A 120,467-nucleotide genomic window follows, 5' to 3' on the forward strand; every position below is an offset into this window, starting at 1 on the left:
CGGGAGACACCGGGTACTGCAAGATCTCCGCTGGCCACCTGGATGCACGGGACATCCTACGAGTCTAAGCCTCCAACATCCTTGACTCAAATGTGAGTTTTATGTGCTCATATTAAACTTTGGAATTCTATACCAACATACTGCACTCAGAGTGGCGCCGCTCTCTCTCTCTCTCTCTCTCTCTCTCTCTCTCTCTCTCTCTCCCCCTATGCAAACAGAGATACTTCTGCTCTCTGCAGCTGGCTGCCAATACTGACACTGACCAGAACCTTTAACACAGGTCTGGTCCAGTAGTATTTTGGTCTCTGCCTTCAGGCATAAGTTGGACTTCTGAACTGCTTTTTCATATTACACTAGTTGCCTTCTAGCGCTCCATTTTTTACCTTATCCATCACAGTGACTGTAGCTTAAAGAGGAAGTAAACCCTGATGGGTTTACTTCCTCTTTCATTCCCTGCAAAGGCAAAGCATAATGGACTGCTATGCATCGCATAGTAGCCCATTATGTGTCACTTACCTGACACAGGAGCCAGCGATGTCACCGCTGTCCCCTGTAGTCCGGCGCATCCATCTTTTCGGTGGGGTCTCGCAGCTCCGCCGCTGTCATTCGGCGGAGCCACGATGACGTCACTCCCGCGCATGTGCAGGGGAGCCGACACGCGCGGCAGCTCCGTTGTTGGAAATGCCGCGCTCAGTGCGCCTGCGTGCCACTGTCTACGGCGCATGCGCCGTAGACAGCGGTGCCTGTCTTTGGGCAAATATCTCCTAAACCGTATAGGTTTAGGAGATATTTCTTGGACCTACAGGTAAACCTTAATCTAGGCTTACCTGTAGGTCAAAGTGGTTTGTAAGGGTTTACAACCACTTTAAGATGAAGCTGTGTGTGCTTGTGCAGGATTCCTGGGGATTGTGGGAGCCCTGAGCACACTGGTTTGTGGAAAATGGTATTATCCACTTAAAGAATGGACACCTGATGTGCCAGGACAGGAGAATCACCCACACAATGACCCCATTTTGGAAAGAAAACACTCCAATGTTGTGTCAATTTTTTGAAAGGCATAGTGAGTCTTTTTAAAAAGTAATTGCAGGAAAGAAAGGCAAATTATCTTTTTGTTTACACAAAGTTTAAATTATTAAAATATTTGTCACACACAGGATAGGCATACTTAGAATTACACCCCTGTAGTGGTACCCCACAGGGCCTACTGAGAATTGTGGTATGTCTGTCACCCTGCCCAGCCCTGCATTCACTCTCGGGCACTCCAAGACATAAAGCAGTCAGTGAACTTAGTTTTTTTGTTTTATTGAGTGGTATAACTTGGATGGTGATTGGAACTATGGTGTGCCCAGCATAGATAAATATAACAGAAATTGGTTTTGGAACAACTATGTACACTCTCTATACACAGTCCTTCAGCTTCCTTCTGCACAAACTTGATTGAAGCTCATCACCCCTCACTCCACCAGTACATCACTTGTTGCAGACTGTTACTCCTAGTCACCTCCAGCACTTTACTTGATTCCCCAGGAACAGCTAGCACTAATTGTTGGTTAGGCCTGACGCTGACTCCGCAAATGCCCTTTGTAGGCTGATGATGACTGTACCTCCAACAGTCCTTTCAAGTATAAAAGTGTGGGTTGGGCAATTACCTCCTGCCGCCCCCTTCCTCCTTGATGGAGACAGAGTGACTCTTTGTAGGCCCCCCCCACCTTGGCAACCATCACTCTGTCCCCATAGATGGATCTACCCAGCCGCCATTCCTTATGAATGTCCTCAAAGTGGGCCCAGGTCTCCTCACATTCTGGCACCCGCACCGGCTTGGGGATGTGTAGATACTTCCAGACCAGGTTATTCTCCCACTCTCCCCTTGAACTCTCTATGATGTCCATGGTTGCGGGAGGGACATAAGGGGAGTCCCGACCCCACTCCAGAGCTATTCTACTCTGAACTTCCCACTGGAACCGGGACAATCTGGGCAGCTCCCTTGGTTTTCCTTTCCCGGGCAGAACACAGGCATCAGAGGACCTCTGCACCCACTGCCGGTATTCAGCAGCTCTGGTCTGGGTGGTGGTTGGTATGTTCATTAAGATTTGTCTGTAACTGGTGAGGGTTCCTGCAGCATCTTCAGGCCTCCTAGCAGAGTCTGGCTCCTCTCCTCCCTTGGACGGGATCTCCAGGACCTGGAAACCTCCTGTCTCCCATTTCTCCTCTGAGCTGCTGCTTGGGGACGACTGCTCTGCTAACTTTTCCAGGGACCTGTATTCTGCTATCAGTCTGGGAGAACCCCAATCTATAGCCTTGCCCTTGCATTCAACATCCAGTTTACCTGAGGGCGCACCCCCCTCTAGCACTGGCTCCTTCTGGACTGAGATAGATACACTGCTCCTAAAGTGCCTCAAAGAAGCTGCTTGCAGGACTTTTTTGACATCCTGCCAGCAGACCGCTCCAGTGTGAAAGCACTTTACAGGCGCTTTGCCATCACTATTTTTAGAGCTATAGCGCCTGTAAAGTGCCTCAGTGTAAAAGGGGTCTAAGGCTAGATTTACACCTGTGCATTTTTAGTGCATTTTCAGATTTAACATGGGTTCCTATGGGTGCGGTTCACATCTTTGCAGTTTCCTACAGTGCAGGGACTTTTTAGACAATGCATTTTTGGGTCCATAGACTTCAAAGGAAGCGCATAAGAAATGCATGAAGAGCGTTTGTACGATCATTAATGGTGCGTTGTTGATTGGGATTTGTGTTTAACCCCTTCCCGCCTCTCGGCCCTTTAAGAAGTTCTAAATGCCGGGAGGCTGAGGTAGGCATTCCCATCATGTGACCTCTGCATGTCTTTCACAGCGGTCACATGATTGGAACGCTTCCGATCGCATCAAGAGAGTTCCAGCATGCCATGCTGGCAGCGCACTCTCAGTGTGGTAACTTGTTTACACAAGGCAACATATATGCAGCGACTCTGTGTTAAAGCCCACCCACCGAAAAGCCGCATTTATGCGTACGGGTGGCGGGAAGTGGTTAACAGCCTATTGCCTCCTCCTACCAAAAAACTCCCAAAAACAAAAAAAACGCAGGAAGCACAAAAACACATAAAAAATGCACCAAAAGCAAACATCAGCCGGCCCACGCAAAGACGTAAACCTAGCATGAAGCCTCATTCAAACAGCCGCAGAGGGCCATACACCATTAGGAATCAGCATATTTATGCGGCCGGGATTCACAGGTGTATGCGCCAGCAGCCCGTATATTATTAATAAATAATAACAGGCTGACAGACGCTGCAGCTGTATGCATGTAACCACACATCTGCGCGGTAACCTGCAATTAGGGAGCGAGCAGCTTGGTAGACGTAGTCAGTTTAAATGCGAACACCTGTGAATTCTGGCCGCACGCGCAAGCTAGTAGTGAATAAGGCCTAAAAATGTGCAGGCCGAAAGGAACATGCTTTTGTTTTGTTTCCTAATGGCAGTTATCGGGTTAATGTGTGTACGTATTGGCTTTAGTTCCCCCCCTCAGGCCTAGGTTTGCACATTCTTCCTGTCACACAGCTCATGTATCCTGCTGTGTGTACACATTGTAGCTGAGCTCCATTATAATGGAGGCTGTTTAGCATGTCACTGTCCTTTGCTGCCCTCGGCCTAAACAAGCACACAGCAATGAGGAAGCAACCTTCTTCCTGTATATATATATATATATATATATATAATGCAAAGGCTAAAAATATGATTTTTTATCGACTTCGGTTTCAGGTGTGGCGAAATCAAAAAAACTTTTGCGCATTTGGTCTTTCTCTGTCTACGGCATGTATCCCTTTAAGCCCAAACTTTATGCTTTCATGGACGCTTAAAAAAAAAAAAAAAAAAAAAAGCTCAAGGCTGCTGCTCTTCCAGACAGTGCAAACCCCACCTAGGGGTGGTGATAGATTTGAATGTGTACTCAGAGCAGGGCCCTCTCCCCGCCTCCCTCCCTCCATCCCTTCTCTCTCTCTTCTGTGCCCTGTGTCCCACCTCCTGGTTTTACTATCAGCTTTCAGAGCTTCCATTTACACACTGGAAGGGGGGAGGGAAGAAAATAAAATAATACAAAAGGAATCCAAAAGACAAAACAATAACAATAGGAACAATAAAAAAAAGAAGAGGCCAGCCTTCTCCAACTTGCATCCTGGCATCTCCTGGAAGGAACAGACAGGAGGGATAGGAGTAGTCTATAGAGGAAGGTAAGCCTGGTGTGCAGATCTCTTTTCAATGAATGGCTGCTGCTGCTCTGCAAATTAATAGGCACAAACAGCGAGGATCAAACAGAAAAATAAAATGCATTTAAAGGAGAACCACCCTCCCACCTCTCCCCCCCCCCTTATCCTAGCTGTGCGATGACTGTGATTAGAAATGACCCCGGTGTGGATTATGATTTAGACCCAAGAAAAAATGAGCACCCGGCATCGAAGGGGAGGAGACACAAATATAGACTCGTCGCCCCCCTCTCTCAATGCGAGATATTTCCACTTTAATATCCCTTTTATTAGGCTCCATCTCTTGTCTTGTTTACATGTGGTTGGGGGGTGTAAGAGGATGAAATCTAGCCATCATATCGTTCCGCCGAATATCCCACGCCAAATTTGACGGCAAAGATTTCTACGCAGGGTTCACTTATTGTTACTCGCGTCCCCCCCACCACTTCCTGGGCCTGCGTGCCGTAGCCGAATCGTAAAATGATTTGAAATTAGTATTTTTTTTTATTTATTTTTTTATGTATTTTTATTATATTTTATTATTTCTTTTGCATCTGTTTTTATTTTTATTTTTTTAAGGTTCTGCTGTCTTACATATATATAGATTTTATTTTATTTTATATTTTTTCACCTATTTTATTCCCCGGCAGTTCCCTCGCAGTAACAATAAGCGTGATCTGCTAAGAATGGATGAGAGCACCTTGGTAACCCATTCTGTTCTTTTCATTCCAGCTGTCATTTTAATTCCTAGACGCCGGTTTGTTTTCAGATCCTGAGTATAGGGTCTGGTCCTTCTGCTTCACTTACCCCCCCACCCCCCTCCAAGGCCTCATTTTTCCCCAGGGCAAAGACTCTTGCCTTTATAGTGTTCATCGTCTTACTTTTACGTGTATGTTTGAATTCCATTTTATTTGTCTCTGTCTTCTTTTTTTTTTTTTTTTTTTTTTTTTTTAAGTGCAATTTTTGTTTTAACCCGGAAGCACAAATTACCAATTTGCAATATGCCCTTTGCCTTAAACTGTAAAGAAGGTGTCGTTCTGTATGGGTTTCTTGCCATATTTCTACGGATAATCCGGATCTCAAGGCTTTGCTGCCTGTGGTTTTGCAACTAGGCCTCTTAAAGAGGCAGACACTGTGCATTCGGAGTCTTCGAGGAGCAATCCCACATTCTTCCTCCATTTACAGGAGGTTTTCTGGCTCCATTTTCCTGCAGCGACGTGACATGTTCCGTGAGGTTTTTACGCGGTCAGACGGGCGGTCTGTGCGAACGCCAGGCCGCCTCCATTCATTGTGTGCTGCTCAGTCTGCAGAGGTGTTAAAGTGAAAGTTCTGACATCACCTCGCTGTGAGGGATTTATTCCACCTTGTCGGGATGGTACTGTTATTGTAACAAAAGCTTGTACTTCAGCGCTTAAATAAATCCCATTATGCCGCGTCTTTGAACTAATCCTTGCCACTTCAGCTGTCTTCATCATTTTTCCTCATCGCAATAAAAAATAAAGCAGATTGATTGGAAGGCAGATTTATGGCGCAGGCGTAAAGCGGAATTATTATCGAGTATATGTCATCGATAAATATTTTATATATGCCCATCAAATCATTTATTTGGTGTTTTACAATAAGCGTGATGTATAAATTGGGCGTCGGGACATAAATACATCCATTCGTTTGAGTTTTTTTAGTCAGCTATAGACACGCTTACGTCTGTTTTTTTTTCTGTGTCCACACACATACGTGAGCAGACCTCAGTATAGGCCCTATGCATGTTTGCGGTGCGGTTAACATGTTTTCAGTGTGCTGGCGCGGTTGCGGCGCGTTACTGTACATTTTAATGGAAGGAGCCCGAATGCTTCAACTCCGTTTAAACTTAACACAAAGTATCAATTTTGAAGCGACGCTAATGCATGTTTTGATAATGTGAAGAGCACTGTGTGCTATCCATATTATCATCTGCATAGGCATTTGAGGAGCATTAAAAACACCCTTCAAACGTCTGCTTTCAATGCCAGTGTGAACTAAGCCTAAAGTGGTTGTAAACCTCAGACATGAAATATGAACAAAGCACATCCCTCTATAGTGTGCGCTTGTCTCAATAAGAGCACTAAGCCCTCGTTCACATTGGAACGACTTGTCAAATCGCATGACAAGTCGTACCCGATTGTCGACAGTGGCACTGTTTAAATTGGCACCACTCTGACTTTGCAGTGCCGCATCGTTTTGAAAAAGTATTCCCTGCTGTTTTTGCTGATTTCGGGTGCGACTTGCATAGACATTTGTGTATGAAGCCAAACAGATGTCTTCAAAGTTGCACCTGAAGTCGCACTGACATGCAATGAAGTTGCACGATTTCAAAGCCACACTCAATGTGAACGATGTGTAAGTGTAATTTCTCTGTTGCTTTGTTCCTCTGCTATCAGCATGAATCACTTCTGACAAGTTTTCCTGACACCAAAAGAAAAAAGGAGACGGGGAGGGACTACCAGCTTATTGGAAGCCTCAACTCTGTTCCTGTGTGCTGTGAGAAGGGGGTGTGTCTCTTCCCTCCAATCAGCTCTCCTCACTGAGCTCTGCAGAGTGTAATTTCAGCTCTCCACCCCCTTTTTTCTGAACCCTCACACAAGTTTTAGAGCCCTTTCACACTGAGCCGCGAGGGCGTCGGTGGTAAAGCTGAGCTATTTGTAACGCCGGTATAGCCACGCTGCCCTATTGATTTCAATGGGCAGGAGCGGTATCTACACCGCCCCTTCAACGCTCCAAAGATGTTGCTAGCAGAACTTTTTTTACCGTCCTGCTAGCGCACCGCTCCAGGGGCTTTCACATTGGAGACACAGCCGTGGCTGTTTCAGGGCACTTTGCAGGCGCTATTATAAGTGCTGTAGCACCTGCAAAGCACCCCAGTGTGAAAGGGGTCTTATAACTCAGCACTTTGAATGTAAGGGAAGACTGCAGATAAACAGGTACAATGTATGTAGGGGATTTGTTTAATCTTTGTGCATCACCTGAGGTCAATCACTTCAATGGGTATATGTACAGATTTAAAACCACTTTACCAAAGGGAAACCAATCACAAATTATCTGTTACTGATCTGACATCAGTAAACCAGCTCATATTCTGTGCACTGCCTGAAAGCTAAACTCCTCTAAACCCCTCATAGCCGACACCTGCCGGGTTTAGAATGCCAGGAGGCGGGGTGGGGCTTATGGTCATGTGACCAGCGTGATTGGCTGTCACGGCGGTCACATGATATCGTAAAGTTCCCAATCGCAAGCAGTGAACGGGAGTTTACCATTAGCCGCCGGTAACTGTGCCAAAAGCACGCAGGGCATGTGCTGTTGGTACAGATCTATCGGCACTATTGCATGCAAATATGCGGCCGCTCAGCACCAAGGTCAGGCCACTGAGAGGCCACATATTAGCATGCGCTCTGTGCGAAGAGGTTAAATATATTCTTCAATGGCTAAAAAAAATCTACTGTGTGCAACAAATACCTTTGCAAACTCAGACATTTCCATGTAAAAGTAGCAGTGACATCATCACAGTGCTGTACATAGCCTGTTCAGAGAGTAGAGATGTGGGAGGGACCCAGCAGGCCACGCCCACTGCAGGCTGCCTGCAGAAAAGTACCGCAGGGGGCATAGACAAGACCAGTCACCCTGTACAAGGAGAGAGAACAGCAGTGATCAGTCTTTATTACAGGAAAAGACAAAGTGCAGTAGTTGTTTCATGCTGCACATAAGAGAAGGAGATACACAAAGGACTTCAAGATTTAGGCGCCATTTAGACTTGGAGATTAGGAATCGTGGGGCGGAATCGATCAATTCCAAATCACGTGGTAATCGGTTCAAAATGCACATTTGGGTGCCAATTCATTCTGAACGGCACCACAAACGCAGCTCGATTTTACCACGATTGTTGTGTGACAGAACCACGCTGCAATTGTGGCAAAACACAGCTTTAAAAATCACATGAAGTTTGCCATTCAAAAAGTATCAGGAGCTTGTTATGGGTGACAACGTGAATAGGGCAGCCCATTGATGTGAACAGGCTGTCCTATGCCAGGCACCTAGAACAGTGTGAATATCATCCACACAAAATCACAAGGGGGGAGCTGAATTACCAATAACCATGCCTCTTGTATTGAGACCGTATTAGTTTTGCCTGTAGTCAGGTTTAAACAAAAAAAAAAAAATTGCCGTATATTCTTAACTCCCTTGAAGTCCCTTCTATTGCTGCTCCAAATGTCCTTTCGCTGTGATCGGACTTCCTGTTAGAGGGTGGCTACATTCAGACTCCTTTCACACTGAGCCGCCACCAGCGCCAGGGGTAATTTATTATTGTCGTTTTTAGCAGCGCTATTTGCCCGCTAGCAGAGCGGTTTTAACCCCCCGCTAGCAGCCGAAAAGGGTTTAAATCCGCCTGCAAAACGGTGCTGGAGCTGCGTTTTGCCAGCGGTATGCCAGTGTGGTATCGCAGCGCTGCCCCATTGATTTCAATGGGGAGGAGCGGTGAGTTCACCGCTCCAAAGAAGCTGCTGGCAGGACTTTTTCTGATGCCCTGCCAGCACACTGCTCCAGTGTGAAAGACCTCAGGCTTTCACACTGGAGTGAATGGAGCCGCTTTTTTCAGGCGCTATTTTTAGCGCTGTAGTGCCTGAAAAATGCCTGCAGTGTGAAAGGGGTGTCATTCTCCATGATCTCACTGTGTGTAGGAATGTAGCCACCCTCTCTTTTTTAGATGTACTAAGGACTGTGGACTATGGGATGTGTAGTATGCATAGAACAGTGCACATGACATCAACTAACCATTCCAAACAAATAGAAGTGAGGGGGAAAAGGAGAGGTTTGGTAGCTTGTGCAGAATGTTACGAGATGGAAAAACAGTAACAAACTAGCTGCTGAATTGCTTTTAGAGGCAGTGGGAGGGGATGTCTTCCCCCAACGCCACCTTCTGCGGCTTCCCCAGGCTCCACTGTCTGTCAACCCCCCCGGGAGATCCAAGCAACCAGCCGGCACATCCCCCAGCTGATAGGAAAGCCAAACCATGTCGGGGTCGGCTTTGATCGTCTCCTGGCTATGGTGCCCCCCAGAAGCGATGACCTGATATCGCTTCCGGTTAATCTGGATGTCAACAGCGCCATTTAAAAAAAATCAAAAGCATTGGAAAACACCAATCTTGCTGTTTTTGAATGCTTTTAAAGCTGTAGTAAAGTCTGGTTTATTTTTACCTACAGGTAAGCCTATAATAAGGCTTACCTGTAGGTAAAATTAATATCTCCTAAACGGTGCATGGTACTGTCCCTGGATGCTCCCGGTGACGTCACCGGCGAATGCGCACTGAAGGTCCGGCATACCGCGTCCGACCTTCAGAGCACCATGCTGTAACCAAGGGTTCCCATGCGTATGCACGGGAGTGATGTCATTGCGGCTCCACCCAAACACATAGCCACAGTCCGTGAACCTGGAAGGAAGACCTGGGAAAGATGGAAGCTCTCTCAGTGGTGACAGTGCGACACTGGAGGGTTTTGTTTAAAGGCAAGTATTTCCTAATGTGCTAGTATGCGATGCATACTAGCATATTTATGACATTATTTTGCAGGGGAAAGTATTTTTTTTTTTTAATTGCAGCAGTTTACTACTGCTTTAAGGACAGAGGAAGGATTTGGGGTCCTATAGGCCCCAGATCTCTCCATAAAAAGTACCTGCCACTGCCTATGGGATTTTACACCCCATTAACAACCATAAGAACATACCTAAAATAAAACACATAACAAGGATTGTGGAAAAGTTTAGGCCGCGGCCCCTTTATTGGGTTTAAAACAATTTTAATTATGAAATGAACTTTAACCTTTATTACCGAACAGAATTGCTGTTAACCATTAACAGACCAACATGCTTAGTCACTAATATCTTATACCATACCAACCAAATAACAGTTTATCAACCACTGCCCACCCACAAAGTGGGGGCGACATTACCCACATAAAGGGGGAACCGCAACGAGGGGAAATAAAAAAATAAAAAATAAAAAAAGGGGAAGGAGGGTGGGTAAGCAGGTCAAAAGATCCAGAAGTAAGGATAAGGAGTATTTATTGGCGTATAACACTCACTTTCGTGTGCAAATAGCGTGTGCATGTTATACGCCAATACTTCAATTTTAGTTGCCTCGGAGGGGACAGAAAGGGGACAGGACGAGCACTGTCAGATTACATACAGTGAGAATCTCCTGTTTACTTGGCGGCCTCTGTAATAGGAAGTCCCGTCTCCTGGGCCTCCATTGGACCACTGTTCTGTCTATCATAGGAGATTCTCACTGTATGTAATCTGTCGGCGCTCGTGACACTCCCCCGCCCCATCCTTGTCCCCTCTAGGCTGCACCGATGGCAGTGGTGAGGCTGCTGCACCGATGGCAGTGGTGAGGCTACTGCATTGATGAGGCTGCATCGATGGCACTTGTGAGGCTGCAGATGGGCATTGATCAGAAAGCATTGATGGCCATGGTGAGGCTGCAGATAGGCACAGACCCTTATTTTGCTTCAAAATTCCATATTTAAAATTCTTTTATTTTTTTTTCTTTCTTAAAACTTCCCACTTAAAATGAATGTGCGTGTTTTTATGCCAATAAATACAGTATGTAAAAGGTGACACTCATTGGCTAGATGTTTCCCGCCGAAGGATTCCTCACCAATCCAGTGCTCAACAGCTGAGATAAATCTTCCTAGCCACAGTAGGCAGCTTGTCACCTGAAACACAAAACAGAACCAGCAAAGCAGGTGGTTTAAACCCTTTTTGGGGACTTTTACTTATAGGTAAGCCTTAACTATAGGTAGTAGAAATACCTCCTAACCGTGTGCCGTTTAGGAGATATTTCACTTGTAGTTTGCCGATGTCATTGGCGCATGCGCTGTGAAGAAACAGACCAGCGTGCCTTTTCCTCCCCCACTGTGTGCCGTGACTGATAGCGCAGTCACAGAGCTAGAGTCCGGGTCCCCGTAAGGAAGAGGCACGAAGATGGATGCGGCCTGCTCAGGTGACAGTGCGATGCATACCAGCCCATTATGCTTTTCATTTGCAGGCCTTGCGAGAAGCAAAAGAGGAAGTAAAACCCATCGAGGTTTACTTCCTCTTTAACAATTAACATAGCCCTCTATAAAGAGTAAAATGTATTTATAAAGCAAATGGGTGTTAGGGGTGACAATACCATGGAGCCACTTCTCTATTTTTCTTCTTTCGTGGCCCTGACATTGCTGTCGCAAGGAGGTTTACATTTAGTTGTGACCGCAATAAAAATCATCAAAGAAAAAAATATTTAAAGCAACAGTGTAAAAAAAAAAATGCCCCCCCCCGCGCCCCTCCACGTGCAAATGCAAACACGCGTGCCGGTCCCACACACGCCCAAACAACGATAGTCCCACACATGTGAGTTATCAATGTGAACGTCAGATCATAGGCAGTACTTCTAACACTAGACCTTCTCTGTACATGTGTGGTAACCTGACGGCCTATGAATAGTAATATTTACATCATTTGGTGCCCTTACAGGGGCGCATGCAATTTTAAAGCGTGATGTGTTTGGTCTATCTACTCGGCACATCATCTCTTATATTTTACAAAAATTGGGCTATGTATTGTGTGTTTTTTTTTTTTTTAAGTGTATTTGTTCCAAAAGATTGCATTTGAAAAACCGTTGCACAAATACCATGTGACATAAAAACTTGCAAGACCCACCAATTTATTCTCTCAGGCCTCTGCTTAAAAAAATAAATATATATATATATATATATATATATATATATATATATATATATATATATATATATAAAATATAATTTTTTTTTTTCGTTTGGGCGTTCTAAATTTAAGAATATCAAAATATACTGACTGTTGCATGTAAATAAAAAGTGCCAGAAAAGGCCCGGTCTGGAAGTGGATATTTTACTATTTGCAATCCCAGAGTACACTTTTTGCATCTATGATTATGTGTATACATGCGTTTACACGTGTCTGCATGTAGGATGCATGTGCTCCAATGCAGATTTTTCAATGTGTGGTCACGGATCTGAACGTAGCACATATTAATGCACTGTTTGCACATCCCCCATTGAAAACAATGCAAATCTGTATACAAAAACGCTTTAAATTGCGTTTTTTTTTTTTTTTTTTCTGGCCATGTGTGTGTATTGTAATACTATGTGTCAGCTGTCACGTTATACACAACAACTTTCTATTATTCTGCTTATATGTATGACTTCCACTATCCACAGTGGACACCATTTCCTTTCCTGCTTTGTTTTTAAGAGGCCTCTTGTGCATACTTCCTGGTTAGATAGGAGACCGGCCTGACTGGAAAGGATTTAACCTATTAGTGACTGACCACACTTCTCTGTAAAAGGAGTTTATTACAAGACTAATATGGTGGCCATACACGCTTCTATAAATGATCGATTATTTCTCTGATCCATCTCTTCCAATAGGAATAATTTATATATAGCCGACAACCCATACAATCAATAGGCCACACATAAGGAAGTGGATTTCCATTGATAGCTAAATGCCATTATAACTTATTATTGTGCGTTATTGATTGCAATTTTATTTCCACCATATAATCTCATAATCTGATCGATCAAAGCACAATCGTATTTATGAAGAATGTATCACAGTACTATTGTTTAATGCAAAATGATTGATAATATTCTGCCCTGGACGATCGTACTTACAGATGTATAGAATAAGCTTCTTTACACCACATGCAGTTGGGTGTGTTTTTTAAACGCACTGTAAAGGCCAGTTCACATCACAAAAACGCACTTCTGATCCGTTCTGGATGCGTTTTTGCATGTATGCTTTTAAAGTGTTTTTGATGCGTTTCCGGATGCATCCCAGGTGCTTTTTTTTTTTCACTTTACTGGGATCTGATGCATTTTTGATGCGTTACACCGGGTTTTTGATGTGTTTTACCACAATACAGTACAGTTCAGCGCAGAAAAAATGCAGCATGTTCTACGTTTTTTTTTTTTTTTTTTTTTTTTTTTTCTTGAATGCACTGGAACATATTGCACTGGTGTGAACTATGTCATTGGAAACAATATAACCTACTATCCATGAGTTTTTGATGCAGAAAAAGAAAACGCACTGGACTGCAAGTGAAGTGGTGTGAACCAGCCCTAAGACCCCTTTCACACTAGGGCGCGTTTCAGGCGTTTTAGTGCTAAAAATAGCTCCTGTAAAGTGCCTGAAAAGCACCTCTCAAGCCACCCCAGTATGAAAGCCTGAGTGCGATTTGAGCCATAGATTTGTATGGCTCAAATCGCACCACATTCTCAGAAAACTGGTGCAGGACACCAAAAAGTCCATGCTGCTTGCAGGACTTTTTTTCCCTTCCTGCAAGCGCACCACCCCAGTGTGCGGGAACGGTGTATATCGTGCTCCTAAACCACCCCTGCCATTGAAATCAATGGGCAGCGCTGGCAAAGAACCTGCAAAGTGCTTCGGGAGCACTGCAACATGGGTGCTATTAACCCTTTCCTCGGCCGCTAGCAAAAAGCGCCGCTCTAACAGCAGTAAATTGTTGCGAAAACTAGCGGGGATTTACTGCTAATGCCCGTACTGCCCCAGTGTGAAAGGGGTCTTAGAATAAGCCTGTATAAGGGTTTGTGTAGTTGGGTGTGTTTTTTTTTTTTTTTTTTTTTTATGCACCCAGAATGCATGCACTGTAAGCCTAATTCGCTGTAGATTCGGCAACGCATCTAAATCGCAACTCGTCCATGCGAACTGATTGTATGTTAACTTAACGACGGCCCACAATCGGCTTGCAAAATGCAGCACAATTTGCATAATCGGATTGCATGAGTGTGAACACCCATGCGATCCAATTCTGGTACAGACAAAAAAGGGTCCTGCACCAGTTTGATGTGAATGTGGTGCGATTTGAGCCGTACAAATCTATGGCTCAAATCGCACCCCAGAGACACCGCATGTAATTCGTGCAGGAATTACTGCAGCGGTGTGAACCTAGACTAAGGGGCAGTTCACACCACAAAAGCGCACTCCAGATCTGTTCTGCATGCACGTTTTTAATGTGCTTTTGATGCACTCCGATTCATTTTTTGATGCGTTCCAGGTTATTTATTTTTTTCTTCTTTTTTCATTTTTTTTTTTTCACTGTACTGGAGTGTGGTACATTTTTTCATGCATTTCGATACGTTTTACCGTCTTCCAGCACAGAACAACCCTATGGGCTGATTCACACCAGTGCGTTTTTAATCTGCATTAACAATGCATGCACAGTGTTTTCCTTGTATTCCAATGGCCCCAGTTCGCATCATTGCAGTCAGTTCCAGTGCGTCTAGAATGCAGCAAAGTATTGTAAACGCACAGGAACGCACATTGTGCTGAGATTTTTAAGGTGTCAAAATTAAAGAGGGTAAAATGCACATAGAAAACGCATCAAAAACGCCTGTAATCACATCTGAAAAAAAAAATGCAGACATTGTGGTGTGAAGCGGCCCTAAATTCAATGGTTTCTATTCATCCTACTTAACATTATTGCGTTTTAGTACCAGTGCTTTGTAAAAAAAAAAATAAATAAATAAAAAGGCAGCAAGCAGAAAAAATATAGTTTGCGTACTAAACACAGATATTAGTAGTGATGAAAAAAATGTATGCCAAAAAACACACTACAAACGCATTCAGAATTGTACATTGAATGCAGGGGTTGGGTGAAAATAAAAACGTTTGATTTTATTATCCGATCGATGTGCAAATTTGTTCAAAATGATAAAATCCCCAATTAATTGCATAGCCATATCTTCCCTCGGATCGATTTAAGCTCAATTTAGAGATCAGATTCAATTTGTATCAGTCAGCCAGGGCAGAAAGTTATTGACTTGCAATGAAAGGCAGCACTAAGGCCGGCCATAGACTAGCAAATTTCTTTCCTGCAACCAGGCGTGATTATGTTGACAAAGGAATCCCTCCTGCTGAGCCATTGTGTTCTCCCGACGGGGGAAGCCATCTCCACCGGGAAAACACAGTGATTATTGGTATCGGCTATAACAGCCGCCAGCGTTAATTGCATGTAAGATCCAGCAGGCTGATCAATCGATCAATCAACTTGGATACATTCAGCCTACCCATACATGGTTCGAATCGTCTGTGGCCAGCTCAAGATACTTCATCAATACAATTGTATTTTCAACGTTCACTTCATTACACAGTGGAAACAGATCTGATTGAATTTACAATTTGTAAATGAAAATCTTAACTATTAATCAAAACCCATTTTCTTGTGTGTGGCATATTGATCAAATAGGTTGTCAGCTGTAGATCGATTAGAGCTATTGTAAGAGCTTGATTGCAACAAAAATCGATCATTTATGAATGCATGTATGGCCACTATAAAACGTTGCATCCTTAAGCCCTGGTTCACATTGGAGCGATTTGGCATGCGATTTGACATGTCAAATCGCATGCCGAATCAGCAGGAATTACCGGCAATCGGTGCGGCGCCGCACCAGTTCCGAAAGTAGTTTCTGTACTACTTTTGGTGACTTTGGGGTGCGACTTCCATTGACATCTGTGCAGCAACCCGCACAGATGTCTCTGAAGTCGCCCCCGAAGTCGGGACTGACATGTGGTAATGAAAGTGTGTGTGCTGAACTCGCACAATTTAATTTCCGCTGTCAGTGTGAACCTGGGCTCACTGGTGCAATACACAGAGGGAGAGGGGGAGATTAAGGTTTATTTCACACTAGTGTGACTCCAAAGTTGTGTGATTTTGGCACTTTCATGCGACTTTATACTCTCTGGCACTCAAGTCGCAAGAAAGTTGCATCGTAGTAGTGCAGGAACCTGCGACTTTAAGTGGCATAGAGTGGAGCGGATGCCATTGAAATCAATGGGATGCGACTTGTCATGTGACTTTGTGCCTCCAAAATCACATGACAAGTCGCACTAGTGTGAATGGAACCTTACTAAAACTAGAGCATGCAGCTCTGCATAGAGGCCAATCAGCTTCCTTTTTTTTTTTTTTTTGTCAATGCTTAATCGAACAAGCTGAAGTTAGAAGCTGATTGGCTACCATGCACAGCTGCACCAGATTCGGAGTGCTCCAGTTTTAGTAAATCTACCCCATAGTGTTAGGAGCTCCTCATACACTATACAATCTGATTGTACAATCTCCTTTTAGCTTTAACAAAACCTGTGTAATATGAGGACTTGTACTATACAGTTGATGAATTTAATGGAGATTGTGCAGTGTATATTACAAGGACCTGTCCTCGTAATGCACAGTTTTGCTAAAGCTAAAGGAGATTGTACAATCAGATTGTATAATCTATGAGAAGCCTTAAATCTAGACCTTTAGAAATGCCAATTGGAAATGATTTTGCAACTTTTACAGAGAAATTGAGTTCTAAGGACCTAAAGACTGTGGGATTCACACTTGAGCGTGAGTGTTGTCATGTGACTTCGGAGCTCTTTTCTTTTATGTGTGTTTTTTCACACATTTTTAGGTTTGATGCTTTTGCATTAGCCAATAGAAAACTAGTTACTAGGTGGAGTTGTACAAAATCATCGAGTTACGCTGTTTTTTTTTTTTTTAAGGCGTTTTTCAGATGCTCCTGTTGAAGACTATTGGGGCCAAAAACACGCGATTATGCACCATGTATGTTTTTTTGAGCATTTATTAAGCCCAGGTTCACACTACATGTGATTCGCACCTGCACTGCGGTGTCTGTGCAATATGAGTTCAGCCATGCAGCTGTATGGCTGAACTCGCATTGGATTCCCATAAAAAAAAAGCGCACCGACTTTTTTTTTTTCCCCCGCCTTGAAATCTGATTCCTGCCTGAATCCACAGTCTGCACTGCGATCTGTGAACCGATCTGGGGGTGTCATTAACATTGTATTTACACCTGCAGCGAGTCGCAGCCTGTGGGAGAGATGCGATGTGGGAACCGGCACCAGAATCGCACTGGTTCCCGCATCGCTACAGTGTGAACCCAGGCTGGAAGCATATCACTCAGCTGTGAACCAAGTCTTGGAGATGCAGGGCGCTTTTACTACAGTATATACAAGGTTCAGTAGCACGTGGTGACCAGATTTCATTTCATTGTTTTGGAATGAAGAAATGATTGGACACTCTGATTCTCTAAGGCTGGTCATACATGGTGCAAATTTCAGTTTTCAGCGCTGACACACTTTGAATGACAATTGTGCGGTCATACAACACTACCCAAATGACATTTTTTATATTTTTTTTTCAGACAAATAGAGCTTTCTTTTGGTGGTATTTAATCACAGCTGGGTTTTTATTTTTTACTAAGCAAACAAAAAAAGATGGAAAATTTTGAAAAAAAAACAAAAAACAAAAAAAAAAATCACGTTTCATAGTTTTTATAAAATTACGGAGCCGGTAATCGGCTATTATTCCTCCTCGCGCTGACAGAGCCGATCACTGGCGGCCGTGATCGGGACATCAGTCCCGATCACGGCCAGCCCTGCCAGTGCCCACCTGCCCCCTGCCAGTGCCACCTCAATAAAAAATAAGTGCCCCCCTTCAGTGCCACCCAGCAGTGTCCACAGCGCCACCCAGCAGTGCCCACAGTGCCACTCAGCAGTGCCCACAATCTGCCTCAACAAAGGTGCTGCACCCCAGTGCCACATATCCGTGCCCATCAGTGTCATCTACCAGTGCCCAACTGTGCCACCTATCAGAGCCACCTATCAGTGCCCATCAGTCCCATCTATCAGTGGTACTTATCAGTGCCCCTTAGTGCCACCCATCCGTGCCATCTTATCTGTGCCCATCTTTGCCCACCAGTGCAGCCTATCAGTGCCGCCTCATCAGCGCACTTCAATGAAGGAGAAAAATGACCTGTTTGCAAAATTTTATAACAAACTATGATTTTTTTTTTTTTTTTGTTTGTTTAGCAAAAAATAAAACTCCCAGCTGTAATTAAATACCACCAAAAGAAAGCTCTATTTGTGGGAAAAAATTATAAAAATTTCATTTGGGTACAGTGTTGTATGACCGCGCAATTGTCATTCAAAGTGCATCAGCGCTGAAAGCTGAAAATTGGTCTGGGCATGAGGGGGGTTTAAGTGCCCAGTAAGCAAGTGGTTAAGCCTGGTACACACTGCTCGTTTTTTTTCTTTTTGTTCAACCCAGCGGACTTAACGAAAAAAATAACTGACAGCTCAGATCAGAGCCACTGTACTAACAATCCAATGTTAGTACAGCAAGCTCCCCTGCTGTTCTATTGTGTTCTGACAGGGGCCACCCCTTGCCCCCGCCAGAACAGTCTGGCCAGTGCTCTCAGCCATTGGCTGAGAGAGCTAATCAGAAGCTGGTCAGCAGGCCTTGTTCAGTCAATCTCCTTCGACAGAAGCCGGCTGAATGACCAGCTTCTGTTGGACTGGCTGCAGTACACATGGGCTGAATGTCAGGTAGTTTCTATTGAACCGGCGATGCCGCACGACATTCAGCCCCTGTGTACGGAGCTTTAATGCCTAGTCCAGTGATGGCGAACCTTGGCACCCCAGATGTTTTGGAACTACATTTCCCATGATGCTCTGGCACTCTGCAGTGTACTGGAGCATCATGGGAAATGTAGTTCCAAAACATCTGGGCTGCCAAGGTTCGCCATCACTGGCCTAGTCATTTCATAGTTACACAGGTCAGTTTTTGAGGGGTGGGGGAACTGCTGCAAATATGTGCAGGCACATTAAGGTGCAAATACCTGCATCTGCCTCACATACCTCCCTGTCAGGGCCACATCCCAGACAACTATGACAGTCAAAGCTACTGGATAGTGTTGGCACTATGTATGATGGGCAGTAAGCACTGGCCAGTAGGAACGTTCAGGGGGTAGATGGGGTGTGTAGAAGAGTTTACACCATATTCTTAACAGTTTATTAAAGTCAGGCCTCCCCTCGGTGACTGGAATACGTCAGTGTTGCAATCAATCCTCTGTGAAGGTTCATCTTAGCTTCAGAATCCTGCAAGAGCTTTCCAAAAAGTTCTAATGTAGGAGGGTTGGAAATCCAGGTCGTATCTATAGTATACACACATATATACAATTTAACATGGGGAACTCCTTGATTCAAAAGACTTCTCTGTTCCCAGTAGCTCCAATTTGAGGGGCCCACACTGCACCAGGCCAGCAGAACGCTGCAGCCCTAAGCAGTCAATCCACTGGAACCAATGAGAGACCTAAGAATTGTACCCATTCCCAGTGCCCTCCCTTGTACGGTGTGACTACTCCTTCTGCTCATTAGCAGTCTCACTTCTTCTCAATCTTTTCCCAGAACATTAAATACATGGAATGTCCAATGGGGTTTTTATCGTATTTTTTTAATTTTATCTCAACATAATTTGTTGGCAAACAATTTTGTTGTCATAAGAAAGCATTTCCAACATAGCAGTCCAAGGCGGCTCTCAACAAAATAGACATCCTCCTAACTTCTACTACCAGGTGCTCACAGTGATGGGGGTGCTCAGTTAATCTCCAAAAAGATTTAAATTTTGTCTTGTCTGCCTCCCCAAACTTTCTGCCACTAAGGGTGAAGTCTTTTCACAAAGCTCTGCATTCTCTATTCTGGTGCACTTAGTGGTTCTCCCACTTCCCCCAAAAGGGAAAATCCTCATGTAAGCTAAACCTGTGTTTTATATGACGGCAACCTGGTCTAACTTTACTTCTATGAAGGACCCTTGCTCCGTCAGGAAACAACCCTTCTCAGTAGAAGGGGTGCCAATTTGTGTTGGTCTTGCTCTATCAGGAAGCAATCCTTCTCAGTAGAAGAGGCGGTAGAACGGGCCAAGCTCTCAGCTTCACATGGTGGTGGCTTTCCTCTGTGCCCATCAAGGGCCCCACTTATTACTTTTTTTTCCTTCCACTTCACAATTATGTGCCACTTTGTGTTAGTCTATCACATGAAATACATTTACATTTTTGGTTGTAACAGGACAAAATGTGGAAAATTGCAAGGAGTATAAATACTTTTTGAAGGCACTGTAGAAGGTCAGGGGCAATCCAGACCAAGTGCTAGTGGTTGACAAATTAGGCCTTTACTAGTAATGAAAGATGGATGGAGAGGAAGAGAAAAACAAATAATAGACTCAAAGGAGGTCATAAATCTGACATTTTGTTTGTCTTCCGGACCAATAAGCTGAGGCTGTTTTCTCACTCTAGCTTTTGTCTTATTAGTCTGGTAACATTTCGGCAGAAGAGATAGAGGACAGTCAACCTTTTAGTGGTTGGAGATCGCCTGCAATGAACAGTACAGCCCTAAAGTGTGCATGTACTAGCGAGCATACTCGGCAGCTATGGTCACTGTCACATTGCTCCACTGATACCCCACAGGACCAGTGTATCCATGTGTTAACCCCAAATTTTGAACTTGAAATATTTAAAAAATAAATTTAGTCTTGTTTAGGATTTTTGGAAAAAAAAAATTCTGCAGTTTACATATTCAGGCCAATCATGCTCCGTGTCACCATACTATATTATGTATCCAATTGTGACATCTTTAATAAATTGTAATATAATTTCCGTTTCGATTAATAGTTAAGATACAGTTGTAAATTATCTATCACGTATCTATTGCTACCATGTAATTTCATAATCTGATCAATTGAAATCTGATCATATTCATGAACAAAGTATCTCAGTGCCACCAGTCGATGCAAAACAATTGATAATTTTCTGCCCTTGTGAAATCTGATCTTATTGAGATTAAATCGCTTTGGAGGGAAGTTATGGCTATTTGATGGGTTTTATTTTCCATTTCCAGGGACAAAATGACAAATATTCCACAGACCAGGAACAGTCCCTTAAAATATGGCTGAACAGCTACAAATTCAGATGTTCTGGTGGACGACTTCTTACTGTTATGCTTTTGAGTATAAAAACATTCCTTTCAGGAATGTTTGCTCGTTTTTTGAATCATTGGTGAGGTCAGTTCATCTTGACCTCCCAGAGATGGGGAAAATTCGAAGGAGCAGGATGGAATTATTTTTTCTTGAACATACAAAATTCTAACAATGAACATGGCTTTCATTTGTAAAAAAAAATTGAAAACAATTTATCATTTTTCTTCCACTTCACAATTATGTGCCACTTTGTGTTGGTCTTGCTCCATCAGGAAGAAATCCTCAGTAGAGGAGGTGGTAGAATGGGCCAAACTCTCAGCTTCACATGATGGTGGCTGTCCTCTGTGCTATCCATCAAGGGCCCCACTTATTTTTTTGCCGTCCACTTCACAATCATGTGTCACTTTGTTGTAACATGACAAAATGTAGAATATTTCAAGGAGTATGAATACTTTTTCAAGGCACTGTACATTCAGCCTAAACTGAATGTTAAAAGCAAAGGAAATGTTAAAGTACTTTAGAACAACATTTATCGAGCCATCAAGTGTACCAAGAATTTTCACACGAATGTTCGTAGAAACATTCATTCAAAAATCTACTAATGTATATCTAGCTCTAGTAACACCCCTTCCCCTTCACACACATATTGTCTACCTGGTCATTAACTCCACTGGCCTAAAGTAATGGGCTCATCTAGAGGTGTCAGGCAGCGACACCCACTTCACTTTCTGTACAATGAAGGTATAGGCCAGGGATATGCAATTAGCGGACCTCCAGCTGTTGCAAAACTACAAGTCCCATCATGCCTCTGCCTTTGGGTGTCATGCTTGTGGCTGTCAGAGTCTTGCTATGCCTCATGGGACTTGTAGCTCTGCAACAGCTGGAGGTCCGCTAATTGCATATCTCTGGTGTAGAAGGAGGATTCTTCTCTTAAACTGGCACTACACTTAGATTTTTGTTTGAATGTTCCCAGAAAAACCTTTTGTCAGAGCATTCTTTCTTGCCATCATTCAAATGCCTTTAAAATTTCATCCACGCCTGCTATTCAAATGGAATCCAAGACATATAACCGGTTTCATTATGACATGTACAATTTTTTTCCTTCGTGAAAACCACATTCACGGTTAGAAACTTGCTTGTTCGAGGAAAAATTTCCATCCTGCTCCTTTGAATTTTCTCATCACTACGGTTGATCCCAAACATTCATTTAACCCAACTAACCTTTGGGGGGAAATTGTTAATAAGTGGCTCGGCCACTGCGCCTACCTGTGTAATAGGCACAGAAGCCAGTAGGAAGCTCAATAACCCCAAAACGTAGTTGGACAGACTGTCCGGTATGGAGACTCTGGCCTCAGTGCCCCCCCCCCCCCCCCACCATGCCTGCATGAGTGGCGCCTGATGTAATGATGCAGCCACCTCAGTTGGCCTCATTGGTCCCATAGCCCTTATTATCGATGTAGGAAGGAATTACAAGAGATGGGAGTTTCTGCTGATCTCTTTCTGTGAAATTCATAAATGGTGTTGTAGACCAATAAATGGGGCAGCTTGCAACAGATTCACGTGCATGTTGCATTTTATGCATGAATCTGTCACAGAATTGTCACACTAAGAATTTTAGGATGTACATGTCCAAGAGTCCAAAGTTTTTTAATAATAAAACTGATTATAGAGCAGAAAAAAGGCTAAGAATCAATCGTATAATTAAAAACTTGGCAATCTTGGACGTTTGGCGCTCTCGTTGGACTGTATATACATGCCCTGATAGAATTTTGTCTGGGACACAGTACATACGTTTGTGGAATAACTTACTCCAACATGGAAAAGGTATTAATTACTTCTGCTTTTCTTATCACCATTATTATTATTATTATTATTATTATTATTATTATTATTATTAATATTATACAGGATTTATATAGCGACAATTTACGCAGCACTTTACAATATAAAAAGGGAGACAATACAGTATAATACAATAAAATACAAGAGGATTGAGAGGGCCCTGCCCAGAAGAGCTTACAATCTAGTAGGGTGGGGCAGGTGGTACAAAAGGTTTTAACTGTGGAGAATGCTGGAGAGCTGATGGAAGTGGTAAAAGATTAGAGATGTGATAGGCTTTCCGGAATTTCTTTATGAAATTGTCACAACAATAACAAATCTATTGAACAAAAAAGAATTACATGAACTTGTCGAACACGTGAGTATTACCAATACAAATGTCATACTGGTGTTATGAATTTGTTTCCAACAACATCCACTGTGCCAGAAATGTGTCTCAAATGCCAAGTTGAATCATCCGCTTTGTTTTAAGTGTTTAGAAAAGTTGTGTGTGGTTGTTTGAAGTGTGTAAAATGAAGGCTTTGTGAATTGAAACTATTTTGATGCTACAGACCTATTATAGGATAATACTACGTAGTTTCTTATTATTTTGAACCCTGGTCTAAAGCAGGACATCTACTGTACACATTTTAGGCAGTTCCTGATATACTAGCCGAAAATTCTGTCACGTGGCCCTGTCAGCTTTTTCCTGCCTGACATCCTTCAGTTTTAAAATTGAACAAGCGGGTGGAAAATTGTTGGCTGGACAGCCACTGTTCAGGTAATAAGATGGCTGTCAGGGCCACCCACAGCAGTAGATATGTCCATCTGCTCTGTATAGTGTAGATGAGGCCTAGCTCCCAGCTGTCCCTGATTTCGAGGGACTGTCCCTGACTTGGACCAAAGTCCCTCTGTCTCTCATTCCTCCTCATTTGTCCCTCATTTTGGTCTGATCTATCTAGATGTATATAAAAAGCACTTTTTTACTATCAAAAAGTGTTTCCCAAGTGCTAAACCTTTCATCTGATTTCTAAAATGATGAATTTGTAAAGTCTAAAAGCCAATATAAAGGAATAGTAGTGGTAAAAAAAAGCACTTGTGGGTTTAACCAATCTTGTTTTTTTGTAAAATTCTCCTTTTTAAAGGGGGTGTGGCAAGGGGTGTGTCCTATGCCTGCATACTTTTGCTGATAGGTGTCCCTCAAATTGTTAAACAGCGAAGACACAAAACACACAAAACAACATCCTCTAGTATACATGTCAAACTAATAGCAGCAGTGACCCAACCCAGAAATAGAACTCAACATTCAATATGCAATTTCACCAGAGTCCTTAATAAAGAGTAGGTAATATCAATGCTCAAGTCGATTTTCATAAATGTTTTATTCGCTGAAAGCCAATGCGTTTCGCGGGGTTTACTCGCTTCCTCTGGGCTGGTTGGGTGGGTGTTGCTGCAAAATGTCAGAATACACGTATAAATGCACAGTATATACCATGTATATCAAAGGTAATTTACATGCTAAGTTGTTATATCAAAATCGTAAATTTCAAAAAAACAATAAATATTAGAAAATATGCTTACCTGGTTAGGGCATGTATCAAGAGTCATATGTGTATGGCCATCATCTTTGCATAAAAAAAAATGAACCCCCAGTAGCTTTATCCCATAATGTATTAGTATGCCCAGCGTAGTTGCACATTTTAGCAGACTTGTCTAGGAAGTAACTCCTCCAGCCCTGCGGTGTCAGCACTCTCAGCTGTGACGGGAGCTTCGATCTTCTCCTGGACTTCTGTGCAGGTTCGACCGATTGATTGGCCAGGCTGTGGTTATGTACATGTGCCACACCGTGACTGTACACTGAGCTGTGCATGTACAGCTCAGTGTATACAAATGCTGACAGGCAGGGATAAGGGTTTAAATCCTACCTGTCGGGGTTTTTTTTTATTTATTTATTTATTTTTTTAAAGAAATGTAGGTTTAATTTCAACTTAGCTGAATGTTATGTGATTGCAGTGTCCAGGTAAATTCAAATTAATAGGAGCACATTAGGGTCCTAAAGGATCTTTCTACAATCCTCCTTTGCCCAATCCACATCTGTTAATAGTGGGCCCTAAGGCCCCATTCACACCTGGGCGTTTTGTAGTTTGAAGCCTGAAGCTACAAAACGCTGGAGGGGAAAAAAATCAATTATTCTCTATGGAGATGGTTCACATCCCCACTCCAAAACACCTGAAGCTACGCTCAGGTGTGAATGGGGCCTAAATCTCAGAGGGCCCCTGTGCAGCGCTATATAAATAGCATGGCCTCCCCTGTGTGCATATACTGTATATGTGATTGGTGGAAGAAATGCAAATCCTTCATCCGTTCAATTGCTGCCTATCACCGACCCCCTTCTAAGGTGATTATTAGATAATGATACCTTACATGGGAAGGTGACAGATTTGTATTCTATAGCACAATGTAGACAAGTCCGTTTTTTTTTTTCTTTCCCCTACGCCCCAGTATATATAACCATTGTACGCAGATCGCAATTACGGCTCCATAGATCCTGCTGCAGTACAGTTGGCAGGCATGCTCAGCTGGAAGGGGGGTTATTTATAAGTGGCATGTATAAACCATAACAATCGAGTCCTCCCGGGCGCACGTGTGAAAGGATTCATATCCCCAGTGTGTTGAGGGTTGTTGATTCAGCGGCGGCTGTTACAGAATTATTTTGCATCCATCTGTGTTTTGTGTTCAGATCTGAAACCATATTATGTTCGACAAGAGTCTTCAATGTAGAGCTATTTGCTCTGGTTTCCCTACCGCTAGATCCCAGATTTATTTGTGTTAATATTTATTATACTGTGTTTTTCTTTCGCACCCCCTATTGCTCCAATCCAGACGTCCTAGACCTGGGACAACAAAGCCTTTTCAGTTATGTGCACACAGAGGAGAATGGATAATACACAAGCCAAATGACTCACTTCAATCCTATGGAGAGTTCTTCCTGTGCTAAATCATGGAATATAAACTCTCTGTAGGATAATGACTGCAGACAGGGCTGAGGTCATGTCACATTTTCAAAACAAACGTTCTTACCAAAACGCTTTGTATGTTTGATGACTGGGCGAACGTTGTTTGAAAGCACTTCAACATTTTGTTTGGTTTTAACATTCGTTCTAGGAATGAATGTAATTTCCCAAACGAAAACCACATACGCTGTTATGCCTTGTACACACGGTCAGACATTCCGACAAAATTTGTCGGATTTTTTCCGACGGATTTTGGCCGAAACTTGTGTTGCATACACACGGTGGGACAAAGTTGTCGGAAAATCCAATCTTTCAGGATGAGGTGACATTCGTTGTATACGACGGGACTACGTAGAGGCTAGTAGCCAATAGCTTTGGTCGTGTAATTTAATCTGAGCAATGCATGGCACTTTGTCCGTTGAATTTTACTGTCGGAAAATTTTAGATCCAGCTCTTAATCTTTTTCCGTCTGGATTTCCGACGGAAAAGGTCAGATCGAGCCCACACACAATCAGATTTTCCGACAACATAATCCGATCGGATCTTATCCATCGGAATGTCCGAGCGTGTGTACACGGCATTAGAGATACATTCAGAAAAAAACATTTCCATCCTGCCCTTTCAAATGTTCTCATCATTGAGATTGAAAATTAATAATAATTTTGACCTCGCTAGTGAACGAACGTTGTTAAAACGAAAAATTTGGAGCAAAATTCTACTAGTGTATTACAAGTTTTGGTCGTGTAACAGATTTTGCTGATGTGTTTCTAACTGTAAAAGCTCAATTCACTAAGCCGCGACACGTGTAATTTGGCATCCAAAGCATCTACCAGTGCCCTCTTTGCAGAAAATACCCATCGTTATGTGAAATGACTAACCTTATAGCTTTGTTAATTGAGCCTAAAGTGTGGTGGTGTGTGGCAGCTCATAACAGCCAGCCCAAATTCAGTTTCGAAAAAGAATAATGAAATTTAGTCTCAAAATGTATGTCATGTCCTTCGAAAAATAAAGTAAAAAGGATATCTTAATCCTTCCTTATTAACCACTTGCTTACTGGGCACTTTTACCCTCTTCCTGCCCAGGCCATCTTTCAGCGCTGTGGCACTTTGAATGCCAATTGCGCGGTCATGCAATACTATACCCATATTAAACTTTTTTATCATTTTTTTTTTTAACACAAATAGAGCTTTCTTTTGGTGGTATTTAATTGCCACTGGGTTTTTCCTTGTGCTGATGAGGCTGCACTGATGACACTGATAGGCCACACTGGTGATTTGGCAGTGATGGGCAGGCATTGATGGGCACTCATTGGCAGCACTAGTGGGCACAATGGGACTGCACTGATAGGCAGAGCACTGATTATCAGTGTCCTGATTATTAGTGCCGATGTTCCTTTTAACAAGGGTTTAGTAACCCTTTAATAATTCAATATTACATTTTTATCATGAATGTAACTTAAAGTGATTGTAAGGGTTTGTTTGTTATTTAAAAAAAAAAAATATATATCATACTTGCCTCCACTGTGCAGCTCGTTTTGCACAGAGTGGCCCCCGAACACAGTCTTCTGGGGTCCCTCAGTGGCTCCTCCCCACATCAAATAACCCCCTAGCGGAAGCGATCTCCAGGGGGGTGGTTACCTTGCGGGCGCGCTCCCGAGTCAATCATTGGGTGCTCATAGCCACCGAATGTATGGCTCGGCCCCGCTCCATTGGCATCATTGGATTTGAGTGACAGCAGTGGGAGCCAATGGCTGCACTACTATCAATCTATCCAATCAAGAGCTGAGAACCCCGGGCAGAGGGACAGCACGACCCCACCAGATGAATTTCCAGGGCTCAGGTAAGTAAAACGGGGGCTGGGGGCCGGTCACTGCCAGGTGTTTTTTCACCTTAATGCATAGGATTACAACCCCTTTAAAAAAGCACAGCCCAGTCATTATGACTCGAGCCAGATCAAACTTTCATTTCAACAGCTTCAATCCATTCTCCCCCTTCTTTAAGGGGTCTCACCACATAATGAGCTGAGACAGGGGATGGGGACGGGAGCTCCCTTTTTATAGGGGTCCTTAGGATTTCTGGAACCTTCCAGGGGGGTCATATGACTTAAACCCCGTACACACTATTAGGTTTTCTGCAGATGTTTGTCTTTAGATTTACCAAAACCATATAATATGAGGTCGAACCTTAAGAGTTTCAATTTGTATGCAATCAGGCAGGTCCTTGCACTACATGGTCTTGGTAAAAATAAGCAGAAAATCTAATGGTGTGTATGGGGTCTTGGGCCCCTTTCACACTGGGGCTAAAACATTGGTAAAGCAGCCCTAAAAATAGCACCGTTTTACCGCCAATGCCGCCCCTGCCCCAGTGTGAAAGGTGTCTTAGTGTCTTGACTGACCAAACAGCTGACTTTGTTTGGGCAATGAACCCCCCTCCCCCCCCCCCCCCCCATAACTTGTAATCCCTTGGGGAGCTAGAAACCTCCAGTGCCTCAATCCCATGAGGAAAGGTGGGGGCCTTGAAACCGGCTTTCCCCCCTTTCTCCTCACATGGGCTTAGTTCCGCTTTAAGGCCTCGTGCACACTGGACATTTGGCTGCTATCAGCGTTTTTTTGGCTGGAAAAAACTCAGAACTAGTGGGTTTGAAGAGGAGTTTTTCAGCTGTAAAAAGCTTCTGTGGGAGTATAGTTTTATTAAAAAAACGCTATTGCAAAAATGCTGCAAAATGCGTTTTTGTAACCTCCAGTGTGCATGAGGCCTAATACTGCGCTGGACCTTTGACAGGCAATCATCAAGAGTGGTGAATATGCTCACCCCTTTTGACCCCCTGCTTCATTCATAGAAGTCTTGCTATAGCTTTCTAAATGAAAAGCGATCCATGAATGGAGGACAGGCTGATGAATGAAAGATCCACCTCCTCCATTCATAGATTGCTTCTCATCCATGGAAGCTATAATATGGCGTCTTTGAATTGAGGAGGGGCGAAGAGGGCGGGCATAGTTGGCACTCTTGCTGAGTGCCTGTTACAGGGGGGAGTGGAGAGCCGCCACTAGCACAAGAGACACTGCTCATTAAGGCCCCTTTCACATGGGGCGGATCTGCTCAGCAGACTCCGCTAGCTCAGTGTGAAATCGATCCGTTGATCCCCACTGACCAGGCAGATAACAGGTCCGTCTCTGCTAACTGTGCAAGGACGGACCTGTCAGAGCCCCACTGTTCTCTATTGGAAGATTGGATGAAAACAGACAGCCTGTCCGTTTTCATTCGATCCGATCTGCTGGACTGACAGTCTGTTTTCAGCAGGTTGTGTTGGATCTGATGGCAAGCGGGTGTCAACAGACCCATATCTGCTGACATCCGCCTGCCCATACAAGTCAATGGGTGGCCCCGTTCAGATCTGCCTGAAAAACAGACAGGCGGATGTTTGCGGGCCAATTGTGTGGAAGGGGCCTAAAGGTAAGCAGTGTTCCTTCTGCTGATTGTTATATATTTTTTTTCTTTTACCTAAATTTAGACTTTAATGCACGCAACAGCGAATGTGGCCTTATACATTAGCAATTTTATCCTATGATATGATTAATTATACCACAATAATAGTCCCACAGTGAGAAACGGAGAGAAAATACTGCAAAGATTAGCGCGCAGCTTTTCTTATGAGTGACGTTAATTGTCTCTGAGGTGTCTGTGGAGGAGACTCAGTAGACCTGTGTAGAATCACAAAAAAAAGATATCTAGAGATAAAAGCAGAGTTTTCTGTACATGTAGGTTGAGACATTTTCTTTTTATATGTCAGGAAATTCCAATGGTGAAACAATAAGCGTTAAAATAAAGCAGTTTACCTCTTCCAATCCTTCTAAATAGGTCCCTCAGGCTTCAGTAGTTAAATAACAATATAATATGAAGGATTAATGATCTCACGATTATGAATTATTTATATATGTAAATTTAATGTTTTGATGAGAATAATATAGTAAGATAACATTACAAAGATAAAAATAACTGGTACAGTTTAGAAAATTGACCCCAAGGACTCATTTACACTTGCTTCGGCTTCAACACACATTGACGGCTAGTTTACACTCGCTTCAAAACAAGGACATGCTTCAGACACGCTATGTTAAAGCTCTCTGAATGCCAGTCAAAGCCCCTATCACTAAATAAAATGGTTAGCTTATAGTCCTGTTTACACCTTGCTTTTGCTTTGCTTAAAAAAATTATACCCCATGTCGTTTTAGTGGTGCTTCAAAGCCTCTTCAAAGCCCCCATAGAAGTCTATGGTAAAGCTCGCTTGAAGCACCTGCAGCTTTTTGAGAGGCTTTAATTCAGCTTTAGGTTCACTTTGTTTTGGAGCATTTGCAGGTATCACACACACACACACACACACACACACACGCGGCATCTGCCAAATTTCAACAAAGCATCACCAAAGTTGATGCTGAGGGGGTTGAGTGGGTTTATGCGGTTTTATGCTGAGGGAGTCAAGCAGGTTTATGTGGCTTGATACTGAAGAAATCAAGCAGGTTTACACGGCTTGATGCTGAGGGAGTCGAGTGGGTTTATGCGGCTTGATGCTAAGAGGATCAAGCCGTTTTTTGCGGCTTGAAGCTGAGGGGCTTGAGCGGGTTTATGCGGCTTGATGCGGAGAGGGCTGAGTGAGTTTATGCGGCTTGATGCTGAGGGGGTTGAGCGGGTTTATGCAGCTTGATGCTGAGGGAGTTTAGCGGGTTTATGCAGCTTGATGCTGAGGGAGTTTAGTGGGTTTATGCGACTTGATGCTGAGTAGATAAAACAGGTTTTTGAGCCTTGATGCTGAGGGTGTCAAGCAAGCTTATGCAGATTGATGCTTCAGGGACAGGTTCCTACTACTGACACCACAGATACAAAGCCATTTTTTCCTTCCAGTGATACCACTGATGCAGTCACCTTTTTCTCTTGCAGTGACACTACCAACACAGGAAAAAATGTTTTCCTTCCAGTGACACCACTGATGCTGGGCCATTTTTCATGACACAATGATGTGCCCATATTTGAGCATCGCACATGCACCTCTGTTAGCTCCACAACCTCCTCTTGGAGGGGGGGGGGGGGTGCAGCTTGCAATCAGGTTTTATTGGCAGTGACCAGCCACCCCAATCCTGGCTCTTCAGAACTCGCATTAGTAATACAGAGCTCACATGACCACTGAATAGTTAAAGTGGAGTTCCACCCAAAAATTTAACTTTTCCGCTTTTCGGAATCCCCCCCCCTCCGGTGTCACATTTGGCACCTTTCAGGCGGGAGGGGGGAGCAGATACCTGTCTAAGGCAGGTATTTTGCTCCTACTTCTGGGCATAGCTGAGCGACCCGTGGCTATCTATGCCACTTCCGGTGCCTTCTCCGCCCCCCTGCTATCTTCTGGGAGACACAGGTCCCAGAAGACAGCAGGGACCAGTGGGATTGCGCTGCGCGAGTCACGCATGTGCAGTAGGGAACCAGGATTTCTGATTCCCTTACCAAAGATGTCGATGCCTCCACCGGAGAGCCGAGGGATGGGTCGGGTTCGGGTGCGGACATCACGGGCGCCCTGGACAGGTAAATGTCCTTATTTTAAAAGTCAGCAGCTGCAGTATTTGTAGCTGCTGCCTTTTTTAAAAAAAATAAAAATAATTAGGCGGAACTCCGCTTTAGGTAGTATCGATATTCCCATCGCACACTTTCTGTGATAAGGCTTTAGGAGTAACGGGCACTACAGCAACAACCATCTGGAACTCTGATGTCTCCAGTTCCAGATGGTTGTTGCTGCAGCGCCTGTTACTCCTAAAGCCTTATCCAGCGATCAAATGCACATAACCACCAGCACACCACAGATCGTTAAATACATTCAAATAATTTATTGAAGAATGATCACATCACGGAAGAAATGGTGCAATGGTGCCCTATGTCTTTGGTGATGTGATCATTCTTCCATAAAGATTTGGACATATTTGATGATCCGTGGTGTGCTGGTGAATATGTGCATTTGATCGCTGGATATTTTCAAACACAATTCCTCAGGCCTTAATCAATTATATAGTCCTGAAACCCTTGTTTGAACCCTATTATGTGTGTCATTTACAGCAGGAGAATGTTACATACCCGCTGTTTTGTTTTCTAGTAACTGTTCTACTCCGACCCTTAAACAGTGTAAGCAATTTTCTCTTATAATACTACAAATTGCATCTCAGCTTTCCCGTGAGCCTCAGTATTGAACAGAAGTCAATCATTTCCATGTTTGGCCTAAAATTCCATCATAAAAGGTTGTGCTGTGATTAGGAACCGGTCTGCACATTCCAGACGACTAATTCTGTCCAGTCGTGTGGTTAATTGTAAAATGAAAAATTCTTAGCAAGCCATTTGGGGGCAAGCATTATAAAGGCGAAAACTGAGCTTTTTTTCTGGTAGCAGGGATCTTCGAAAGGACTCCTTCCAGGAAAAACTTCCAGTGCATTTAGCATTTCTTTCCTATGGACTATTACTTGTACCAAAAGCCAAAAATAAGTTCCTAGTTGATGTGTAGGAGCATGCGTTCAATAGAATGCAGCAACGTGGAAAGCCAAAAGTTGTCTCCTACTGCTCTCACCGCATTGTAAATGTTCTTCATCGGGATCCATAATGGGCCTGGATTACTAAAGTACGAAGAGCGATGAAGTGAGATGAAGTGCAGTTAAGCAACATTCCCTGATTTACTAATATTATATAGGATTTATATAGCGCCAACAGTTTGCTAAGGTGTAATGCTAGCTGAAGGGAATGATGAAAGTCTGAAATGCATCAACTCATTCTGCAATTCTTTTAAATATGGATTAAAAACTGGTGGGGATAAGCAGTACATCTGTGGAGGTTTTGGCTGTGTGTATTGAAATAAACCATAATAGAACTTTATCCTTCTTGATTGGATGTTTGACATCAGTTTGCTTTTACACTTTAGTATCTGGCCCAGTTTCACCTTATTTTGTGGCACTTTAGCTCACGTCACATTTTAGTACATCGGGCCCAGGGAAAGGCTGCTTAAATCAAAGCCTAATTATGGAAATGCTCTAAGTCAGTCTTTTTAAAAGACAGGCTTATTGTTTAGTGAATTGTTTTAACCCCCTTAAGCTAGGCTGCACTAGCCCCTTCCCCTCATTGGCTGCTTACTTGCCTTAGGCTGGCCATACATGTTACATTTTCTTATACAATTTTCCTTTGGATTTAAACTATGTAGGGCCTGCCTAATTGAATACAATTGAAAGTTGTTTAGTTTCGACCTCATATTACATGGTTATTGGTAAATTTCAGGGAAAATGTAACATGTATGGCCAGCCTTACAGAGCCACGGCCATCTCCTGTGTCAATAGGTTTGAATGAAGCCATATACCAGATCTTGATATAAAAACCTATTTACCCAGTAGGACCTTTGGGGATAAAAAAGAAAATGCTGACAAGACTGTAAATATAGGAGTGGCAAGTAAGCAGCTATGGCTGGGGGCTAGTTCTGTTTAGCATTGGGGGTTCCTGAAAGTTTAGTAACATGTACATCTGTCCTGAATTTCATCAGGTACTAGAAATGACCACCAGTGGGGTAGAAATACTACTTTTATAAATAAACCCCACAGGTACAACAGAATGACACCATCGATTTAACTTTTTCAAAAAACATTCTGGGAATGCATTCCCAGAATGTTTTTTGAAAAAGCCACATTTCCTTGTGCTGTCAACCAAACTGTCAAACCATCAAATGGCCGGTGTTATAACTGATCACATGTGCAGCACCATGGCAGTTGTAATCAAACATAAGCTAAGATGGCAGCTTCCTTGGCTGCAAAGGATAGGAGGGTTTAGTTCTGCTTTAAGGTTTTCAGGTTTCATAGAACCTTTACAGCCCTTTCACACTGAAAGAGTGGCGCATTACCGTCATTTTTGTGGCGCTAGTGGGATGCTTTTAACCCCACTAGCGTTAAAAGCATCCCACTAGCTTTAAAGCGCCTGAAAAATGCCTCCAGTGTGAAAGGAGTTTAAAGAAAAAGCTCTTTACAATAAAATTACAAGCACATTATAAATTGTAACGGATGCTGCAACATTTATTACCAAGTAATCCTCCAGCACGTTTTCAAATGACCATACTGGTAGACTACATGCTTTAAACATAGCATTTTGACAGGTAATTTAATGAACAATCACAAGCTTTATGCTCTTAAAGAAACACTAATTAACCACTTAAAGACTGGAGGGCGTTACCCCCTTAATGTCCAGTCCATTTTTTGTGATATGGCACTGCGTCTCTTTAAATGACAATTGCGTGCGACTCTGTACCTATTTTTTTTTACCCACAAATAGCTTTCTTTTGGTAGTAATTGATCATCTTTGCACTATAAACAAAAAAAGAGCGACAATTTTGAAAACAAATCAATATTTTTAACTTTTTTAAATATCCCCAAAAAAATAAAATAATAAAAAAGTCTTCCTCAGTTTAGGCCAATATATGTATTCTTTTACATATTTATGGTTAAAAATAAAATAAAAATTGCAATAAGCGTCTATTGATTGGTTTCCGCAAAAGTTAAAGCGTCTACAAAATAAGGAATAGATTAATGGCATTTTTCATAATAATCGGTATAAGGTTTTAGTAGAAAGATTGTATTGATACATATGTGTTCTTTCTTTTGTTTCATAAAGTTTTTTATTGGGAAAGGTAGAAAAAGTTAACATTACAGACAATCCGTAAGGAAAACCGTTTCCAAAAGGAATAAGAATGGTACAAAATGGAAATGGATTAACAATCCCTGAAACAGCTGCAGTGTTAAACTGCTCAACATCAGAGACAAATATGACATTCCTATATACAGAAGTATCGAAAAATATGAGCATAAAATAAGACCTGCAAAACTCTAGCTCCAGAAGGCACATGTTTAGAGGTGAGATAGTTGTGGCCTAAATACAGGTATAGAAAGATGCAGTAAAGAAAACAAAACGGGAACCAAACAAATAAATAAGAAGAGGAAGGGTTTCTTCGCCTTGGGGATTAAACCCTACGGAAGGTAATACATAAGGAAGAACAGCAAAAAAAGGGTGAAAGATTCTCTGGAGAGATCACCTTATCGTCTGTCCATAAACGCAGCCATTGTTTTGTAAAACAAGCAATGCCAGGTAGAAATCAACTTTGAAAGTCGTTCTAGAGAGATAATAATGGGTTCCTCTGTTTCTTCAATTTTATTAAGTCTATGAAACCATTCTCCTACTGTTGAAACATGTGAACTATTCTGGGGTTTATCAATAATTCTAGTTTGGACTTCTAGTTCTGTCCTCCTGCTCTTGTGGGCTTCACAGAGGCACAACACTTTGACAGTTCTTTTCTATCCAGATTAGGACATTGGATTACCTGTTATCTGTTGCTGATTGATAGGGGTGATTTAAATATTTAGGCGCTGAAGATCATGATGTTGGATTGATGCTAAAATCTACAAAGTTTACCTCCTAACGTCTTCAGACTTTTGTAAAGTCACATCAGCTGTGGATGATCTCCAGATGACTCCTTGGGTGACTTTCGGCGCTAAATAGAGGACTAGATTCTGTTGGCTTGTATTTATTTTTTCAGCCACAAACTGTATAAATATCAATCTTCACTTCAACCTCCCTTGTTTGGAAGATGTTCCTCAAGGTTGTTTTTAATCAAAGCAGTGTGAAGTACAAACACTTTTTTTGTCTAGCATCTCTGTTATACAGTATAAACCCATAGACTTTAAATGTTAAACCCCACCATAGTTCCATGAATTTTCTGAAGTAGTATTGGCCTTGGGTGATGACTTGGAAGTCTTAGTTCTTTGTACTCTCCTGTTCTTTTAACTTTGTCTAAGGTTCCCTGGCAAACTTTGAAGCCTTATCTTTATTTCATCCCTGATCAGATTGAAATAATCCTGTAAGATTTCCTCTACTAGTCTTCTAAAATGTCAGATTTCAAGAATCCTTTGATAAACGACATAAATACCACTGTCACTTCCAGTCCTGACCTAAGATTCAGCACCATTGTCATAAAATTGTAACTCTAATAACTTTCAATAAATTGTACTTCGTTATCCAGAAGGGGAAGTGATTGTAAACTTCCCTAATGGGGACGCAGACAGAAATAACATTCTAACCAAGCTTTTAAATCTTCCTGACAAATCTCACATACTATTAAGCCTCATGTCCACTGCTGCTGCTAAACTGACATTTTGGAGCAGTTGGAGGGTTTTTTCAACTGCCTCTGAATTCTCCTCTGTTATCTTATCAGGACACATACACCGGGTCATTTACAGTAGTTTCTAGACAGTTGAGTTTAGAAGCATTTTTTGGAAGGCAAAAAAAATGCATTCAGAAGCTGAGTTTACAGGCATTTCAAGTGACAAACGTGGTAACTCGCGTTTAGCCGCGTTTTTCATTTCTAGCTATTTAAAAAAACAATTTTTCTAAACGCGGCAAAACTGATGTTTTAAACGTCGGTTACTATCCGTCAAGTTAAATCATTCAGGAGAGGTTGTAAAAATGTGCTATGTACATGAAGCCTAAGAAAACGTAGTTTATAGTCTGCATGCTCGTTGGAGAGGTTTCCCACACCAGTCAAATAGACCTGAAATGGGAAGATTTTTCTTCACTTCCTGTTCTGTCTGATTAACTCTTTTCAACTGGCGGAGCTTGCTCTTTAAAAGTTTGTGACACTCCCCATTAGGATAGCTAAATTTGTCCCGGGTTATCCTGCCTCTTGTTTTAGAGGCTGTGCTGATGCAGGCACTCATTTGCATATCTGGTGGACATGTCCTATTGTTCAAAGTTTCTGGACAGCTATATTCCAGATAGCATCCTTACTTCTGGGATGCCCTATACCACCCGATCCATCTCTAGCCTTACTTAATCTTGCACCCCACAATTGCACTAAAAACCAATTGTCCCTATTTCTCCAACTTACAACGGCTGCAAAGCAAACGATTGCTAGGGCTTGGAAGATGCCTTTACTCCCTATACCCGAAGTTAAAAATAGGGTTACGCAAGCAATGATTCACTGTAAAATTGAGGCGAAAATTTTAGATCGCATCCCCCGATTTCGTAAGGTCTGGCAGCCATGGATCGCACACTTTCTACCCCTTGGCCTAGACCCCGACCTTATAGGTATCTAAACTTCAACATATTAAAGAGACCCTTACTATATGTGCCCGGGGCCCGTGCGGGCCGGTTGATCCACAGCCTCTCTCTCCTTCTCTACTTCCCTCTCCTCTCTTTTCCTTCCTTTATTCCTTTGCTTGTTCCTAGTCTAACTTCTATCACTATCCTATCCCCCTATTACTGAAAATCGCGGCACTCGCAGTACCTGTACTCTACGCTAACGTATAGATCTTAGTCCGGGGAGTCACCTTCTTTACCTCCCCTGGTGCTCCCGGATTATATGACACTTGACTGTTTAATTAGAGTATTACTCTCCTTTATAATCCGAACTGCATAAACCATTGTTCTCTTTGATGTTGTTTTATAGGGACTGTGTCCCATTGTTATTGCTTACTTCTTGTACACCGAATATTTTCGCATGCACAAAATCTATATCGTACTGTGTAATTATTTTATTACTTGCTAATAAAAATGTTTTGAAAGAAAAGTTTGTGACACTGCAAGCATTACATGGGCTTTCCCGTCGGGTGATTGGATGTCACAGTGATCATATGACTCGGAACCCATCCCACTGGCTCAAGATAAGAAACATTGACTGGGAGCCGTTGGTGGCCACAGTTCTGCCCGTGCTGAGCGCACACTCAGCACAGAAGAGCAGGGCCAGCTGTACACATATACACTCACCAGCCACTTTATTAGGTACACCTTGCTAGTACAGGGTTGGACCCCTTTTTTCCTTCAGAACTGCATTCATTCTTCGTGGTATAGATTCAACAAGATGATGAAAACATTCCTGAGATCTTGGTCCATATTGACATGATGGTATCACACAGTTGCTGCAGATTTGTCGGCTGCACATCCATGATGCAAATCTCCTCCACATCTCAAAGGTGCTCTATTGGCTTGAGATCTGGTGACTGTGGAGGCCATTGGCGTTCAGTGACCTCATTGTCATGTTCAAGAAACCAGTGGTGAGATGATATGAATTTTATGACTTGGTGAATTATCCTGCTAGAAGGAGCCATCAGAAGATGGGTACACTGTAGTCATAAAGGGATGGGCATGGTCAGCAACAATACTCAAGTAGGCCGTGGCATTTAAACGATGCTCAATTGGTACTAAGGGGCCCAAAGTGTGGCAATAAAATATCCCCCCACCATTACACCACCACCACCAGCCTGAACCGATGATACAAAGCAGGATGGATCCATGAATTCATGTTGTTTATGCCAAATTCTAACCCTGCCATTTGAATGTAGCAGCTGAAATCAAGACTCGCCAGACCAGGCAACATTTTTCCGATCTTTTATTGTCCAATTTTAGTGAGCCTATGCAAATTCATAGTTTCATAGTTAGTAAGGTTGAATAAAGATACCAGTTCAACCTGAGTGAGTGTCTACAATTGTCCCTATCCCTGTACATTGCACACTCATGTCTGTCCCTACCCTCAAGGAGCCCACAATCCAAGGTCCTCATTCATATACTAGGGCCAATTTAGGACAGAAGCCAATTAACCTACCTGCATGTCTTTGGATTGTGGGAGGAAACCAGAGTACCCGGAGGAAACCCACGCAGGCACAGGGAGAACATGCAAACTCCAGGCAGGTAGTGTTGTGGTTGGGATTCAAACCAGCGACCCTTCTTACTTCTAGGCGAGAGTGCTAACCACTGTGCCGCCCAAATTGTAGCCTTGGTTTCCTGTTCTTAGCTGACAGGAGTCGCACCCAGTGTAGTATTTTGCTGCTGTAGCCCATCTGCTTCAAGGTTCAATGCCTTGTGCATTCAGAGATGATATTCTGCCTACCTTGCTTTTAACAAGGGGTTATTTGCTTTACTGTTGCCTTTCTATCATCTCCAACCTGCCCATTTTCCTCTGACATCCAGAAGGCATTTTTATCCACACAACTACCGCTCGCTGGATATTTTCTCTTTTTCGGCTCATTCTCTGTACACCCTAGAGATGGTTGTGTGCAAAAATATCAGTAGATCAGCAGTTTTTTGAATACTCAGACCAACCCGTCTGGCCTCACCACAACCACCACGACCATTCTGATGGTCAGTTTGAATTTCAGCAAGTCGTCTTCACCATGTTTAGAAGCCTAAATGCATTGAGATGCTGCCATTTGATTGGCTGATTTAGCAATTTGTGTTACCAAGCAGGTGTAACTAATAAAGTGGCCGGTGAGTGTATGTGCATGTATGTACATTTGGCATTCATGTACATGTATGTACTACGCTTGGCATTAAAGCCCACCGCCATGCTGTCACATATATGCGTACAGTCAGCATTATGGAGAAATCGACCAACACATATAGCGATAAACAGTTGACAGTGGTTACAGCCGTTCTCCACTGTACCTAAAAACAGAGAAAATTGACTAGAGTTGTGCTTTAATATTTGGACTTTAACCACTTCCTGCCCACCCACCATCATGACGGCGGCACAGAACGACCGCTCTCGCGCATTCAAAGTGCAAATATAGTGATCACTTTTTCTTGCTGTTGTTTCTCCTCTTCTATTTAGGGGCCTAGGCAGACCTAAACGTGTGTTAAAATGCCTGAAATTGCTTTAAAAATAGACGTGCTTTGCCTTCAGTTGGCATGAATTTTTTATGTGCGGTAACGCTCATTTTAACAAGCGTTGGCACACATTTCTATGCACGTTTAAATTTCTTTAGGTCTTTGCAAGGGCTAAAATAATAAAAAAACTTTTATTTACTCAAAAGATTTGCATTTCGTTGATGTGCATTTACATGCATTGTTTTGCATTAAAGTACATTCATGTAGCATTTGAACCCGATGCATCGCACTGCACATGACACCTGCATTGAATTGTGAACAGGGCACATAGGCAATGAGTTTGTTGTTGCTGTGGTTTTGTGGAGAGTGTTTCTTTTTTTTTTTTTTTTTTGTGGTTTTTATTCTTTTGTGTTTTATTTATTTATTTTTTTCTGCCCCTTTCCATTAAAGAGGAAATAAAGCCCAATGGGTTTTACTTCCCCCCCCCCCTTTTTTTTCCCCTGCAAAATGAAAGCATAATGGGCTAGTATACATCGCAAACTAGCCCATTATGTGCCACTTGCCTGCAATTGAAGTCCCGTAATGTCAATCCCGCGCATGCGTGAGGGAGCCGCCGATCACGCCGCTTGCTAGTGAAAAAACGGCACAGAGGGCAGTTTCTTCACAGCGCATGCACCGATGACATCATCGGCGCACTACAAGGTAAATGGCCCAAGTTTAGTAGATATTTACAGTACCTATAGGCAAGCCTTTTTATAGGCTTACCCATAGGTACAACTTTCGCATTGGGGGTATACAACCACTTTAATTGCGACCGTCTTATAATGAAATAGTTGAACTGAATACTGGCATATGAGCTAGCCTACTTGACTTAAAACTACATATGGATGCAATACCGTGGAGGTCTGTTATTTCAGCACATATTTCTAGTATCACTTTCCGTTTTCAGTGGTTTAATAAATTATTGGGCCAGCCCAAATGAAATTTTTTTTTTTTTTTTCTAAGGAGTGTACGGAGTTTTCAGTGACCTTACAGCCTGAAGTTCTTTAAATTCCCTCCCTTCACAGCACAAGCTTTGTGGTGATTTAAATGACTGTTAAAGGAGTTCTAGTATGGAAGTTAACAGAACTGTTACATTTTTGAGTTTGCATTGCAAGGAAATTTAGCTGGTGACAATGTGATTTATGTCACCCAGGCCTAACCGCACCCACATCCTGTGCTCCTGCACCCTGCATAGCAAACAACGGTGAAGGAAATCTCTCGCATATGAAAACTTCCTCAGTTACACATTTCTCAGTACAGTACTTTTCAGACATGACTGCAAAGTGATGGCAGTAAAATACATCTATGGGTTACCTGGAGCCTTTTGCAGTTTAAAGGGTGTGTAAGCTGTTTCATTCTGGTCATTTTAGGCCACGATCAAAGCTGCTATTAAAGTGTTACTACACCCAGGACCCTGCATTCACTATATCTGGTCTCCCACAGAACATGGGAATGCAATTATTTTAGTAAATATAAACTGCAAAATACCTTTTCTCATCAGCAATTATAGCAGTCTTGTGACTTCTATCAGTGTCTGGTTAAAGCTTGTAGGAGGAGTTTTAATTCTACTCTGACTGTCTTTTGAGGCTGCATCACTCCTGACCCATTGTGTGGACAGTGCTGATTGGCTCTACGACGATCACATGCACTTGTCCACAAAAAAAAACAAAAACTCTCCAGTAGTAAACAACAAACTAAGCATGTGCAGAGTGATTCCAAAGGCTCTGTCTTATCAGGAGATGGATTGGGGACAGTGGAAGGATAGGATCAGAGAAGACAGGATTAAACCACATTTTTAAACAATGCAGAGGATTAACTTGGGTTCCACAGTGAGAAAAACAAGCATGCTTTACTGCATATATAGACTGATTTTTACTGTTGTGGGTTTAGTAACACTAAAGCTGATTTCTGGCAACAGCTGTGCCTGGCAAAACCTGTACAAAGCAATGACAGGCTGACGGGGCTGCGACTGTCTGCCTCTGTTTGTTTCTGCACATTAGCCACTTGACGACCAGCTGACGCCAATATACGCCAGCCAAATGGCACGGGTGCGCAAAACGACTTACCAGTGCGTTGTCAGCGGCTGGCGGGCGATAGCCCGCAGGTCCCACGGACTCTGTGTCCGCCAGTGGCCCGCGATCATGACACGGAGAGGCATTTCCCTGTTCTGCCTAACAACATGAGAGGGATCTAGTGCTCCCAGCGATCAGGAGCAGTGATCTCTGTCATGCTCTAGTGAACCCATCCCCCCTACAGTTAGAATACGCCCAGGGAACAAATTTCACCCCTTGATTGCCCCCTAGTGTTTAACCCCTTCCCTGCCAGTGACATTTACACAGTAACCAGTACATTTTTATAGCACTGATCGCTGTATAAATGCCAATGGTCCCAAAATGGTGTCAAAAGTATCCGATCTGTCGCAGTCACGATAAAAATCGCAGATCGCCACCATTACTAATAATAATAAAAAAAAAAAATTTATAATAAAAATGTCATAAGTCTATTCCCTTACAGGGTCGCACGACCGCGCAATTGTCAGTTAAAACGACGCAGTGCCGTATCACAAAAAAGGGCTTGGTCAGGAAGGGGGGTAAATGCTTCTGGTTCTGAAGTGGTTAAAGACATTGTAAACTCTTTAAAAAAAAAAACTTGTAAGGCAAAGGCATATGAGCTAGTATGCATCGCATACTAGCTCATTATGAAATATGTGCCCTAGAACAAAGCCTTCCCCTGGTGCCCACACACTGCTGAGATGGCTGCTGACATTTTCTCTGGCTTTTTTTCCAGGCTCACAGGCTCTGGTGCTGTGAGTGGCTGGAGCCGCGATGACATCACTCCCGCCGTATACGGCACTGTGCTCGGAAAGGAACCGGACCCATGGCCGTTCCTTCAGAGTGCATGCTCCAGTGATTTCACTGGATGCATGTGATGAATATCTCCTAAATGGTACATGTTTAGGAGATATTTACGCTATCTATATATAGATAAGCCTTATTATAGGCTTATCTATAGGTAAATGTCTGCAGAGGAAGTTTACTTAAAGCAGAGGTCCACCCTAAAATGGACCTCCGCTCATCGGAATCCCCCCCCCCTCCGGCGCCACAATCGGCACCTTTCAGGGGGGAGGGGGGTGCAGTTACCTGGATAATCCAGGTAACTGCACCCACTTCCGGGCTAGCTCTCTGCGGAACGAGCGTAGGTTACGCCCCCGTTCCGCAAGCGCCCGCCCCCTTCAGCAAGTGCCCCGCTGCCTGCTGGGAAACACACAGCTCCCAGAGGCAGCGGGGACCGTCCGGATTGCGCCGCGCGGCTCGTGCATGCGCAGTAGGGAACCGGGAAATGAAGCCGAAAGGCTCCATTTCCTGATTCCCATACCCAAGATGGCGGCGGGACCCGGCAGCCGAGCGAGCGATCGGCTTCGGGTGCCGACATCGCGGGCGCGCTGGACAGGTAAGTGTCACTATTTAAAAGTCAGCAGCTGCAGTATTTGTAGCTGCTGGCTTTTTAAAAAAAAAAAAAAAAACGCGGAGTCCCGGTGGACTCCCGCTTTAAGGACAGAGCCTCGTTTTGAGATTTGGTGTTTCCTGGTTTAAAACTGTTTTTTTGCTAGAAAATTACTTAACAGTATATATATTATTATTATTTTTTTTTTTAACACCCTAGAGAATAAAATGGCGGTTGTTGCAAAACTTTTTGTCTCACGGTATTTGTGCAGTTCTTACAAGCGCACTTTTTGGGGGAAAAAAAATACACATTTTTTAATTTTAAAAAATTAGGCACCAATTTTATTATTTTTTTTTGCGAAAGATGATGTTACGCCTAGTAAATTGATACCCACTAGAGGTCGACCGATATGGGTTTTTCTCTGGCCGATGCCGATGCCGATATTTACAAATCATGGCGGCCGATAGCCGATATATGATGCCGATTTTTTTGGGCCGATATGTTAGGCCGATTTTATTTTATTTATTTATTTTTAATCCCCCTTGATCTAACACACCTTTCCCACTGGGGCGTTTTTTAAGGCGCTTTTGGGCTAAAAATAGCGCCTGTAAAGTGCCTGCAAAATGGCTCCCCTGCAGTCTGTGTGAAAGACAGAGTGCTTTCACACTGAGGCGATGCGCTGGCAGGATCTTAAAAAAAAAAGTCCTGCAAGCAGCACGTTTGGAGTGGTGTATACCGCTCCTCCACCACTCCTGCCCATTGATATGAATGGGCACCACTGCCGAAGCGCATGCAATGCGATTTGGCAGCGGTGCTTCATGGGCGCATTTAACCTCTTCCTTGGCCGCTAGCTGGGTTATATGTGCCCCACTAGCAGCCAAATAGCACCGCTAAAATGATGGTAAAGAGCCGCTAAAACTTGCGTTTTACCATCAACGTCTGCCCGCTCCAGTGTGAAAGCAGCCTTCATAAGTGATACAGAAAATTTCTTACACTTAAAGCGGAGGTCCACCCTAAAATGGACCTTCCGCTCATCGGATTCCTCCCCCCCCTCCGGAGCCACAATTGGCACCTTTCAGGGGGGAGGGGGGTGCAGTTACCTGGATAATCCAGGTAACTGCACCCACTTCCGGGCTAGCTCTCTGCGGAAAGGGGCGTACATTACGCCCCTTTCCGCAAGTGCCCGCCCCCTTCCGCAAGTGCCCCGCTGCCTGCTGGGAAACACACAGATCCCAGAGGCAGCGGGGACCGTCCTCATTGCGCAGCGCGGCTCGCGCATGCGCAGTAGGGAACCGGGAAATTAAGCCGAAAGGCTCCATTTCCTGATTCCCATACCCAAGATGGCGGCGGCGGCAGCACTCGAGTGTCGATCTAGAGATCGGCTTTGGGTGCCGACATCGCGGGCGCGCTGGACAGGTAAGTGTCACTATTTTAAAAGTCAGCAGCTGCAGTATTTGTAGCTGCTGGCTTTAAAAAAAAAAAAAAACGCGGAGTCCCGGCGGACTCCCGCTTTAAACATTTATTAAACAAAACAAACCTCCAATCAGTTTACTTGTATGTATGATCTAGATAAAAAAAAACAAAAAAACTATATATTAAATAAAAACGGGTAGTCAAAACTTTTGGACAAAAAAAAAAAAAAAAGGGCTAACTTTACTGTTTTTATTTTATTTTTATTTTTTAAATGGTGTATTTTTTTCCCAAAAAAATGCATTTGAAAGACCTCTGTGCAAATGCCGTGTGACATAAAATATTGCAACAACCGCTATTTTATTCCCTAGGATCTCTGCTAAAAAAATATATATAATTTTTGGGGGGGTCTAAGTGATTTTCTGGCAGAAAATACAGGATTTTTACTTGTAAGCAACAAGTGTCAGAAAAGATTTAGTCTTTAAATGGTTAAACTGAGAACTTCTACACACAGAGATGACTTCATTCATTCAGAAGTGTAAACATTGTATCATTTAGTTCTTTTCTTGGCAGTCTGCCCAGAGAGGAGGAAAGTGTTGCTATGACGACTCAGGCAACTCACACTGACTTCTATACAGAAGTCATTTCAAAGTCCCGGCTTTTTATCAGCACAATCGGCCGATGCCGATTATTTAAAAAACGGCAAATATCGGCCGATATATCGGCCGGCCGATATATCGGTCGACCTCTAATACCCACCATGTCACGCTTCAAAATTGCATGGAATGGCGACAAACTTTTACCCTTAAACATCTCCATAGGCGTTGTTCAAAAAATTCTACAGGTTGCATGTTTTGAGTTACAGAGGAGGTCTAGGGATAGAATTATTGCTCTCACTCTAATGATCGCGGTGATACCTCACATGTGTGGTTTGAACACAGTTAACATGCGCAGTCCCTACTCACATATGCCTTCACTTCTGCACTTTTTATTCTTTATTTCTACACTGTTCTTTAAAAAAAAAAAAATGTCACTTTTATTCCTATTACAAGGAATGTAAACAAAAAAGCATGATATGCGATCTGGAGTCAAAAATAATTCAGATCTTTTATTTACACTAAAATAAAATAAATGTCGTTTTGAATTATTATTTTTTTTTTTTTAAATGTCCCTTTAAGAGGTATGGGCAGAAGTAAGGTTTTGACAACGCTTCCACCCTGCAATGGTATGGAGCTGGGTAGGGGCCATCTTCCCCCTCACTCGGCTCCATATCATACAGGGAGAAAGATCGGATTGCCTCTGCCGATGCAGGCGAGTCCGGTAAGCGGCGGAGGGCACCAGAGCGCGGCGGGAGGGGGGGACCCTCTCCCGCCACCGATAAAAGGGATCTTGCGGCGAATCCGCCACAGAGACAATGGCCCCGTCATCTTCTGGGACACACACAGGTTCCAGAAGGCAGTGGGGGAGCAGCAGGATATGACGCCCTGGGCCATGGCGAGGCTGAGATGGAAGTACACAAGGTACTTCCTATAAGGCAAGAAAGGGGGGGGGGGGGGGAAATGTTATCCAAAAACTAGTGGTGGAGGGGTGGTCATTCCTTTAGGAACAAGTTGCACAAGTGAGTGGAACTCCGCTTTAAGTGGTTAGGGACAAATGACTGGCCTGGACAAAATCTGTCTGCCTCCAGGCTAATCCTCAGGTAACCACTGGATGTACGGATACATGTGAACAGAGGCGGACATGCAAAGAAGAAGCTATATCTGAACATAAAGTAGAAATGCTGCTGTATTCACTGGGACAAAGCTAATTTAAAATGGTCTGTTGCAAAGTGGAAAACTGTTCTGTGGTCACATGAACCAAAATTTTACATTCTTTTTCACAATGGGCGCCGACTAAAGTGAGGGATTTGACTGCTGAAGACTATAGACTTAAAGACCCAACACCTCCACTCAGTAACCTGGCACCCCCCCTCCTTTGTGCTCTCTGAGAAGTGTACTGTTGTTGTTAAAATAGAGTTAATTACCTGTGGGAGTGTCTACAGACTTTCTTGAAGCATCATACCGACAATGGGAGTCTGGATTCACCCCCTTCCTTCTCCTCTGTGATACCTCAGACAATACACAGAGCTGCTCTTCCTCCTCTTCCCCCCTTGCCACTCCCTCCTCCCTGTTGCAGACAGAACGATCTCCGCAAACATTCAGGATTCGCAGCAGGCATTAGTGAGTGTAGAGGTCAGTGATAGTGCTCTGTACAGTGTATTATATTCTACCTATATTCTAAAATTATAATGCAAAGGATACAACTCTGGCTTTTGTCAGTATTGCCTACATTTACTGTAAAACAATTAGCGCTAATATTGCGATTTTTATCATTTTATTGGCTATTCAGATTGTTCTATGTGATTGCGGTCATGGAGCCTTCTATGTACATATGCGTAGGCTGGTGCGGAGCGCACTACAACACACACCTCGTTATGGGTTTGAACCTTGCGACCAGCCATTGGATTTACAGCCACGGCCCTGGTTTTTCCACCCTGGTGGCTCCTTCCAGAGATCCGGTTGTCTACCTTTATGACCGAGAGTTGAAGCCAACTAGCTGATATTAACCCTTCTTGGTGGTATCATGCTTATTTCTTTCACAATATATCAACAATGGCAATTGCTTTTTATGACTGCTTTTGCAAATCTCTACAATTTTATTATCATTGACAGTTGTTTTTAATTCAAGTGTGCATCAAATAAATTAACTTTACTTGGCTAAAGGTCTGCAAGTTTTTATGCTGGTCCCATAGAGCGCTGCTTTTTTGTTTTTGTGTTAAGAAAGCTTACCTGTGTTCATAGCTGGACATGGGAAGTGTTCAGTGACACTCCCCCCCTCCCCCATCGGCTGGAGGAGACACTGACATGGACTTTGAATGAGTGAGGGGGAAGGGGAGAGGGAATTTGGAGGACACAGTAACATCAAAGCCCACTGAAGGAGGTGTTGGAGGCTTGCAGATAAGAGCCAGAAACATGGTCCAGCTGCTGGGAGGTGAGGAAAATGGAGTGCTTGTGTCACGCTGCCTCTACTTCCGGGTTTTAGCTGGGGACACACTGCCATGGAAACAGAGGCACGTGAAGAACGTGCTCACTCCCGATAGCAGCTTTGGTGTGCACCTCTTCACCAATCACACTTGCATCTCCTCCAGAGGGAGGGAGTAAAGGAGTGTCTGGATTGTGGAGCTGTATTTCCCCCCCTGGAAACTTTTGAACAGAGAGAGAACCGTTAGAGGCTGATTCTGCACTCTTCAAAAGGCTATTCTACAAATACTAAAGGACTGAGGAAAGAAAGAAATATAGTGGAGGTATGAGGGTAGCATGTACTACCTATTTTTGCTTCCCCATACTTCTCCTTTGAAGGGCCTGTCTTTACCATGAGTGCTGGACAGACTTTAAACCCGTTAAGGCTACTTTTAACACTGGCAAGGGAGAAAAAACGCTGAGAAAGCTGTGACCAACATCCTAGTCAGGGTGGGAGTGTGGGCAACTCTTCTCAGTTGCGATTACTCACAGCTCATATGGAAAACTCAGTGAACAGTTTTACAAGAGTTCAGACTCTGCCTCCTTACCCCACATCTAAGTAGCCAATTGTTTTTGTGCTACCTTACATATTGTGTGTAACCACACCCAGTTCCTAGCCATGCCTCCATCAGTCAAGGCTCCCTTTCCCTGTGGGGTCAAAGGGCCTTCATTTCATCTTGTTATCAATGCTCAGTTCAAAAGCTGGCATCTCTGATGGTATGGGGGCACATTAGTGCATATGGAATGGGCATCTTGTACATTTGGAAAGGCACCATCAATGCTGAAAGTTATATCCAGGTTTTAGAGAAGCATATGCTCAGGCAAACATGGGACAACATTCCTCCTCAAAAACTCCAACTGGACTTCTCAGTTTCTAGACATTAACCACTTGCTTACTGGGGACTTAAAGAGGAGGTCCACCTAAAAAAAAAAAAAAAAAAAAATGGACACTCACCTGTCCCAGGGTCCAGCGATGTCAGCAGCCAAAGCCAATCAATCGCTTGGCTCTCGGCAGCTGTCGCCGCCATCCTCAGTGAGGGAATCAGGAAGTGAAGCGTTGTGGCTCCATTGCCCGGTTCCCTACTGCACATGCGTGAGTCACGCTGTGCGTCTTGACTGGTCCCCGATATCTCCTAGGTCTCGTTTGTGTCCCAGCAGACAGCGCGGGGGGACGGGAAGAGGCGTAGACTCCCGTGGGAGTCTATGCACCAGAAGTGGATGCAAATACCTGTCTTAGAAAGGTATCTGCACCCCCTCCCCCCTGAAAGGTGCCAAATGTGACACCGGAGGGGGGAGGGTTCAGAAAACCGGAGGATCAATTTTTGTGTGAACCTCCACTTTAACCCTTTAAACCTCCCTCCTACACAGACCATTTTTCAGCTTTCAGTGCTGTCACACTTTTAATGACCATTGCGTGGTCAACACTGTACCAAAATTACATTTTTTGAATTTTTCTTCCCTTAAATAGAGCTTTCTTTAGGTGATATTCAATCACTGCTGGATTTTTTATTTTTGTTAAAAAAGAAAAACAAAGACTGAAAATTGATGGGTGGCACTGGGTGGCAGCGATGGGCACTGGTAGGTGACACTGCTAGGTGGCACCGATGAGGCACTGATGGCCATTGATTCGTGATACCGGTGAGCATTGATTCATGGCACTGGCAGGCAGCACTGGTGGGCACAGATGAGGTGACTCTGGCTCTTCCTCTTTGTGACCGATGTCCATTTCACAGAAGCTGGTGATCGGCTTTTTCTCTCGCAAGGAGATAAAACGATTACCGATCTTCTGTTTACATCACATGATCAGCTGTCCTTGGTTGACGGCTGATCACATGGTAAGGGGCTGGGATCGGCCCCTTACTCCGATCTGTGATCAGCCGAGTCTCATTGACTCGGTGATCACAGAGCGTGCTGCTTACGCCCCCCCCCCCCAGGGGGCGGGCAGGCAGCTCGTGTGTCATGATGGCATCCCGGTAATGTAGGTCCACACGGTAGCCATCATTCAGCTATAGCGTGGACGTGAGGAGTGTTAAAAGTGGGCATGCTACACTGTGGTAAACATGGTCCTGTTCCAACATTTTTTTGTAATTGGGGTTGTACTTTGCCAGCTTTTTGTTGTCCTGTCCCAACTTTTTTGAGATGGATTGCTGCCATCAATTTCAAAATTGCCTATTTATTTTCTTAGATTGGTACATTTATTCATGATTGTGATGAAAATATGGGTTTTTGAGATTTGCAAATGATTGCATTGGGTTTTTATGTAGATTTTACACAGCACCCTAACTTTTTTGGAATTGGGGTTGTACATTGTTTTAAAAAAAAAAAGTTTGTGTGCACCTACCCAAGTTTCAATGTTGAGGCTTCAGGCACACTAGAAAGCTGAAAACTGCTTTAGAAACGCTGGACAAAAAAACGCTAATGTTGTAGCATTTTTTGCCAGCACTTAGCAGTATTTAGCCTAGTGTATTAGCTACATTTAGTAGCTTCAGTGTTAAAGCGGGGTTCCACCCTAAAGTGGAACGTCCGCTCGTCGGAACCCTCCCCCCCTCTGGTGTCACAGTTGGCACCTTTCAGGGGCGAGGGGGGTGCAGATATCTGACTAAGACAGGTATTTGCACCCACTTCCTGGCACAGACTCCCACGGGAGTCTATGCCTCTTCCTGTCCCGCCGCGCTGTCTGCTGGGACACACACGGGTCCCAGAGACAGCGCGGACCATTCCTATTGCGCTGCGCGACTCGCGCATGCACAGTAAGGAACCGGGAAGTGAAGCCGCAGCGCTTCACTTCCTGATTCCCTCACCTAGAATGGAGGTGGCCGAGCGATCGGCCTCGGCTGCCGACATCGCTGGACCCCGGGACAGGTGAGTGTCCATTTATTAAAAGTCAGCAGCTGTAGTATTTATAGCTGCTGGCTTTTAATATTTTTTATTTTTTTCCAGTGAAATCCCTCTTTAAAGAGCGGGGCCGCCAGTGTCTTGAACAACCAGTTTTCTTTATGAGGCTTGCGCATCACAGAGTAACTGGATTTGGTACTTGTTTAGACTGTGATACAAGAAGTTTTAGTTGTACTTTACAATTCTTCACTATATGTTAGATTGTTAAAATTAAGAAAAGGTAATTTTTGCAGTGTAAATTTTATATGGGCAAAAATAAGAAAATAAGTGAAGTAATAAAATATATCCTGCACAAATGCTGTACATTCTACTGAAGGTTTTAATTTTTGTTTCCCTTTTTTTTTTTTCTTTTTTTTTTTTAATCCATAATTTACATTAGTCATTTTACTAACCACAATATTTTGTTCAACTAGATTCATCCAATGAATAAAATGTTAAAGAACTGTACATTAACTATTTAAAACGCCTGTCTCTCTTTTCCAGTAGGAACCTATTACTTCAAGTTTAATTATCCCTGACTATTATAAAGAAACTTTCCATTATAGAAGGCAGAAAGAATCATTAAACCGTGACAGGTGACCATACACTGAAATTGATTTTTAGCAAAGATTCATTTTTCATTTAATACCAGACACTCAAAAATGTTCTCAAAACACCATAAGTATATTTAACTGCTTGATTAATTGTCCTTTTCTTTTATCACCCTGTGCTGCAGGTATAACAATTAGGTTATGTGTAATTTCTAGAATATCTCTGGCAGTAGGAACATTATATAAAACTAATTTATTGATCTTTTTTGTGTAAGACAATTATCTTAATTGTCTGTTTCATTAATCAGCTTGGTCAAGAAGCACTGCCTGTTAAGATCAGAGATCAGCTCTGTGCACCAAGCGGTCCTTAATGTTTACATTGATTATTATGCATTACCCCGAGGCTAACATACTAGACCCGGAACACTTGTTTCCAGATTATGAGAAACCATAAGCAACAAGTAATTGAAAAGAACTGTTGGCTCTATATAAATCCTGTATTATTATAATGATGAAATTTCATTGTAAAGATATGCATATATAGAGATTAATTCATAAAACGATTATGATGGCATAGAAATAAATAAATACATTTTTCCATCAGTCTCAAAAATTAAAGTGTTGATAAACCTAAAAACATTTTTTACCTTAATGCATTGCTTGCAGGACGGTGTGCTTGGCTGAGAAAGCCCCTCCTTCCCTCCTCAAGGCTCCTGGGATGTATGACATAATTTGCCTAGAAACCATGCACATTTTTAATTTAAACATTCATATCTGGGCTTTAAGCAACATTTCTGGTGTGTGTTCTGGCTGATCACCTGATATCTCAGGGCTTTTCCTCTGGTGTCAGCAATGGGGGGTCCTCAATGCTGTATTAAATGTACAATACTGCTATTTAAAACAAGTCGGGGTCAACTACCCTCCTGGTCCCATAGATATGCCCCACTACCTACTTCAGATGAACTGGCTACCTCCTGCATTGGCTGTGGCCTCTCCAGCTTGGATAGTTCAAGTTCTTGTCACTTGCAAGTGAGGACATTACTTCACAAGGCCTATTAGAGAAGACATTGCTCAAAACCTACATCAGAGGGAGTTTGTCCCAAGAAGTTGCTAGGGTAGAGTTGTACTACAAAAGAAAGCTACTGATTACATGAGGTTGGCAATGCAAAAACTTTGTCTTTTTATCTTAAACTGAACAGATAATATTTTGCTTTTTACTACTGTATGCTTTTATATTTAGTATCTTATATCTCCGATGTAAAATGGAGTCTGTGCTGTTTGAATTTCTGCCAAAGTTTAAGAAAGGTTTATCCATCCACACCTCCTTTACTTTTTGACTTGGTATTTAATGTTATAGCATGCTGGCATCGTGCTATAAATCTCTCTCCTAACAGCAACAGTTAAAAAGGAAATACCGTTCCATTCTTGTATAACATCCATGGAAACCTTCATCTTTAGAGTACTTCATATGCAGCTGCTCTCCGGGGAATCGGGATGGTGGTGGCATTATTGGAAAAAGTCTGCTTTTTTCTTCTTTGTTCTGCCAATTACACTCATTAGACAAGCAAACATGGATTGCTGTTTTGAAGAATTCCCCAGTCAGCTATTCTCATTAGATCTTGTGTTTTAACAGTTCTAATTATGTTAGTCTTTGTGCTGTGAAAAAAGAAATGTTCTATTCTTCAGATAAATATTGAAAATAAATCACTGAATGGAGATATTACACAGAATTTGTTGTCAAGCCATAGAGATAATGTCACTTCTGGATGTCTGACTCGTCTCAGTAGTTACTCTGTCCATGTATATGCATGTCTGATAAGTTATCGTGCTATCAGTACTTTCTGATATAAAGATTTACTGTTATAACAAAGTTATGGGGTCTATTTTCAATGTTTTTGCTCAAGATACATACAACTTTCACCCAAGATTGACACATTTTTCTACCTGAATCTTAGGCAATGATGCATGTATCTTGGGTGAAAGCTTTGATAAATTGAACCTTGAAATGTTCTTTAAATACAAAACTTCCAATGACCTATCAGATGCCACATCGATTCCTTTTTTCTTTCTTTTTTTTTTGTCTCTCTATTCTGATTCTGATCTATGCTGACCTGGTTTGCAAATAACCAGGTTCTGTGGTTCTAATTTCTGCTTTGCCCAACTTGACTCCCACCCCTCACCATTGGTCCCATCACTGTGATAGAAGGTGCGGCTTTTGTAGTGCTGCTTATTAAATATTCAGTCTCTTTATTCGCAGCCTTGGGATTCCACAGTCTTGGCTTTCAAATCAAGATATACAAATTATAGAACAAAAAATAAGGCAAAGAGTATGTTCAAGTATAAAAGTCCATTTATTGATTAAACAAGCCAATATGTTTCAGAAGTTATGGTAGACAACCTTCATTAAGGCTTCAAACTCCCAAGAGATAAGAATACATGGACTGTAGGAAACTAATTTGAAGATAGCTTTGGATATAGTGGGATTCCTATGGCAGCTTTCTTTGTTCTATATTTCATCACTGTGATATGGTAGCCTAACCGGCCAGCTGTGTGTTGCATGAAGTATGAGGATCCAAAGCGCTCAACCACAAAAGCTGGTTGCGATTTTAAAAACTGAACGCCCAGGGTTTCCATATTTGGAGCCAACTGGGAATCATGACTCCAGCCACTTGGAGGCATATAAATGTATAACATTATTACAACATCAGGTTTGCTTTGAAGCAATGTTTCTTATACCCTTCCTTCAAACATTTGGGTTTTATGGACATCCGTACAAGTAGGCTAAATTGCTAGAACACTGTATATTCCATCATTGTATAGGCAATATCCCCAGCAAAACATGCACTGTTGTTAGAACTTCTTGAAATACTTGGGAAACGCTGAATAAAAAAATGATGGGAAGGAGGTGCTAATTAAAAAGGTATAGCAAAGCTATAAGCCATAAGTATTTTGCACTGGTATTCTGCTTTTGTTCATGTTTTGTTTTATGTTGAGATACTGGCAAGGATGTTGTATTAATCTGGGTTTATGGTTTTATTTTGCAGCCGTTGGTTCCTTTTAACTAAGCAGCACAACTTCACAGTTCATAGGAACGGACACCAGACAAAACAAAGATGTCTGCCAGAGGGGGGAAAAAGAAAACAACCAAGCTGTCTCGCTCGTCAAGGGCTGGAGTCATCTTTCCGGTTGGTAGAATGATGCGTTACTTGAGAAGAGGAACACACAAATACAGGATAGGCATGGGAGCCCCTGTGTACATGGCAGCTGTCATAGAATACTTAGCAGGTAACTATTGTTTTCATGATGTAAATGCTCAGCCAAGACTGTGGGCACACAAGTCAGATGATTTATTGACACCTGGAAAACTTCTTACCAGAATTTTTAATACTTAAAATGGCCTTCAAAAAACTTATGTTGTCCTACATAAATTTAGGTCATACAATTGTACAGATATTTAACCTCCTAAATAAAAATAAATTAAACTTTCAATTTAAATCAGCCATATACATTTCAGGAGTGTTAAAACAAAAGGTTGTTCAATATCTTACAAATTATTTTCTTTCTAAAAAAAATACAGCCTGAGTAACAAAGCCTGTCCCATCTGCAAGGTGGGACCTTTGCTTTGCTGAGGAAGCAGTGGTCTCTCTAGAGAGGTCTGAGGCATCCTACTGAGTGACCCCTAGCTATGCAATAAACACGGCTCATTTTTCCCACCAGTTGAAGAGCTCTAGCTGTAATTCATCATCAGGTACATGTCAGACCTCTGCAGAGAGGGTGCTGCTTCTACACAAAAAGCAAGTGTCCTTGTGAGTGAGGCTTGCTGACGAGAGACCGGTATTTATTTTTAAGCTGTAGCTTCTTTAGAAAGAAAACAAAAACTGTAGGACATACAGCACATTTCATTCTGATACACTTTGAATGTATTTAGCTGATTTAAACTGAAGGCTTAATTGGATTTTAAAGCTGAACTTCAGAAAACCAGTTCAATACACAGATAAACTAAATTTACCTCTCAAATGATTTTTTTTTTCTGTCCATTCAATTCTGAGATTTTCACAGGCCTGCAAAACTGTAGAATCAGCCTGGAAACCTGATACAACTAGGTCTTGTCCCTGTCCCCAGTCTGTGATTGGATAGTGAAGAACAAGCAGCAGACTAATCAGCTCACCTCCTAAACAATTTTGCTCTCTACAGAGTTGCAGTGTTTGCTGAATAACATCATTACCGCACTGATTGGTTGCACTTGTTGCCCAGTATTAACAGAATCCATATACCAGTCATCTAAACACCTAGCGGCCTAATAAAAAATGATCCTCAGAATAAACATGTACACAGTAAGAGTCAGTCTTTCTGCTTTTGTTTGCTTCACAACTGCTTATCTTCCCAAACAAGCCTATGGGAGTGCAGAAATAGCTGAAGCCGGTGAAATGCAAATTAGCTGTACTGCCAGTGGATTCTAAGGCCTAATTCATGGTCATATCTATCCATACCCCCCTTTTGTGAAGGGAAATCTTTGCCCACAAGTGTTCCTTGCATTCGCATGCTGGCAGTCCAACTTATGTCCATTGGAATGCTGCAACTGCATGGACACAGTCACTAGTCAGTGAACATAAATCATAAAGTGACAGAATGAAAATAGCCACTGTAAATTAAAACATTGATTCATTTTATTTAAATCAAAGATCTCGGATATAGAAGTACTGATTTTGGGTTTGCTGGTAATGGCTGTTCTATTAACTCACAGCTGAAATCTTGGAACTTGCGGGGAATGCAGCTCGAGACAACAAGAAAGGCAGAATCACTCCAAGACACATCCTTTTAGCAGTTGCTAATGATGAGGAACTTAATCAGGTACTGGTGTTCAATTATTGGCCTTTTAAGTTGTACACAGATCTAAGTTTTTATTTTTACAAATGTAACAGCATATTTGTTCAGTTAGAATTGAAGGTAAGCCTTGTTGTATATTTTGCAGGGTTTTTAGATTTTTTGTTACATTAGGCGTCAACGGGAAGCTTGGATATCCTAACAATTAGAAACTTATAAAAGAAAACCAATAGTAAAATTCCATTGGCTAGAGATATATATTGCTTTCTGTGCAGTGGAACTTGTGCTGTAAATATAAAGTGAGACCAGGAGGAGAGAATGGACAGAGGGGCGGCATGAGTAAGGGAGGAACAGGATCAGGGAACGGTCAGCTAGGTCAGTGTGTTTGGAAGGGGTGTAGCCCTTACCTGATTGGTGGCAGAGGTTGAAGGGGCAGGGTTCAGGTGAGCCTTTGCGGTTAGGTAGTTTTCTCACATTCAAAGGAGTCAGGAGAAGTGGCAGCTTCAGTCGTCGCCCCACCCCCCCAAAAGAAAAGTGACATAATGAGTGACTTGGAGCCCTTGTTAGGTCAAGCCAGGGCCACTGCGGAGGATGGGGGCCCACAGTGGCTGTAGCAGCAGCTATCGGACATGATGGGGGGGGGGGGTCAGAAGCGGCTCCCTCACCTGTTCCTTCTCCACCTGATCGGAAACGTGCTAGGAAGATTCACCCTCCTGAGCGCCTCAGTCCTTCAATTGTCCCCCGGCTAGTCCAGCGGCAAGGTAGGAGCCCCTGTCATAGGGACCCTGCAGGACCTGCTGCGGGGCTTTATGCTTCCAGTCCCAGCAGTGGCCCTGGGAGGAATCCTTGTCGCTGGCGGGACCCGAGGGGGCATCCTGTGCTTACTCTCCCCCTCTCTTCAGGTACCGGAGCCTGAGGCACCCCCCCTCTGAGGTGCTACAGCGGAGGGAGGTGGCTCAGCGTGGGAGGCGATAAGAAAAATGCAGTGGTGGCTGTCATGGCCCATCAGCTGCTCCCAGCAGGAGATCACCTGCCCTGGATGCTGGAGGAAATCGCACGGAGGGGAAGTCCGATTTACTCCCCTGTCCACTGCCACCACAGGGATCTGGAGCTGTCAGCTCTCTCTATGGCTTCAGTGCAGAGGGGAGCTTGACCAGCAAATAGATAATTCCAGGGGCTGCAGGAGGGTTCAGGCGCCCTCTGCTGGTCCTCCAGCGCCACTGCAGACTGGTAATGTCAGTGGAAGAAGGCCGGAGACTCAAGCTGGGGGATTCCTGCTGCAGCTGGGGTAGATTGTGATGCTTCCAGGAGCCCTGAGCCAGAGTCACCAGAACACAGTGCTCAAGGGAAGCTGATTCAGTGGGAATCTTCTGCCGAATCCGGTGAGGTCACCAGCAAAGATGATGACGGGCAGTCTACAGAGAGACGCCCTGCCTTGCGGAGCCAGCTGGGATCATGGTTGTGAGCGGAAGCAGCCTGGCAAGTCGCACTCTGTGTCTGTTTCTGGTTGTCAGGGTGGGACGGTTAGTTTAGGGGTTCCAGATGGGGTTCTTTCGGGGGGCGGCAGGCGGTTAAGGCACCCCCAGACTTGCGTCCTTCAGGATCTGCTGTCGGGGCCCCGGGCGACGCACCGGTTTTGGCCGCATTTTTGGCAGGTTTTCGGGAGTTATTGGCCCATTGTGACCCGCTGGGTCTTCTTCCCCTTCCCAGGGGCCCACAGGCGCATGTGCGACTGCTGCTCCTGCATCGGGTAGTGTGAGCTTGGTGGTTCCATCTTCACCTCCCTCAGCAATGCTGATATCTACAGGGGGGAGGGACACGGTGGCGCCTGATTCGCAGGGCCGCAAAGAAGCAGCCGTCGGGACTGAGGCAGTCGCGTCCTATGTTTCCAGTGTTACGTCTGCATCTCATACGGAGACGGCTGGAGGGTTGGAACCCCTCAAGGCAAAGGTGACCTCGGGGGATAGGGTGCAGTTAGCGGAAGCGGCAAACTGCGAGATTTATGTGTACTTTCAGGGCCCGCTGGGGGTCCATCTTAAGCAGGATGTCAGGGACAGCATCCATAAGAGGGAGTATGTTTAAATATTCTCCCACTTGCCTTTTAAGATGAAAATGTAATATAGAGAATGGTAAGACAGACGAATGAAAGAGAGTAGGAGGCGAGGCGCCGCTGGTGGCTTATCCCCCGCACTTTTCTAATTGGCTTCAGGCTTTTGCCACCTTGGCCAGCGTCATTGGTGAAAAGGCACCGGAAAAAATTGTTCTCCACTTTTTTGCTATCTTGACGCCATTGGGGAAGCATATTTTATGGGGGTGCTGCTTGGCTGCGATGAGCAGTTCTGCCACCAGAAGGCCTTGCGGCCTGACTTGAGCTGGGATCATAAGGACATTGGGCTTTGCATGAAGCTCGTGACTCGGGCAAGGGCTTCAGGGCAGTCCTTTCTTGGGGGGATTAGCAGTGCGGGTGCTGCTGGACAGTCAGCCGACCTTAGAAAAAAAGGAGTTTGTTGGCAGTTCAGCGAGGAGTCATGCCGTCATGGCGTGGCCTGTCATTTTCGCCATGAGTGCTCTGGTTGCAGGGGGGGCTCACACAGTTATGCCATATGTTTTAAGAGAGGAACGTCCCAACCCAGGGGATTCTGCTTCAAATAGGGAGGAAATCGGTAGGCCTTCACACGATGGTGCCGTATCTAGGTAGATGTCCACAGAGGGAGGTGGCATATTTTCTGGCTGATGGTTTTGCTCATGGCTTTCTCGTCCGTGTTCTTTGCTGGTGGCTCCATCTTCACAGCCTCTGTATTTGACATCCACGCGGCATTCTCCTCAGTTTGTTTCTGACAAATTGGCAAAATAGGTGGAACTTGGGAGAATGGCTGATCATTTGGCCTTCCACCCAGTCCGTCTTTGCATGTGTCTCCATTGGGGGCTGGTTCCCAAAAAGGAACCCAACATAAATTAGGTTAATACACCATTTGTAGTATCCAGAGGGAGCTATGAACGATGCCATTTCTACAGACTTTGCTGCGGTGTTGTATACATCATTCAATGCCGCAGTCTGTTGGGTACAGCGTTACGGCCACGGATCATTGTTTGCGAAGACAGATATCAAATCTGCTTTTTGCCTGCTGCCAGTTCACCCTGGGAGCCAACATTTTCCTGGATTGTTTGGAGATGGGCAGTTTTTTCTTTCCGCTGTCTCCCGTTAGGCTGTTCCATTTCCAGCAGGTCTTTTGAGGTTTTTAGCACCTTTTGTTGAATGGGTGGCACCGGAAAAGATGCAGGTAAGATCGGTGATACATTATCTCGACGATTTTCTTTGCATTGACCCCCCCTCCCCCCCGATTCCTCTGTTTGTTCTGTCTTGCTACACACTTTGGAATCGATTGCGACATGCTTTGGAATTCCTCTGGCACCTGAAATAAAGAAGGGTCCTGCCATTGCCATACAAGTCTTGGGGTATTGTCGTTGACACCTGAATGATGTAATGTCGCTTGCCAAATGAAAGATCTGCATTGGATGGTTGACGAGTTCAAGACAGCGAAGAGGGTTAGGCTTGAACAATTGCAGTCCTTATTGGGTATGCTTAATTTTGCCTGCTGCATTATGCCTATGGCTCCAAGTTTTGGGATCGTCTAATTTGTTTTCATTGTGACAACATGGGGGTGGTGGATGTTTGTGTCCAGCCTGTCTGTCTTCGCCGGTGGTGCACTTACTGTGTCATCTTGTCTTGCAGTGTTTTAAGTTTTAATTGTTTTTGTGCAAGCTGTTAATGTCCCAGGTGTTCTGAATTCCATTCATTGTCTCATTTCCAGGGGGAGAGGTTCTGAAGGCTGGCACTGGCAGCGGAATAGCGTGCATCGGGGGGGGGGGGGGTTCCTTGTCACAAGCAGCTGTGGAGACTTGTGTTGGAGTAACAGGGGAGCTGTTGTGTTAATCTGTGAGGGGGGGGGGCGGCATGTGGGCTACATATTCGTCGGTTTTGGGGTGATTGGTCTGCTTTGGCAAGTTTGGTCGGTGGTTATTTTTCCACTCCAGATCTTCTGTATTTTATTGGGATGGAATTTGCCAGGGGCACATCAGTTTCGAAACTGAACAAGGGCTTGGAGCTTTCCTCTTCCGGATGCATCGCTTGAGTGATGTTACGAAAGACTTTATGGTGAGACAGGTCATGGTGGGTTTTCGGCACGGGAGGGTGAAGTTCGATACCAAGCGCCCAGTCTTGTGTGATTTGTGTCAGGAATTGGGGGAGGAGTTGCCCATGGTCTGCATCTCTGTTTGAGGTGCAGCTGTTCACCGTGGCTTTTGCACTGGCCTTTTTTTTGGGGCATTCCGGATTGGGGAACTGTTTAGCCGGAACAGGTGTGGTGTGGGTGGGCTGCGAGCCTCGGATATGACAGTGGCTGATGACTGTGTCCGGATTTATATTGGGAAATCTAAAACTGATCATTTGGGAAAGGGGGTTACTGTGTCCTTGTTTTGGGTGCTACCAGACTTTGCTTGCCCAGCTTCTTCTGTTCAGCGGTTTGTCAAGGCGAGGGGGTCGGCACTTGGTGCCTTTTTGCTGCACAAGGATGGATATCCTTGTCGCGATTTCAGTTTTTGGCTGTTTTTACCCGTTGTTTTGCTGGGGCAGGCAGCAGGGTTTTCCCAGTTCAATACTTATTCCTTTCATGTGGGGGGGGGGGTGGCTATGACGGTGGCCAGATGGGACCCTCAGGTTGTGAGACGTATAGGGAGGTGGGAGTCCAATCGTTTTAAAATTTTATGTTTGCCCTTATTTGCTCTGAAGTTGTCAGCTGTTCTTTGCATTGTAGGCTTTTGTGTGGATCTCTGTTTTCTTTTGTTTTCCTTCAGATCTTCCTTCTGGTTTTGTCTGGATTTTGGGGGATTCCTATGTTTTTGGGGGGCTGTGAGGGCTGATACTCATCCTGAGGTGAGGCAACTTGGCAGTCTATGGAGTGAGGCCATTCTGAAATGGCTGGGGATTTGGGGCATGATGTGGGGCTGGGTTCTCCCTGCATTTCATTACTATTCTAGTCGACAGGACCCTGGCTGCAGGTTGGGGGTAATGAGTTGGGGGTCCGGGCCACTAGAGAACCGGTGAGGGAGGTAAAATTTGACATTTGCACTTGATGCACGATTTTCCTGGAAGCGTCATTATATGGTTAGATATCATGGCTAGAAATGTTTGGCATTTTGCTCATTCCATTGGTCGTCTGAACAAGACAAGAATTAAGTTAAACAGGGAGGTAGGCAAGTTTGTGGCTAAGCTTAGTGGTTCACCACCAGGAGCTGGAGGTTTAGTCTTTGCGCTATTGGAGGGACAATGGTGTTCATCTGAATGTGATGGGGACAGATATTTGGTCTTTGGGCCTGCAGGAGAGGATGCTGAGGGCGCTGCAGGTGTGGAGGGATTCACTTGAATGAGGTGTCACTCAAGCTCCTGTGGTGGGACAAGGGGTCTTTGGATCAAGATCATAACGTTTTCATTTACTCTATTGTATACACAGTAGCCATACCTGTATGTAATTAATGAAGGTACAAGTAATGGAAACAAAAAGGGTGTATATCCACGCTCAGAACTGATTACAAGCAACTGTATACTATAGCGCTACACTGTATTTTTATATCTGGGTAAAGTAATATAACAGCAATAAACTGTAATAATCAATGTGTATAACATTTAAACAAATCAGGTGAACTAGCAATGAGTCCAATGTTCACTGGATGTAATCTAGAATATTTGTGAAAGTTCAAAGAAACATGTCCATCTCATACACAGTAGCAAATCCTCGATTGAACCAAGAACAGCGCAAGCAGTATGAAACTAGCTGTGAAGCTGTGGATATGAAGAAATCCTCTATCTTGAATATAGATGGGTACTCTTACCAGATATGGTGGACCCACTTACCAGCAGTAGTGGGTTAATCAAGTTTGTGTGGGCTGAATGCCTCAGGGTTAGGATTGACCGGAAAAGGTTCAATCCAAACAGGATAGTTCCACTCCTCATCCGTAATGGTCCAACCAAAGTTCCTGGATCCTTATGCCTCTCAAATACTTTATGAAACTTCCACCCAATGGGGGAGCCATCTGGAGATCGATGGTATGTAAAAATGGACTCCATCGAACCGGGGTAAAGATAAGAAAAAATAGAGAGGCTCCATGTGGTGTAGGTCAAAAACCCAAGAGGCATTTATGTAAAAATATAGTATTTCAAAAATGAATGAGTATAAACAACTGGTACTCACGAGTAATAAAAGTATAAAAAGCAATGTGGGGAGATGGCTAGTTTCCTGCTGCTTGCGCTGTCCTTGTTTCAATTGAGGATATGCCACTGTGTATGAGATGGGCATGTTTCTCTCAACTTTTGCTCATTTTCTAGTTCATGTCCAGTGAACATTGGACTCCTTGCTAGTTCACTTGATTTGTTTAAATTTTATACACATTGATTATTACAGTTTTTTGCTGTTATATTACTTTAGTGCTACACTGTATTTTTATAATTGTTTGGACCTTGTTTGAGTGTTAGCAGCTTTTTGGCACATTTTTGGTTTAGCGCAGTCATTTCTTCAATTTTCTTGCATTATACCCAGATACCAGGCACATTCAACATATATAAAACAAAGTGGAGAGCTAAACATACGATATATAAATACAGTGCAAAGTGCTATGCAATAAAGTGCATAAATCAATATATGCAAATAAAAAGTGTTCAAACTAAAGTCCATAAAAGGAATCCCATAAAGAAATCCAAAAATCCCGTGCTGAGGATGAAGGATCCGTGTGGTAAGTGTACGCGGAGAGACTCACCAGTGTGTCACCCTTCACACATAAACAATTGAAGGCGTTTAATGGAAAACCAGCGACCACCCTTACTCAGGGGGTCATAAAGCGCTCAATCAGATCTCAGATCCAATCAATAGGAGCCTGGATGTCCTCTCTGATGTCCATGAGTGATGTACAATGACAGACTCGCAAACAAGCCAGAGGACAACGTCCAAAAACACTCAGTGATGCTCAGTAACCGTAGTGCATGAAAGCTATAAAGATCCACAGAGCGCAATACTGTACAAGTTTCACATTTAAAAAAATCGTAGTGCGCTTACATGAAAGTGGCATAAATGAGCGTTTATACACATCATATCCAAGGCTGATCAGTTTCCAGTGTAAAATGGCCGAACTGTGATCTCACATGCACAGTAGTAAGTGCCTTCAATTGTTTGTGTGAAGGGTGACACCCTGGTGATTCTTCCACGTACACTTACCACGCGGATCTTCCATCCTCAGCATGGAATTTTGGATTTCTTTATGGGACTCCTTTTATGGACTTTAGGTTGATCACTTTTTATTTGCGTATATTGATTTATGCACTTTATTGCATAGCACTTTATTTATATTTTAATCATGTTTAGCGCTGCAATGAAGGTACAAGTAGCATGGCCTAGAGATCTATTGGTTTCTACTCCTATAACATTATTGCGTTGGCATTGCCGCTTGCACTATTGGATGAACAAGTCCTAAAGCTTCATATAATGCAGAAATGTGTGAGGCATGCAGATCCATAGAAATACCTAGCTGCAACTGAAAATGTGTCTACAGTATTTATCTTACTATGTCCTTAATTACAGTTACTCAGAGGAGTCACTATTGCAAGTGGAGGTGTCCTGCCAAGAATTCACCCTGAGCTTCTGGCTAAAAAGCGTGGCTCCCGTGGCAAGGAGACTATTCTCTCTCAACCAGTGGAGAAGAAAAAGAAGAAGGTTGGCAAAGCACTGGATAAAATGGCAAAGAAACCAAAAGCGGGGAAAAATAAACTACTGAAAAAGGTCAGAACAAAAATAATGACTATTTGTAGAATACAAGTAATGCAGTAATTTAGCAGTGCTGTTGTCCTCTAAATTCTGCCGTATGCCATTTGTGTGTTGATAAAGAAAAATGTTTTACTTAAATTTAGTATTTTCTTTTGCTACTTACTTCTCTACGAGCTTGTCACGTACAAACCAATTATTCTGAACATTATTCTGAAGCTCATACCAAATATATTATTTGTAGATGTATGCTGCACCTGCTATTGTATTGTACAGTTCTTTACCATTTCCTTATAAAAGTCTGATAAATTGCATTTATAGAAACCCCTAAGTGTGGTAAAGATTTTGTAAGCAAGCATGTATGCACATTAATACATATAAATACATATGCATAAACGCCTTTTTCTTTCCAAAGGATTCATTTATATCTGTCACACAAATCCTCCAGATCCAAGAACACACTTTTCTCCACTACAGTTAAAGCATTAAAGCTTGGCCAAAGACCTGGCCCTGACTGACTGGATAAAGATGGAACAGCAGAACACTGATAAAATTATCCCTGTGCTCCTTCCTCCTGTCAGCAAGCTCCAGTGTTAGACTGACAGCATGGTGCAATTGAGTAGAACTTGATTGACTTGTGATGCTGTTCCTTCTTTTCCCAGGTTTGAGTTTGAAAGTTTTCTGAAGATAAATTAACTATGCATTACTGATATGCATGAAGGTATTATTTCAAAATTAAAGCCCAACTCCAGGAATATTTAACATTTGCACTGGGACCACTGCACAGGTTAAATACTCATTATGTCTAGAAGGGCTCTATCTCTTTTGTCTCCCCACTCCGGCCGACTTCAATCCTCAACTCCTTTGCCCAAAGCTCTGGCCTGTGGGTAGAGTATCTGTGTCATCACATACAATACAGGGACTTTAATCCATGCATTGTATGTTGCAGATGCTAGAGTGCAACCATGGCTGGTCTCCTTTTCAAAGAGGCAGCTGCTGGGGACCAGTTGCTAGAGGGACCCTGCTGGAGTGAGGAATCGGGTATTTCTGCTAGTTTCTCTGCCTTAAACATAACGAGCATTTAACCCTTGTACTGTAGGGGGGGCCCACTGCAAAGGTGATTGTTTTTATTTTTTTATATAGTTTGACTTTAAGGATTTTGATAAATATTTTTATTAAAAATTGCTGTATTATATCTCCATGTAGTTCTGCTTCAATGTTATGACATTACAATATTTAAATACTAACCTTTTGATGATAATGGCTTTATTACCCCCATGAACTCACATGTACAGTGTATCATATGTGTAGAAATATGCTGTGTTTCTTATTCAATCAGATGAATGTGGATCCATATAATCCATACACAACTATCTCTTAATGGTATCCCAATGGATAAAACAGCACAGCGGGATAAATTATAGATATTTCCTTTAGCTGGTTATCACCCGCCCCGCCATCAAATAACAGCGAGGCGATGCAGCTCTCGTTCTGGGACGACTTTATATGATGCCGTGTTGCTAGGACACAAAGTGGCCCAATCTCTGTAAAAATCTGCATCTGCAGCTCTTCAACTATGTGATCAGCTGTGTCCAATCACAGCCGGTCACATGTAAACATTTAAACAAGGAAATGCCGGTAATCAGCACTCCTTGCCTCACACTGACAGAGTGCTTGGCGAGGAGAGCCCATTAACGGCATCTCCTCGCAGGGGGACATCTAGGAATGTAATCGAGGCACTGATGATCAGTGCCCTGATTACAGTATAGCAATACAGTGTCACCATACAGTGCCCACCAATGCCAGCAATCAGTGGCCACCAATCTGTGCCCATTAGCAATGCCAGTCAGTGCTGGCAATCAGTGTCGCCCATCAGTACCACTTATCCATGCCGCCTATCAGTGCCCATAAGTGCGGCATATTAGTGACTCCTCATAAGTGCGGCCTCATCAGTGTCGCCTCATTAATGACCACCAGTTCAGCCTATCAGCGCACATCATGAAGGCGAAAAATTACTTGGTTACAAAATGTACTGACTGTAAATTTTTGGTCTTTTTTTTTTTTTTTTTTTGTAAAGAAAAAAAAACCCCAGCAGTGATTAAATGCCACCAAAAGAAAGCTCTATTTGTGTGAAGAAAATTATAAAAAATGTGTTTGGGTACAGTATAGCACGACCGCGCAATTGTCATTCAAAGTGCAACAGCACTGAAAGCTGAAAAAAATGGCTTGGGCAGGCAAGGGGTGTAAGTGCCTGGTAGGCAAGTGGTTAAAGAAAACTGTCTCTCTTGTTCTCGTTACAAGGATAAACAAGCCGATGGAAAAGAAGGTGCATCCAGTTCCGTGTCAGAGGATGGACCTGGCGATGGCTTCACCATCCTCTCATCAAAGAGTCTGTTGCTTGGGCAAAAGGTGATTATGATGACTATATCTGAACTATAAAGGGATTACTAAACCTGTATCGTTGTCACTGCCAATCTTGTCACGATTTTTCTTTCATTTCTGTAATTCAGCACAGCTATTTTATTGCAGATAAAGTGCTTTTGTTGAATTTCAAGCAACCCTGTTGCTAAAATGAAAATGTTAATAAAAAATGCCCTTGGCAGACAAAAGCATATACTTGCCTCTTGTCAGAAACCGACACTCGCAGAATGGTAAACTCCAGGTTCCATATGGAACTCAGTAATTTCTCCTGCCAGCCCCAAGTCACTACTGTGTAGAGTGTATGTGTGTGTGTGGGGGGGCGCCGAATCACCAAGCGCAGAAGGGTGCCAGGAAATTAACAGTCCCCCAAGTTGCGGTTTTAGACCAAACAGACTTTCGCTTGGCTCTTCGGGCAGCAGGAGAGGTATTTTATTGAATTTGGGGTTGGTTTGCTAAAACTGGAGCATGCCAAATATGGTGCAGCTCTGCATTGAAACCAGTCAGCTTCCAGTTTTTTTGTGAAAGCTTAACTGAACAAGCTGAAATTAGAAGCTGGCTATCATGCACAGCTACACCAGATTTTACAGTCTTCAGTTTTAGTAAATCAACCCATTTAAGTTTAACAGAGTTACTTTAATTCACTCAATTAATTGCTAATCTTTGGGTGGGCATTAGTAGGTTGACTTAACCTTTAGTTTGTTATATTTATGGAGGACTACAGTAAAGAAATTTACCCAAAATAGTCTGTTTCTAAAAACTATGAAAATTTCCCTCTCTTGAAGCTGAATTCCCAAAGCAATCACTCATCTGATATTGTTAATAATCTTGCCATCATTTCGATTTGCATCAGCTGCATCAAACTAGGGGATATCCCACTGATGACATTCTGAATGCACCAATAAATCATTATTGCATTTCTTACTAGTATTGTGACCACAGCAGCACAGTACAATGATTTAGTGACTAGCACTTCAGCCTTGCAGCACTAGGGTCCTTGGTTTGAATCCTAACCAGGATGCTATATATCCATATATAGGGGTTTGCATGTTGTGCTTGTGTGGGTTTCCTTCAAGCACATTGTAGTCGGTTACTCCTGAATAAATTGGTCCTATTTTTTAACACTTGTATAAAGTAAATATTTAAATAGTACCAACAATTGTATGTAGTGCTTTAAACATACAGTATATTGACCTCACCCTGCCCACATGGAGCTACAATCTAAGATCCTTGCCTCAATTTAGACAGGAGCTAATGAATATACCAGTATGTATTTGGAGAGTGGGAGGATATTGAAGTACCTGGAGGAAACCCATGCAAGCATATGGAGAATGTGCAGGTTACTAGTTGAAATTTAATTTATGTATAGTGAAAGCTATAGTATCTGGCATGAATGAACAAGAATATCATTTAGAATTGAGACCCCTTTCACACTGAGCCACCCCGGTCGTCAGCGGTAAAGCGATGTTATTTTTAGTGTTGCTTTACAATCGTTTTAGCGGTGCTATTTGGCAGGTTTTAACGCCCGCTAGTGGCTGACAAGGGGTTAAATCCGCCCGCAAAACGCAGCTGCAGCTTTTCTGGTACTATAGCAGCACTGCCCCGTTGTTTTCAATGGGCAGGGGCTCTTTAGCAGTGGTGAGTTCACCGCTCCTAATGAGCTCCAAAGAAGCTGCTGGCAGGACTTTTTCTGACGCCCTACCAGCGCACTTGTCCAGTGTAAAAGCCCTCGGGCTTTCACACTGGAGTGAATGGAGCCACTGTTTTAGGGCGCTTTGCAGGCGCTATTTTTAACGCTATAGCGCCTGCAAAGCGCCTCAGTGTGAAAGGGGTCTAATTGAGAAAAAAATAAAAACAAGCTTCCTGGCAATAATTCTCCATCTGCCTTGGTGGGGATTTGAATCAGTGACCCTAGTGCTGCAGGGCAGATGTAACCACGAATCCTCTACACAGCCCTAGTATTTGCTGTATATGTGGGCATATGAAGTGGAGGACATAGATTGTAAGCTCTTAGGCTGGATTCACACCTATGCAGTTTTTGTGCTTTTTGCATTTTGCAGATTTGCACTACAAAAAGTGTTCCATAGGAAACCATGTTAAATGGACTGTAGTGCAAATCTGCAAAATACAAAAAGCACTAAAACTGCATTAGTGTGAATCCAGCCTAAAAGGGCAGAGTCACATGTGAATGTACAATATACATGTAAAGGGCTATGTATTGTCAGCACTATATAAATACCTGCAATAAATAAAAAAATCTGTGCTAAGATGGGCAGGGGGTATAGACCGGGCTACAGCATCTAGCCAGATCCTGTGATGTATTTAACTTCTCATCATCCCCAGCCAAATACTCTCAGGAGGGCTGGACATTTTTAGTTTTTTTCAAATACTTATGCACTTTTGTTCATTCATGCCAGATAGTAAAATTTTTGCTGTGTATGAGAAATGTATCTCTCATACACAGAAGCCATACTCCCCTTTCCATTTACAGACCGCTTTGTATTCTGTGAAGCATTCACAAAATAAAAAGAAAAGCACTCTATAAATGGATCAGGTGGACGTTTTGATCATCCGGCTCTCCTCCATTCACAGAGTGCTTTTCTTTCTTGGAAACTAGAACACAGTTTCTGTGAATGCAGGAGGGGTGCAGAAAGGATCTCTTAAAGAGTGTCTGTAACAGGTCCCTCAGCTCTATAAACCCCACAGCATCAGAAGATAATGGCTGCAGGGTATGGGAGAAGGGTATAGGATGTCAACTATGACAACTGTCACCAGCACAAGCACATTTCTTATTAAATGTAAGTGCCATCCCTTGTGCTGATTTTTTTTTAAAACTGAGGCTTTAAACACAATTCAGCAAGGGCAGCCTTTATATTTCCATGCTGTCAGTTTCCCTATAAACAGTTGCCTGCTTAGTGAGTGGTGATGTCTACTCCTTTCAGGCATCCTGTGACAAATATATACAGGAACCATTCTGGAATTTCCCCCATGCATTGGTCAGTCGTTGGTGATTTGTGTACAGTGGACAGATTATGAAGCATGATGTGCTTTTATATTAATGTCCATAGGAATTTGTGACTCTTTCCCAGTCACTAATGGATGAAGCCGCGCTTAGACGATGTCCTTTCTGCTTATTACTGATGTTTTCTAGGAATGTATTGCTACATCACACCAATAGTCTGCGACAGGAGTCATTTATCAGAAAACTGAAGATGAAAACATATATCAAGAGAGCAGAGCTTCTATATTTGATTAAATTACATTTATCTTCCTTTTCTATGTTTCTCATCCAGCTGTCTTTGACTCAGAGTGATCTTAGCCACATAGGATCAATGAAAGTTGAAGGCATTATCCATCCAACTACAGCTGAAATTGACCTAAAGGAAGATATAGGTAAGTTTTTTTTTTTTTCCACTGATGTGCATGGATTAGGTTACAGTGTCACTTAATTAGGTTACATCCGGTTCAAGAAGTACCTGAAAGTTCTTGGTATGGATGGGAAGTCTTACTTCACTTCAAAAACATGCGCCCATTTATTCATGTGCCTGGATTTTCTGTTGTTTCCCTATAAACCTCTGATAATGTAGGCCTATTGTTCCTTAACCAAATGCAACTTTTAAATCAGGGTTGCCCAACCGCTGGCCTGCGGAGCCCTCTGATGTGGCTCGCAACCTCCTACTCTGAGATGGCGGGTCAGCAAGCCCAGATTGTGGGTTCCCAACCTGCCATCCCAGAGCATCAGTATTCTCAATGGAGCCAGCTTTAGAGGGAGCATGGTTGTGGAGGGAGCTTCCTGTATCGCTCCGGCTCTTGTCACGGTCAGTTTACATTCTAAAATCAGTGTGTATATATATAGGCATATCTCTTCTGCAGTGGTTACTGGGCTGCTCTCAACCTGATCTGCAGTGCACCTGTGGGTTACCTGCACTAAGCCATAGATTTCTGTTATTACCTGTGGTTTTGGTTGGCTTTCTGAAAGCGCACCACACCTGCAGGATATAATAGAAGTCTATGGCAAAGTGCAGCTAATTCGCAGGAAAGCCACAGTTGCACTGCGATGCACTCATGGTGTGGGTAAACCGCAGCGCATCAGTGTAAAATCAACCTTAGGCCCCTTTCATTGATCGGGTCTGCCTGTCTGTTTTTCAGGCAAACCCAATTGGACCCTCCATTCACCTCTATGGAATGGCAGATGTAAACAGACAAGCATTTTAAAGGCATAATATATGGGGAAGTGTGCATGTATTGCAGAGATGTCCTGAAAATTATTTTTCTTTATCGTACATCATGGGACATGGAGCCTTAAAGAGGAGCTACACTCTGCTCACATAATTTGTAATAAAAACTATTTTGCCATTCTGAAGCTTCCCTCCAACCACTTTGCATATTATTTTATATATAGTGGGATTCTGTACTTGCCAAATATGCTGCGGAAATCTCCCTCTCACTAAGGCGGGCTGCAGCCATTTTCACTGTGGGCAGCTGAAGCTGCTCCCTGTTCACTTCCTGGATTTACACAGAGGCACACCTCAATCTCTGCAGCTTTCCCTTCCCTTCCTGGCAAACTCTCACTAGAGTGAGAGAGAGAGAGCTGTGAATGATGTCATAAGCCTAGACTTATTTACCGGCAGAAAAAAATGTTTTACTATCCAAAGGTAAAACAACAGGTTCTGCACACATATTAATAACATTTTCCCATTCTGTTCCCTCTAGACCGTACATTTGATAATGCCACAGTTTTATTTTTTTTGATTAATCTACCTTATGTAATTAGTAGTATTTGATTTTCATCCCCTGCGGCGATGGGCGGTCTCTTGCGGGGATCAGCATCACTTCCAGCTGAACCCCGCACTGTCTCCTGGGATCTCGTCCAAGTAATCCCAGGAGACATTGCGGCTAATACAGCCGAAATCTCGCGAGATTAATCAAAAAAAAATAAAACTGTGGCATTATCAAATGTACGGTCTAGAGGAAACAGAATGGGAAAATGTTATTAATATGTGTGCAGAACCGCTTTAAGTAATTAATTAATGGGTTATAGGCCACCTTCAGGTGTTAACACTGGTAAACCCAATCAAGGAAGTTTACTCCCTATATAACCCCTCCTCCTTCCAGGAGCACATCAGTTTGTTCACCAGTGTCTAAGGTCTTGGTCACGAGTGAAGATGTGCTCTGAGGAACTGCAGGAGGGATCCATGCTGGATTTAAATAGCTTCCATAGACCAGATCCATCCAAAGTGCCATTGAGGCCTAAAGGGAATGGTACCTTGGGCCTCGTATCCGAAGCACAAGGTTTTGCCTGTAATGCCTCTCTTTGTAGGGCTGGACCCCAGGAACCCAGGGCTTAGGTCTTGTTACATTACCTGAACTTCCTGATGGGGTGCTCTTTACAGGTCCAAGGCAGTTGGAACCCCGTTTTTTAGGGACCCAGTCCTTGAAGGTTTGCTACACAGCCCGCTGTGATGGGTGAAGGTTGGATTGTCTGTTAATTCAGCAAATCCTTCGGCGAGGATAAGGTAAGGGAAGAAACTTGGGTATTAACATCTATGCATTTCTTCCATTAGGAACACAATGTTGTCATGTCTTAATTCTCCACTAGAGGGAGTCTATGCACATACCTTACTCTGTTGTATTCACTGTAAGTTCAGCCCATGTCTGGTTGCAGCAGTGTGTGGAGGGAGACTTTGCAAGGTAAAAAGCTGCAGAAATGTTTTCTTCTCCTCCCTGATGGGACCAGAGGGTTAGGGGGACAGCAGCGCTGTACCCCCCTTACATTACCCCCTTACATTTCTTCCACGAGGACGCACGGCAGGCTAAAAACAGATTAAATAACACAGCTGTGACAGTCTCTCCTCGGCTGATGAGGAAGAGACAAGCAGCCTGCTGTGGGACACGTATGGGTTGCAAAACTGGCATTCCTAATACAGGAATGACATTCTTTTCTCAGCACTAGGCTGAAATTTATAAGTCATGACTATTTTCAGCCGTTGAGTGAAATTTTTTATAGTGCGTCTGTTTTTGTACTTAGGACTATGCAAGCACAAAAACCAAAGAGATACTAAAGGTTTCACCCCCAGGCGCTAGGATCTCGAGTCGCATTTCCACGCTGTCATCCTAACCTGAATTACCAGTTATGGCAATCCAGGGTGAGCCATTGGAACAAATTGATGGTGCAGCTGCTTCTCACATCTCAGCCCCTGCATACGTGACTGAAGATGCCCTTTTCTCCTCCTTACAGGGTCTGGAAGAAAGATTAGCAGCTTTAATCGCATCCTCCATTCAAATGAATAGGAAGCGTGCTAGATCCCCTTCCCCCACTTCAGAACCTTTGCAAGGAGAACAGTGGGCACAGGATGAGGTGTTACCCTCAGTCGATCAGGAGGAAAAGCAAACCGATGATTCCTCTATGAAGGAAACAACGGTAGATGAACCTTTTTCAACCTTTCAATCTGAGAAATTGCTGATACAAACTCTTAGGCCGCGTACACACGGGCGGACTGTTCGCCAAACTTTGTCCGCTGAACAGTGTTTCAGCGGACAGTCCGCTCGTGTGTGGGCTTCAGCGGACAGTTTCGGCGGACAGTCTGACGAACAAAGTTTTTCGGAATTTCCGTAAGACAGTCCGCTGAAACTTGGTTTCAGCGGACAGTCCGCTCGTGTGTAGGCTTGTTCGACAAACTAAGTTTCGCGCATGCTCAGAAAGGATTTACACGGCGAAGGTTGCATTGCAGTGTATTGGACGTCGTATTTCTCGTCCCGTCGTACGTGCCGTTCACGTCATCGCGCACGCTTTCAGCGGACTGTTCGTTCATCGTGTGTGGTCAAGTCCGTTCATGCAAATTTTGAGCGGACTGTTTGTCGGATTGTTTGACTAACAAAGTTGGGCGAACAGTCCGCCCGTGTGTACGCGGCCTTACAGAGATGGTTCGTTTTACTTTTATGATACCTCTAACAGAGTCTCCTGAAAGCTTGGCTTCCTCCTTCTGTTCCTTAAAACCTTCTCATCCTTTGCATTTGTTTCCTGCAAATGCATTACTAGAACAGCTTGTATTTGCTGAATGGGATCATCCAGATAAGCATTTTCTCCCGCCTAAGATTTTCAATTCTCTATCCTCTGGAGGATAAATTCTCCAAAAGATGGAAAGTACTAGCAGTTGATGATGCGATTTCCAATGTGAATAATAGCCTTGCTTGTCCTGTGGACAATGCACAGATGCTTAAAGATCCAACAGATTAAAAGTTAGAATCCCTGCTAAAGCCTGCCTTTTTCCTTGGCAGGTGCCATTACTCAGCATGCGGTCACTGCAATAGGCGTCTGCCAATCCCTAAAGGACCAATTTAAACAGGCCCGTACACATGAGCGGAATTTCCGTCCAAAAAATCTTGGATAGTTTTTCAAATGGAACTCCGCTCACGCTTGGCTTGCCTACACACAGTCACACAAGTTCTCTGAACTTTCGACCGTTAAGAATGCGGTGAAGTACAACACTACGACGAGCTGAGAAAATGAAGTTCAATGCTTCCGAGTATGTGTCGAATTGTTTCTGAGCATGCATAGGAAATTTACGTGTCGAAATTGCTACAGACGATCTGAACTTTTTCCGACCAAAAAATAGAGAACCTGCTCTCAAACTTTTGCTGCTGGTAAAGTCCGATGAAGTATATACAGGGTCGCATTTTCAGACCAAAACCTCACATCGGACGTTTGCTGGCGGGATTTCCGATCATGTGCATGTGGCATTAGAGAGCTTCCTGCACAACAAGCTTGGAATTTGGCTGAATTACCAAAAGCACTATGCTTTGCCATAGATGCCATTTAAAGATTCTATTCACCAGACAGTCCTGCCTTACACTTATGCTTGTGCATATACGTAGAACCTGTGGTTAAAAAATTGGTCAGCTGAAGTACCATGTAAAAACCTCCTAACTGGGTTCCCCTTTCATGGGGAGCGATTATTTGGAGAAGACTATCCAAACCATTTCTAGTGGGAAAATACTTTCTTTTGACTGGCAAAAGAAAGTATAAATGCACTTCATTTAAACAGGCTCTTTCCCCTGCACCAGGGGCTTCCACCTCTTGGCAGTGGCGACAGCCTCCATTGTCAGACTCTAGAGGAAAACCTCAGGGTCAAACCCAGGCTCAAAAGAAGTCCTGGAGTTGAAAACCTGCAAAGCAGAATCCTAAACCTTCATCATGAAGAGACAACTCCCCTCACCAAGGTGGGGGAAGACTTCTGCAGTTTTCAGAAGTCTGGAAAGAGGAAATTCAGGACAGATGGGTCATCTCCACTGTAACACTGGGGTACAAGCTGGAATTTCGGGACTTTCCACCTTCTCGCTTCCTGAGGTCAAGCGTTCCCAAACATACAGAGAAAAAAAAGACAATCTTTGTTTCAGGCACTAGACCGATTAATATCTCAAAGGGTGATCATTCAGATGCCCACAAAAGTGCAAGGTCTGGGGTTTTATTCAAATCTTTTCATGGTACCAAAATCAAATGGAGATGTCAGCCCATTCTAGATCTAAGAAATCTAAATCAGTTCCTGAAGATCCGCTCCTTTCGCTTGGAGACGATCAGGTTAGTAGTTTCTATCCTTTTAGGTTGAGAACTTCTGGCATCAATCGACATCAGGGATGCATTTCTGCATATCCCTATATTTCCCGCTCATCAAAAGTTTCTGCGGTTCGAGTTAGAACAGCAGCATATTCAATTTGTAGCCCTGCCCTTCAGGCTAGCCACAGCACCCCGGGTGTTCACCAAAGTGCTGGCCTAGCTAGGTTAAGGGCACAGGGCATAACAGTTGCAGACGATCTATTGCTAATAGATCAGTCGGTGGCTCGTTTGGAGCAAAGCGTACGCACTACAACCAACTATCTGAAAACTTTGGGCTGGATTCTCAACCTAGAGAAATCTTCCTTAATACCGCTAAAAAGGCTGGCGTACTTGGGTCTGATTATAGAAACAGCCCAGGAAATTGTATTTTTGCCCCAGGTAAAGATCAACTCCATAAGAGAATTGGTGCAGAGGGTGAGGTCAAATGGTGATCCCTTCATTCACCTTTACATGAGGTTACTAGGCGCCATGGTGGCTTCATTCGAAGCAGTTCCCTATGCCCAGTTTCATTCAAGACTGTTGCAGTGCATCACCAGGCCTCCATGGCTCAGATCTGCAAGACCGCAACTTGGTCTTCAGTGCATACATTCACAAAATGTTTTCAGGTGGATGTGAGAAGGTATGAGGATATTGCTTTCGGGCGCAGTGTGCTGCAGGCAGCAGTATAGATCCTCAAGTCATTGTGTATATCCCATGATGTACGATAAAGAAAATAAGATTTTTATAACGGCTTACCTGTAAATCTTTTTCTTGGAGTACATCATGGGACACAGAAGTCCCTCCCCTCTTTTTTGGGGGGATTTAAGTATATTGATTTGCTACAAAAACTGATGTGCTCCTGGAAGGAGGAGGGGTTATATAGGTAATAAACTCCCTTGATTAGGTTTACCAGTGTCAACACCTGAAGGTGGCCTATAACCCATTAATTAATTACATGTCCCATGATGTACTCCAAGAAAAGGATTTTACGGGTAAGCTGTTTATAAAAATCCTATTTTTTATTTTTTATTTCACTGGACATGCACTTTAAAGTACCTTAATGCATAGGATGCATTAAGGTGAAAAAAACACAAGGGTTTACAACCCCTTTGAGGCAGTTTAATGAGAGGTGGGGTCTTCTGTCTGGGGCTCACTTTCATTTCAGCTGATTCATATTCTGAATGGGACCTAGTGCAATCTCCATTCATTTGACTAAACTACAGGCCCGTCCCTGAGATGTCATTAATATATAATGGTTTACTTTACTTTATTGCAGGGAATGCCCTGGAAAAGGCGGGAGGAAAAGAGTTCTTGGAAGCTGTGAAAGAACTCCGCAAGTCTCATGGACCCTTGGAGCTGACTGGAGGTACAGTAATGTAGTGCAAAAGCCACGATTACAGGCCTTGGGAGAAATAGCTGGATTACTGGGCACATCCCAATAGTTCAACTACCAGGGCTCCTTACAAAGCCACATCTTGTTTTTTTATTTCTTGGATTTTGTGAATATATGGCTCTTGCCATAGATTTTATTTAAACAACTTCTATATTTTTTCTTAAAGGTTTATTAACCCTTTCATGACTAAGCCTATTTCTGACATTTGGTGTTTACAAGTTAAAATCTGTATTTTTTGCTAGAAAATTACTTAGAATGCCCAAACATTATATATATTTTAGCAGAGAATCTAGAGAATAAAATGGCAATTGTTGCAATATTTTATGTCATGCAGTATTTGTGCAGCGGTGTTTTAAATGCAACTTTTTGGGAAAAGGGACACTTTCATGAATTAAAAAACAAAACAAAACCCTATAGTTATCCCAATTTTTTTGTATAACGTGAAAGATCATGTTACACGAGTAAATAGATACCACACATGTCACGCTTTATAATTGCACGCACTCGTGGAATGGCGACAATCTTTGGTACCTAAAAAATCTCCATAGGCAATGCTTTACATTTTTTTTTACGGTTACCAGGTTAGAGTTACAGAGGAGGTCTAATTCTAGAATTATTGCTCTCGCTTTGACGATCGTGACAATATCTCACATGTGCGATTTGCCCTTTACATATGCGGGCGCAACTTTTGTATGTGTTTTCTTTGCTGCGCGAGCTCGCGGTGATGGGGGCGCTTCGAAATTTTATTTATTTTTCTTATTTATTTTATTTATTTTTATATTATTGTGTTTTAAAAAAAATAAAAATGTGATCACTTTTATTGCTGTTACAAGGCATGTAAACATCCCTTGTGACAGTAACAGGTGGGTGACAGGTACTCTGTATGGAGGGAGCGGGGTCTAAAAGACCTCCAATTGCACTTCAAAGTATTCAGATCACCAAAAACTGTATCTGAATACTGGCAATTTTATTTTTTTTAACTCCAGCGCCATTGGCACCCGAGTAAACAGAAAGTGACGTTGTGACGTCGCTTCCGTGTTTACACCCAGGAGACTGGAACAAAGCCGTTTCCGAACCCCCAATTATAATTTCCAATGATATTGAAATTAAGGGGAACCCTGCACCAACATTTAAAAAATCCACATCCCCACAACCCTTGCTCGGTGGTTGTGAGGGTATGCGGGCAGCTGCTTATCAAAATCTGGATGCCCCCTTTTAACAAGGGGACCCCAAGATCCCGGCCCCCCTACCCTGTGTGAATTGGTAATGGGGTGCAAGTTTTCTCCTTCTTCCTCCGCCGCTTCTTCCTCCATCTTCCTCTGCTTCTTCCTCCGGCTTCTTCTTCCGATTTGTCCTCCAGATGATCCGCCTCAATAGGAGGCTCCCGCTGTGTGACGTTTCTGTTCTTGTGATAGTTCTTATATAACTGAAGGTGCCACCCTGCCCCCCCCACGCATGGGGACTTCCCCATGGTGTCATAGCGGGGTGTGGACACCAGTTTACTTTACGCTTTCGCACTGGGGCGGTGCACTTGCAGGGCAGGAAAAAAGACCTGCAGGCAGCATCTTTGGGGTGATGGGGGGAGCGCTGTATACACCCCTCCTCCACCGCTCCTGCCCATTGAAATCAATGGGCAGCAGCACTTTGCGGCCTTTTTTAACTCTCTCTATTCAGCCTCTAGCGGAGGTTAAAAGCGTCCCACTAGGGGCTGAAAAGCTCCACTAAAACTAGTGGCGCTTTACCGCTAAGGCTGCATCCCCCCCCCCGCTCCAGTGTCAAAGTAGCTTAAATGTCTAAACCGCTGGCAACAAAAGTGAGTACAGCCTTAAGTGAAAATGTCCAAATTGGGCCCAATCTGCCATTTTCCCTCCCGGGTGTAATGTGACTCGGTAGTGTTACAATGTCCCTGGTGTGAATGGGGAGCAGATGTGTTAAATTTGGTGTTATCGCTCTCTGTCTCATACTGGTCACTGGAAGTTCAACATGGTACCTCATGGCAAAGAACTCTCTGAGGATCTGAAAAAATGAATTGTTGCTCTAAACATAAAGATGGCCTAGGCTATAAGAAGATTGCCAAGACCCTGAAACTGAGCTGAAGCATGGTGGCCAAGACCATAGCAGTTTAACAGGACAGGTTCCACTCAGAACAGGCCTCGCCATGGTTGACCAAAGAAGTTGGGTGCACATGCTCAGTGTCATATCCAAAGGTTGTCTTTGTGAAATAGACATATGAGTGCTGCCAGCATTGCTGCAGAGGTTGAAGAGGTAGGAGGTCAACCTGTCAGTGCTCAGACCATACGTCACACACTGCATCAAATTGATCTGCTTGGCTGTCGTCCCAGAATAAAGCTTTTTCTAAAGATGATACACAAGAAAGCCCACAAATAGTTTGCTGAAGACTAAGGACATGGATTACTGGAACCATGTTTTGTGGGCTGATGAGACAGAGATAAACTTATTAGGTTCAGATGGTGTTAAGCGTGAGTGGTGGCAACCAGGTGAGGAGTACAAAGACAAGTATATCTTGCCTACAGTCAAGCATAGTGGTGGGAGTATCATAGTCTGGGGCTGTATGAGTGCTGCCGGCACTGGGGAGCTACAGTTCATTGAGGGAACCAAGAATGCCAAAATGTACTGTGACATACTGAACAGCGCATTATCCCCTCTCGCTTCGGAGACTGGGTTGCAGGGCAGTATTCCAACATAACAACCCCAAACACACCTCCAATACGACTTCTGCCTTGCTAAAGAAGCTGAGGGTGAAGGCGTTGGACTGGCCAAGCAAGTCTCCAGGCCTAAATCCTATTGAACATCTGTGGGTCATCCTCAAAACGGAAGGTGGAGGATCGCAAGGTCTCTAACATCCACCAACTCCGTGATGTCCTCATGGAGGAGAGGAAGAGGACTCCAGTGGCAACCTGTGAAGCTCTGGTGAACTTCATGCCCAAGGGGGTTAAGGCAGTGCTGGAAAATAATGGTGGCCACAAAAAATATTGACACTTTGGGCCCAATTTTGGACTTTTTCACTTAGGGGTGTACTCACTTTTTTTGTCAGCAGTTTAGACATTAATGGCTATGTGTTGAGGTATTTTGAGGGGCAGCAAATTTACACTGTTATACAAGTCTCACCTAGTAGTAAGAAGGGTCGCTGGTTCAAATCCCAACCACGACACTACCTGCCTGGAGTTTGCATGTTCTCCCTGTGCCTGCGTGAGTTTCCTCCGGGTACTCCGGTTTCCTCCCACACTCCAAAGACATGCAGGTAGGTTAATTGGCTTCTGTCCAAAATTGGCTCTAGTATATGAATGGGGACCTTGGATTGTGGGCTCCTTGAGGGTAGGGACCAATGTGAGTGTGCAATGTACAGGGATAGGGACAATTGTAGACACTCACTCAGGTTGAACTGGATGGACTGGTGTCTTTATTCAACCTAACTAACTATGAAACTATGAAGCTGTACACTCACTACTTTACATTGTAGCAAAGTGTCATTTCTTCAGTGTTTTCACATCAACAGATACAATAAAATATTTACAAAAATGTGAGGGCGTACTCCCTTTTGTAAGATACTGTATATCTTCCACAGTTTGTGCCTTTTCTTATCCCAGGTTGTTTGGGGACCTGTCAAGTTATAAATTAAAACCCAACTCCAGGAAAGGTAAAAATCCCTCCTTACAATAGGGCTGCCCCCACACTGCAAGGGTAATGTTTGTTTAGATCTAGGGGACAAAAGCAATGGCTGTCTATGTACTTCTCCTATTACAGTTATACTTTAAATATAAACAAAAAACCGAAAGCTAAATACACAAATGAAATTCATATATGGGAGCGGTTTTACCTTCCAAACTATTAGTATTTCTATGCATCCAGTTCTTAGATTTACACAGCTCTGTCGAGAGAGAAGACTTAATCTTTCTCTGGACTAGTTCAGTAATAATTAGAAATCTCCCCCACCCTGTGCCTAGACAGTGAAAAAAGCAGACTGGGGAGCTAATCTTTGTCACTCTGCTCTATTATTCTATCACCATGCTTCTTGCACTGTAGCACAACTCATTGCCTCCTTGTGCTGCTTCCCCCAACCCAGTTTAAGTTCTGCTGTATCGGGCCTGCAAGAGCCTGAAACCAAGTTAAATTCAAATAAGATAAATTTAATTCAAATTAAATTCAAATTGCTTTAATTTAAAAATAAATTTTAGGGATGCATTCATAAATACAGAGCTGCATTCATTTATGTTGCGTAGTTACATAGTTGGCCAGATTGAAAAAAGATACAAGTCTATCACTTTCAACCTAAAAAAGAAATAAAATAAAAAATACAATCCCATATACACCAACCTACACCCACAGTTGATCCAGAGGAAGGCAAAAAATCCAGAAAAGTATGCTCCAATTTGCTACAGCAGGGAAACATTCCTTCCTGATCCTCCGAAATGCAATCAGATTTTCCCTGGATCAACTTCACCTATAAATGTCAGTATTCAGTAATATTGTGTACAGTTAGGAAAGAATCCAGGCCTTTTTTTAAAGCAATCGACTGAGCTTTGCAGAACCACCTCTGGAGGGAGTCTATTTCATATTTTCACAGCTCTTATGCCCTGTACACACAGTCGGACTTTCTGATGGAAAATGTGCGATCGGATCTTGTTGTCGGAGAATCCGATCGTGTGTGGGCTCCATCAGACTTTTTCCGTCTGAAATTTCCGACACACAAAGTTTGAGAGCAGGACCTAAAATTTTCCGACAACAAAATCCAAACGTTTAAATTCCGATGATGTGCAGACAATGTTACGGCCATTTTGCCCACCTCACTTATATACTTGCCTATACATAAAATAAGTGATTAAAACCCTTTTATCTATATGAATCAAACCATGAAATTAAGAACGAATGATACCTAAACTTAAACCTAAACTTGAACTTACTATTGTACAGAAAAGAAACGTTAGAGATTACCCCATATAATGTGGAGGATACAACCTTAAAAACAACGTTACCAAATATTGCCATAATGGTCATACACATCCTTTCAAGAGATTAATATTATATTAAGGCAAAGTCCTATGGTAGAAAGAGTTACAGAAAAGAAAAGAGACATAATAATAATACAGATACATTATCTAGACTGCCCCTAAGTTACCATGCTTGCTGCGGGAGAGGGGACACACCGAGATGAAGAGAGATAAGGGAATACATTACACAGGAATCTTATGTGTCCAGTCCATCAGGCTTAAGAGAGCTAGCATCTCTAGGGATTTTGGTTTTATGTTGTTAGAATAACCCACTCCTACCAATCAGGGTCACCTCATTGGTTCAAAGTTGCCTCCAATTCTGATTGGTTATAATTTCAAGCCCAGTTAAAACATCATGCTTCCCACCTAAACTTCCGGTGCCTTTCTGTCTATATATGTCCTTTGACCTCCACCCCTGCCAGTTCCGACATTAGCATTTCAAGGACTTGGGGGCCGCAATGTCTGCCCCTCGTCCCAAAGAACAATCGAACAACTTATTCACTATGCAAAAAACCTACCAACCTTAAAATATTAAGATATATATATATATATATATATATATATATATATATATATATATATATATATATATATATATATATATATATATATACACATACACACGGGGCATGGAAATTTAATTAGAAAGTCCTCACAATGGTTTCCTTGAAGCTCCTTGTTATAAATATTATATTTCAAATCTCCACCACAACAATTCCAACGGACAAAGTGCCACGCATGCTCAGAATAAATTACGAGACAAAAGCGATTGGCTACTGCCCTCTTTATAGTCCTGTCGTACGTGTTCTATGTCACTGCATTTTGAACAATCGGATTTTCCGACAACTTTGTGCGACCGTGTGTATGCAACACAAGTTTCGGCCAAAATCCGTCTGAAAAAAATCAGACGGATTTTGTGGTCGAAATGTCCAACCGTGTTTACGGGGCATTACTGTGAAGAAACCTTTCCGTATTTGGAGATTAAATCTTTTTTTCTCTAGACGTAAAGAGTGCCCCCCTTGTCCTCTGTGATGACCTTAAAGTGAATAACTCAACACCAAGTTCACGATATGGACCACTTATGAATTTGTACACATTGGTCATATCTCCCCTTAATCTCCTCTTCTCAAGAGGGAATAGATTCCGTTCCTCCAATCTTTCCACATAGCTGAGCTCTTCCATGCCTCTTAACAGTTTGGTTGCCCTTCTCTGCACTTTCTCAAGTTCCCCGATATCCTTTTTGAGAACTGGTGCCCAAAAATGAGCTGCATATTCCAATTCAGGTCTTACTAATGATTTGTACAGGGGCAAAATGATATTTCTCTCTCTCTGGAGTCCATACCTCTCAATACAAGAAAGGACTTTGCTCACTTTGGAAACCGCAGCTTGGCATTGCATGCAATTATTGAGCTTATGATCTACCAAAACCCCCAGATCCTTCTCCACCATTGAGTCCCCCAGTTGTACTCCCCCCCCCCCCCCCCCCTAGTATGTATGCTGCATGCATATGCTTAGCCCTCAAGTGCATAACCTTACATTTATCAACATTAAACCAAATTTTCCACTTAGTTGCCCAATTAGACAGAGCATTGAGGTCGGCTTGTAAATTGGAGACATCCTGTAAGGATGTTCTTGCACTGCATAGCTTAGTGTCATCTGCAAAAACAAAACTGTTACTTTTAATCCTAGACCCTATATCCTTTATAAAGATATTAAAAAGTAAGGGTCCCAGCACTGAACCTTGGGGTACACCGCTGATAACCTTAGACCATTCAGAGTACGAGTCTTTAACCACTCTCTGAATTCAGTCTTTTAGCCAGTTTTCTATCGATTTACAAATTGATCTTTCCAAGCCTGCAGACTTTACCTTTACCTTGTATTTTATATCTGCCTGGAGTTCAGCTTTAAAGTAGTTGTAAAGTCAAAATAATAAAGAACTGGCATCACCTCATTTTTATCAAGATATAAACTACTGTGTCTGTCTTTTTTTCTTTTTTTTCAAATTCTAGTCCTAAATGCCTCTTCTCACAGCAAATCTGTACTGTCACCTGTCCTCCTCCGCTCTCCTTCCCCCGAGAGCGGTGGGAGGGGCTTAGATTCCCCATTGTCAGCTGGCCAGCAGTTGGAGGTCACATGACCGCACATCGGTGCTGTGCAAAAAGGTATTTAGGATTTGAGTTTAAAGAAAAACGGACACACAGTAATTTATATTTTGTTAAAACAGAGGGGATATTTATAAATGGTATTTTCAATTCACAGGGAAGAGCAGCAGGAGGGGAGGGGTGGAGAGGAGATTGGCTCTCACACCAAGGCTTCGGAACTGACAGGCAGGGGAGGGGGAGAGGGAGACTCAGAGCAGAGAGTGGGGCGATGGAGGCACGTAAACTGACCATGCTATCGTGGATCAGCAGCACACAGAGGAACGGGCAGGATCAACCAGGTATTTTACAGCATAGAAAGGAACAGAAGATTTATTTATTTTCCTTTTTAGGAATACAACTGCTTAGAGGATATGTAAAATGATCTAATTGCAATGTATACCCAATGGCTGAGCTATACACTTTTGCAGAAATGATGGTTTTGTGTTCTCCCAGAGAAGCTTTCATACGTGTTTCTTTTTTCTTGTTAGCTGCTCTTAGTCAAGCAAATGGATTAGCAGCCAAATTTGTTATCCACTGCCACATTCCACAATGGGGATCAGACAAATGTGAAGAGCAGCTGGAAAAGACCATCAAAAACTGTTTATCTGTCGCAGAGGAAAAGAAACTCAAGTCTGTGGCATTTCCATCTTTCCCTAGTGGCAGGTATGTTCACTACAAGCTTGAGTAAGAGAGCATTCATTATGCCTGGCTGATAACGGTATCTCTTTCATATAATATTTTTCTAAAATAATTTAGATGTGGTGTAAGACACACTTTTTTTTTATTTATGAACGTTCATAAACCTTATAGTGAAGGGGAATGGTGAATTTAATATTGGCAGGTATGAGTTTGAGTGTTACTAGTCAGCAGGAACTGGATAGTATATCTAGAAAGAAAAATACCCATTGTGGATATTTTCTCAGTAAAGTAAACCTGGGAATTGATTTCAGGGAACACCATGTCAAAATGACGAATGGATTCAAAAATACCGACTACTAAGGTTATGGGCAAATTTCTACTTTTGCAGTAAAAGTCAAACCGATAGTACATATTCTTAACAAACAATACAAGAGCTTTATAACAAGTCATCCTAGATTCCTATAGCGACGTTTAATGTGAATGTATAGGTCTCATTAGTACAGGTGCTGAGGAACATAGATGGTGAATGGCCCGGTTTGTTTTTGTGGTTTGAGCCGCCAGATGCTGCATGTGTGCATATAGGAAGGCAGATGCTGCATTGACACAGAAGTCCTGAACGTTGACCGTGTGCATTCAGGGCCACTCACCCATACCTACACGCCTGTCGGATTGGTACGAGTCCCTAAAAATTTACATAGACTGCCTGCACTCAGTACCTGGCAGCTCAAGCCGCATAAAGAAATGGCCTATTCAGGCCTACAAATTCAGCACCCATGTGAATGAGGCCATACACTCTCAAAGACCGTACTCTTTACTCAAGAAGGGTTTCAGTGCTCCTTTTGCTTAGGAATTCTTGCACATGTGGCCATCCAGGTCCCTCTGTCTTTTGGTGCTCTTGGGAGGGACATATTAAGGGTCCAACCCAGCTGCAGGCAGCCTGTCAAAGTCTATGGCAGGCTGTGGCTGGATGGTGCTGAATGCTATACTGAGTGGTACATGTGTTTAGGGCTCTTTATGTTCAGAGATAAAGTTACTGTAATTAATGGGCCCATAGCAGAATTATAAAAAATTGTTATGGTCCATTAAAGGGGCAAAGGATGAAGTATCTAGTATTTTTGTGGTAATGTAACGCTGCTCCCCGACCAAGCCCGTCCTAAATAAGAGTAAGAAACAGCCTCAGCCTACACTTCCTTGCAAAACACATCCCACTGACGCGTTTAACCCCACCCACCGGGGCTTAGTCATGGAGGTGGGGGCACGGAGCAGGATAGAGGTTTTTATGCATTGTCAGCCGCTTAGAAGAGTGAATGATGTAAAATGAATAAAACATGTGTGGTAAATAGGACTAATTGCTATGTTGGAGATGAAATAAATACATGAAGTGGCCTTAAATGGAATTACAGATATTCAATTGTAAGCTCTTCTGAGCAGGGCCCTCTTAATCCTCTTGTATTTTATTGTATTGGAACAGTATTGTCTCCTTTTTATATTGTAAAGCTCTGCGTAAACTGTTGGCGCTATATAAATCCTGTATAATAATAATATTCCTCAAACTACTAGAGAGAAGTCTACTATTCTCAGCTGAATTCAGAAGAATTGCTAACCGAGCAATACCCAGGCATTTTTTTTTTTTTCCTTTTTTTTTTTTTTTTTCCCTTAATCCCAACCAAACATTTTCCTTATGCTATAACTTCAAATTTTAGCTGGGATTCTTGATTTTCCACACAGTACTCAGACTCAAAATTTTCCTTAATCTGGAAAACTAAGGAGGTATATAACCAAATATTACTACAGACTTGTCCGTAATACCTCCATCACATCATTGAGTTTTCTGAATGGTTATACAAAATGGACACTACTACTTCTACATAATTTTATATAAGATCACTATACAGTTCCAAAAATTACAATAAGACTATTCCAGTCAAGATAGTTAGAAACTTATTGCAGTTCTTTGAGACAAGTTATTTCTTTTTTTTTTTTTGTTATACATGCACAGTTATTAATATATAATTTATTAATTGTGGCTGTTTGCCCACATGCGAACATGAATCACCCCCACTCAGTGGTTCTCACCTTCCAATACTATGGAAAAATTCCAAGTTGTCTAGATATATTGACTTCTATCTTTTCAACCGGTTCACCACATTTTATTTTGTTGTCTTCATTACGAGTTTTTTGATTCTAAACATAATTAGACTGAAATTGAGACAGGGTGGTCTCACAAGCATTCTCAGTCGTTTGGAGATTCACGTTTTTTTCCAAACCCAAATTCTATTTCTATCATCGTTTTAATTTACATTCTATATTTGTTAACAAATATATATTTGTTTCTATGTGTAATGAGAGATATGGTAAACCTCCTAAGAACTTTCTATTCCTCAATTGTATTAAGAGAAGTGCTTTTTTTACAAACTTCTTGTACACCTGGTTAGCCTCAAAAATAGTAAATTACTGATGTAATCACGACAATAACGCCAACCTTTTTCATGACATAATTTCATTTGCCGTTGGAACCCTAAAAAACAATCTACCACCATGAGCATCAAAATTATTTCACACAATGTACAAGGATTTAACTCCCCGAATAAAAGGAAAAAAGCCTTTGTACAATATAAAAAAATTCAACGCAAAAGTAATCCTTTTACAGGAAACTCACTTTATCAAGGACAATCACCCACATTTCTTTTATAAAGCTTATGATCAATCCATCTATACCTCATCTTCCACCAAAACTAAAGGAGTAGCCATCTTTATCCATCAATCCTTCCCACTGGAGGTTCAACAGGTGTACAAGGATTAAGAAAGCAGATTTATTATAATTAAATGTATCCTTTCTGGCAGAGAACTAACAATTGCTCATGTATATGCACTAAATGACACACAAACCACATTCTTTACGCAATTTTTTAACACCTTATAACGCTACCATTCACCACATATCATACTAGAGGGAGATTTCAACTTGGTGATACAACCAAATTTAGATTGTAGTAGACGCAATATGAACTCAAAAACAACCTCTACATGTATCAATGATTTACAACTCATTGATTCATGGAGAGCATTGAATATAGGGGCGCTTGAATATACTTTTTACTCACACCCACATGATTCCTATTCACGCTTGGACTATATTTTTTGCACTCCTATAATCTTGGCCAACGCTCAAGAGGCATCAATCCATCCATGTTCTTGGTCAGACCACCATATAACCACTCTCAGCACACACTTTATGGGTCTTTCTTCAACACCATACTCCTGGAGACTCAACAAGTCCTTATTAACAGACCCCAAACATCAACATGAAGTAGCCTCAGCTATTAAAGATTATTTTACATTAAACCAGATATATCCCCCACTACTCTGTGACTAGCTCACAAAGCAGTCTTCAGAGGTCATCTTATTAAGCTGGCAGCTCAAGCTAATAAAGAAAATGGGCAAAGATACATTCCCTCACAATAGATCTCCAAAAGCGATATAAAGAACACACAAACACACATGACCCAGATATTTTTAACATCTCTCAAAAATGCAATGAGCTAGATTCCATTCTAACATTTAAAGCAGAAAAGGCACTCCGCTGGTCCAAAGCCAAATTTTTCCCCTCAAGTAACACGTATTCGACAATGTTTGCTCGAAAACTAAACCAATCATGTCTACAAACTTAAAAACAATACTAACCAATTAGTCACTCATCCGCAAGATATTCTCTCCATCTTTTCCAAATTCTATTCAGTACTCCTATCCAAACCATCTTCCTCAAACCGTCCCTCAGCACTATCATGTCTAGTCAAAATCCCTTTCCCTTCACTAACTCCTTCACAGATTGACTTTTTTGAATGCTCCATGCACAGATGAAGAAATCCTCCAAATCCTTAAATCTCTTAAAAGAGGTTCTGCACCTGGTCCAGATGGGTTCTCCTCTTATTTTATAAACAATTTTATCAACTCTTAACCCCTAATCTAACTAAATTATATAATAAAATAATACTAAAAAGAGACAATTTCCCAGAAGAGATGCTTCTAGCCAACATGTCTTTAATCCTAAACCCAAATAAAGATCATACATTACCCTAAAACTATAGACCAGTCTCTGTTATTAACAATGACCTCAAGATTTTTAGCAGATTGTTAGCAAATAGATTAGCATCGATAATCCCTTCCATGATCTCCCCATACCAATTGGAATTTATCCCAGGCAGACAAATCCGACATCAGACTAGTAACAAATATAATTCAAGACATCAATATCAAAGCACATCCCGTACTCCTCTTAAGCATAGATATTAATAAGACTTTCGATAGCGCAACATAGAGATATCTAGATATAGTGCTGCAAAAATATGGATTTAATGGAGCATACATTCATGCCTTTCATGCACTCTATCACAACCGGCCACCAGGATAAAATTTACCAGGTTGTAATTCAGACTTCTTTAAGATAGGCAAAGGCACAAGGCAGGGCTGCCCCCTTTCACCCTTATTAATCACCCTTGCAAAAGAACCACTAGCCACTGCAATATTACAACACCCAGACATAAAAGGTTACACATCAAATACATATAAACTAAGTATTTACGCAGAAGACATTATATTGTTCCTCTCGCAACCTAACATAACATCACCAAAATACTACAAACATTAAAAAATTTCTCCTCCCTTTCTGGGCTATCAGTTAATGTATCAAAATTATTAGGTATACCTATAAATATTCCCACATGTCAAATAGATAACATTCAATTCTCATTTAACTTCACATGTACTACAGAGTCCCTCCCATACTTAGGTGTGCATCTTACCCCAGACATCAATAATGTAGCTAACAAAAACTAGCTACCCATGTTGCAAAAATGAAGGATGATGATGAAACTATGGAAATCTTTTAATATTTCATTTTTAGGTAGAATAACAGCCACAAAAATGACTTACCAAAGATACTATATTTGTTCCGTGCACTACCTACTAGTCTGAATAAAATATTGATCACTAAATTCCAATCAGATGTTAATAAATTCATATGGTCAGACTCTAACTCAAGGATCTCCAAAACAGTTTTATATAAGTCACAGAAAAATGGAGGACTGGGTCTTCCAGATTTTTGGCTATATTATCTAGAAGCTAGATGGTTCCAAACAGCCCAATGGCACATCCAAAACTCTAAAATCCCTTGGGTCAAATTTGGAAGAATCAATTCTCCCTTACTCCATCGCTGGGCTACTACTATGGAGTAATAAAGTTCCAAACCATTAATTAATAGTTCTTAATCAGTTGGTGGCAAGCTCCTACCAACTTTGGAAATTACATTGTAATAAATTTAATATGATGTCAATCACGCCCCCACACACTTTTATAGGTGATCCCAAATTCATATCAATCCACCAAAATTCAGAAGAATTTTATATGGTGTATCAATAACAATTTAACCAACCTCAAGTCCCTCATGGAAGACGCTACATTCACTTCCTTTGCAGCTCTAAAAGAAAATTTCAAGATCCCTAATGTCGAATTTAGGAGATTCCTCCAAATAAGAAATTTTTATAATACTCACTTTCAAGTAACAGATACAATATCACCTACATTCTACAAAAAATATGTTTTAATTCTCCAAGAGCCACAGGTTTAATATCAGAAATATACTCAAATTTGATCGATACAAACGGTCCAGATAAACATCCCTATATGCTTAAATGGGAACAAGAATGTGATATTTCCCTATCCACAGAAAATTGGTCTGTCTGTATCAACAATCTACTTAAATGCACAAAATCAATCACATTTAGAGAGACAGCAATTCAGATCTTCACAAGATGGTATATACCAGCAAAACTCCACTCTTTTTCACTCAGTACCTCATGCATGTTTTAGAGGATGTATCTCCACAGGTTCATTCTCTCTCCTCTTTTGGGAATGTGAAAGGGTTTCTCAGATATGGAAATTACTTGAGGGTTTTGCATCCATAATTTCTGAAAATAAAATTATAGGTCTAAATACTTATCGCATGAGACTGGTTCACACTGTGCATTTCCATACACTGGCTTATTGCATACCATTTTTTTTTATTTATTTTTTTTGTACCTAATAAAAAAGTTTGTAAACAAAAAAATAATAAATACATGAAGAGAGATGCACAAAAAAATAGAAATAAAAAGAAGGATGAAATAAAGATGGTAGTATAAAAATGTAAAAGAATAACCTATTTAAAAAAACTCCCTTCACATTATATACTTACACTTTTCATTATCAACTTTACTACTTTTATTTTCATTTTTATTTTCCCCAATTGTTTTGGATATTTTTTCATATTTTTTATTTTATTTAACTAGTGTCATATATTTTTATTTTTAACTTTTTTATTTCATATTCATTGCACCCTTTTTATGTGTTTTTTTTTTTTTGTTTTATTTATTCTTATTATACAGTGTTTATTCTTTATATTCTCATCTTTATTTATTAACATTCACTTTTGATTTCTATTTTTTTTTTTTTGTGTGTGTATCTCTCTTCACTTATTTTTTTTAATCTTTAACACAGCAATTGGTCCTATTTATTGATTTTACTCACATCATTCACCTTTTTAAGAGGCTGATGATGCATAAAACCTCCATCCTGCTGCTAGCCCCCACCTCTATAACAAAGCTTGTAGAGAAGTGTCGGCTGAGGCCGTTTCTCACTCTCATCTCACGCAGGCTCTTCAGGAAAGCGGTTATTTTCCCCAATGATATGTTGTTTGGATGTATACAGTGAAACGCAGGCCCCACGCTTTTTAGGATAAAGGGGAAGAGTCTCTTATCCTGCTTGAGTGACGCTCCAAGCTTCATATTAAATATTTTTGTCTGCTATCTTTTGTTAATCTTAATGGGTTTAGAAGACTACACAGAATGAAAATGATTGCTAAGTGCCAAGAGGCCTAGTTGCTTCTTTACAGTATGTACTTTTGCCACTGCATATATTTTGTTTTAACAATTTACTCTTTTTCTGTGCCCAGAAATGGTTTTCCAAAGCAGACAGCGGCTCAAGTCATTTTGCGAGCCATCTCCAATCATTTTGGCTCCTCCAGCTCATCCACTGTGAAGAATATTTTCTTCCTGTTGTTTGACAGTGAAAGTATTGGTATCTACGTACAGGAAATGGCCAAGCTTGATACAAAGTAGAAAGAATGCCGACCTTGGCTGGAACAGCTTACAGACAGGGATGGTTGGAAACCTGTAACAAGAGGATCAGAAGACCAAGAGCTGATGTTTTATTGTTAAGAATTATAAGAAGGTGTGAACAATGTTTGAAGTTTTGTGGTTTAAGGACAGATTTTGATTTTATTTTCCCATGGTTGAAGAGGTATGTTTGGGCTAAACAAGTCTCATTATGAATCCCTCCCCCTCATGTAACAAGCCAGCACCCCCTTTGCATTTTTATAGAATCTGAAAAATATATCCCTCTGTCGTCATCAGCCATGTTTTTCTTCAAGAATCTTGTTCCCAATGTTTTCTCTTATTTTTTTCCTGTCTTATTATTTTAGACTTAGTGTTAAAAAAAAACAGCTGAAAAAACTTGTTTTAGATTTGTAGTATTGGATTTTACAAGAGAAATAAGACCACAATATTATTTAAAAAAAAAAAAAATCAACGTTCTTATATTGCTTGTCTTTTGTGTATTTCATTGGATTGTTACTTTTAGCCAAGTACATGGCTTTCAAGCTAAATGCTTTCTACTTAAAAGGGTCAAATGCAGTTTTTTGCCATGGGCAAACATATATCATTTTGTGCAGGGCAAGCCATGTATAATATTACCTTCTTATATAAGTGTGCACTCTAAAGCTCAAACACACGTGTGTACGTATATATATGATCCTGTCACATTGATATCCCTGCCGACACAGTGAATGAGAAGTTCGTAAACACTTCTCTTATGGCAGAGCCGGTAAGAGGGGTATCTTTCACATCTTCCTGCCAGTACACAGAGCAAGCCAATGCCTTCTTACTACAAAAAGTTCCTTTACCAAACATTAGAGACAACGGCGCAGGTGCACAGAGCGTGCCATTTAATGAATGGAATCATGCCATCACTGGTGGCTCTCGCGCACATGTGCGGGAGTGACGTAATCGCGGCTCCGGGCCAGTCACAGCCCCAGAGCCGCGATACACTGAAGTTACTCCGGGTATCATGGCGGCAACAGAGGAGGTGACAGAGGACCACTGCGGGGGCTTCAATCTCAGGTCATTTATAATGAGCTAGTTTGCTATGCATACTAGCTCATTATGCCTTTTGTCTTGCAGGGTGTGTTTTAAAAAAAAAAGAGGGTTTACTTCATCTTTAACCTGCTACGAGTGAAGAAAAATACACAATACTTCCAGATATGAAGGATCATGCTACAGGTACCTAGCCATGCCCTATGAGGAGTGGGAAGAGCTTCATTATTACCATGTAAGCTCCAATTTGCTTCTTGGAGCTTACCCTGGGCTTTAGGCCCTGGGAATTGCGCTCTATTATCTATTCTATTATCTATCTGTTTCTGGGCTGTACTATGGGGTACAGATAACATATACATATGTGGTATCGCTGCATCATCAGGAGAATTTATTTTTGGTGATACATTATGGTAGTAACAAGAAATATGCAGCAAAATAAAAAATAAAAATAAAAAATATATATATTTTGGGCCAGTTTTTCCTGTAATTGTGAGGATTAGGGATGGGCTGGACACCCCCTGGTTCGGTTCACACCAGCACATGTGTACAGGCAAAAAATTTGTGCGAACACGTAAACCCTATTAAAGTCTATTGGACACAAACAAGAAAAATCAAAAGTGCTATTTTTAAAGGCTTTATATGCAAGTTATTGCCATAAAAAGTGTATGGGGACCCGGGTAATGCTCCAAGGGACATGTATTAATGGAAAAAAAAGGTTTTAAAACAATAGTTTTTTCAGGAGCAGTGATTTTAAATAATTAAAGTGAAAAAATTAAAATTAAATATTCTTTTAAAGTGGAGGTTCGCGCAAAAATTGAACCTCTGCTTTTCGGAACCCTCCCCCCTCCAGTGTCACATTTGGAACCTTTCAGGGGGAGGGGGCTGAAGATACCTGTCTAAGCCCCTGTACACACGGTCGGAGATTTCCACAACCAAATCCGTCGGATTTTGCCCATCAGATCTTGTCCGAAACTGTTGCATACACACGGTCGGACTAAGTTGTCGAAAAATCCGATCTTTCAGAACGTGATGACGTAATTTCGTTACGGTGGGACTACGTTCAGGCTAGTAGCCAATAGCTTTGATGTAGGAATTTGATCTGAGCATGTGTGGCCCTTGGTCCGATCAAAATTCTCTACACATGATCGGAGTATGTCCGATCGAACCAGTTGGTCGGGGAATATTTCCAACATGTTGGAAAATTGGGTCCGACGGATATTCCGACGGAATCAGTCCGATGCATACCACACACAGTCGGATTAACCTGACAACACGGTCCGATAGGACACATTCCGACGGATTCTCCGACCGTGTGTACAAGGTTTTATACAGGTATTTGCACCCACTTCCGGGCATAGACTCCCGTGGGAGTCTATGCCTCTTCCTGTCCTGCCGTGCTGTCTGCTGGGACACACACGGGTCCCAGAGACAGCAGGGACCATTTGGATTGCGCTGCGCGACTCCCATATGCGCAGTAGGGAAGTGAAGCCGCAAGGCTTCATTTTCTGATTCCCTTACCGAAGATGGCGGCGGCAGCATCCGAGGACTGAGGGACAGTTCAACCTCGGGTGCCAACATTGCTGGACCCTGGGACATTTTAAAAGTCAGCAGCTGCAGTATTTGTAGCTGCTGACTTTAAAATTATTTTTTTGTGGATCTCCCACTTTAACCACTTAAGCCCCGGGCCAATTTGCAGACAAAGGACTAGGCCCCTTTTTGTGATTTGGCACTGTGCCAGTTTAACTGACAATTGCGCAGTCGTGCGACGTGGCTCCCAAACAAAATTGGCAGGTTTTTTTTCCCACAAATAGAGCTTTCTTTTGGTGGTATTTGATTACCTCTGCGTTTTTTATTTTTTGCGCTATAAACAAAAATAGAGCGACAATTTTGAAAAAAATGCAATATTTTTTACTTTTTGCTATAATAAATATCCCCAAAAAATATATATAAAAAAAAAATTGTTTTCCTCAGTTTAGGCTGATACGTATTCTTCTACATATTTTTGGTAAAAAAAATTGCAATTAAAGATTATTAGCGTTATAGCGTTTACAAAATAGGGGATAGTTTTATAGCATTTTTATAATTTTTTTTTTTTTTTACTAGTAATGGAGATCAGCAATTTTTATTGTGACTGCGACATTACGGCGGACACATCGGACATTTTTGACACATTCTTAGAACCATTGTCATTTATACAGCAGTCATTGCTATTTAAATGCATTGATTCCTGTGTAAATGACACTGGCAGTGAAGGAGTTAACCACTAGGGGACAGTGTAGTGTTATGTATGACGTTATGTGTTTGTTTTTTTATTGTAGGGGGCGTGGCCTGGCATGTGATGTCACTGATCGTCCTTCCCTATAAAAGGGAAGAGACGATCGGTGACAGCCACACAGGGAAGCACAGGGAGAGGTTTGTTTACACAGACCTCTCCTCGTTATTCAGCTCTGTGACCCGATCGCGGGACACCAGCGGTGATCGGGTCTGCTGGTCCCGCAGCCATGGTCACGGAGCACAGGACCGGGTCGGGAGCGCGCTGCTGGCGGCGTGCCTTAAACCCATGGCTGGGCACTTAAAGAATCACATACCGGTATGGGATTGTGCCCAGCCGTGCCATTCTGCCGATTGTATATCGGCGTGAGGCGGTCCTTAAGTGGTTAAATATCGTGCCTGGGGGTCACCTTAGTCTGCCTGTAAAGTGGTGCTGCAGAAAAATTACATTTCTAAAGGAAAAAATGTCATTGCTCACGGCTGTAATGTATTGCCGAGTCCTGACAATATAGATAAAAAAAAATCAATGAAAAACTTGGCGTGGGTTCGCCCCCTTTTGGGTCTGGTATGGATTTTAGGGGTAATTCCACGCCAAAATTAAAAAATAAATTGGCGTGGGGTTCCCACCAAAATCCATACCAGATCCTTATCCACGCATGCAGCTTGGAGGTCAGAATAGCGAGCACCCCCCTCCCCACTCCTGAATCATACCAGGCCACATGCCCTCAACATGGGGACAAGGGCCTCATCCCCACAACCCTTGTACAGTGGTTGTGGGGATCTGCGGGGCAGGGGGCTTATCGGAATATTGAACCTCTCTTTTACAGAGAATTGGTATGGGGTACCTCTACCAATTCACCAAAAAAAGTATCAAAAAGTGAAAAACCACAATAGACAGTTTTTGACGATTCCTTTATTTAAAAAAAAAAAAAAAGTGTCCCGCGATGTACATCCATCTTCAATCGGGCCAACTGATGGACCTGAAAAATAGAAATAAAAAAAAGGAAAATACCCTGTCTCCATGGGAGGCGTCCCCGCCGACTGCTGTCTTTTTGCTGTGACAGCTCTTATATAGAGATAGACAAAGGCAGGGCCACCCGCTGATGTAACTGGATGACCCGCCCCTCTGACGGCACATGTGCTGTCAGAAGGAGCTGGGTTACTCGGTTATGTCAACGGGTGGCTCCGTCCTTGCCTATATAACAGCTGTCACAGAAAAAAGACAGCAGTCGGAGGGACGCCTCCCATCAAGGTGGAGGTTTTTTTTTTCTATTTTTCAGGTCCATCGAGCGGAGTGATTGAAAATGGATGGACATTTTTTTTTTTTTTTAATAAAGAAATTGTCAAAAACTGTATTGTGGTTTTAACTTTTTGACACTTTTCACATGGTGGGGGCCATGATCTGGGGGCCCCCTTGTTAAAAGGGTCTTCCAGATTCAGATAAGCCCCCTCCTGCAGACCTCCACAACCACCAGGCAAGGGTTGTGGGGACGAGGCCCTTGTCCCCATCAACATGGGGATAAGGTGCTGTGAGGGGGACCCCAAACCACCCTCCCCGTGTTGAGGGCAAGCGGCCTGGTATGGTTCAGGAGGGGGGGGCACTCGCCAGGCTACTTGCTCTGATTCGGGTCTATTATGGATTTTGGGGGGACCCCACACAGTTTTCTTTAAATTTGGCGTGGACCCAAAGGGACTGGTATGGACTTGGGGGGAAGCATGCCATTTTTTCTTAATTCTATCATAGGGTTTCCACTTCAATATACTATATTATATACTGTACACTGCACTATATAGACTGTATTATATATACTACACTGACTAGACTATATACTATGCAGAAAAATTGGGCCTTAGGTGTTGGTGGTGCCAGAACACAGTAACCCCTCACAGTTACTCTTGTTGGGCGCAGGAACGAGCCCTGCTGTAAACAAATATTTTAAAAATTGTAATTACATGCCCATGTTAAACAGGAGCATAAAAATGTGGCATTCGGTGTTGGTTGTGCCCTACATCAAAATTATTGTTGGAAGCTAGCATAATCAAGATTCAGGAGGAATAGGATAGGCGGTATTTAAGGGATCCCATATCCTTAGCAAATGTGATCAGTAACATCAGCATCAGGGGCTTGATAGCTGCTGATCCAGGACCGATTCATTTTTATAAATGTGAGCCTATCAACGTAGTCTGTGGACAGCTTTGACCTGTTACAAACTTTCTAGCAGCACTGAATGTGCGTTTAGAAATGGAGGGTAGGACAGGCCAGTAGCTCGATTGCATATTGAGCAAGTTCTGGCCAGTGGTCCATCCTCAAGACCCAGTAACCCAGTGGATGCTTTGTTGTAAAGGTCTCCAAGTCTGCTCTTGCACCTAGATGTTCCTTTACCATATAATGCAGACACAATGATTGCTGGAACTAAGGAAGCCGAACACCCCCGATTCAATTCGCAGCAGAACATGCGAACAGGTAAAAAATGTGCGTGAACACTGTTAAAGTCTATGTGATACGAACTTGAAAAATCAAAAGTGCTCATTTTAAAGGCTTATATGCAAGTTATTGCCATAAAAAGTTTGGGGACCCAGGTCCTGCCCCGGGAACATAAGTATAAATGCAAAAAAAGTTTTTAAAACGTTCGTTTTTCTGGTAGCAGTGATTTTAATAATGCTTAAAGTGAAACAATAAAAATGAAATATTCCTTTAAATATTGTGCCCAGGGGGTGTCCTTAGTATGTCTGTAACATAGCGCATCTTTCCCATGTTTATAACAGTGCCGCAGCAAAATTACATTTCTGACACCCCTTTCACACCAGGGCGTTTTGCAGGCGCTCTAGCGTTAGAAATAGCGCCTGCAATCCGCCTTAAAGAAGCTGCACCATTGTCTGTAGTGTGAAAGCCCCGAGGGCTTTCACACTACAGCGGTGCGCTGGCAGGACGTCAGAAAAAAGTCCTGCCAGCAGCTTCTTTGGAGCGGTGTGTTTACCGCTCCTCCACCGCTGCTCCCCATTGAAATCAATGGGGCAGCACTGTAATACCGCCGGCAAAACGCCACTAATCCATACCAGGCCATTCAAGTCTGGATATTAAGGAGAACCCTGCACCCCAATTATTTTTTAAATGGTGTGGAGGTCCCCCAGGCACTATATACTCTGAACAGCAGTATATATACACTATATGGCCTGCTCTATATACTCTGCAGAAAATTGGGCCTTAGGTGTTGGTGGTACCAGAACACTGCAAGCCCTCACAGTTACTCTTGTTGGGCGCAGGAACAGGCCCTGTGTTGAAATATTATATCAAAAACTTTAATTACATGCCCCTGTTAAATAGGGGCAGAAAAATTGGGCCTTGGGAGGTGGTGGTGCCACAACACTATAATCCCTCACAATTACTCTTGTTGGGCGTCGGTAGGGGCCCTGCTGTGAAATATTATATCAAGAATTGTAATTACAGGATGAGAAGGATGAAGACAGCTTCATTATCCATTCTACCAGCTTGTCTGCATGTTGTGGCTCAATAACACGGCCAGCAGCAGAAAAAAAGGACAAGTGTGCCCCACGGCCAACTGCAGAGAATGCACCATGTCCACAACCACCACTGTTGACTGTACCAACAGAGGCTGCTTGCCCCCTTTTAGTGGCCTGTGAATGTCTGCCTCTCCTTGGTGGCCATCTGGACATGATGTATTTTTTGTTTTGCAAGACCACACTACACTGTATTAAATACTGTGTACACCGGTTGAAGTGTATTAGAAACTAACATGGCCAGCAGCAGAAAAAAAGGACAAGTGTGCCCCACGGCCAACTGCAGAGAATGCACCATGTCCACAACCACCACTGTTGACTGTACCAACAGAGGCTGCTTGCCCCCTTTTAGTGGCCTGTGAATGTCTGCCTCTCCTTGGTGTCCATCCGGACATGATGTATTTTTTGTTTTGCAAGACCACACTACACTGTATTAAATATTGTGTACACTGGTTGAAGTGTATTAGAAACTGTAAACCATGGAATGCACTGTAGATATAGCCTACACTGGACGCAGAGTGTATGTATATATATATACTAGACTGACTGTGTATGTGTGTATATATATATATATATATATATATATATATATATATATATATATATATATATCAGACTGCCACTAACTGAATAACCTGCCTGCTTAATCTAACTCAAGCTATCTTTTTGTCCACGCCAACAACACTACACACGGCCACTCTGTAAGAAGCCTTATATAGTGTGGGGTGCGGACTTAGTCTCCCTGAGCCATGATTGGCCAATTATGGCTCTCTCAGCAGAGCGCGCTGTGATAGGCCAAAGCATGCAGGTCCGGTGCATGCTTTGGTTAACCATCATACAGCAATGCACTGCGATCTCGCGGCGCTCTAATTTCCTATGAACGGCCCATATGTTCGGTTCATTTTAGAACAAACGGACACCTTACATTCGACTCGAACCACTGGCTCATCCCTATCAGACCTTGGCACTGAGGACTGAAAAATTGTTTAAAGTCATCGGTCAGCCGGCCAGCTTCTCTACCACTCTTCCTCTGACCGAACAAAGCCTCAGAAACACGTTGTCCAGCACCAGGAAATGGTAACCTCCTAGGGTCTGGAAAGGCATTACAAAAACTTTTCTTTAAGGCCTCCTGAAGATGTGTTATCCTTTTCCCCCTCTGCGAAGGCAGGATGAGTGCTGCAACTTTACCCTTGTAATGTAGATCAAGAAGGCTTGCCAGCCAGTAATGATCCCTCGCCTTGATCCCATGAATCCCAGGGTCCTTTCGCAGGCTTTGCAGAATCAGGGAGCCCATGCTAGCATTTAGACTCTAAGCATGTGGATGGCTGGGACAGTATTTTTTTTCTACAGTTCTGCAACTGGGTTAGCGAAATTTGCCTGCTGATATCAGTTGGTGGTGTACTGCTAGCAGATTGGCTGCAAGTACTTGTGACACCTATTGCTATACCTTCATTCTTCTCAGTGCAGGTTTTTGAGAGGACTGGAGGTACAGAAGGGGTTTGATAAGGAGCAATCCGCCTTTTTTTAATTATGTGGGTCTTTCAGGTGCTGTTGCCAACAGACTGCATGGCAGGTCGTCATATGTCTTGTCAAGCATGTGGGGCCAAGTGGGTGCTGTTCTGGCCACACTTGATCCGCTTCAGACATCGATTGCAAACAGCAATGGTGTGATCTATGGCACATGTCGCAAAAAAGCCAACACCAATGAAATTTTGGAAGTCGGTGGGGAGTCAGCAGCGCCCTGCACCTGTGGAACTCTGTAGTGTGTTGAAATAGGGTGGCTTAAGCTGGCCCCTGGAGGACATCCTGCCTCGTTGGAGTTATGCCTTCTCCTACTCTCTTCTCCCAGGCACCCAAGCACAGTCAGTGACCTCATCATCCCCTCCCTCCTCGTCACTGGAGCAAACTTGGCAGTATGTTGCAGCTGGGGGAACATGACTGCTAGTTTCTTGTCCTTCTGTGGTACCCCCTCTGTCTAGGTTCATGTGACTCCCTTCCTCAACCTGGGAACCAATGTCGGAGCTTTCAAATTGCTGCGCATCCTCCATCAGCATGTAACTGACACTATGATCAAATAATTCTGGTGACGCCTCCGTGCATGATGGTGGGGCTACGGAAGGAGTAACTGTGGAGAAGGAGTCGGTGGAATAGGCCGCTTTGGCAGCTGCATTGGAAGGCAAACTAGTATGAGCATGGATGACAGAGGATGAGGAGAATGAGGACAGCTTAGTTATCCACTCTACCAACTCTTCTGTATGTTGTGGCTCAATAAGTTGGCCAGCAACAGAAAAAAAGGACAAGCGTGACCCACCTGCAGAGGATGCACCATGTCCGCCACCACTTTTCACTGTAGACACAGAGGCTGATTTCCCTCTTTTAGTGGCCTGTGAGCATCTGCCTCCCCTTGGTGGCCTTCTGGACATGATATACAGTATCTCACAAAAGTGAGTACACCCCTCACATTTTTGTAAATATTTTATTATATCTTTTCATGTGACAACACTGAAGAAATTACACTTTGCTACAATGTAAAGTAGTGAGTGTACAGCTTGTATAACAGTGTAAATTTGCAGTCCCCTCAAAATAACTCAATGTACAACCATTAATGTCTAAACCACTGGCAACAAACGTGAGTACACCCCTAAGTGAAAATGTCCAAATTGGGCACAAAGTGTCAATATTTTGTGTGGCCACCATTATTTTCCAGCTCTTGCCTTAATCCTTTTGGGCATGGAGTTCACCAGAACTTCACAGGTTGCCACTGGAGTCCTCTTCCACTCCTCCATGATGACATCACGGAGCTGGAGGATGTTAGAGACCTTGCACTCCTCCACCTTCCATTTGAGTATGCCCCACAGATGCATAATAGGGTTTAGGTCTGGAGACATGCTTGGCCAGTCCATCACCTTTACCCTGAGCTTCTTTAGCAAGGCAGTGGTCATATTGAAGGTGTTTTTGGGGTCATTATCATGTTGGAATGCTGCCCTGCAGGCCAGTCTCCGAAGGGAAGGGATCATGGTCTACTTCAGTATGTCACAGTACATGTTGCCATTTACGGTTCGCTCAATGAACTATAGCTCCTCAGTGCCGGCAGCCCTCATGCAGCCCCAGACCATGACACTCCCATCACCATGCTTGACTCCAGGCAAGACACACTTGTCTTTGTATTCCTCACTTGGTTGCCACCACACATGCGTGACACCATCTGAACCAAATAAGTTTATCTTGGTCATTAGAGCACAGGACATGGTTCCAATAATCCATGTCCTTAGTCTGCTTGTCTTCAGCAAACTGTTTGCGGGCTTTCTTTCGCATCATCTTTGGAATAGGCTTACTTCTGGGACGACAGCCATGCAGCCAATTTGATGTATTGTGCGGCGTATGGTCAACTTTATGTAGAGCAACAATTCTTTTTTTCAGATCCTCAGAGAGTTCTTTGCCATGTTGAACTTCCAGTGACTAGTATGAGAGAGTGAGAGTGATAAATTTGGTGTTAACACACCTGCTCCCCATTCACACCTGAGATCTTGTAACACTAACAAATCACATGACACCAGGGAGGGAAAATGGCTAATTGGGCCCAACTTGGAGATTTTCACTTAGGGGTGTACTCACTTTTGTTGCCAGTGGTTTAGACATTAATGGTCTATCATGAATGCTGCTGCCAGACTTATCCACCTTACCAACCGCTCAGTGTCTGCAAACTCTCTCCTCCAATCCCTACACTGGCTCCCAATCACCCAGCGAATTCAACTCAAAATACTAACCACAACATACAAAGCCATTCACAACTCTGCTCCGAGCTATATCACCAATCTTGTCTCCAAATATCACCCAAATCGTCCCCTCCGCTCTCATCCAACCTCCTACACTCAAGCTCTCCTGTCTCCCCCTCCCATGCTCGTCTCCAAGATTTCCCCAGAGCCTCTCTCATCCTCTGGAACTCGCTACCTCCACTGGTCTGGCTATCCCCTACTCTTGTTACCTTCAGACGATCCCTAAAAACTCATCTCTTCAGGAAAGCCTATCACGTCTCCAACTAATCTCCTACCACTTCCCTCAGCTCATTCCCCACAACTTAACTTGTAAACTCTTCTGAGCAGGGCCCTCTTAATCCTCTTGTAATTTATTGTATTGTAACTGTATTGTCTCCTTTTATATTGTAAAGCGCTGCGTAAATTGTTGGCGCTATATAAATCCAGAATAATAATAACAATGGCTGTGTGTTGAGTTATTTTGAGGGGACAGCAAATTTACACTGTTATACAAGCTGTACACTCACTACTTTACATAGTAGCAAAGTGTCATTTCTTTAGTGTTGTCACATGAAAAGATATAATAAAATATTTACAAAAATGTGAGAGGTGTACTCACTTATGTGAGATATTGTATAATATATATAAATTTATATTAATACACTGCCTGAAGTGTATTATAGATTGTACACTGCTAAATGTACTGTATATACAGTTGTGCTCATAAGTTTACATAGCAGAATGTAAACCTGGCAGAATTTATGATTTCTTGGCCATTTCTTAGAGAATATGAATGATAACACAAAAACTTTTTTTTCACTCATGATTAGTGTTTGGCTGAAGCTATTTATTATCAATCAACTGTGTTTACTCTTTTTAAATCATAATGACAACAGAAACTAACCAAATGACACTGATCAAAAGTACCTCAGTTCTTAATACCGTGTATTGCCCCCTTTAACATCAAATGACAGCTTGAAGTCTTTTGTGGTATTTGTGGATGAGGTTCTTTATTTTCTCAGCTGGTAAAGCTGCCCATTCCTCTTGGCAAAAAGCCTCCAGTTCCTGTAAATTCTTGGGCTGTCTTGTATGAACTGCACGTTTGAGATCTCCCCAGAGTGGCTCAATGATATTGAGGTTAGGAGACTGAGATGGCCACTCCAGAACCTTCTATTTATTCTACTGTCACCAATGACAGGATGACTTGGTCTTGTGTTTTGGATCACTGTCATGTTGGAATGTCCAAGTACGTCCCATGAGCAGCTTCCTGGATGATGAATGCAAATGTTCCTCCAGTATTTTTTGATAACATACTGCATTCATCTTGCCATCAATTTTGACAAAATTTCCTGTGCCTTGGTAGCTCACCCATCCCCATAACATCAGCGATCCACGTCTGTATTTCACAGTAGGAATGGTATACCTTTCATCATAGGCCTTGTCGACTCCTCTCCAAATGTAGTGTTTATGGTTGTGGCCAAAAATCTAAATTTTGGTCTCATCGCTTCAAATGTCTTTGGTTTGAGACCTGTCTCTGTGCTGTCTGACGTATTGTAAGTGGGATACTTTGTGGCATTTGCATGGTAATGGCTTTCTTCTCGCGACTCGACCATGCAGCCCATCTTTCTTCAAGTGCCTCTTTATTGTGCATATTGAAACGGCCACACCACATGTTTTCAGAGAGTCCTGTATTACACCTGAAGTTATTTGTGGGTTTTTCTTTGCATCCCGAACAATTTTCCTGGCAGTTATGGCTGAAATTTTAGTTGATCTACCTGACCGTGTTTTTTTTTTTTTTTTTAACAGAACCCCTCATTTTCCACTTCTTGATTAGAGTTTGAACACTGCTGATCAGCATTCTCAATTCCTTGGATATCTTTTCATATCCCTTTCCTGTTTTATACAGTTCAACTACCTTTTCCTTTGACAATTATTTTGCTTTCCCCATGACTCAGAATCCAGAAACATCAGTGCAGCACTGGATGAAAGAGGCAAGGGTCTGTCAGGAGTCCAGAAACTCATTGACCTTTTATACACACACACACTAATTACAAGCAAACAGATCACAGGTGAGGGTGGGCAGCTTTAATAGCCATTCAAACCCCTTTGTGTCAACTTGTATGCATGTTATCAGGCCAAAATCAGGCCAAAAATGGAAGTCTTGGGGGCTGGTCAGGAGGACCAGGACCATACAGTCAGAACATACTTCCCTGTGGGAACTCTGATGGACAACAGTTAACTGCTTGAATCAAGTAAGCTAGTAAGAAGGGAAAAGGTTGCCACCCCCCCCCACAGGTCACTGGAAGGGCAGCATTAGCACTGGTATCCTCCTCAAGCCTATGCGGTTCAGGCACAGCAAACAGAAAGCAGTAAACCCAAGGACTGCGGTTAGCTCTGATAATATATAGGCCGTCCCGGGCGCACGCCGGCTTCTGTTCATGTACCTAGGAGGCTTTAATATCCCGCCCCGACTGGGCACGGTCCCAAGAGTAAGGGTACAGTACACGTTTAAAAGGAGAGAGAAAGAGTGTCTGTGGCAGCTGCAAGGAAGCATTCCCCTGGGTCCATCAAAGTGGAGGAGTCTGGGCTCCCGCTTTCTCCCCGGCCCTTCCCGGATTAGAGGGCCTCTCTCCCTCGCACTGTTTGGTCCTTTCGTTTGTGTTTTTTCTCCCATTTGTGCTTCAGAAGAGTATCTGTGTCTCTCCCAAGAAGAAGCAGAACTAAAGCGGAGACCTGTGAAGGAGTCCCGTCCACATTATAGAAGGACTCTACTCCTCTTATTCAGCCGAAGGCAGAGGAATAAAGGGCAGGGGCGATAAACAATCTCCAGCCCAAGGAGGAGGGAAATGTGAAGGGGACAGAGGAGAGTGCACGGCTGGAAAAAGAAGAGCCACTGAAGACCCCGCTGTCCCTATATATCCCAGAACTGACCATTTGCTTTCGCTCCCCGCCCTCTTCATGTAGATATTTTCCATCTTTAATCCTGAATGCTTATGATTACATCACTCTCCCTTCCCATGTAGATATTTTTCATCTTTTATCCTGAATGCTTATGTTTACATCACTTAGCATTTATTTTTAAGGGGTATATTGGCTGATCGCAGGAAGGGCTTACCCCCCAGAGGTCCATCCATCTGCCTCTGAGGGGACGACTTGTTTACAGAAAGGTGGGACAGATTTAGAATTTTTTTTTTTGAAAGAATAGTAGGGAGAAAGAATGAGGGGGAAGGCAAAATCAGGTAAAAATGCCCCACCTGTATCCAGTCCAGGAGGGATTCAGAGATACATGGCAAGCAACATCACTAACACCAGTGCGCTAGAGGAGGTGCAGGAAAGTCCAAAACAAGGAGTAGGACGGAGGTCAGGTCCGAGTAGACAGAAGATAGGAGAGGAAGGTAAAGGAGCGAAAGCAAACGTGGGGCAAAAATGGGAGGGACTAAAGAGATAAGCCCCACAACACAAAGCTCAGCCAGAGGTCAAAAGGATAAAGAGGAGGGGAGAGCAATAGGAGAGCCAGTGTCCGAGGAAGAGACTTTGCGACCAGGTCCCCAAGTGGAATCTTCTCTGATAAAGGAGATGCTCGGGGAAATGTTTGCAAAAATGGAGGCGACCCTAAAGATAGAAATAGCTGGAGTACGTGCAGATATTGGTCGAGTATTGGAGAGGGTAGAGGAGATTGAAGATAGAATGGACAACCAGGAGCTCAGGATAGATGAGATAGCAGAACAGGTACAGAGTCTCCAGAGAACAAATAGGTCCCTCCTTTACAAATTAGAAGATCAGGAGAATAGGAGCAGGAGGAAGAACGTACGCATTAAAGGTCTTCCCGAAAAATACGGTGCCGCAGAGCTGGGTAAAATAGTGCAGCAGGTCTTCAATCCGTTACTACAAAGGGAGCCCACTGAAAGCCTAAAGTTAGACAGAGTTCATAGGATCGCAGCTCGGGGGGCAGTAAGTAGGGATGCTATACGCGACGTGATAGTCAGGTTCCACTATGCAGAAGAGAAAGGGCAAATAATGGAGAAACTAAGGGCATTGTCGGAGATTTCCTTTGAGGGTGCAGAGCTGCGAGTGTTCTCAGACTTAGCCCCGGAAACGCTGAGGAGAAGGAGACTATTAAAACCCTTAACGGAAGTCATGAACGCTTCGGGAGTCCCCTATCAGTGGGGCTTCCCAGCGTGCTTGAGGGGGAGAAGAGACGGCCGCTCTGCGGTGCTTCGCTTCCCTGAAGATTTGAGAGGGTTTTGTGAGAGTTTAGAGATTACCCCCCCCCTCCGCTACCAGGTTGGCAGGAAGAAATCGATACGAATCTTCCCCAAAGGAAGTTAAGATGGCAGAGAGGGAGAAGTATAGAGACAAATGATAGGGAAGGAGATAACAGAAACAGCGTGCAGTAATGTTGAGGGTTAGATGGGTCCGGGGAAGGAGGGGGGGGGAGGGGGTGGGGAGGAGGGAGTCGCCGTTGGGTAGGCGCCACCAGGTGTGAACCCCAGGGTAAATATGAAGAACAGATATTATCAGAGAGATAAAAGTCGGGTTCATATATCCACAAAAGAGAAAGGGAGGAGAAAAAAAAGAAACGGGGGAGAGACCCCGGCCAACGGCTGCAGATGCAGAGTTGGGAAAAAGGGAGGGTGGGAGGGAGTATTTTGGGGGGTTTAAAAATTTATTTATTTATTTATTTATTTATTTTTTCTTCGTTATGGTCCTTCGCGTCCTCCTTGTCCCCCGGAATAGGAAAATCCCCTCTGGGTCAGCACTCGCTGAACGATAGACCAATAAAATAGCTGTACATGGTACTTATTAATGTGATAACATATAATGTGAGGGGACTAAACACAAAAGAAAAAAAGATATAAAATTAATAAAGAACTCCAATTTATGGGGGGAAATGTCATATGCCTTCAAGAAACATACATTACCAATAATTCAGGGATTAAACTGACATCACCCCAATTCCCAGTTTGGTTCTATGGAGATACACCCTCTGCGCATTCCAGAGGGGTAGCTATCGGTTTCGATAAATCAGTAAGGTTTGAAATCGAGGAACGATTGACTGACCCAGAGGGGAGATATTTATTTTTAAAGGGTAAACTGGGAGATATGCAATGCACCATTGTTAATGTGTACGCGCCAAACAGAAATCCAGATACATTTTTAATGAGAGTGTTAAGTAAACTGGAGGAATTCAGAACAGGCATGGTAATTCTAGCAGGAGATCTAAATTGGTGTTTAGACCCTAAGATGGACTCCTCGGGGGGCGGTACACGGGTGGCGGAACAGAGATACAGAAAAATAAACAAAGCATTGACTAGTGCCCAGTTACACGATGTATGGAGGATCAGCCACCAGAAAGAACGGGACTACACCCACTTCTCCTCAGCCCACAAAACCTTTACAAGATTAGACTCTATATTTGTAGGACAACAATTAGTGGCCAACTTAAAAAAATCAGAAATTAAACCAATCACCCTGTCCGATCACGCCCCTATAAAAATCCAACTAGAAATACAGGGCTCCATGGGGACAGGAAGTGCCTGGAAATTGAATGATTCACTCATTCAAGAACAGGACGTAAGCACAAAAATTTTACAGGAATTAAGCGACTTTTATGAGGTGAATGATACAGGAGAATGCTCAAAGGCTACTATCTGGGAGACACACAAGGTTGTTATTAGAGGGATCTTGATTGGAATTGGAGCCGGGAAAAAGAAAGAAAGGGAGAAGGCGAAGGTTCAGCTTTATACGGAGATTGAGGAATTAGAACAAACGACCAGATCCAGAGGGCTCCAGGAGACCCAGGAATTACTGAAAAAAAAAAGAGAGTTGGAAGAACTCCTAGAACAAGAGAGGAGGACAGCTTTTTATAAAATAAACAGGGAGAGACATCAGTGGGGCAACAAGTCAAGTAAGTGGTTGGCAAGAAGAGTAAAGGAACAGAAAAACAGGACCTACATACCGAAGATCAGGGACAAAGAGGGGGAGATGAAGTTCGCAACACCTGATATTGCAGAGAACTTCCATGTATATTATAGCGCTTTATACAATATAGGTACAAGAAGGGAGGACCGGGGGAAAAGGAAAGAAGCCATCCGGGAATATCTTGAGAAGCTCGATTTTCCAAAAGGAACGCGCGACGAGATGAAGGAATTAGAGACCCCTATCTCAGTAATGGAAGTAGAAAGAGTAATTAAAGATACAGCTCTTGGGGGTAGTCCCGGCCCTGATGGCTATTCCATTTTATATTACAAAAAATTCCGAAGCTTTTTGGCTCCAAAACTCTGCGAATATTTCAATGAGGTGGGGGACGGGGGGCCCTTCGTGAAGAGGCCCTGCTCGCACACATCACATTGATTTTAAAGGAGGGTAAGGCCGCGTACACACGGGCGGACTGTCTGCCCAACTAAGTCCGTCAGACAATCCGACAGACAGTCCGTCCTACTTTCGAATGAACGGACTTGACCACACACGATGAACAGACAGTCCGCCGAAAGCTTGCGCGATGACGTGTACAGCACGTACGACGGGACTAGAAATACGACGTCCAATACACTGCAATGCAACCTTTCGCCGTGTAAATCCTTTCTGAGCATGCGCCATACTTAGTCCGTCGAACTAGCCTACTCACGAGCGGACTGTCCGCTGAAACCAAGTTTGGACGGACAATATTACGGAAATTCCGAAAGACTTAGTCCGCCAGACTGTCCGCTGAAAAAGTCAGCTGAAGCCCACACACGAGCGGATTGTCCGCTGAAACACGTTTCAGCGGACCAAGTCCATCAGACAGTCCGCTCGTGTGTACGCGGCCTAAGGATCCTGCAGCATTGGAGAGTTATAGGCCGATATCATTATTGAATACGGACGTGAAGATCTACGCGAAAATCTTGGCTGAGCGACTGAAAATACTCCTCCCCGATTGGGTTCATACTGATCAGGTGGGATTCGTTCGAGGACGAGAGGGGAGGGATAATTCCCTGAAGTCAATCATGCTGATCCAGGAAGCATCTAGAAGAGAGACTCCCACTCTGCTCCTGTCTGTGGACGCCGAGAAGGCTTTTGATAGAGCAGACTGGGAGTTCATAAATGAGACCTTAAAACACATGGGCCTGGGTGAGAGAATGATGAAATGGGTAAAAGCGTTGTACAATAAGCCGACAGCCAGGATCAAGGTGAATGGTTCCCTGTCTCGCCCCCTTGAATTGTTCAACGGGACGAGACAGGGATGCCCCTTATCCCCAATTCTCTTCGTGATTGCCTTGGAGCCGCTGCTTGCAGCGATCCGAGGCAATCGGGATGTGCGGGTGTCAGGGAACTCACCATACGTATGCCCGTCCCCGTATAGCGACAGTTTCCCTTCGTTCCAGGCGGCATGCACGGTGTCCCCGTCAGAGGCGTACGAATTCCAGGACGAACGGACGTATGCTAATCCTAACACGTGGACGTACGCCAATCCGAACACGTGGACGTACGCCAATCCGAACACGCGAAGACACCCGCGCAAACTGAACGGATGTACGTATTCACGCACGAACGGCCACTTCCACCAATCCTGGCTCACTCCCCTCTATATAAACAGGATCCTGGCCTGACATCAGTGCTGGATCGTCTTCAGCTACTCCTGTAGACCTGATCGTTGCTCCTGTGACCTTGCTCCTGTGACCTTGCTCCTGTGACCTTGCTCCCGTGATCCTTGTTCCTGTGACCCGTTCCTGACACCCGCTCTTTGGATACCCTGTGCTACTATCTCCTGGACTACCTTTGACCCTGGCTTGGACTTCGACTTTGGCTTGTCTCCTGAATCTGTACCTCGTTTGCTTGCACGTTGCCAGACCCTTGCTTGTTCCTGATTACGCACCTGCCTCCTGTTATTGTACCGCATTGCCTGCCAGTTGCCGACCTTGCCTGTTACAGACACGCAGTGCTTCCTGCACACCTGCTGATCTTCCGGTGCCTACCTACAACATCTCTTCTACCGTGAGGACCCAGCATCTCCAAGGTCTGCTACCTCCACCTTCAGGCACCTGCACCCTTTCGTGTCCTCACGCGCCCTGTCCCCATCCTCAGGGGTGTGGAGACCGGAACCGTGCGAGAGGCCAGCCTCAGCAGTCTGACTCCACTGTAAGGTACGTGACAGTACGATCCAGCCAGAAACATGGAGTCAGACAGGGGGGCCTCACCTTTGGAAGCTGTGCCAACAAATCTCTGCCCTTACCCAAGCAGTTCAAGGCCTGCAGGATGGTTAGCATCAACTCGAGCAGAGGGTGGAGACATTAACTCCAAACACTACTGCCTCCCAAGGGGCTACAGCATCTCGGTCCGCCAGTCCGGCAACCCCAGCATCCATGCCTGCAATAGTGGTGCCATCCCCGGAGCCTCGAGTTCCTACTCCAGAGCGATTTTCCGGAGATCGCAGCAAATTCCGTGCTTTTCGTAATGCATGCCAACTATACTTCCTGCTACAGCCTCGCACCTTCTCCTTGGAAAGCACAAAAGTAGGGTTCATCATCTCCTTGCTTCTGGGGGAACCTCAGACCTGGGCCCATCGCCTCTTGGAACAGGCCAGCCCTTTACTTGATACCATGGACTCTTTTCTGGATGAGATGGCTAAATTATACGACGATCCTCAGCGTGCCACAACTGCTGAGGCCAGTCTCCATGCCCTGCGTCAGGGTCGCAGACCTGTAGAGGATTATGTGACGGACTTTAGGCGGTGGAGTTCTGACACTCAATGGAACGACGCCGCCCTACGTTACCAATTCCGCATCGGATTGTCTGAATCATTAAAAGACGAGTTGGCCCGTATCGAAGTTCCCAGTTCTTTGGAAGACCTCATACAGGTATCGATCCAAATTGACCGCCGTCTTAGGGATCGGAGGTCTGAAAGAGTTGGCCAGTTTCGCCCCACTTGGATGTTACCCAAGGCTCCGAATTATCCTCCTGCTTCCACACCTGCTCCCATTTCCGAAGCTCCAGAGCCAATGCAATTAGGGCTACTTCGCTCACCATTGTCTCCTGAAGAGAAGCTACGCCGGCGCCAGAATAACCTTTGCCTTTACTGCGGGGAAACTGGTCACTATGCGAATACATGTCCAAATAAGATTCGTAAGCTCAAAGACTCACCTCTTGTATCCAATGCATTACCTCTGACAAAATCAATTCATATAGCTGTTCCCTTTTCCTTACAGCTTCCAGGAGGAACACTCCAGGTCCAGGCTATAATTGATTCGGGCGCCTGTAGTTGCTTCATTGACCATACTCTCATTCTACAACACAACATTCCATTGGTACCCAAGCAACGCCAACTTTCTATAAGGTTAGCAGATGGATCCAACATCAGATCAGGTCCTAATACCCATGAGACTCAGCCACTACTTGCCAACATTCTATCCGATCACCAAGAATTAATCTGCCTGGATGTCATTTCTTCACCACTCTTCCCAATTATTTTAGGAATGCCATGGCTACAAGCCCATAATCCCCAAATAAACTGGATAACCGGTGAGGTCGTGTTTCGATCCACTTACTGCCTCCAAAATTGTGTCAGGACCTCAAACCACCTGGTTCCGGTCATTGCCTGTTCGGGTTCTACATCTGAGCTCCAGAGGTTGGTCCCAGTCACATACCACAGATTCCTGGACGTGTTTGACAAGAGAAAGGCAGACACACTCCCTCCTCATCGGGTCTACGATTGCCCAATCGAGTTACTACCTGGAGCCGAAATTCCATTCGGGAGGATATTCCCTCTATCAGAACCTGAACTCATGGTCCTCAAAGAATACATCAATGAGAACCTCAAGAAAGGATTTATTCGACATTCCTCTTCCCCAGCCGGTGCTGGAATATTTTTCGTTGAAAAGAAAGATCATTCGCTCCGCCCATGTGTGGATTACAGGGATTTAAATAAAGTGACGATTAAAAATCGCTACCCCCTTCCATTGATTCCAGAATTATTCCAGAGACTTCGATCAGCCAAAGTATTTACGAAACTGGATTTACGAGGGGCCTATAATCTAATCAGAATCCGTAAGGGGGACGAATGGAAAACGGCCTTTCGGACACGTTTTGGCCACTTTGAGTACCTGGTCATGCCATTCGGACTCTGCAACGCACCAGCTACTTTTCAACATTTTGTTAATGACATTTTCAGGGACTTTTTGGATTTGTTTGTAATTGTTTATTTAGATGACATTTTGGTATTTTCAGACTCTCTAGAAACCCATCGTGACCATGTGAAACAAGTTCTCCTGAGGTTAAGACAACATGGGCTCTACGCCAAGGCCGAGAAGTGCGAATTCGAGCGACAGACCATTCACTTTCTGGGTCTGGTAATATCAACGGAGGGAATAGAGATGGATCCTCAAAAGGTTTCAGCCATTTTATCCTGGCCACCTCCAACTGATAAGAAAGGGGTACAGCGCTTCATTGGATTCTCTAATTGTTATAGAAAGTTCATTAAAAACTTTTCCAGTGTTATAGCTCCCATCACGCAACTCACCAGCAAACAAAACCGCTTCCGATGGTCCATCGAGGCCCAAGCTGCGTTCGACAAACTAAAAGGGCTATTCACGTCGGCCCCAATACTCAAACACCCTGATCCTGCTCTACCTTACACTCTGGAAGTGGACGCTTCAGAGAACGCTGTAGGCGCCATTCTGTCCCAACGCCAAGGACCTAAATCATTAATGCATCCTGTAGCATTCTTTTCCAAAAAACTAAATACGTCAGAAAAGAACTACGATGTGGGAGATCGGGAGCTCCTGGCAATCAAACTGGCTTTAGAAGAATGGCGGTACCTACTTGAGGGGGCAACACATCCAGTATTAATTTTTACAGATCATAAGAATTTGGAATATCTCAGAACAGCTAAGCGTCTCAGGCCCCGGCAGGCAAGATGGGCTCTCTTCTTCTCCCGTTTTAATTTTCACATAACCTACAGACCAGGATCCAAGAACAGTAAACCCGACGCATTATCCCGTATGTTTTCTGAAACCGAGGCCTCATCCCCTCCAGACACCATTTTGCAAGCCGGGAACTTTCTATTAACACAAACCAGTTTTCTGTCACAGGTTCGGCAGTCGTCTCAAGGTGCATCAGTCCCTCCAGATATTAACCTCCAAGAAAAAGATGGTCTTCTCTGGCGAGGAAGTAAACTATTCATTCCTCAAAATCTTCGCACTTCCGTTCTACAGGCTTGTCATGACTATCCCCTGGCGGGTCACTTTGGGGGTCACAAGACGATAAGTTTAGTTCAAAGGCATTTCTGGTGGCCAAACCTTGCGAAAGATTGCAGGAACTATGTTAGCTCTTGTTCAACCTGCCTCCGGAATAAAAACAGCAAGAATAAAGCTTGGGGAATGTTGAGGCCATTACCTATCCCTGAAAAACCATGGGATAAGATCGCAATGGACTTTATTGTTGAGCTTCCCCCCTCTGAAGGATTCTCCTCTATCTTCGTGGTGGTGGATCGCTTTTCCAAAATGGCACATTTCATCCCCATGAAGGGAACTCCATCTGCAACCGAGACAGCCAGAGTATTCATTAAAGAAATTGTCAGACTCCATGGAATTCCCAGTGATATTGTCTCTGATCGTGGAGTCCAATTCACGTCAAAATTTTGGAAATCATTATGTGAAGCTCTGGGTATCAAGTTAAATTTCTCTTCAGCCTACCATCCCCAAACAAACGGGCAGACTGAACGCACTAATCAAACGTTAGAACAATATTTACGTTGTTTCACTTCTTTTTCTCAGGAGGATTGGGCTTCGTTACTACCCTTGGCAGAATTTGCATTTAACAACTCTACTCATTCCGCCACAAACCAGTCACCATTTTACTCCAACTATGGGTTCCATCCCTCCTTCCTGCCAACATCCTTACCGGATTCTCCTGTACCAGCCGTCCAGGATAGGCTGAATTTCTTTGTTATCAACAATCAGGCACTTAAAGAAACCCTCTCTAAGGCTCAGGAGGAAGATAAAAAAAATTTTGACAGAAAGAGAAGGGGAGAATTGGATTTAAAGATCGGTGATCGTGTGTGGCTGTCAACTGCAAACCTAAAACTGGCGTGTCCCTCTAAAAAATTGGGACCCAGATATTTGGGACCTTTTCCAATTAAGAAGAAAATTAATTCAGTAGCCTATGAACTTGAACTTCCCGGCTCATTTAAAATCCATCCTGTATTTCACACTTCTCTACTTAAGCCTGATGTACCTAATTCCTTTCCAGGTCGGGAGTTAAGCCCTCCAGAAGCTATATTGGTAGACGGGGAGGAGGAGTTTGAAATCGAAGCCATTCTGGATTACAGGAAGCGTCAAGGACAAAACCAATACTTGATTAAGTGGAAAGGCTTTGGCCCTGAAGAAAATTCCTGGGAACCCGAAGCAAATCTTCATGCCCAGAGGCTTATACGGGCTTTTCATCGCTCTCAAAGGTCGGTTCTAAGGGGCACCCGGAGGCTGCCCTTAAGGGGGGGGCACTGTCAGGGAACTCACCATACGTATGCCCGTCCCCGTATAGCGACAGTTTCCCTTCGTTCCAGGCGGCATGCGCGGTGTCCCCGTCAGAGGCGTACGAATTCCAGGACGAACGGACGTATGCTAATCCAAACACGTGGACGTAGGCCAATCTGAACACGTGGACGTACGCCAATCCGAACACGCGAAGACACCCGCGCAAACTGAACGGATGTACGTATTCACGCACGGACGGCCACTTCCACCAATCCTGGCTCACTCCCCTCTATATAAACAGGATCCTGGCCTGACATCAGTGCTGGATCGTCTTCAGCTACTCCTGTAGACCTGATCGTTGCTCCTGTGACCTTGCTCCTGTGACCTTGCTCCTGTGACCTTGCTCCTGTGACCTTGCTCCCGTGATCCTTGTTTCTGTGACCCGTTCCTGACACCCGCTCTTTGGATACCCTGTGCTACTATCTCCTGGACTACCTTTGACCCCGGCTTGGACTTCGACTTTGGCTTGTCTCCTGAATCTGTACCTCGTTTGCTTGCACGTTGCCAGACCCTTGCTTGTTCCTGATTACGCACCTGCCTCCTGTTATTGTACCGCATTGCCTGCCAGTTGCCGACCTTGCCTGTTACAGACACGCAGTGCTTCCTGCACACCTGCTGATCTTCCGGTGCCTACCTACAACATCTCTTCTACCGTGAGGACCCAGCATCTCCAAGGTCTGCTACCTCCACCTTCAGGCACCTGCACCCTTTCGTGTCCTCACGCGCCCTGTCCCCATCCTCAGGGGCGTGGAGACCGGAACCGTGCGAGAGGCCACCCTCAGCAGTCTGACTCCACTGTAAGGTACGTGACAGCGGGGAATCGGGATGGGAGGTAGAGAGTATAAGGTTTCTGCATTTGCCGATGATCTGCTATTATATATTACACACCCCAGAATATCGATCCCGGCGGCAGTGAAAGAAATGGAACAGTACGCTCGACTCTCAAATTTCAAAATCAATTTATCTAAGACAGAAATACTAAATTTGAACCTGTCTGAAGCTGAGCAGAGAGATCTGGCCGTTAGTTTACCTTTTAGGTGGAGTAGAGGGGAATTGAGCTATCTGGGGATAAAACTTACGGCACAAAGGGCTAATTTATACGAAGCTAATTATATGCCCCTGCTCAATAAAATCAAATTTCAAATGAAAAGTATGAAATACAAAGTAATATCTTGGATGGGTAGAATAAACGTAATAAAAATGTTTATATTACCCACGGTACTCTACACATTCCAAATGGTCCCCATCTCACTTCTGGGAAGTTTTTTCAGAAAATTAAAATCTATGGTCCTCTCATTTATATGGTACCCAAAAAAAACGCGCATTGCGTATAAGGTCTTGTAAAGGAAAAGGAAAGAGGAGGAGTTGGACTCCCAGACTTCAAAAAATATTATGAAGCTATAGTGTTATCTAGGATAGCAGATTGGACACATAATTTAAAGGAGAAGAGTTGGGCGGAGCTGGAAACCAGATTAAGCGGGACGGAATTAGCAAAAATGATTTGGATACCTGCTCAGGCGCGGAACCTAGGAACATGCACTAGTATAATAACAAGACATACACTTAGAATATGGGACAAAATAAATAAGTTATACAATTGGACATGTAATTCTCCATTAATGTCACTATTAGACACAAAACACTTTTTGCCAGGAATGGAGGAGCGGTTGTACTACAGTAGATTAAACTATATAAAACTATATAAAATATTAAGAGGTGAGGGAGATGGGGAGTTACCTGCATATTTAGGGAAATGGGAAGGGGAATTGGGGACACTAAGAAATGACGAACACAGAATGAAACTATTAAAAATGACATATGCACTTCCAAAAGACTCACGAACACACGAAATGGCATACAAATTAATAGCGAGGTGGTATATGACGCCCACAAGAATGCAGAGGTTAAGAGGCGGAGAGGAATCAACTTGTTGGAGGGAATGTAAGGAACAAGGCTCTTTTAAACATATATGGTGGGACTGCCCAAAAATAAGACCTTTCTGGGACAAAATAATTGAAAATATATTCTTGATAACCGGAAGGAGGATTAGGAAATGCCCATGGGCCTGCCTGTTCCATGACACAGACATGGAAGTAAGGCAATATAAAGCCACTCTCGTCCCCTATCTTTTGAATGCAGCCAAAGCCTTAATCCCAAACCATTGGGGAGACCCTCAGGGGCCGACAATTCTTGAGTGGGTGAGGAGGGTGGAGCAGATCAGGCTGATGGAAGAGTCGATCGACAAAATTCAGGAGACAGAAAGTGAAACTCAAGGGATGTGGCAAAAATGGCTGACATTCTTAGAGAATGGGGACTGTCGTGTCTGATTAGTAGGTGAAGGGGACAGGGAGGAGGACGAAGGACATGGGGGGAGATAGGGGGGCATATCTCCTCCCCCCTTTTTTTTTTTTGCCCATGGGGGGGGGGGAGGGGGGTTCAGGTTTTTAATTGGACTTTGTAAGAAGAGGGGTGTAAGGAGACTTTGTAATATACTGTATAATTACCTCCCCTCACAAATTGTATAAACGTGTTTGCATAATTTGTCAAAAAGGAAAATAAAGAATATATAAAAAAAACTTCTGGACCGGAAACCCCGTAACACGTGACATCCGCATCTTAAGTGCCCCCTCCCAGAAGGCACAGCAAGTGTGCCACTCCCACTGGGCTGGTTCCGAAAGAAAGTAACCTTAAAGCACCCAACCAGACTGTGTTTCCATACCTGCCAGAAGTGACAGCGCCCCTTATGGCCAGGCAGAACTCCCTTCAGTCCAGTCAGACTGATGCTGAGGTCAAAATTTAGAGTAATCACACCCAAACCAAACTACGGTTTAAGGGTAACACTCAATTCAGGAGCCGGCGCTACATAAATTCATACATGTACACACGCACACACACACACTGCCTACAAGCCACTAACTGCCTAATCTAGCTCAAGTTAGCTCTAGCTCCCTCCACTGCAACACACAACATACAGTCGCTGTGTAAGCAGCCTTATATAGTGTGGGGCATGGACTTAGCCACCGAGCCATGATTAGGCTAAAGGTACCCTGCCTTAGGCCAATCATGGCTATCGCAGCAGAGTGCACTGTGATTGGCCTAAGCATGCAGGTCAGGTGCATACTTTGACCAATCATCAGACGGTAATACATTATGGGGTGTTCCATGGTGCTCAAATTTGTCGCAAACCCCCCATAATGTTCGGCATCCCCTAGAGAGGATATGTACGGTTTTACTAACAAATGTCAAAGTTGCAAAATTGCACTTAGGCATTAAATTGTTTGTTATTCCAACACTCCATATTCCTGATATGTGCCTGCTGTACCATGTACTTGTATGAGAAACTATCCTGTTCTCTTTTTAATGCTTCATTTGTGTTAATTCCTGGTGTTTCTGCCAATCCATCTGCTTTCCTATTAAAAACGGACCACACTAAGCAGGAAAGCACAATGTGGTCAGTTCTCTAGCTATATTGGGAACTCTGCGTACTCTCCTCCAATGATCAGACTTGTCTTGACATGTCCCCCACTGCACAGCCATTTGCTAGGAAAATCCATGTGCCGCTGCTTCTCTTCCCCCTCCCCCCAGCTCTTTTGCAGCTGAGAACAGAGCAGAGGGAATGTGATCACTTATTATAAATACCCCCCCCCCCCCCTTTTTTTTTATATGTTTTTTATGTCCATACACAAATATTTTGCCTTTCATTTTTCTTTCAAGAACTTAATAGGGTTGTTTTTCAAGGTGATTATTTACAATCACTTTTTCACTTTTAAGATTTGTTTTACCCTTTGTATGAAGGGGTTAACAAATAAAGGTGTGCACTGTATAGCTGACACCAGTAGAAGGGTAATTTCTAGAGTATAATAGTGTAGACTAGAGGCATAGGACGTCAGCTTCTGAGAGTTTCCAAAGGGAAATAAAGCCCATCACACCAACAGAGCCATCATTGGGATAAAGAAAATCAAGCATCTGCTTTGCAGGAGGGCCCATTCCCTTCCCTTTGTTGCTGTGTTGGTCCATGTAGACATGAAATACCTAAATTTTCAGCCGATTTAGTCGACAGGCATGTCTGTAAAATCTTCTAATCTATAGGTAAGAATAAAATCACTGAGAACCCTTTCTAATGCCACAGACCCATTTCTGACAGGGGCAGATAAACAATACCTGTAGTAAGAAAACCAAGCCAATGTTAGGCCGCGTACACATGGGCGGACTGTATGGCCTACTTAGTCCGTCGAAACACATTTCAGCGGACAGTCCGCTCATGTGTGGGCTTCAGCGGACTTTTTCAGCGTGCAGTCTGGCGTACTAAGTATTTTCGGAATTTCCGTAATTCTGTCCATCATACTTTGGTTTCAGCGGACAATCCGCTCGTCAGTAGGCTAGTTCGACGGACTAAGAATGGCGCATGCTCAGAAAGGATTTACACGGCGGAAGGTGGCATTGCTGTGTATTGGACTTCCTATTTCTAGTCCCATCGTACGTGCTGTACACGTCATCGCGCAAGCTTTCGACGGACTGTTTGTGCATCCGTGTGTGGTCAAGTCCGTTCATTCGAAAGTATGACGGACTGTCCATCGGATTGTATGACGGACTAAGTAGGCCATACAATCCGCCCGTGTGTACGCGGCCTTACAAATACTTTTACATAAAAATAAAAAGTACACACTTTGGAGGTCTTTATTTCAGATGGCATAAGTTATCAAAGTACCAGAGCTATTTTTTTCAGACATCTAGCAGAAACCCCTAGTTCCACAAAAACATTCAAAGCTATACAAATTAGAACCTTGGGTTAATGCACATACCTTTTATCCTCTTCTGAGTATCATTTTCTATAGTATTTCCAGGGCTCAAGTCCTGCGGGAACGCATGGGAACGGAGTTCCTGTACTTTTTCCACAACAGGAACTCAGTTCCCGTTAGCAGCCATGTCCTGCAAGACTTTGAAGTATGCAAGCTTTGTGGCAGGTGCTACACCAGCAGCTGCAGACACAGCTCGCAATAGTAAGTGCCGCACACCTGACCATTCAGGTATTGCCAGTAGGGGGCCCCATGACAGCTTCCGCTTCAATCTATATGTCAATCACAGCTAGCTGATGGGTAGATCAGGTCCCTGCTGCTAAGAGATTGTATTTAGTCAGACCTCTCGTGATGTGCTCCTCCCCGCCGACCCCTCCTGATTTTCTGTCTCCTCATCTCCCCCCCCCCCCAGTCTCCTGCATACTTGTTCTGTGTGTCTCGCTGAATCCCCCCTCCTCTATCTTCAGTGCCATATTATGAGAGAACCCAGAGGAGGAGCACAGCTATTCTGCTCACAGGACATGCAGGGAGAGAGGTGAGCTGAGGGAGGAACATCAGTTTGGGGTGGTAAGCTGGGCACAATACCTGGCAAAGTTTAATGCCAGGAGGGAAGTTTATGTGGAAATATGTGAAGGGTTGGAATAGCAGCGAGTGTGTGTTGGAGCCCTGCAGAGTTTGCAGCCCCCCAAGCTAACATACATCTCCTAAGCAGGAACACATCACTATCTCCCCAAGCATTCTGTCCAGATAATGTGAAGTTCATTTATGACCTTTCCGTTTAACGCTGTGGTATCCAAACTCTGTTCAATGAAAAATGTAAACTCACCACATAAACACTCTATAAACAAAATAAAATTCCCCAATAAAGATCAGAACACGATGTTCACATTTGCACAGAAGCACTATTGAATGAATGCTGATTATTCACAGAATTACCGTATTTATGTTTATTGAGGATTGTTTTTTTTTTATGTACTAACAGTTAAGCTTCATACACACAATACGAAAATTGGATGAAAAATACCACTTTTGAAGCGTTCGTGCATATGAGGGTATCATTTTTTTTTTTTGGGTGGGAGAGTGGATCTTGGGTGGTTGGGAGTTCCCACACTTTTTTCCCAAGGACTTGACCCCTGAGTATTTCTAATGCCCAAGTAAACTATAAAATGCATTAATTGACTTCTGGAAACTCGTAAGCAGAGAAGAATTTCCAGTAAATAAGAACGCAGTAGGGCCCAAAAAAAATAAGCATTGTGTATCATCAACTGTTCAATTTGTTTCTGCCTCTTCGCTTACTTAGGATATTTCTCTCTCCCTCATATATATATATATATATATATATATATATATATATATATATATATATATATATATATATCTCTACTGTATCTATCCTATGAGTCTGTGAGAATTATTTTTTCTATCCTGGAGAGAGAAGAAGCCTTGTCTTGTGGATACAAACCCACCTCCAGCTGTCTACCTGTAGTCTATTTACATCATAGTTATAAGCACACTATTTACAGCCCCATTCCAGTCTATATCTGATACTGCAACCATGGCACATAAAATCTGTCAGTGGAACGTAATAAAATGTAGAATTTTTATTCAGTTATATCCCCAAGAACGTCTTCCATTACATCTGTGGAC

The 120,467-nt window shown here is 43.2% G+C and overlaps 1 protein-coding gene across 2 annotated transcripts; it reads left to right on the top strand.

Annotated features, from left to right (window-relative positions):
• Positions 1–3,970: 3,970 nt before the first annotated feature.
• MACROH2A2 (macroH2A.2 histone) lies at positions 3,971–91,417 on the top strand. Of its 2 annotated transcripts, none has more exons than XM_077454565.1 (9): positions 3,971–4,213; positions 54,004–54,244; positions 55,704–55,810; positions 63,412–63,609; positions 65,893–66,000; positions 69,303–69,402; positions 75,879–75,968; positions 83,634–83,808; positions 90,773–91,417. In XM_077454565.1, the coding sequence occupies exons 2-9, from the start codon at positions 54,073–54,075 to the stop codon at positions 90,936–90,938; spliced, it is 1,116 nt and encodes a 371-aa protein (XP_077310691.1). In that variant the 5' UTR covers positions 3,971–4,213; positions 54,004–54,072; the 3' UTR covers positions 90,939–91,417. The 2 variants fall into 2 exon arrangements, with proteins under 2 accessions (XP_077310691.1, XP_077310692.1); XM_077454566.1 differs by lacking the exon at positions 3,971–4,213 and adding an exon at positions 47,716–47,818.
• Positions 91,418–120,467: the final 29,050 nt, after the last annotated feature.

Source organism: Lithobates pipiens, unplaced genomic scaffold (assembly GCF_037356315.1).
Source record: "Lithobates pipiens isolate NorthernLeopardFrog02 unplaced genomic scaffold, aLitPip1_a1.2 Scaffold_25, whole genome shotgun sequence".
Lineage (NCBI taxonomy): Eukaryota > Metazoa > Chordata > Amphibia > Anura > Ranidae > Lithobates > Lithobates pipiens.

What these genes read in the sequence shown, in the direction of transcription:
- MACROH2A2 (XM_077454565.1), top strand. Translation starts at nt 54,073, where the DNA reads ATGTCTGCCAGAGGGGGGAAAAAGAAAACAACCAAGCTGTCTCGCTCG. An exon ending in TGACCTAAAGGAAGATATAG is followed by an intron (nt 69,403 to 75,878) that starts GTAAGTTTTTTT and finishes ACTTTATTGCAG; the next exon opens with GGAATGCCCTGGAAAAGGCG. An exon ending in CCATCTTTCCCTAGTGGCAG is followed by an intron (nt 83,809 to 90,772) that starts GTATGTTCACTA and finishes TTCTGTGCCCAG; the next exon opens with AAATGGTTTTCCAAAGCAGA.